Below are 144,179 nucleotides of genomic sequence, written 5' to 3' on the forward strand. Positions count from 1 at the left end.
TTCCGGCCCCAGGTGTAGCCCAAAGAGCTACAAGATGCACAGTCTCTCTGAGGGAGCCTCCTTTGTTCCAGATGCCTGCCCTGGGTGCTGAGCTAGAAAAAGCAAAGAAAGCAAGCCACCTTTAGGACCCAGAGGAAGTAAAATGTCTCACCCCGCCGCCCCCACACCAGTGCTATACAACCACTGGTCCAACAAAAACAAGTGGCCCCTACTCTCCAGGTCTGTGGCTGCCCCACCATTGTTCTGAAGGGAAACACCAGCTCGTCATGGTGCCCTTCAACTGCCATCTCTTGATTTTCCCTCTTCTTTGTGAGATCGCTCTAACACAGAAAAGAAAATTGGGAGAGGAAATCAGAAAAGAAGCAAGTCAGGGTCACAGGACTATTTACTAGTCCATAATATTGGGAAAACTTTTAGAAAAACATAAAGATTCGTTTTCTGAAACACTCATGCATACAAAATAAATGATACTTCATTTCCTTTTCCTTTATTACACAAGCTATGATTTCTAACATTGATGTAGTCCTATTACCATCAATATTAAAATATCCTCATGCTGTCCTTTAGGGTCTGATTTCCCCCATATCCAGGATCCAGGGACCACACACTGCACTTAACTGAAATGTCTCATTAATTTCCTTTAATCTGGGATAGTTTCCAGACATATTGTCTTTTAGGACATTGAATTCCTTTTAAGAATCCAGGCCAGTTGTTTTGCAGAATGTTCCCAGGTTTGGATGTTTGATTATCTCTTCTTGATTCCATGCAGGCTCAGCATTTCTGGCAGGAATCCCACACAGGTGTCCTTCTATGTCTCACCAAGGCCACTGTGTCGATTTGTCCATCCTTGGTGTTGTCTGATCACATAGTTAAGGTAGTGTCTGCCAGAGTTCTCCATCATAAAAGTGCCCTTTTCCCTTTTTAATTAACAAGTAATATAGAGGATAATACTTTGGGACTGTATTATTATTCTCTTCTCCCAAAACCCTTTACCCAGTGGTTTCAGCATCCACTAATAATTCTTACCTGAATTACTATAGTGGCTAAAAAATGTTTTTTAAATCATTTCTCTCTGGTTATTAATTGGCATTCTAAAAAAAAAAACAAAAAAAAAAAACCTTTCCCTTCTCCCTTCTTTTAGTATAAATGTAAACTGGTGGATTCTTTTTTAATGAAATGTGCTATTATCCATTGCTGTAAATTACTTTTATGCTCAAGTTGCCCCAAATGTGATCATGGGAGTCCCTTTAAGCAAAATATATATATATATTCTTATTGATCTCAGAGAGGAAGGATGAGAGCAAAGCATTAATTGGCTGCCTCCTGCACGCCCCCCACTAGCGATCAAGCCTGCAACCAGGGCATGTACCCTTGACCAGAATTGAACCCAGACTCTTCCTTCTGCAAGCTGATGCTCTATCCACCAAGCCAAACTGGCTAGGGCGCCTGTGTCCTTTTGACATGCCCTCTTCAGTTTGGAACACATTATGATGGCATTTAAAATGAAAGGAGATTAAGAGAAATGTAGAAGGAAGAACCATGAAGTACCGAAGAAGAGGGTAGTCATGGTGACTATGGCAACTTTTCTTCAACTAAAACAGAGATGTCATTTTCAGCCAGAGCTTCCTGTGTGCACTGCTGAGGCTCCGACATGTTCAGAAGCCATAGCATCAGCCTGACAACAGTCTTTGCACAAGGAAAGTCCTTGGCCAAGAACTCAAGATGTGTCCCCTGATGGATCCGTAACTTTCATTATGCCTGGCATATAACCTGTTTTCAGACGAGGGTAGAAAGGTGGGCCTCGTCCTAAAGGAGAGGGAGGGCCAGCACAACTCACTGGCCCTTGGTTGTTAGAGGAGGTTCTCAGGATGAAAGCATGGGGGCTATGCTAGGACCCACTTCCAGGCAGTCCTGAATGTGAGAAAGGCAACCGAGATCATTGGGAAACTCCATCACACATGGAAGCTCAACAACACTGCGCTGGGGCCCTTCTAGCAGGTGGTAATACAAAAGCAAGGGAACCACTCTTCCTTCAGCAACAGAGCGCACACAGCTCTGGTCTGCTCTGGCCAGAGGGTCATCTGACAGAACAGAGCAGACACTGCAGGGGAGACTTCATGAGGACCTGGAAACTGACCCCAGAAATACTTTAAGTGGTAAAGAAGGTGGACTGCTTGGATAATGTTAAATGCACAGAAGAGGCAAAAGCCAGATTACTATACAAAATAAATATACGTGGATGATAAACATGGAAATTATAATTATCCCTGAAGACAAAGGTTCCCTGGGATTCTGCAATGTCTCTGGTCAACAGCTAGTTAGTGGTATTCATGAGACTTGACTTCCTAATCCAACATTCTTTGCGGCTAGCAGAAGGATAATGATGAATTCTAGAAGAATGGAAAGAGAAAAAAAACAAATCAACATAGGAAAAAGTAGGGAAGAAAATAACCTAGAAATAGCCCTAGAATGACCTGGATAAAATAGCCATGTGGGCCAGCTCATAACACCATGAAAGGGATGTGAAGGGTCAGGAACATGCCTTACTAGCTCTGCCTAACATGAACAAACACGGTCTAAAAAGAAATGAAGTGGAAACAATAAAGTAGAAACAGAACCTCAACAAACACAGAAATGATCACAAACAGAAGGCAAAAAGAACCACGAGAGAGTCTGTGCTCCACTGTGAGTATCTTTCATTCATTTGTTGGGCATCACCCACTATTCATCCAAACTATTCATGATAGACTAAGATACCTTCATGGAAACACCTCATCAAAAGTATATCAAACCTGGATGAGAATGGCAGCCAGTCCCTCATACAAACCTTTGCTTTTCTGTTTTAAATCTCTGAGCATCATTTAGGGGGGAAAAACACTTTCCTTCCAAAACCAAGTTTGCCTATATGACTTGTCTAATGCCTCCCCCTAGTGATTGCATATATGATGTACACTAAGAATCCATGGATATGGTTAATGTCTTTTATATTTGCAGAGCATTGCTCATTCCTCAGAGTGTTTTCACACGTGTAACCTCTGTGTCCTGACAACAGCCCTGTGAAACCTCCAACCTTGCTTTCGAGTCTATTATTAAAACTGGAGAAAGAGGCGCAGTGTTGTTTGAGCTTCCATGTGTGATGGAGTTTCCCAGTCATCTCGGTTGCCTTTCTCACATTCAGGGCTGCCTGGAAGTGGGTCCTAGCATAGCCCCCATGCTTTCATCCTGAGAACCTCCTCTAATAACCAAGGACCAGTGGATAGAGTTTGGTTCAGTGGATAGTGTTGACCTGCAGGCTGAGGGGTCCCAGGTTCAATTATGGTCAGGGGCACATGCCTGGGTTGTGGGCTCCCTCCGCAGTGGGGGGCGTGCAGGAGGCAGCCGATTGTTGATTCTCTGAAACATGTTTCAATCTCTCTCCCTTTCCCTTCCTCTTTGAAATCAATAAAAATATAAAATTAAATTAAATTAAATTAAAAAATGAAGAAAAGAGAAGAGCCTAGAGGTTGGGAGTCGGATCTGCATTTGCAGCCTGGTGCCTTCAAGCATCCCTTTGTGATTTCCAACCAGTAAATGTGAACCTCCTCTCCCATGAGTGTGATACATGGTTGAGGCTGCAAGAACTCAGTGAGTAGAAGCCAGAGTTCTGTAGAAATGTGAGGGATGTGGCTGCTATTTCTGTCGTTCACGGCATCTTTGAAGAGTGCTGTCCACTTCCTTAGAAACCCATTTAAGATTTCTGGACCTCCTGGGAGGCATTTCTTCCCTGTATCTAACTGAAATACATGTCTCTACAACTTAAAATGTACTTCCTTTTGTTCAGTTTTCGTATCTTCTGGTTAGTGCCCCCAGGCTTATGACCTGCAGTCCAGTCGCTTCTAAAGAACCTTGGTGTTACCGGAGTCCCATCCTGCCGCCCCTCTGCTCTGGTCTCAAGCCCAGAGCCATGTGCAAACCCACAGGACGCCCTTCCCTGGGCTCCCTCAGTTCCTCCCTTTCAGCTCTCTCCACCCCCAAAACCCAGGGAGCTGAGCTTGACCAGAAGACCACATGCACCCAGGCTCATTCAGAACTTCTCTTCCTCAGAGACTTTATCGCCTGGTGGACAGAGGACCCAGTTGCTTTGAGAAAGGCCCGAAAAATCCATAAGGAGGTCTTTAGAACACTAAATCAAGCTTATCACTGGCAAGCTTATAAAGCATGCATGTACGTGTATACACACACACACACAGGTTCAGAGCAATTATAGGCTTGTGGAGTTTGCTTGGGGAAAGTGGGAACCTCCTGTAGTCAACCACCTAAAATAGCTCCAGCACCTGGCCCCAGCAGATGTCAGGATGAAGAGCAAGCAGCTTGTTCCTGAGCAAACACCTTTGACACAAGAGTCACCGGGGCCACCCTCCTAACTAGCATGGGCCTCTGTCTCCACTTCATGGAGTCAAGAATCAATGGCTCCACCAGGTGCCTTTGGGGTGTTACAAGACCAGCCCTTTGCTGATGGTCACTTCTTTTCCTATACACACCATCCAGGGAAGATCCCATGAGTGGCAGGTGCCCATATGCAGTCTGTCCTAGGATGCAAGACACCTGGAAAAATCTGTCCCTGGCTCAAACTGTGGGCAATACAGCTTCTGCCAACTGCTGCACACCTACACCCTGCTGGGGGACCACCTGCAGCCCCTCCAGCTTGGTTGCTTACGCTGGTCACTGACCTCCGGGAAACTTACTAGTTCTGCCACGCCGAACAAGGTTCTAGCCTGCTTCCAGGCATCCCTCACTCCTCCCTTTCGGCTCTCTCCGTTCTGTCCTGGGGGAGCAACAACTCAGCTCCCAAATACAGGGTCATTCTCTGCTCCCTGTAGGTTCTCCCCAATCTGAGTAATCAGGGTTTCCTGCCTCGACTGGCTCCAATAGTGGCAAGGAGAGCCACTGGAGACCCAGGACACACAGCTCCCTCTGCGTTTTGATGCTCCCTTTCTCCCCCAGTGAGTGAACTTTCAGTGGGCAATTGAAGATGGATGAGGCAAGCAGGCTAGTGTGGCCCTTCATATTCAGAGCAACTAAGAACTGGGAATATTTAATCAAGAGGGAATGACTTGGAGAGCATAGACTATCTTGGCATATCTGAAAAGTAACCAAATGAGTGTGTGATAGGCTTCCCCTATTTGATTCTGGAGTAAGGAAGTAAAAAAAATTGATGCAAGTAACAGGAATAGACTTTGAATAAAATTAAATAACCATTAGCCCCTAACTGGAACAGGCAATATTAACGACTTCCTGCCATTTCAGAGGCAAAAAGGTGAATTTGGGTTGGAATGTTGAGGAAGAGGACACAAATAAGACACCAGACGGAGTCCTCTGAGTCTCTTACAATTATTTTATTTTTTAAAAATTCCAACAGAGGAAGATTAAAAAAATAATACAATTATACAATTCTTAGAAACCAAACTCTGGAGAGAAGAGTAGCAAGGAAAGGTTGTAAAACAGAATACTGGATTTCTGTTTGTTTTCAGGTGGCAAAGACATAAGTAGCTTTACAGCAAAGCAAAGGAAGAGAGAGAAGATGCTGACACAGCATCTGGCCTTCAGATCAATTTCCCAATGGTTTTCTGAAAGCAGCCAGGTAAGGCCTGGGGAATCCCAACTCCCTAGGCAGGCATCCCAGGTCATATACCTTAGAAATATTATTTGATAGGTGTGCTATAAAGTGAAATGGTTGGGAAGCAAAAATCTGCAAGCTATAAAAATAAATTTCACTCATTCATTCATTTAAATATTTGAGCACAATTCGATGTCAGGCACTTTCTCCGGGCTGGGGACAAAGCAAAGAACAAAAGAGGCGATTCCGGCCCTCATGGAGCCAACTCTCCATGGTGGGGTTTGGGGACTGACCAAATATTTATTTGAAAATTATAAATGTTATAGGCAAAAACAGGTAGAGGACAGGGAGGCAGGGGGATACTGGATGATCGAGAAAGATCTGATGAGAAAGGTGACATTTAAACAGATCTCAAGATAGTGAAGGCTCAAGTCAAGAACAGTAATTTTATACAAGAGAACCAGTAGAGGGCCCCATGGTAGAAGCATGACAAACCGCAGGGAGGCCAGGCACTTTAATGCTTCAATACTAAGTGGCATGGACATTTGTCAGTGGTTTTTTAGCATCTGAAGGGCTGTTTTTCATCCAATTCTCATTTTTTAAATATGTTTTTATTGATTTCAGAGAGAGGGAGAGGAAGAGATAGAAACATCAATGATGAGAATCATGGATAGACTGCCTCCTGCACATCCGCCCTGACTGGGAATCAAAACACGACCTCCTGATTCATAGATGTAAGTTCAACCACTAAGCCATGCCAGCCAGGCCAACCGATTTTTTTTTTTTTTTTAAAGCTTCTTCAACAACAAAAAAAGATAACACATGGCCTTGGCCAGGTGGCTCAGTTACTTGGAGTGTAATCCCAGATACCAAAGGGTTTTGGGGTTCGATTCCTGGTTGGGACACATACCTACTAGGTGTGGGTTCAATCCCCAGTCAGGGTGTATTTGGGAGGCAACCTATCGATGTTTCTCTTCCTCCCTTCCTCTCTCTCTAAAAAAATCAATGAAAACATATCTTTGGGTGAGGATTAAAAAAAGATTAGCACGTGAACTATAACATAGTGCCTGGCAAGAAGGAAATTTAAAAAGTTAATTATTAATATTACTTAATAAAATAGTAATAGTAAAAATAAAGTAGAGCTCTTCAACCTGAAGTGGAGGTGGTAAGCATAAAACCCTAAATATTTGCTTGTGCTTTCTGTAACCGGCAGCTCTTCTGGATAAGACTTATGTTGCACAGAATCCCAGAGAAGACCAGGGCCCAGCAGAGAGGTGTATAATCAACAATGCCTATCTCATCTTGTCTGAAGGTTGAAATTACTAACTATGCTGGCCTGTAATGCTAATAAAATCTATTAAAGCTTAATAAAATTAGAACAAGTCTGATAATAAGCATCCCTTTATTAGCTGATGCCATTACAAAAACCGATTACATTAGCAACAAAAAGTATTTTCTTGAGTGGAAGTCAGAGGCAGTTATTCCCCAAAATGTTAAGTAAAACAGTGCACAACATCAGTATTAAAATGTTAAATTTTACATTGTCTTTACTTTTGATCTTCTGAACAATTTATTGAGCAAAATAAGAAAAAAGATTACATGTTTGTTTTATCTTCAGGAATGTAAAGGTCTAATTATTCAAACAGTTTTTATTATAAAACTAAACTCTGAAGGTGTCTACAGAGTTGGCTTTTTTTTGCTCTCTTTAAATCAGTAGTCTAACAAGGATTAGAAAAGATGAAACTCTGTTCAGTGTTTCTGACGAAGTAGAAAGGGTGAAAACATAAATAAGGCTTTAATTTGGCAAAATATAATACAACGCCTCCTGTTATTCTTGAGTGAACAGTTTCTCAATTACTTCACTCTGTAAAAGATCAGAAATAAATTCATTTTAAAACAAAGAAACAAAGGCAATCAGAAACTTCTGACAAGCACTAGAAGTACATATTCCATTTGAACTAGCATGGTCCTTTCGACTAGGATCAAAGCAATTCGTATTAATGGTAATCCAAGGGAAAAATTTGGAAAACTTTTACATGGATTGTAAGATATATGAGTCAAAACCTCATACCAAACTTAGAATAATGCAAGGGTGTTAAAACACTATTAAAAACATTTAAGAAAACAAGACAGAATCCATTTTTGTTAGTTCTACTCAAGAGCCCTCTACAGCTATTCCAGTGAGTGAGTAGCCCGGAAAAGAGGGACTGAAATTTACAACTTTCCACTCATGCGTAAATAGGTTCAGAGTCTTTCTGAGGTCATATGAAGCTTTCCAAGACTGATAAAATGACTAAAGAAATTACCTTCAAAGGACATAACCAAGTACAGCATGTGAATTTTTATAGGATGCTGATTTGGGAAAAACAAAAGCTATGTGGGGTATAATTGAGGGAACTTAAATATGGGTCTAATACTGGATGATGATATAGAACTACTGTTTTATTCTGGGGATGTGATACTGATACTGTGGACTTATAAAGGAATGCGTTTGTTCTTAGGAGATGCACACTGGAGTGCTCACGGATAAAATGTCATCATTACTTTCAAATGGTTTGACATCAGCAAACATACAGCGAGAGAGAGAGAAAGAGAGAGAAGGTAAGCTACGTGAATGTACTATTCACTCAACACTCCTTTGTGTGAAATTTTTCAAAATAAAAAGTTGAGGGGGAAAAGAAGCAATTAGAAAGTAAAAGTTATCACTGGCTATCATGTTATCTAAACAAGATTAACAGCTGGTCAGAAAGCACATATATTAAACTATAAAGTGCTATGTAAACACATTACAGAAAATGAAAACCTGATCAAGTGTAAAGTGGAGAAATAAAAGCTAGTTTTTATCTGGAACGTCAATATTATACTTCAATAGTTCAATTAATTCTTTCTTCCCCGGAAACATGAGACAGTAGCAAAATAATCTATTTGTCAATGGGAGTAGGGAAAGCACATACATCTTCACCCCAATTTTTCTGGAAACACTGAGAGCCTCTCCCATTCATGATCAAATACATACCAACTTGAGCAAAAAGTCAGAATTAACAGAAGAAATTCTAGAAAGCTGGCAACAAAAGACGAGGCAAAATGAGGAGAAAAGGAAGAAGTGACAGAAGGGATGGAAGCACACAGAGCCTGAATCAGGGAGAACAAAAGTAGTGATTCAGAGCACAGGCCCTGTGCCCAGACCACTTTGATTTAAAACCCAGCTCAACAGTTATTAGCTGTGTGACCTTCAGAAAGTTACAGAACCAATTCTGGGTCTATTATATAATGGGAATTAAAAATTAACAATACCTACCTATCCACCATGCTGGGTATTGTGAAGATTGCATGAATGACAATGCCTATGTGCTAGAAGCATGCTCACGCTTGGAGGCACACTCATGAAGCATCAGCTATTAAAGTTATCATCCTCCCTCCACGGGACTCCACAGACTGGTTCCAAGGTCAGGGAAGCTGAACCTCTTGTGTCCATCGAAAAGCCATAGGTTGAGATTCTAACCCCCAATGTAAATGATATTTGGAAGTGGGGTCTTTGGAAGACTCCACTGTCATGAATGGGATCAGTGCCCTTATAAGCAGGACCCAGAGACCTCCCTCACCCTCCTGCCATGTGAGGACAGAAAGGGAAGATGGCCCCCTTTTAAACCAGGAAGGTTTCACTAGAAACAGAATCAGCTGGCACCTTGATCTTGGACTCCCAGCCTCCAGAACTGTGAGAAATTGTTGTTTAAGCCATTCAGTCTGTGGGGTTTTGTTATAGTGGTCCAAACAGATCAAAACACTGGGGTGATGAAGTTTTCTGATATAGACAGGTACACACTTAGAACACAAAGGCAGGCAAATAGAAAACATAAAGAAGAGTAGATTATCTGGGAACAAAAAAAGTATACTAGAAAATACTAGTAGTTAAGATAATTAATTATTTATTTTTTTTAAAGTAGGGGTCTGATAGCCTTCTTTTGGGGGCTTGCAGGGAGAAAGGAATAGCAGATGGGCAGGAAGACATCCAGAAGAAAAGAAGGTTAAGGTCTTACCAATTAAGAATATAAGTAAATACTCGTATTCCTAACTACTTACTGTGTATTAGGATTTAGAACACTAAATTACTATCACCTCTCATTTGTCTTTTAAAAATAGCTTTTCCCTTACTGATAATGTACAGCATTATTTTAAACAATTCATATATATTAAAAACAAGTCTCCTGATACCAGCTTTAATCTATTACCTACATTCTGATGATTTAAACATTGCACAAAAATGATGGCTGAAGTTAAAAACCCGAGAGAGACACCAACAGTTAAGGAAGAGCTGAGGGAACCAAGGGATGTGTGGGAGGAGCAGCGCTGTCAGGGCTGGTAGAACACACAGGGAAGGAGGTCCTCAGGGCCTGGTGGCCCTTCACCTTCACACCCCCCATCCTATCCCTCTCTGTACCACTGTTCAGCTCCACCCTCCCTTCCACTTGCCAGAGAGGGACTTATGCTCATCAGCTGACAAGAGACTGCTGAGCTATCACTTACGGAAGCTGCCTGCCAAACAGTTCACTTTTAGCTATGTTCCAGAGTACAGATATTTATTTAACAAGGTACTGCAATTTGATAAATCAAGATCAAAAAATTTTTAAAAATAAAAGTGCTATTACCAATGATCAGTATAAATGTCAAATTTAATAATGATTAAGGCAAATCTGGAAAAAGGCCAAGTCAAAGATAGTTCACAAGACTTAATATGAGCAACCCATGTGCGAGGGGGGGAAATAAAATATTCAAGAACACCTTTGAGATGCTGGAGAGGTACTACTGATGAGGTCTAAAGACAAGGGTAATCGGTGATCTCATAACTTTTTAAGCTCTTGGAAGTGAGCCCTTCCCTTATAACACAAAGGCCTATGGACTCACTTTAGCCTATTTAGCATATTTCAGTATGTTCCATGCAAACAAAGGATCTGTATTAGACTCAGCAATTAGGAAATCATTAATGACTTCAGCAAAAAAAAAAAGTTTCATCGGAAAGGCAGGAAAAGAAGCTGTTCTAGACTAGATGAACAAGTTAGTATCAAGAAGTAGATGTTATGAGAATAGTTTCTTATTTTAAGAATTTTGTCGAACAGTGAAGTAAAAGAAAAAATAGGCTGGTAACCTAAAGGAAGTGCTCAGTTAAAATAAGACATCTGAGCAGGTTTTCCAGATGGAACAGAAGGAGCACATGGAGAGAAGAGCAGGGCTTAGACATGGGAAGCAGGAAGCAAGGGCATTTCCTGTTTTAGGAAGGTGGTAATAGACAGAGGTGTAACTCTAGGCAACTGAAAGGCCAACATCCTAAGGCTAAAAGACTACGAAATAATTATTTTGCTGACAGAACTGGATTTATTTGGAAAGTCTTCTTAAAGGCAACTGGCCTGAAATAGCATTTTAAAGAAGAGCATATGCTAAGGCAGGCCAGAGGATAATCATTCTAAAAAAGTGAGACAGGCCCTGGCTAGGTGGCTCATTTGGTTGGAGCATCATCCCGTACACTGAAAGGTTGGGGTTCAATTCCCAGTCAGGGCGCTTACCTAGGTTGTGGGTTTGATCCCTGGCTGGACTGAGTGTAGGAAGGCAAAAAATTGATGTCTCTGTCTCACATCGATGTCTCTCTTGTCTGTCTCTCTCCTTTCCCCTCTCTCTTAAAGTCAACAAGCATGCCCTTGAGTGAGGATTAAGAAAAGAGACAGAATGCCCCTGTAATAAAAATAGCTGTCCAATGGAAGCATGGAACAGAATTCGGAATCTCAGAGGGAAGGCGGGGGAGGGTGGGTGTGTGGGAAGTAATCAACCAAAGACCTTGTATGCACACATGTATAACCCATGGGCACAGACAACAAGATGGTGATGGCCTGAGATGGAGGGTGTGGTTGGGCTGGAGGGGGTCAATGGGGAGAGAAAGGGGGCATATGCAATACTATCAACAATAAAGATTAAAAAAATAAAGTTAAAGCATAGGATATAAAATAAATAAAAATAAAAGTAATCCAGGTCTAAAATAAAAAAATAGCTGTCCATTCCAGCTTTTCCGGACACCTAACTTACCCTGAGACCTCTGTACAGACTTAAAGAGTCTTAAGTAAGGGTTTTGAAAGAGACAGTTCTGTGATGAGTGGCCCCTTTGTGTTGTATAAGCCACTCCACTCATCCCCAAATACCATGATTACTTTAGAACAAACAGCTATGAAAGAAGAATATCTGAAGTACTTCATGCATATTGTAATATCCTAATTATCCAAGGTTAATATGGCTTAAATCATTCTGAAAACTGGTAAAACCCAGGAATTAACCAATCAATTAATCTTATTCACCAGCTAAAACACAAGTCACTTTTAAAATAAATATATATATATATATATATATATATTAAACTTAAATTTAGTTATAGCTGATACACAATATTATATTAGTTTCAGGTATACAACAGTTATTCCACATTTTAATACCTTGCAAAGTGATCACCACAATAAGTCAATCAGCCATGTGTCACCAATCATAGTTATCATTACTGACCATATGCCCTATGCTGCACGTTACATTCCTGCAAGTCTGAGCTTTCCCAGGTAATATAGGCAAAGAATTTCTTAACATGGTTTGGTTAGTGATGGATTTATTTATCTTCAATTATGACCATCACTTCAGAAGTTAAAAAATGGATCTGGTTAGCTTTATAAGCAAGCAAAGAAACAAAAAATCCAGCATTCAATTTGAAGAAATTGTGATGACCTGATTTTCAGCTCAGAATCTTAACTTAGTAAAAACATCACAGTCACTTTATTTTACCAAGTCATTTAAAAAAAATGCAGAGATACTTTACCAGAACTTAGATCAGAATAAAGTAAAGGAGTTGCAGACATTATGGCAATGAACAAAACCTAGGTAAACAAGTTACAAGAGTGTATGTTTCATACAAAGGTCAAGGCAGGTAAAAATAAATGGATTTTTCCCTCCCTGAAGCTGGAAGACCAAAATATGTACAAAATGGTAATAAAGCTCCAAAAAAGCTAAAGCTGTTACTGGAGATTCTGAAAGAGATAGAGGAAATATTTCTGCTAGGGCAGTAACAGCTCCTGTATTTATGATAAACACACAATACACATACATTCACATATACACAGTATGCCTATTACCCACAGACAGACAGTAATAATTCAGTTATTCTTACCTACTGCTGGGTAGTGTTCTTTCTCCTTTGTGAGTGTTTGGTTTACTGCCTGAAGCAACTGTTGTAACTGTGCTACAGTCTGATTTAGACTTACAGACATTGTCTCCTTCTCAGAAGACTCCTAACACAAACATGGAAGGAAGAAGTGAAAAACTCCAAATACAAGAAAGGGGCAGAACATTTTTGTTTTAAATACAACATGAAAAATCTGAAAGGTGACGTGAAAATCAACAGTAAAAACCACATAGAGAAAGAGTGTTTGATACCTAGTGATGCAAATTCGTTTGCACCAAAGAAAGCTGTCATAAATGTTGTCACTGGACCACAAAGGGAAAAACCTAGAATCTCTGAATGTCAGATATGAATTCATTTCTCTGATCAGGAAAAAAATATGTGGGGCACCAAAGAAGAGAACATTCATAACAACAGTAAAAGAAACAATAAACATATACTGAGCTTTTCCAAGTGCTAGGCACTGCTGAGTTACCAGCTATTTTAAGTGATTTGTATCAGCAGTTTGTCAACCAGTGGTCCGTGGACCATTGGTAGCCCGTGAGGTCCGAAAGATTGGCGACCACTGATTTATATAGTAACTCACTTATTCCTTTCAACAATCCTACAATATAGTTACTATTATAATTACCTTTTACAAATGGAGCAACTAAACCAGAGAGGCTAAGGAATTTGCCTGAAGTCTCACAACTACTAAGTAGTAGGGGCAGGATTCTAACACACGCAGTCTATACTCTTAAACAGTATACCAAAATACCTCCCAACACAAACCGTGATTAACATCTTACTAAGCTAAAGGAAAATAAACATTAATAAAAACACTGCATTTCAAAGATAGGTATCAGTTAAAAGAGCAACATGACTGATGGAAGTACATTACAAAGGTGTTTTGTTTTTTTTTTTATCCTCAGAGGATTTTTAAAATAATTGATTTGAGAGAGAGAGAGGAAAGGGGGAGAGAGGGAGGGAAGAAGGAAAAGAAGAAGAAAGAGGGGAAGGAGAGAGGAAGAGGAAGAAAAGGGAGAGAGAGGAACAGAAAGGGAGAGGGAGGGAGAGAAAGAGGGAGGGAGGGAGGGAAGGAGGGATGGAGGGAGGGAGGGAGGGAGGAAGGGAGAGAAAAACATTTATCAGTTGCTTCTGATGTACGGGGCCCTGACTGGGGATTGAACCTGCAACCTTTTGGTGTGTAGGATGATCTAACCAACTAAGGAACCCACCCAGAACTACAAAGGCATTTTTTAAGTCATAGATGGATCTTGTACATGTTTTACTTCACTTAATTTATAAGGTAATTAGCCCTGAGATTTGAAGTTAAAGAAAAGACATACCATTTCTGGAGAAACATCACTATTCTCAATAACAGTAGTATCTCCAGCAGCTTTTACTATTTTTGACTGGATAAGATCCAATGACTGTTGAGCCTAGAAAGAAAGCAAAGTGGTAGCCTCCACATACTACAACTGATAATTAAATATAGACAAGAAAGCAATGAGTGGTTTTCTTACATCTTTTGTATAAGTATAATATAAAGCTCTTCTAAAAACACAATGTAAAGCCAACCTATTCAGTTTTTTCTCCAAAATGAAAACAGCTTCCTCCCCCACCAGACTATAAAAACACATGGCTCACTGTTTTAAAAAGTTCAAACAATACACATTTAGTTTAACATTAGGCTAGGTCAGGGGTCAGCCAAGTCTGGCCACAGCCTGTTTTTATACTGCACATGAGCTAAGAATGGTATTTACATTTGTAAAGGATTATGTTAAACAAACAAAGAACAGTAAGTGAGAGGAAGTCATATGTGGCCCACAAATCCTAAAATAAGTTTGTGGTTTTGCTGACCCCTAGTCTAGATCCCTCTTCTGTGCATACAAGGGCAAATAGAAAACTGGGCAAAAAAAAAATATGTATAAATGGTCTTTAACATACATGCTGTTTTATACTTGTTCGTTTTACGTTGTATTTCGTTAACTTTTTTCATGTCAATAAATATCTATGTGTATTTCCAATCAAGTGCTGCACGGTCTTTCTATATAGATATGGGCACATCACTGTTGCTTATTATTGCCATTTTAGCCATCACAAATAACATGGCATATCTAGTATCTTTGAGTGCCTGTTTAATATCCTGAAAGTATATCTGAGAAATTAAATTGCTAAGCTAAAACTACAAGTTTTATATATTTGGTCCAGAGGTCAAAAATTACCACATACCAAAGTAAACTAGACTGCTCAGCCTTGACAATTGTATCATGTACCTAAGTTTTGAGCTCTAAAACAAACTTCCCAAGTTCACATTTTATTTTCTGATAAGAATAACACCAAAGTAATCTGAAGCAATTCTGAAGTCCTATACTTTTGCATAACATCATACAGAACTAACAAAAACATTTCTTTCAACTTTTGAAAAAGTGACATATTTGTTTTGCTAATGAACACAATCACAGCTCTAAAGCAACTTTGATAATAAGCACACATGAATTACACTTTGAAAAATATCTCAAAATTAAAATAACTTGTCAACCTAATGCAAAGAATTAAAAAATGTAATCCTAAAAACTGCCTATTTATGAGACTAAGAAAAATGTATTTTTACAAGTAATAAATGAAAAGAGCAAAGAGGTCTATATACATCTTTCAGATCCATGAAGATAAACAACTATATAATCTAACCCTCCCCTCAAAAAATATATGGCTGTAAATAAGTTTTAAAAAAAGAATGACTTCAATTAAATTTATTCTATACTTTATAAAGCAATTAATTACACAAATGTGATGAAATGATGAAACAAATTAAAAATGTTAAAACAAGCCAAAAAGTTTAGTTCCAAAAACTATATAACAAATAGTTTAAATTTATAAACAAATTAATATAATAATGCAAAAAAAAAAAAAAATAACAGCAGAATTAGCAGTATGTTTGTTGAAGATTCAAGGCACAACATTGCATGATACAATAACATCTTCTGGACAACAGTGTCTTACCTTATGCAAGTCACCAGCTACCTTCTGTCTTTCACTTTGTTCAGTTTTAAGTTTTGTGAGCGTTTCATTTAACTGTGTTTTTAACTGTAAAAATAAAGGAACACCATAATTAATTTTATTGTCATCCTTCTTTGATTATGCTGAGATCTCTAGGACTGAAGAATGAATGAGAAAGAATGAGATCTCTAACAGTTATGCACAGTGAATTAGCCAATATGCTGCACCAGATGTATAGAGAAGCTAAGCAGTGGAGGATCCCATCTGTAAAGCTAAGTCAATGTAAGAAAAGCTACAGAAACAAACTAGAGAAGAAAACTGTAAATGTAAAAACAAAATCATCAAATTCTAAAAGTGCCTTTAAAAGTATTCCTATTCACTATTCATAATTCGTTCATATTTAAATTATTCAAATTAAAAAGCAAGTAGGCCCTAGCCAGTTTTGTTTAGTGGATAGAGTGTCAACCTGCAGACTTAAGGATCCTGGGTTCAATTCTGTCAAGAGTACATGCCAGGGTTGCGGACTTGATCCCCAATAGGGGGCATGCAGGAGGCAGCCAATCAATGATTCTCTCTTATTGATGTTTCTATCTCTCTCTCCCTTTCTCACTGAAATCAATAAAAATATATTTTAAAAAATAAATAAAAGGCAAGTAGTCGGAAATTTTACTAATTTTTAAAGACTTTCATGATTATACAGTTAAAAAAAATCAACTGTGTAATATTTTAAAAGACACTGAACAAAAGATTGCAAATCCAATAAAATTATAACTCCAAAAATTTTAATATTGATTATCCTTTAAGATGACACTGAAGAAATCAGTGCAAGACTATACTGGCCTAATAATGGCAGCAAGAAATGTCTTAAGACAGCCGAACCGGTTTGGCTCAGTGGATAGAGCGTCGATCTACGGACTGAAGGGTCCCAGGTTCGATTCCGGTCAGGAGCATGTATGTTGGTTGCGGGCACATCCCCGGTAGGGGGTGTGCAAGAGGCAGCTGGTCGGTGTTTCTCTCTCATCGACATTTCTAGCTCTCTATCTCTCTCCCTTCCTCTCTGTAAAAAATCAATAAAATATATTTTTTTTTTTAAAGAAATGTCTTAAGACATACTTCTCAATAACCAACTTGTCAAAACAGTAATAAAAAGAAAAAACTTCCTTATTTAAACTCACCAAGTTAACTGATTTAGCCTCCCACCCAGAGGCATAACATTCCAAACAGGTTTGGAGACGCAAAAGGGGGAAATACAAGATGCTGACATTTCAAATTGGAGGGGAAATTAATGGGGGACGTTCATTTGGAAATTATATTTAAATCCCAACTTCTTCAGTTGTTGCTCCTTTACTACACCAGAGAGGTTATTCCTTTGGTCCAAGAACACACAATGCATGGATAGACAAATAAAATTATTTTAATTGATCTTAAAATGTGGCAACAGTTTTCCTGAGCAAACAAACAGAAAAACTAAAATTAAGATTATAAACTCGATGTGAAAAAACCCCACTGAAAATGGCCTCTTGCCTGGCCATAATGGCTCAGTGGTTGAGTGCTGACCTATAAACCAGGAAGTCACAGTTCAATTCCCAGTCAAGGCACATGTTCGGGATGCAGGCTCGATTCCCCAATAAGGGGCGTGTAAGAGGCAGCCGATCAATGATTCTCTCTCATCACTGATGTTCCTATCTTTCTTTCCCTCTCCCTTCCTCTCTCTGAAATCAATAAAATAAAAAATTTTAAAAAAAGGCCTCCTGACAGAAATTGAGGAGCAAATAATCAAAGAGAGCATCAATCTGAATGAAGACTCAACCATAATCCTGTGGGTTTGATGCGACTGTTAGAGTCAGTCACCAGGCACCAAAGTTAACAACAGTGTCTCCAACAACAGTAGGATAAATTATTTTCTAAAAACACATTATAGAGTAAGGCTTACAGCTATAGCATAGCACAGTCCTGATCTGAACAATCAATGTATAGCGAACAGATGTATAAAACTAGTCTCACACTGCAGTGGGAATGATTCAATTAAGATAAAATGAAGGGCCGAAACCGGTTTGGCTCAGCGGTAGAGCGTCGGTCTGCGGACTGAAAGGTCCCAGGTTCGATTCCGGTCAAGGGCATGTATACTGGTTGAGGGCACATCCCCGGTAGGGGGTGTGCAAGAGGCAACTGGTCAATGTTTCTCTCTCATCGACGTTTCTAGCTCTCTAGCTCTCTCCCTTCCTCTCTATAAAAAATCAATAAAATATTTTTTTAAAAAAAAAAAGATAAAATGAAGGTAAATAAAGGAAAAATTTTATTTAAAAACTAAAGAGGTTGCTGTGTGCATGTGTGAGTTTGGGGGAGAAGGGCAAGGCTCTACATGTACATTCCATAGAGCCCTATTCTGAAAACTGATTCCCATAAATCACTAACATAACACAGAAAATCAACCACAAATGGATAAGTTAATAAGTTTTCTTTGGTACGGTATCTACAGCAGTATTAATAAGAAAATTCCAAACAGGGTAGGATTAACTTGGTGTAAGAAAACTTACTGTAATCTTCCTAGAGTTTATTATGGTACTTTTAAAAAATCTAATCACTTGCTATAACAATTTTTAAGTCACAGAAAGACATAATAATTGTTTTCAAAACATACTACAATATAGTCATATTTATCTAACAACTAAGCCTGATACAATCAGTATAAATTTCCAGAAATTTAATAATGGGAATATTCTATGTCTATAGACATTTAGCTAACTTTAGTTAAATCTTTATCATGACTACTATGCCTAAATGATATGTTGATGATAAAGAATTTCACAAGCTTTTTATTAACTATCTGTAAAACAAAAGCCTAAGTGACCGCTAAGGCGGAACAACCAGAACAACCAGTCACTATGATGCGCACTGACCACTAGGGGGCAGACGTTCAATGCAGGAGCTGCCCTCTGGTGGTCAGTGCACTCCCACAGGGGGAGCACCACTCAGCCAGAAGCCAGGTTCATGGCTGGTGAGTGCAGCAGCAGCGGTGGTGGTGGGAGTCTCTCCTGTCTCCGCAGCAGCGCTAAGGAACAGCGAGCTGAGCAGGAAGGAGTGAGCAGGCGAGTGGTAAGGAACGAGGGGTCCCAGGGATCAGGCCTAAGCCGGCAGTCGGACATCCCCCAAGGGGTCCCAGATTGCAAGAGGTGCAGACCCGGCTGAGGTACACCTCCCCCTCCCACAGCTTCCAGTGCAAGAATAAGCACTGGGCCACAAGTAATCTATAGAAAGTCCAGTTAAAATAAGAAGCTGGATTGGATTATTGCACTTGAATGAAGAGGCTGCATCTTCAACGTTTAATATTTTCCTCCTTCCAGGTCAAAAAATAAGAGGTCTAGTTAGTTATGGTAACTCTGAGAAGAGAATCTTCACAACTCTATTTCATTTCCTTATTCCATAAAGCTATTCAAGAAATTAGGTTTCACAAAACACGGAAAATTTCTTTGAAAAAGAATTGCAAGCCAAACATGCTATTGTTAGAAGCTAAGAAAAGAAGGATCATCTTAGGAATCAAGAAAAGAAAAGATCACCTCAGGAGTCAATAGAATATGAAGATTATCTTAAACTTACAAAATTGCCAAGCTGAAGATGTTAGCAAGGAGAAAAAGTTTGGATGGTTTCTCCACATGTCAACACAAGTGTTTTCAGAGCCTACTTGATACCCAGTGGAGAACAAGCTTCTTACCAAATTTAGCTCTTCATTCTGTCTTACTGCTTCAGAATATGAATCATCAAGTTTTTTCTGCAATTCAGTCAACAGATCTTTCAGCTGCAATGAAGTTTAGAGTTTAAGATTGATCTCCTTATGGTAGCCCATGTTATGTATGCAACCTGGAAGCTCTGCCACAAACAACTTACACTAAAATATTTTACTACTCTGTTATAAACTTAAGTAGAGAAGCAAGGTTGAAAAAAAAAATCTATAAGTACCTCTCTGACTTCTGTGACATAGGTAGATCGTTCAATTTCTGCCTTCTCTAGTTCCATTTCCAAATTCTCTCGTTCTCTTCTCAGCTAGCAATGCAACAAAGAAGGAAAAGTTAATAAACACATTTACGATTTCCCTTCATGATGCTTCTCTAAATGAAGAGTTTTGATACTTCTGAATAAAAAACTATTATCTCAAAAACTACAAGATATTCTTAAAGAAGTCTTAACAGATCTTAAAAATAACATATGCTTAATGCTAAAAAGTCAAACAATGAAATAACATACATTTTCATTATCTTTATTTTCTCTTCTTAATTGTTCTAGCTCTTGTTCCAAAGATGTGTATGATAACTGCATCTGAAATATGAAACAATTATATGACCAACTAAACCACCAAGGATATAGAGACTTCAATCTTCTAGAATTTTAAACCAATTTCTTGAAATGCACCTCATTTAAAGCTATAATGAATTTTAAAAGACCTTAAAAATGAATGTCACAGTTAACTTGATTTAAATTGCAGTCAAAATCCACCCCATTTGCATGTTATTATATTGGGCCTTGCCAGAAGTGCTTACATTTTTTAAATAATTAACTGACAACTGGCTGTATTTAGTCCCCAAATGCATTAACATGGAGCACCATCAGCATCCCTAAATTCTGCCCAGATTGGTCCAGAAAAAAAAGCAAGCAATAGATGGCACTCTTTACCACACCCAAGTAAATGGGAAATTAATATTGCACAAAAACATTCAGGTCCATAAAGAATATAAAAACTTACTTTTTCTTGAATACTGTATGTCATGGGTCACAACATAATGTTATAAAAGTCATTTTTGCCTGGCCAGTGTTGCTCAGTGGTTGAGCATTGGCCTATGAACCAGTAGGTAACAGATCGATTCCCGGTTAGGGCACACGCCCAGGGTTGTGGGCTTGATTCCCAGTAGGAGGCATGCAGGAGGCAGCTGATCAGTGACTCTCTCATCACTGATGTTTCTATCTTTCTCTCCCTCTCCCTTCCTCTCTCTGAAATCAATAAAAACCTATTTTTAAAAAAGTAATTTTGAACTCCAAATAATTTAACTCATGTCGCTGCATAGTAGTTCTGTCAATTTCAAAGCATTTTATATTCTTTATTATTATCCTTTAGTTGTACTCTAAACCAATGATTCTCAGTCTTGGGTAGGAATCATAATCACTTGAGGGGCTCTTTAAAGCAGACTGCTGGCCCCACAGTTTCAGATGCAGTTGAGTCTTGGGTGAGACTCAAGAATACATTTTTAACAAGTTTCCAAGTGATGCTGATGTTGCTGGTCCAGGCCCCACACTTTAAGAATCACTGTTCTAGCCGGTTTTGCTCAGTAGATAGAGCATCAGCCTGCAAACTGAAAGGTCCTGGGTTCAATTCTGGTCAAGGGCACATGTCCAGGTTATGGGCTCGATCCCCAGTAGGGGGCATGCAGGAGGCAGCCAATCAATGATTCTATCTCATCACTGATGTTTCTCTCTCTCCCTTCCTCTCTGAAGTCAATAAAAATATATACTTTTAAAAATCACTGTTCTAAATAAGCTCTTCCTTTTTAAATAGAGTACCTGTTTAATAGTCTTTTGTGATTCATCGACCTTAACTTTCCATTTATTTTCTTCCTGCTCCACACTCCTCTGTAGCTTCTGTAAAATACCTTCCTATGGACAAAAGAATAGTTGTTATGAAAAATTCATGCTCTGATGCTAAAATAAACTATTTAAGCCACTAAGGAATAAGTTAATGATTTTTAAATGAAACCAAAATGTAGATTAAAAATCATTTCCTACCGTTTCTGCAAGGACGGATTTATATTTTTCACACTCTAGCTGTAACAATGTGTGCATTTCATCAGCTTCTTTCAACTTGTGCTCTAGAACCTGAAAAAAAAGTGACATAAAGAAAAATTCCCTGGTTTTATCAGAAAGTTTTGTGCTTCAAACTTGTTTCACTATTTACTGGTATATTGTGACAAATAGTTTCTAACTGTTTTAAAATGAAACATTACATTTAAACCTTCTTAAAGAGCAATAAAGTACAATGACCTTTTTGGTCATTTGGTTTTTGCTAATAAAACTCTCCGAGTCTGTTTATTACAAAATATATTACACAATCTATATATATAAAAGCCTAAGCGACCGAACAACCAGTTGACCAATTGCTGTGACACGCACTGGCCACCAGGGGCAGACACTCAACACAGGAGCTGCCCCCTGGTAGTCAGTGCATTCCCAGCACACTACAACACTTGGGGGATGTCGGACTGCTGATTTCGGCCCAGCCAAAACCGGCAATTCGACATCCCATGAAGGGTCCTGGATTGCAAGAGGGCACAGGCCAGGCTGAGGGACCCCACCGGTGCATGATCAGCCCATCTCACTCAGTCCCAATCAGCTGGACCCCAACAGCAAGCTTATCTACTGGTCGGAACATCTGCCCCTGGTGGTTAGTGCATGTCATAGAGACTGGTTGACCTGTTGATTTCCTGCCCCTGGTGGTCAGTGCACATCATAGTGAGTGGTGGAGCAGCCTTAGCATATCATTAGCATATTACGCTTTGGTTGTTCTGCCATTCAGTCTATTTGCATATTACCCTTTTATTATGCTAGAGGCCTGGTGCACCAAACTCATGCATGGAGGCAAGGGGTGTCCCTCAGCTCAGCCTTCACCCTCTGCAATCTGGGATCCCTCTCACAATCCAGGACTGCTGGCTCCCAATTGCTTGCCTGCCTATCTTCCTGATTACCCCTAACCACTTCTGCCTGCCAGCCTGATCACCCTCTAACCACTCCCCTGCCAGCCTGGTTGATGTCTAACTGCCCTCCTGCCAGCCTGTTTGCCCCCAACTTTCCTCCTCTGCCAACCTGGTCACCCCTAACTGCCCTCCCCTGCAGGCTTGATTGCCCCCAACTGCCCTCCCTTGCAGGCCTAGTTCCCCCAAACTGCCCTCCCCTGCTGGCCATCTTGTGTCCAGATGGGGGCAGCTATCTTAACCTGTTAACTGAGCAGGACCTATAAATACGTCAAACTTAAACAATATCGGGAACGGGTAGGATGTATGAATATGTCCTTGAAATATATGTTGCGCCCTGAGAGGGACGGTATATATTTTTGTAATCTTTATAATTGTAAAATTTATAATTTTTTAATTCGATGTTTCCATTTTTTTGTTGGTATTCTTTTCTACTTGTTTGTAATTTTGTATTTTCCTTTGTGCTTTATATATAAACGAAAAAATATATATTTCATTTATTTTAATTAAGTATAAATAAAAAAATAATAATAATATGAAATTATGTCCTCCGGGTGTGACGTACTGACATGTCCTAGTGAAAGAGTGCGCGCCAGTTACAGGTTGTGTAATTAAAAAGGGAACTCCCGGTTAACAAGTTAATCTTGTGTGTTGGAGTGATGGTCAATTTGCATATTACTCTTTTATTAGATAGCCTAGAGGCCTGATACGTGGGTGGGTTTGCCCTAAAGGGTATTCTGGATCAGGGTGAGGGTTCCCTTGGGGCATGGGGCAGCCTGGGTGAGGGGCCTCTGGTGGTTTGCAGGCTGGCCATGCCCCCTGATGACCCAAGCAGAGGCCCTGGTATCTGAGATATATTTATCTTCTACAATTGAAACTTTGTAGCCTGGAGCAAAGCCAATCCTTCTGCTCGCCCCATGGCGGCAGCCATTTCTGTTGGGATTTATTTACCTCCTATAATTAAAACTTTGTAGCCTGGAATGGAGACCTAGGCCCGCCAGGGCAGGTGGAAAGCTTTGTTTCCTCCGTTGTCGGGGGCAACCCTAGACTGCTCTCTCCAGCTCCATGGCTGCTGTCATTTTTCTTGGGATTTATCTTCTATAATTGAAACTTTGTATCCTTGAGTGGAAGCCTGGGCCGGCCAGGGTGTGTGGAAAGCTTGGCTTCCTCCATTACAGGGGAAACCCAAGCCTTCCCCTGCTCTCTGTGGTGGCAGCCATCTTGGTTGGGGTTAATTTGCATACTCGCTGATTGGCTGGGGGTATGGCTTGTGGGTGTAGTGGAGTGATGGTTAATTTGCATATTACTCTTTTATTAGGTAGGATGGCTAGAGGTCCGGTGCACAAAATTCATGCAAAGGGGGTGTGGGGGTGTGTCCCTCAGCCAAGCCTGGGACCCCTCGGGTAGTTGGACATCCCTCTCACAATCTGGGACTGCTGACTCCTACCCATTCGCCTGCCTGCCTGATTCTCCCTAACCACTCTGCCTGCCAGCCTGATAGCCCCCTAACCACTTCCCTGCTGGCAGATCGTTCCCAACTGCCCTCCCCTGCCAGCCCAATCATCTCTAACTGCCCTCTCCTGCCTGCCCAATCACACCCAACTGCCTTCCTCTGTGGGGCTGAGGGGACTGGGGGACTGAGGTTGGATGAGGTGGGGCTGAGGGGATTGGGGGACTCTGGCTGGATGAGGCAGGGCTGAGGGGATTGGGCACTGCCATCTTGTGGCTGTGAGCACTGCCATCTTGTGAGGGTGTGACAGTCAATTAGCATATTCCCTCTATTGGGTAGGTTCATCACTCTTTAGCAGGATGGTAAAAATCAAAGTAAATCCACATGTGAAATAAAGTCATAATACCTAAGCTAAACACAAAAGAAGATTTGAATCATGCCACTTGACATACAAAGAAAAGTCAACCCCCAAATTTCAGTAGGCAAGGATAAAAACACATCTAGGATCTGAACACGTCTTACGATGTATCTGGGGTTGCATTAGCAAACCAGTCAGTTTCTACCTACCTACTTCAACTGAGCTTTACTTTTTAAATTCAGGCTAAGAAGAGAGGAAGAAATAAATATTCAATTTTAGAACTGAGTTGTACAGTTAAAGAAATGGTAAACATTAACTTTGTATATAAATCAAATGCAAGGAAGACTTATATTATAGCATTTTCACCAAAATTTACACAAAATGAAATCATCTTATTCTTTCTCAAAAAAATCATTATTCTGCCCTGGCTGATGTAACCAAATCGTCAGAGTGACAGCCCGCCCACCAAAGGATCTCCAGTTGGATTCTCAGTCAAGGGGATGTACCTAGGTTGTGGATCTCATCCCTGATCCGGGTAGGGGCAAGTAAGGGAGGCAACCAATCCCTGTGTTTCTCTCACATTGATGTGTTTTTTTCTCTCTCCTTGCCTTTCTCCTCAAATTCAATGGAGAAAATAGCCTCAGGTGAGGATTAACAACAACAACAAAATCATTAGCCTATTCATACTACATCTTTTATCTTTCCCAAGCTCATAAAGACAAATTCTGATTTAATTATTTTTTGGTTAAAACAGATATTTAACTTCTTAAACTAACCTTAACCTCCTCTGACCCAGAAGTTCCAGTCACACATTCTTTTGCCTTCTTTTCAAATCCACGCAACCATTCGCTATAATTCTGTGGAGAAGAAAAGTAAAAATAAACAATATTCAAAAATTTATAAATAAAATAAGTAAACATTTTTAAATAACTAATTTAAATTATATACTGTAAAAGAAAACTAAATAGCCCTGGCCAGTGTGGCTCAGTTGGGTGAGTGTTGTCCTATGCACTGAAAGGTATAGCTACAAAGTCAGGGCACATGCCCAGGCTGTATGCAGGACACAACTGAATGATGCTCCTCCCTCACATCTCCTCCTCCTCCTCCTCCTCCCTTCCTCCCTCCTCCTCCTCCTCCCTCCCTCCCTCCCTCCTCCTCCTCTTCCCTCCCTCCCTCCCTCCTCCTCCTCCCTCCCTCCCTCCCTCCTCCTCCTCCCTCCCTCCCTCCTCCTCCTCCCTCCCTTCCCCCTCCTCCTCCTCCCTCCCTCCCTCCCTCCCTCCTCCCTCCCTCCCTCCCTCCCTCCCTTCCTCCCCCTCCCCCTCCCCCTCCCCCTCCTCCTCCTCCTGAGGTATTGTATGCAGGACGCAACTGAATGATGCTCCTCCCTCACATCTCTCCCTCTCCCCCTCTCTCCCTCCCTCCCTCCTTCTCTCTCTCTCTCTCTCTCTCTCTCTCTCTCTCTCTCTCTCTCTCTCTTTCTCGATAGATTTCTCGCTCCTCTCCCTTCCTTTCTTTCTAAAATCAATAAAAACTTTTTTTTTTTAAAGAAAACTACATAGACAAACTCCTGCCCTCTGAAAATTTCAAAGAAGAATAAATATAATGCATAAATTATATATAACCATCCTGGGCAGGAGGCGCAGCTGGCTGGAGCATCATCCTGTACACCAAAAGGTTGAGGGTTTGATTCCTGGTCAGGGCACATACCTAGGTTTCAGGTTTGATTCCCATCAAGGCAAGTATGAAGCAACCAATCAATGTTTTTATCTCACACTGATATTTCTATATCTCTCTTTCCCCCTTCCTCTCTCTAAAAGACTAAAAAAATATATACTTGGGTGAAGATTTTTAAAAAATTATACATAACCAAGGCTTGAAAATAAACACTAAAAATAAATCTATGGGCACATGCTCGCCCTCCCAGCAGCATGCCCACCCCTTTCCCTTCTTCTTCTCCACCGATAGGCATGCATCTCCTAAACTCTAAGGGACCCCACAGGGCTTACAACCAGGGAGCAATGGGCAGCAGCAGTTCATCCCAGGCTAATCCCCAGACTCTGTCCCAAAGGCCGCCTATTCCCTGACTTCTCAGTAAGCTAAAGCAGCCCAGCCTAGGCTCATTTTCCACATAGTCTCTCTCCTGCTGCTTCTTCTACCCTAGTCCCTCCCTTGTTTCACTGTCCCCAGATTTAATAAATGTCCTCTAAAACTAAATATATATATATATAAACATAAGTTTTATATTATAGTTTTAGTCATTATTCTAAATTTTAGAACAATTTATTCTACATTTTGGATGTTTCTTATCTAAATTTAATACTTTAATAGAGTATTTATTTGTTAGATACTTTAAATCAAATATCAACTTAATCCTCTTTTAAGTCTTTGGTTTACTTTATTCTAAGAAAAAATGAAAACAAATGAAATTTCTATTAACTGCTGTAATTTAAAGCTTATTTACATGCTAAATCAGGATTCTCTACAATCTATCAAGTCAGAACAAAAAATGAAAACTGGATGTGAGATCATCCCATAGTACAATAAAATAATATAATACCCCCTAAAGCACAAAATTTACATGTTCACATTATAAATTTGAACCAAGACTAAGTGGATACTATTAAAATCCTATTTCGCTTCAAATACTGGGATTTAATATAAATAAGTCAGCTGAAAAACTGATTTAGTTGTTTAAAATTTGCAATCCTCCCTCCATGTCACACGGCTTACATCTCTCCTATGCTGATGAAATGCACCACACTGCCTATGCAGTCGTCCTGCTCCCACCCATCCGAATCAGGCCTCTACTGACAACTTATGAATACAGGAAGGACAGAGGAACACACTGGCTACAGGAATTCAGTCAGCTACATCCAAACAGGGTAACTGCATATAAAACATAGGTTTTGTGGTGTGTTTACTTTTTAAAGGGTAGGGACTGCTAACAAATCGAAGGGAATTCATAGAATAAAAAAAAAATCTAAGAGACATCTTAAACAAATCACATGCTGACCCTTCCTTGGGTCCCGACTGAAACACACTACAATAAGTAGTTATTGTTTCAATAAAATAGACAATTGATATGACAACTAGAAAAATGTATTGACTAAATGTATGAAATTAAAGATTTTAAAAAATGTAATAGTTTTATTTTAAGGAATCCTTATCTTTTGTACATATATATATACAGAAATATTTATAGATGAGATGATCTTATGTTTAACTTCCTTCAAAACAATCTAGTAAGTGAAGAGTAGGAGGAAAAACAAGATGCTATGTATTACCAATTTATGCCACATATTATTAATTGTTGAAGTGGTATATCAGGTTCATTATACTATTCTAATTCAAAATATCGGGTCTAGTAATAATTAATGTCGTTTTTAAACATTCGTTTAAAATCTTGCTTGGCGTTGACTTGTATTGACATAACCTTCAAACACGTGGTATCCACAGAAAGTGTGAAGTGCAATTAACAAGTTTTGCTTGAAAAAGTTTGTGTTTGGTTTCGTTTTTGTTGCAAAACTAGGGCTAAGAAGATGGCGGATGAAGAGCATATTCGACACTGCATGCTTTATGAGTTCCAATTAGGAAGAAAAGCAAGTGAGGCTGCAAAAAACATCTGTAGTGCTCTTGGTCAAGATGCAGTTAGCGCCAGAAAATGCCAGCGTTGGTGTGTGAGAAATTTCGCGAGGGAAATTTTTTGTTAGATGACAAGAGTGGTCGAGGCCATGTGTCCAATTTTGATCAAGAAGCTCTTCAAGCTCTTTTGGTGCAAAATCCTCAAATTACCCAACAAGAGCTTGCGACAACTTTAAATTGTTCACAAAAAACAATTTCCAATCAATTGCGTGCACTTGGCAAAGTCCAAAAGTTTGGAAAATGGGTTCCTCATGAGTTGACCAACAACAACCGTAATCAAAGAGTCACAATTTGCAGTTCGCTCCTCTCTCGTCAAAACCGTTTGCTGTTTTTAGAGCAAATTGTTACCGGAGATGAACAAAGGGTGCTGTATGTTAATTTGAAAAGGCGGCCTCAACAGTTGGACAAAAATGAGGCTCCGCAGCCCACGCCAAAACCTGACTTGCATGCGAAAAAAGTGATGTTGTGTGTTTGGTGGAATTTTAAAGGAATTCTTCATTATGAACTTTTACCATCTACCCAAACCATGACAAGTGCAGTGTATAGTGCCCAATTGGAAAGGTTAACCCAAGCTTTAAGAGAAAAAGAACCCGCGCTGATTAATCGGAAGGGCGTAATTCTTCACCACAATAACGCACGACCGCATACTGCAAGAATCACTGCTGAAAAACTGCGCCAGTTGGAATGGGAAGTTCTCCCTCAGCCTGCATATTCTCCTGATATTGCCCCTTCCGATTACCATTTGTTTCGTTCTTTGCAAAACTTTCTTCTTGGAAAAAAATTTAATAATGAAGAATGCCTCAAAAATGCATTGACCGAATTTTTTGCATCAAAATCACAAGAATTTTACAACAGAGGGATTAAAATGCTTCCTGAGCGTTGGGCACAAGTAGTAGAAAACAACGGCAACTATATTGTTGATTAAATTTTGTTGTATTGTTTAAATAAATTCGATTTTTAAAAGTATTAGAAAACGACATTAATTATTACTAGACCTAATATGTATACAATTCTCCATTAAAATAAATGAAAATATCTACACCAACATTTAGGGAACTACATGCATTCACTGGCTTTCTCTGTCCTCAAATATCCACTGCATTGATTATATGAATCAAAGCAACTTTTCTCTCCCACTTAAAACACACACAACCTCAAGTTAAGAAAGTTGTTCCATATTATCTTCAAGACTTTTACTTGAAAACCTTAACAGGTGACCAAAATCTTGCCTTGTGAACTAAAGAGAGGTTGGCTCATAGTATTAAATACCTTTAATTAAAAAGATAAAATGTTCCTAAAACTAGGAAGCAATCACTTAAAATAAAGTTCTATTTTGAATAAAACCATTAAGAATATTATTGGCAGATTAACCATTAAGAAATCATTTTGTCTCAAATTTTTATGACCATCTAAATATATGTCTCCTATTAAAATTTTATAGAATACAACAAAAGTATCAGGTGAAAAACAGGAATGAGTTTTGAATCTAAGTAACTCATCTTCATTACTTAGAAGCACCCTAGGCTAACAATGGAAAAGAGTAAGGAATTGGTGCACTATTGAAAACAAGAGCAAGAGTGCAAATGCTGCTTACTCATAACTTTCTTGAACAGTAATAAAGATGTCATGCTTTACAAAATAATAAATTAATCTTACCAAATTTGAAGGAACAGACACCTTTGGAAATAATTTTTTGAGAACTTCTTTAGCTTCCAACTCAATAGCTTCCATGTGTTGTTGTCTTTCCTAAAGCAGAAGTTCAAATCAAACTTACAAGTTTATAGAATTTAAAAAAAAAAAAAAAAAAAAGACTACAGTTAAGTTGTAAGGGAAGAAAGAGTGAAAGTATTTCTTAAAATTTCATGTCAATATTGACAAATGTCAAATTTTCCCCATTTTGAATTATCAAAATGGCTTCCATAAAAACCTGCAAAATCTCTAAAGCATCCTAAATAACAAATAACATCTTATATTAATCAAGCCAAGGCAATATCTAACAATATGAACATTTTCCTTGTCATTAGAAATCAAGTGACTTGCCCCTCTAGGAACACTTCAAAAAACAAGCAAATAAAACCCCCCCAAAAAAAAAATGTACTTCCTGCAGCTAAAATTTTAAACTGCATGTACAAAAACAAAAAAAACAAAACAAAAACTAGAAATGTAACAAACTACATGCAAAAAGTAGGCATCTGAGCAACATAACTGAGGCTTACTGCCTGACAAATCTCCACACAAAAAAATACATCACTGATTGACTATAATGCCAGGGGATTAAAATGCTAAGTTCTATATTTCCACCTTCAAGGTCAGGTAAAAATACCTTTTTTAAACAAAGCAAAAAAATAAATAAATCAAAATTTGACGGGTGGTACATATGAGAAGAAGAGAAGGAGGAAATACTGATGTCATATTACTTCACCAATGTCAAATATCAAGAAAACTAATTCTGAAACTTTTATATGTACTCTGCCCACTGAAAATTTAAAGTTAAGTATTACAAATGCATGTCTAAATTTGGTGAATTTAAATCCAAATCTAATGAATATCAATTAACTCAAAATCACAGTTTGTCAAAATTAGGGTAATGGCTTAGTCACACACAAAATAAAAATCTAATAATAAAACTATCTGTGTAAGATGAAAAAGGAGAGCTATAAAAATGCACATCTAAACCAAGCCAAGAAAATTATCCCAAAACACTTGTGAAGTTCAACAGGTGACAGAAATACAAGCAAGTTAGCAACATCTCAACTCAATCCCCTCTCATCATTTAAATGTGATCTTTGAAATTTATTACAGATTTATGATGCACACACTTCAATTTAAGAAAATCTAAAGTCATACCACACAATAAAAAGCTAGAGATTAATCATATTCTCTACACACACAAAGTTATTACTGTATTCTGGGTTAGTGGATAATTTTAAAAATAGATGTTTTAAGGGAGTATTTTAAATAATTCAATAAAGTCAACTATTTTTTAAGAATACACCCACCTGGCTGCATAAAATAAGGTATACTTATTCACGGAAAATATTTAACTACCAATTCAGAGACAATTAAGAGGTCTCTGAATTTTTAGCATCTGACCATAGAAATGATAACACAATCACTAAAGAAAATCACTCAGGAAAAGATACACTGTGAGCAGATTCTTTCTGATAACTTCCCAAGGAAAAATGAATCTAAAGAAAATAAGTGTTGCCAAAACTGGTTTGGCTCAGTGGTAGAGCGTCCGTCTGCGGACTGAAAGGTCCCGTGTTCGATTCCGGTCAGAGGCATGTACGTTGGTTGCGGGCACATCCCCAGTAGGGGGTGTGCAAGAGGCAGCTGGTCGATGTTTCTCTCTCATCGACGTTTCTAGCTAGCTCTCTATCTCTCTCCCTACCTCTCTGTAAAAAAATCAATAAAATATATATTTTAAAAAAAAAAAAAAGAAAAGAAGTGTTTAACTTTTAACCAAAAGGCACAAAGATGAGAAATTACTTTTAATCTGTACTAATTCTAGCTAAAATGTTTTCATTTAACAAAGTAGTTTGTAGATACAATTTCCATTCCCCTGCAACACCTGAAAAATATCCAATAATTGAAAGTAATCATTATAATTTCCTTACTATCTTTGTCTAATATATATATGTATATATATATATATATATATATATATATATATATATATAAAGTATCTTATATGTGAATCTAACATTTATAGTAGCTACTCAAGAATATATACTCCTTACAACATGACTTATGGTTCTGGGTCAATCAATATCACTTTACACTTATGCTGAGGACTAGATTCCATTAAAATAGAGAAAGTCTGTAAATTCTATTATCTGTTGATTATTAGCTACACAAGAAGCCATCGTACACTTGGTGGTGAGTTTGGAAATGTGGATAAAATCTTATACTAATCACCAAGCACATGAAACATGGATAAACTCTAGCTTTCTTTTGGAATCATAACATGCCAGAATGCCTATATAACTTCTTGCAAGATTATTAAGGGACTAGAAGTCTGGTGCACAAAACTTGTGCACTTGTGTGTGTGTGTGTGGGGGGGGGGGGGGCGGAGGGGGAATGAGGGGGGAGAGTGTCCCTCAGACCAGCCTGCACCCTCTGACAGTCCAGAACCCATTGGGGATGTTCATATAGATTCAATCCCCTAGGGCAGTGGTTGGCAAACTCATTAGTCAACAGAGCTAAATAACAACAGTACAATAATTAAAATTTCTTTTGAGAGCCAAATTTTTTAAACTTAAAAATTCTTCTAACGCCACTTCTTCAAAATAGACTCACCCAAGCCGTGGTATTTTGTGGAGGAGCCACCCTCAAGGGGCCAAATAGCCAGATGTGGCTTACGAGCTGCAGTTTGCTGACCATGGCCCTAGGGGATCAGGCCTAAGCCGGCAGTCAGACATTCCCCTCACAGCCTGGGATTCTCAGTCCAGGACCTTTTGCTCCTCACCACCCACTTGCAGTGGAGGTGGGAGAGGCTTCTGCCGCTGCCGCTGCACTTGTCAGCCATGAGCCAGGTTTCTGGCTGAGAGGCGTTCCCCCTGTGGGAGCAAAATGACCACCAAGGGGGAGCTACTAAATTGAGCATCTGCCCCCAGTGGTCAGTATACATCATAGCAACTGGTCATTCTGCCATTCGGTCAATTTGCATATTAGGGTTTTATTATGTAGGATTAGTATTTTGTAGATACCCAGTCTCATTATCAAAACAAAAGCTAAAAGGTAGCTCTTAATAGTGACAGACAAAGTTATAAAACAACCACCCTCATTATTGATAGAACTGACTACAACCACACACAATGAAACAATGTCCTCCCTGGCCTAGATTTTTCTATTCCTGGGCCTAAATTTCTTTGGTCCCAGTATCTGCCAGCAGTCTCAAGTTTAGGTAAATTTCCATTACATTAAAGGAACTATAACTACAAAAATATATCCTTAAAAATTTATAAAAATTCTACTAAAAAAAAGTCCTTCAAATGTCACTAAGACTTACATTTAAAATTCAACAGATTACCTTGGCACACAAAATACCTATAGAATGTTGAACTGAATCACATAATTAATGAGCTTTATTAACCCATCTATAAAATTCATTATTTCTGTTCCACATTTATTCTTGGAAAGAATTTTCAAAATGCCTGACTGAACTGGCACATTCATTTCTTTCAATCTTTAAAAACAACTTCTTAATTTTAATTCATTAGAAATCCTTAAGCCCATGGAACTGAACTTAAGAATATCCTTTATCACGTTGAAGACAGGGAGAGATATTCTTCAAGAGTATTATAGCCGAAACCGGTTTGGCTCAGTGGTAGAGCGTCTGTCTGCGGACTGAAAGGTCCCAGGTTCGATTCCGGTCAAGGGCATGTATGTTGGCTGCGGGCACATCCCTGATGGGGGATGTGCAGGAGGCGGCTGGTCGATGTTTCTCTCTCATCGATGTTTCTGACTCTCTATCTCTCTCCCTTCCTCTCTGTAAAACATCAATAAAATATATTTAAAAAAAAAAAAAAAAAAAAAAAGTATTATACATATTCTGGTCAAGAGAATTATCCTTTATAGTAATATTCCATTCTGAACATAATACATGATTACTGTCCACCACTTCAAAATGTAAACTTTAATTTTAATTCTACCTCTTTTAAGGAACCATCCCCAATAATATACCAAGAAGTGATCCTTTCCCTGAACTTAAGACTTCTATTATTTTCCACTTCGTCTGAGTTGTCCTGGTGTGCCCCAAAGAACCTAGGAAAGTTCACTGTGCATTGTAGGTACATCCTCGTTATCCAAATATGTTTATTATTTCAGTTAGTGTTTTGTTTGTTTTTGTTTTTGTTTTTTTTGCTTAATTTTCACCAAAGTTTTCTTAGCTAACTCAAGAGACACACGCTGTCTCACAGGGCTTACATGGGAGGCAGCATAGGCTCCCGAGATTCCTCAGCTTAAAGCAGTAATCACCAAAGCTCAACAATCAGGTAATCACAACAAACCAGCAGGCCCAAAATTAAAGCTTCAAGGAGTAGATGAAAAAAAAGCAGAGATGGCAGAAATGATAAATGTGGATGGATAAGGAGATTATATATTAAAAATGCAGTATAATTAAATGCTTTAGTCTGACTTCAAGACAAGCTGCAGATTTTCTCTGTTCAGCAGATTGTTTCTAGGAGTTAGCATTACAACCTTGGAAGTCTTGTTCACTTTGTCCTGCAGCATTTTTTCAGTTGATGCCAATGCTTCCATTGCTTCCCAGTTTTTCTCCCGAAGGTCCTAATCATTTTCAGAGAGAATGATTTCAGTTTATCCATTATTGAAAGATTTTTGCTTTTTATTTCATCAGTATTTTGCACTGCATTTAAATGCTGGTTACTGCAAAATTATTTCAATGGGAAAATATGTACATTAGCAAAAAAAATAAAAAGCAATGTTTAGAAATTTGAATGAGAAAACAAAGATGCCCACTTTGCATGTTTTAGTATACATGTCAAATACGCCAGCTTTAAAGTAATTACTTTGCACATGTGATAAAGAAGAAAGCATTTAAAATTAAAGGATTAAGGACAGAGCAAATACACAAGAATTGCTAAAAGCTTGATTTTTAAACAAGGCCCACTATCACTCATGGGACATTACACTGCAGCCTAACATTTTTTTTCTCTAAATATGTTTAATTTAATTAACACATTTCAAGTCTACCTAGGAATGACATAGTAACTCACTGTGCTTCTGTATCTTTCTTGGCATGGTCAAATATATATGCCATAAAGCAACCTGACATGAACTGTATGAGCTACTCGATCCAGGCAAACCAGGAGACAGGAAAACTATAAAACACATTCTCTTGGAAAAGAAACAGAGGTCATTGGACACTGAACTCCGAAAGATCTATTTCACAGCATTTTATTAGCAAGTACAGAAAAGGACAATCTGCTATATGTCAGTCTTTGTTCAGATTCAGAAATCCAAAGAGATAAAAAACAAAAAATAAAAAGCCAATAATCACCATTTATTGAATGCTTACTTATGTACCCAACACTGCACTTAGCGCTTCACAGAAATTCTCATTAATTCTCACAATCCTAAAAGGTATTTATTCCCACTGCATTGACAGGGAATCCACAGCTCAGGTAGGTTAGGAATTTGGTCAAGTGAACACTGCAAATGAATTGGCAGAACTAGCAATCTGCTTGCCTCCAGTATCCTGGCTTTTCTCACACACATCAATGCCTCTAGCGCTGCTGCATTAGAATGGCATTTACTATGCTCTAGTTAGGATATTAGCAGTAGAGTGGCAATTTAATTCAGGTTTTGTGGCCAAGCAATGCTGTTAGTAACATTACACAAACACACAAGGGCAGTTCACATACCTAATTTTGACAAACTCAGGGGTGCAGGAACATTTCAACTTGTTAAATTAACAAATTAATGCAAACTTTGAAAAGTTTTATTTTCACTAGAAAACACATATCGATTTATTACCAATAACCCCAAGTTTTCAATAACATTTGTAACCTTGCTTACAACTTAGCAATCATACTTTTGTGTGCAAAAATTCCTTCTCTTGCCAAAATCGGTTTGGCTCAGTGGATAGAGCGTCGGTCTGCGGACTGAAAAGTCCCAGGTTCGATTCCGGTCAAGGGCATGTATGTTGGTTGCGGGCACATACGTTGGTTGCAGGCACATCCCCAGTAGGGTGTGCAGGAGGCAGCTGGTCGATGTTTCTCTCTCATTGACGTTTTAGCTCTCTATCCCTTTCCCTTCATCTCTGTGGAAAATCAATAAAATATATTTTAAAAAAAAAAAATTCCTTCTCTGCCAAAAATGTTTGTAATCTCACAGTTGTCACCTCTGGTCAAAAAGAAGTTTAAAAAATCATCTTAATTTACTCTTTATCTATTTAATAAAAAATATTAAGATTTATATTTCTAAGGGCATTATCCCTTCCCATTTTAGCATAAAAGTATTCTAGAGTCCTAAGAGACCTTGATAACATGCTTATTAATTCCAAAAATTTGAACTATCTCAGTTAAAAAAGAAAAATTCCAGAAGGCTTGAATACAGTTAATTATTAAAATGACTTGGTTTGAATACCGACATTACTTTTAGTTTACAAAAAAGCTAGCCCATTCAAAGTAAGAGGAAATAGCTTTGATTTTAAAATGTTGAACTTGAAAAAATAATTTTCCCAAATAAAAATTTAACAGAAAACAAACTGCATTTTACTTTTAAAATATTTTTAATCAGAAGATGTAATAATCATAGCTTCAACATTTTAAATAATATTCAAAAATGTACAAAGTGATCTTTTCACTTATTCATTTTAAAAAGTCTGTTCTCCAATAAAATTAGCCCAATACTTCTCCTCAAAAAACCTATACACAAAATAGTACTTAAAAAGACTAAGAAAAATATCTCAAGTAAAAGTAGATTTTAAAACATTCTGAAATGTGATATTTCAGTGAACAAATAAAACGAAAAGCTGTATTCTGATCAAGATTTGCTTACATTGTTTTTCTTCCTCTGGTGTTCAACAGCATCCTTCAAAGTATCGATCTCATTCCGGAGACCAGTGATTTCTTTCTCTCTTTCTGAAATTCTAAACCAGACATAAATATACACAGAAATATTTTGGGTAAACAGTGAATAAAATATTTGTTACTACAAAATAAAAACCTCAGGTAGATGGTGCTTTAAAAAACGCATTAACTTAACAGGCCAAATTCTTAAACTTAATTACCACAGAAAGCCATCTATGAATAAATTTTTACACTACTACTACATGCTGACATTTGTGTTAAACAATCCCCTAAGAAATAATTCATGCCGAAACCGGTTTGGCCCAACGGTAGAGCTTCGGTCTGCGGACTGAAGGGTCCCAGGTTCAATTCCGGTCAAGGGCATGTACATTGGTTGCGGGCACATCCCCGGTAGGGGGTGTGCAAGAGGCAGCTGGTCGATGTTTCTCTCTCATCGACGTTTCTAGCTCTCTATCCCTCTCCCTTCCTCTCTGTAAGAAAAATCAATAAAATATATTAAAAAAAAAAAAAAGTTATATGGATTTTTTAAAAAAAGAAATAATTCATGAACACATAAACTGCTACAGTTGTAGTTCTCTCTATTTTTATGTAAGTTAATGAAGTAGCAGTAAAATCTCAATAATTCAGGGGTGTTCGTTAAAGCCAAAGTCCATTAGTAGGTTTTCCAAGTGTGTATGTTAAAAATCAAAAAATTAGTTTACCTGTTTTTACTTATGTAGATAACTTTGTGTAATTAGATACAATTAAGTATGTAAGAAGAGTTTAATTTCACAGAAAAGTTTTCTATGTGTTACTCTAATTTTAATTTTATACTGAATTAGTAGCCCAATGTATGAATTCATGCACATTGAAAGAAAATTAATTAGAAGATTCATGTGGTAATTAGGTTACTGCAAAACATATGTCAAAATAGTATATGTAATATAGTATTATAAAATTAAAACACACGCAATTGGCACGAGAGAGAGCTTTGTAAGTATCGTACATGTGCAAGTCAACGTTTACTTTTAAATTGCCAGTGCACATCATATGTACCGGCCAGTTGGTCGGTCAGCTGGTCGATGAATAAATTGCGAGATGATTCACGTTGAGATATATATATTAGTAAGTGCATGAATTCACCAGTCACATGTAAACAAATGCACAGGGCTGGAGTGTGGCTTAGCACAAGTGGGAACATCAGCTACAGGGTTAAAACTGCTGCAGAAAGTCTCACCACAGGGCAACAGACTGTCCCTGTGTGCCATGAGGTGTGATCATGTGCTAATCATTTGCTGAACACTGTTAATTATGGTGACTTTTGGATTTAAATATGTAGACTATAATTGTAGAAATGTAATATTTATTTATGTTGGCAAAGTTACTATAGTGTTTTCTCTAACACATGACCTATTTGCTATAATTTGTTAAAAATAACAGTGAAGTAATAACCAAAATAATACCTGTTAATTTATTTATAAGCAAATCTTGGTTAAAAGCATTTTAAAATTAACCAGGTCAATTTTCAGATATATAACATATGGACCAGAAATTTTTATCCCTTAAATCCAAAGTCCATTAAATCGAGGTCCACAAAAACAATGATTTGCTATATTTCCAGAAGAGTGAAAATGATGTGGAAGCACTCTCTTAAATATTACTTTTTTCCAGAAGATAATAAAATCAGTTGTGAATTTATTAAAGTGGCTAACCCACAATAAAAGTATGCAGTTAATGTAAGGTAGGTGTTCCCTTACAATTTTTGTAACAGTCTCGAGGTTCCTGTTTTTCTGGTTCTATCTAATGAATTAGTGGAAAGCAATGGCAAAGGCTCACAATTCAATTCTGTTATAGTGGACAGCAGCTTGAATAGAAACTTAAATTACAAATAGATCTTTCCTAAGAATAAAGCTCTATATAAGGATTTGGCCAAATTAGAGCTCTGGGTCTGTCCCCACAGTCTCTGTATAGTCCTCCAACTAAGAGATAATTTTGTTTTTAAAGAATTAATATATATTTATTTATATTTGTATAGATTTATGATTATTTAGATTAGTTATATCACCTAATAATAAATGTGTTTGACATTTAATGTTTTGAAATATACCAATGCATCTGAAATGACCTTAAATATAGCCTCTTTAGAGAAAAGTACAGGTCAAGAATTTAAAAAAATATATTTCAGTTTAGAGAAAAAAAAAAGTCTCCTCAGAAGAGAGCAACCATATAGATAAGGGTGTGGGGTTTTTTTTTTTTATGCATAAACAAAACTAAATTTTCATCATTCAATTCCATAATGATAGAATAAGTGACAAAATTTAAGTTAAAAAGCCTTCAAAGTATAGTTTATTTTACTGGATGCTTTTGGAATGCCCAAAAAAATAAATAAAAATTTCCTTCAACAAAATGTTCAAAGAAATCCAAATATTATAAAAAGGTACATTAGCTAAATGTACCAAAGCAAAGGCACAGGTAAACTCTACTGATCTGCAGTTCAAATAATCCAAACAAGAACTGCAAAAATTTGGTGACCATTTGCAATGACAGCAAATTGCTTGTTTTATAACTACTTAGCACATAAAAAGTTACCAATTCTCAAATTAAGAATCAAAATTATTACTTACACTTTTAATAGTTCTTCATGCGGGGGAAAAGAAGATGCCTATTAAAAAGAGTTAAATGTTATTTCAAAACACAGCTTTCCAGAAGATTTTTAAAAATTAACTTTTTAGACATAAATTAAGACAACACCAAAGGTAAACATGCCATGTATTCCATATGTTTCCAAGTAATTTTAATAAAAACTATACAAATTTTTAAAATGTACTGAGCCCTAAATAGAATTTTTATTGTCACTTCATGCTTAAACTCTTCATTTAATAATTTATCAATTTCCTAGTAGGTGCAAAGCACTGAGCTAATACCTTCAAATTTTCGTTTGGTGTATTTCCTATTTGATTGTACTAAGTTCCCGAGGTCAAACAATACCATAAATGAAGTAAAAATAAAAATTAGGAAGAGTTAACTTGCATGTACCAAAAGTTAATTTTACATAATATGTAAAGGTATATATCCCTTCATATGTGATATTTATTCCTTTATGACTCCAATATCTCAAACTAAACTACTATAAGCTTGTCATCAGAAACTAATTGTTTTGTCCCTGAAAAAACTTTCTAGTTTATTTATATACATTCATAGATTAAAGAATATTTTGTTAATATCTTTTTAAAATTTTAACCAAGCAGAATTATATCTCAAAAGTTATTTAAATAGTGGTAAACGATCTATACTAATAAAAGCCTAGGTGGCCCGGCGTGATGCCCTCATGAGCAATCAGGCCAGAAGGAGAGAGTAGTTGGGGGGAACCATGCCTGCAGGGGAGAGTAGTTAGGAGCAACCAGGCCAGTAGGGGAGGGCAGTTGGGGGCCATCAGGGGTGGGGGGAGACAGTTGAAGGCAAGATCAGGCCGGCAGGGGAGGTTAGTTGGGAGGGACCAGACTTGCAGGGGAGGGCAATTAGGGGTGACCTGGCTGGCAGGTGAAGGCAGTTGGGGACAACCCGGCCAGCAGCGGAAGGCATTTGGGGGCGAGATTAGGCCCGCAAAGGAGAGTGGTTGGGGAGGACCAGGCCTGCAGGGGAGGGCAATTAGGGGCGACCAGGCCTACAGGGGAGGGCAGTTAGGGGCAACTAGGCTGGCAGGTGAGGGTAGTTGGGGGCAACCAGGCTGGCAGGGAAGGGCAGTTGGGAGCGAGATCAGGCCAGCAGAGGGCAGTTGCGGATGAGATCTGGTCAGCAGGGGAGCACTTAGGCATCAATCAGACCAGCAGGGGAGCGGTTTGGAGCAATCAGGGTGGCAGGCATAAGTGATTAGGGACAATCATGCAGGCAGTCAGGCAGGCGAGCAGTTAGAAGCCAGCAATCTCAGATTGTGAGAGGGATGTCTGACTGCCGATTTAGACCTGATCCCATAGTTAGACATCCCCGGGGGGGGGGGGGGGTGTCCCAGACTGGAGAGGGTGCAGGCGAGGCTGAGGGACACCTCCCCCCAATATACAAATTTCGTGCACCAGGCCTCTACTTATATTACATATTTTTGTTTTTCCCCAATTACAGACATTTCATTTGGGGTTAAGGGGTAGTAGAGTATACACACGTAAGTTAAAAGTGAACTCATAGGATTTTAAACTGAGTTACTAAAAAAGGTCTTCTAGAAAATCTGAAAATGCACAGCCATACATAACAGATGTGGAATACACATTATTTGTGTATACACTGTACTTTATAGATTTTATCTTGAATATGGCATACAAATTGCTTTCTTTTTTTTTTCAGGAAATTTGATAAAACACTTATAAATAAAAACTTATAAATATTATCCTATCTAATAAAAGATTAATATGCAAATTTACCATACCTCTGCTACACCCATTAGTCAATCAGGAGCGAGTATGCAAATTAACCCAACCAATATGGCTGCAGCCACGGAGGGAGCAGAAAGCTTGGGTTTCCCTGGCAATGGAAGAAGCCAAGCTCTCGGAGCCCTGGCCTCTGCTCAAGGCTACAAAGTTTCAATTACAGAAGATAAATAAATCCCAGATACTCAGGGACCCGGCTTGGGTCACCAGGGGGCATGGCTGGCCTGCAAACCAACATAGGCCCCTTACCCAGGCCACCCCACACTGCAAGGGAACCCCCACCCTGATTTGGGACACCCTTCAGGGCAAACCAGCCAGCCCCCACCAGTGTACCAGGCCTCTATCCAATCTAATAGAAGAGTAATATGTAAATTAACCACCATTCCAACACACAGGATGACGGCCCCCATGTAGACACAAGATGGCCACCACAAGATCTGCTGGCAGTTGGGAGGGACCAGGCCTATAGGGAGGGCAGTTGGGGGCGATCAAGCCTGCAGGGGAAGGCAGTTAGGTGTAACCAGGCCAGCAGAGGAGGAAGTTGGAGATGACTGGGCCTGCAGAGAAGGGCAATTAGGAGGGACCCAGGCCTATAGGGGAGAGCAGTTAGGGGTGACCAGGCCAGCAGGGGAGGGCAGTCAGGGGCAATCAGGCTAGCAGGGGAGCAGTTAGTCATCAATTAGGCAGGCAGGCAGAAGGCAGACAGGCGAGCAGTCGGGAGTGAGCAGTCCTGGATTGTGACAGATTCTACCAGTAGAATCAGGCCTAAATGGGCAGTCGGACATCCATCAAGCAGTCCCAGATTGGAGAGGGTGCAAGCTGGGCTGAGGGACACACCCCTCACCCCCGGGCACGAATTATGTGCACAAGGCCTCTAGTTCTCAATGAAAAGACAAATTGGTAAGAATATTACCCAGCACATCATGGGTTACATAATTTTTCACCACATAAATATAAGGCAAGCCATCTCATAGTACCTACCTGGTGGTAGTTCTGTTGCTTCAGCTGTTCAATTTGGGATTTAAACAAATTGTTCTTGTCTTGTACCTCCTATTTAAACAAAAAGTAAACATTAATAACTGGATAGAGAGTTTTATTTTTACTTTGAAACCAGGAAAATTCTAAAATAGTAATAATTTTAAAGGGGCATAATAAGCCTTAATTATAAAATGAAAATAATTATATTATTTAGTAAGAGTCTGAAAGTGGTTATGTCTCAATGAAGAAAATCAGATCCAAAAACAGAGCCAAATACCTGTAAGAATTTAGTATAGAGTAACATTTTAAACCAATAGGACAAATTCTAGTGATATTTTAGGCTAGCTGTTATTTTGTCGCGAGAGGCTGTCCCATGTACTGTAGCATGATTAGCTTTATCCATGGTCTCCATTCACTAGGTATAGCACTCCACCAGCTGTGGCAAATAAAAGTTGTCTCTATATATTGCTAAATGTCCCCTCAGGGGCAGAACTAATACATTAAAATAATCATCATGGATTATTGAACAATGCAGCTAGCCTTCTTTTTTTTAAGTTGAAATGTTATACTCATAACTTGCTCAGAAAGATTACATATGAATAAAACATTTCAACAAAAATATAATCATAAATGTATTAAAAGAAACATGTAAAGGTACTTTTATGATCATAGCATGAGAGATACTTTTCATCCCAAGACCTGAAACTAAAAAAATTACTTATACTGGAGTACATAAAAGTTTTAAATTTCCAAAAAAGAAGGGGGAAAAAAACACAAAATAAAAACTTAGAACAATTCACCTCACATATGACAAGATTAATTTCCCTTATATGTTGAAAGGGATCATAAGTTAGTAAGAAAAAGTTAACATGGAGAAAAAATGTAGAAAAAATTAAACGCAGATTCATATACAAAGGAAGAGTGCTTAACATCTCACACAATCAAATGCAAATTAAAACAATCTGACCAAGATCAAGCACCATACCAAAGGTTTTTATCTTTGTCACTGTTGGAGGATAAAAAGAAAACAACCCTCAGTTGGTACCGTGTTTCCCCGAAAATAAGACCTCCGAAAATAAGACGTAGCGCATGGAAAGATAAGACATCCCCTGAAAATAAGACCTAGCGCAACTTTGGGAGAAATAATTAATATAAGACACTGTCTTATTTTCGGGGAAGCAGGGTAGGAAGGTAGATCAGTAAAAATACTTTTGGAGGATGATTTAGTATTATCAAACAAATTTAAAATTAATCTACTTGGAAGGAAGGAGGAACCTGACAAAACCAACCATTTGAGCATGAAATTGAACAGGAGTAGTGAAAGACAATGCAGGATGCTATCACTTCAAATGAATGTTTTGTAAGTACTTTCAATATTAACTATATTAGGGTAAGGATACACTGATTTTTCTATTTCAACTATCACTTTCAGAAAGGAGAAAAACAACTCCGCATAATTCTTTGATCCCAAATTTCATTTCTAGGAATTTTAGGTAGAGATATACTAACAAAAGTATTGAAAATGTGTGTGCAAGAATGAATATTCACTGAATTGCTGTAACAAGGATATTCACTGTAGAACTGCTGTAACAAGAAACTGTAAATAATCTAGGTATCCATAAACTAGGATGATAAAATTATATAAAAAAATACCATGAAGCCATTAAAAATTAAAGACAGAAAAGTGTTTATGTGAAAAGATCTCAAAAACATTATTAAATGAGGATGGGGAGTAAACAAAAGTATGAATGGTTAAATATGGAAGACAATTAAGTATACATACATAGGCATGGAATGTTCTCAAAAGATATACAAATGAATAAAGTAAGTCATCTTTGAGAAATGGGACCCAGCAGCTGTGTGGGAGGGAGGGTCATTCTGTATTCTGTTTTCTTCTGTAGTAGTTAAAATTGTATTTAAAAAATATACATAATTCATACAATGATTAAACATTCACCTGTAGCAGCTTTGTTTTGCTAGAAAGATCACTCTCCCTCTCTTTTAGCATACTTTCCACTCTCTTCATTTCATTTTCCTTTTCTTTCAACCTAGAATTTTTACAAACACCTTATATTTAGTTATACACATAAAAAAGAATAAGTAGACTCCAATAACACATATAAGATAAAAAAAAAAGATAGCAGAAACAATGCCTACCAGCTTTCTTCCCATATTACACCAACTTATAAATTTGTTTTAAAAGATAATTATTTCCAGAATTACTCAACTCAAATTCCTAACACAATTTATTTTATATTTAACAGTTCTTAGGCAAGTATGGCTTTATCTAGGAGAAAAATCTAAAAGAAAAGCCATAATTATTTGGCCCTAAAACTTTATTCCCAACCCTTTGTACTAGAGAAATGCTACACATAATTTCATCTGGTTCTCCCTAATACAACCCACTGATGACATAACAACAAAACAAAATCTCTTAAAGGGAATTCTATAGGGAACCAAAAAGATAAAGTCCAGGTACCCTTCTCACCACTGTAAACTGATTCAGTTTAAGATAACAAACTTTATAAGCTAAAAAATTTCATAAGATAAAACAGATTCAATATTTTTATTATTCTTCAGGGCATACTGATGACAATAGATAGATACCATTTTCCCCAATAAGCAAGTTTTATAGAAAGAGTCAATATTTATTATCAAGTTATGATTAAAATTATCTGGTTAATTAAAACATATTATTCTTTCAAATACTAAAATAATCTTAATTTGAAATAATTCTTACCTCTCTTTACAATAATTGCATACTTTGTTTAAAAAACAACAACAAACTTAACACCAGTTAATACTAAGCAGAAAGAGTATTCCAGAAAATTATAATTTGAAGGGCTGTGAAAAGATAAAGTCTCCAGGTATCTGAAAATATTTAAAGGGCCCATGTTTATTTAGTTTTTACTTATTCTTTTTTTTTTATTGTTGTTAATATTATAGATGACTTCCATTTTCTCCTTTTTTGCACCCTCTACCCAACCACCACCCCACCCAACCTTTCCCATGCTATTATGCATGCTCATGGGTGATGCATATACTAGAGGCCCAGTGCAGGAATTTGTGCACCAGTGGGGTCCCTCGGCCGGCCTGCTGGATCAGGCCGAAACCAGCTCTCTGACATCCCCTGAGGAGTTCCAGATTGTACAAGGGTGCAGGCCAGGCCAAAGGACTCCCACCAGTGCATAATTGGGGCCAGAAGGGACGCGGGAGGTTGGCCAAAAAGGGAAAGACCATGGGAGGGCTCCAGGGCATGTCCTGCCTGTCTTGCTCAGTCCCAACCCGGCCAAACCCCAGCAGCAAGCTAACCTACCAGTCGGAGCATCTGTCCCCAGGTGGTCAGTGCATGTCATAGCAACTGGTCAACCAGTCAACTGCCCCCTGGTGATCAGTGCACATCATAGCGAGTGGCTGAGCAGCCTTAGTATATCATTAGCATATTACGCTTTGATTGGTTGAACAAATGAACGGACTCTTAGCTTATTAGGCGTTTATTATATAGTATGTTCTTTGGTTAACTTCTTCCTATCCCCTCCTCCTCACTCTCCTCCATTCCTAACCCCCAAGGTCTGTTATTCTGTTCCTTGCATCCATACTCTGGACCTATTTTGTTCATCAATTTATTTTGTTCATTAGATTCCACATAAGAGTGAGGATCACATAATATTTGTCTTCATAATACTCTCCAAGTCCCTCCATACTATCTTAAAGGGTAAGAGATATTTCTTCTTCACAACCATATAGTATTCCCTGATATACATGTACCATAGCTTTCTTATCCACTCATATACTGATGAGTACTTGGGCTACTTCCAGATCTTAACTATTGTGAATAACGCTCCTATGAATACAGGGATATATTCCCAGAAGTGGGATCGCTGGGTGAAACAGCAGATCCCTTTTTAATGTTATGAGGAACCTTCATACTGTTTTCCACAGTGGCTGCACCAATCTGCATTCCCATAGCAGTGTTACAAGAGTTCCCTCTTCTAAAGAGCCCATATTTTAATATACCAAACAGAGACTCCGCTTATTTGCCTCTGAACTACAATTCCTATTTAACCAGAAAGTTAATGATTTAAAAGAAACTCGTTATAATATTCAAGCACATTCTGAAAAATAATGAAAACTTTCTCTTTAAATGTTGGCTAAAAAGATACTTACACAGTCTCAAGTTCTTCATGCCGTGAGGCAGAACAGGCCTAAGAAACAGATTCACATTTTCAATTCTAACATCAAAAAGATCAGGCACTATAAAATACTTCACCAATAAAATGAAAACATAATTATATGTGGTAAATATAAAAGACAGAATGAGTTTTCTTTAATTTTCCCCCTTAGATTTTGCTTTTATTTTTTTAACAGATTTCTAAAGTAATTTTAAGTTTACAAAATAATTTATTAAAAATTACAAAGCTCTAACTTAATTTTTAATATCCATTTCTTTAAAGGATTAGAGAATAAGCAAAACAGAGACTAAGAAAGTTGTCTAAGGACACAGGGAATGATCTGAGTTTCTAATCCATACCAATCTCTTGATCCCAATGGTATGTTACTTCCCTACATGTGTTTGATATGTAATTTTTGTTTAAAGATTAAAAACACATCTATATTAATCAATACTAAATTAAGTAACATTCTGACTCCACATCAGTAATGTCATAAACCCTACCAACTTTTTAAATATTAAATTTATTGGGGTGACATTAGTTAATAAGGTTACAGAGGTGTTGACTGTGTAGTTCTATGACCCATCATCTGTAATTGCATTGTGTGCCCACTACCCAAAGTCAAATCTTCTTCCTTCACCATATATTTAACTCCTTTTACTCTTTATAATCCCCTTCCCTCTGGTAACCATACTGTTGTTCTGTGTCTATGAGTTTTACAATAATTTTTAAGCAAATAAGTTCAGAGAACAGATTACCTTCTTTGCTTTCTAATATAGTAAAATAAAAACTGTTCATTTTTATGTAATATTCTGATTGTCTACTTATACTATACCTCTTTCAAGTTATGTTGTGCTATCTCCTGAACATGAGCTTTTAAAGATTCATTTTCTTCTTGAAGATCCTGAAAAAGAATAGGTATGAATTGAACTAATATTCAAGTATAAAAAAGATGTTTTCTTTGTCTTTATCTTCTCACCTGTAACCATTTCCCACTATTGGATAGATCTTTCTCCTTTTCTTCTAAAACAGTCTTCAAGGTATTCATCTGTTCCTCCTTTCCTTTTAATCTGACAGTAAGTTAAGAAGAACTATTAATGAAAATGTTACAAGACTATACAAAGCAAAAATAATGGAGACTGGGAAAGATATATTTTAGGTTATATTTATACCCCAAGCTAATTTAAATAAATTAAAAATTAAGCATGCAAGATTTTGGAGATAACATATTAAAAAGCATAGGATGATTAAACCCATCTATCATTGAAGATCCAGATATTGACTAAACTAGGATAGCTGTAGTCCCACTCCATATCATGCTATTTACGTCAATACCAGCAAATTTATATGGCTTATTACAAGTGGTTTGGTTTTGAAATATATAGCCAGTTCCACAGTGGCTATGAAAATGGGCAAAGAAGATAATCTCAATTTAAGGTCATATTAAGGTTATAAATCATAAAAAAAAATAAAACTTTCCACTATATCCCCATTCCCATTAAAAAATAAAACCAAACAAAAAAACCTATAGGTTAAATCCTAATGAAAACTTAAGATCTTACGGTTTTTTTGAGGTATAATTTGATATTCCCTAAAGCAGTGTTTTTCAACCTTTTTTGGGCAAAGGCACACTTGTTTCATGAAAAAAATCACGAGGCACACCACCATTAGAAAATGTTAAAAAATTTAACTCTGTGCCTATATTGACTATATATAAAGTAATTCTCTTGAATAGGAATCAAATAAACACAAAGAAAGTATTTTATAATTACTTTATTATGAAATATTAAGTAAACAAAATAGTGAAAAATTATAAAATTCTTGTCTTGTCTGCACCTACGGCACACCAGGCAACATCTCGCGGCACACTAGTGTGCCGCGGAACAGCGGTTGAAAAACGCTGCCCTAAAGTAGTACTTAAAATCAATTAAAAAGAAGCTACAACTTTTGTTATAATTATATTTAACTTGTTGAAAAGAAATATTAAAGATAAATTAAAGAAATGGTACTTACAAGTTCTGAAGCTCCTGAACTTGAGAAGTGATAGATAACTGAAACACAAAGAAAAAAGCAGAGAAAAAGCATTCATAATCCTTTCAACTTACCTTATGATAGCTTTATGATAAACACAGATACGCTCTAAATTACAAAGATCCCAGTTGAATTATTCATGCCAAAATAAGATGCATTTTGATTTTATCATCTGATTCAAATGACATAGTAAGAGTAACAAATTAAAAATGTAAAGTAGGCAGGCAGGTGGTGACAAGGAATACAGTTATGAATAACTAACTCTAAATAATGTGATATTTCTGTAATTGTGAAAATTAGAACATTAAATTATCCACATACCTCCCTACCTAATCAGAGCTCTTCTTTCTAGGTCTTCAAGCCAACTATTCAACAGCATTCTATAGTGTCCTTCTTTAATCTCATTTTCTTATCAGACACAGTTCTATAGTACCTTTTATTCCCCATAGCCCCTTCAGAGTTTGGCTTAGATAACAATTCCTCAGGAGGAAACTTTCCTGATCTCTCAATCTATATTTAGAGGAGTTTTATATTTTCATCATACCCCATTTCCTTCAACATATTATCTTCAATCATTAACATATTCTTTTGACAAGTAGGAGGAACTCAAAAAATACTGTTGAATCAATCTACTGGAATCTCTTCCATAGAGCCTCACCATTTTTTCAATGAAGCCTTATTGGATCAAATTCACCAAAACCCATCTATTTCCAGTAACCATTTTTACCTCCGAAATATGAAATCTGTACTTTGCTCTAAAGACAAAGGTTGAGCAATACATATTCTATAACAAAACATTACAGTCCATGCAGTTAAGAAAAAAGTGCTTCATGTATTAAGTTAAAAAATTAAGGTGAAACATTAATACAGAAAACTTTCTGAAAAGGAATCTTTAACAGTTTGAAGACTCATTGATTAAATATCTCAAATCAGGCAAAAACAATAAAAAGCACATTACCCAGTATACTTACATTACACTACTAAAAGATTTTTCCAATTAACAAGAAGAAAACCAAGTAGCTCATAAATACACACACACTAACAAATCTGTCATGCTATGGCTCTGGGATTGTTACCTGTTGAGCCTTTTCAAGCTGGATATTTCCTATTTCTTCTTTTAGAGCCTCTAATTCCTGTTTCAAATCCTTGACAATGATAAAACAGACAAGATTGGACAATGGAAACACAGAAATTGACATAAAATGCAATGTACAGACAAACATATGAAATTACGTGATATTCATTAAAGTTGATAAACAAATAGACAAGCACAGTTTTCTCATTTCCAATACCTGAATAGTTTTCTCCTTATTAGCAACTTTGAGAAGTTCAGCTTCCAGAAGCTCTTCCACAGACTTGATCTTTCCATCTTTTTCATGAATTCTTAGATAAAGAAATGGAGTATTAAATTTGAATAGAAACCATCACCAACTAAGAATTGCACCAAATCATGAATAAGCTCAACAAATGAATTTGAGTAAAATAGCAACGTATCAGACGGAAGGGGAAATAATACTTAAAGCTCTTTCTAAGTGAGAAATAATCAGCAACCATCAAGTGGCTGAAGCCTATGCACATTAGGAGAAGCTAGTGACATGTTTCAGAAGTACACAGAGATTATGAGGTGTACCCTGAAGAATAGCAAGAGAATCAAGTTCCTCTAAATAATATTGGCTCTTAGGGCTGCAAAAGCTCTGATACAACTTATACGCAATTATGACATCAAACTTTATAGACATCTCAGAAAGGAGACAAGCAAGGAACGTATCTCCCCTTCTAATAAAACCTATTCTTTAATAGTTCCTACCACAGAAACAGAAAATTAACAATGTAATGCTGTAAGTTAAGAAAATAAATGGGAACAATTATGAAAATACATTTTTTAACAATCATGTTGTACCAGGGAAATTACAACTTATCCGATCAATAAAAAAATTCTAGAGTGAAAGTTAAACACACATACACAATAAAACAAGATTTATCAGGACTAACCAATGGTCTAAAAGAGGAAGACCAGTTTAATATGTCACCACTTACACTTTCTTAAGTTCTTCAACTAGAGATGCAAAAGAAACCTGGAAATAAGAAGGCATCCTAAGTTAGTAATTTGCTCAAAATACAAATAGGTCAGAAATAGAAAAGTATGTTACCCTTAAATTTTCCACTATACCAAAATCCAAATAAGAAAGTAAACCCAAGAATCAATTTTTACTAGATTTTAACATAATTATGAAAATGAAAAGCACATTGAAAGTAAGCAGCTTTAAGGCTAAGTATACGCCAAAAGAAAAATCAACACATAAATGTTAAAATTATTGAATAATTTTAACCAGATAAGAGGAAATAGACTTAAAAAATTACCTAATCAGGTAACCCCTTCTACTATTATTTAGAGCAGGGTGGGAAACATCCGGCCTGAGGGCCATAGAGAGCCCGAGAAATCATTTGGTCTGGCCCTGCCAAGGCATTAGGGGTGAGTTAATTAAATATTTGAACAAATCTAGTAGGCTAATTTTTAAGTTGATAATTTTGTATGACCCTCAAATTATGTTATATATATCCAAATGGCCCTTGTCAGAAAAAAGGTTCCCCACCCATGATTTATAGTCTCACTTTCTTTTTGTATACTCAACCCTTTTATCCTGTCACAAAAAGTAATGACCTCCTATCTGGAGTACTCTACCTCGTACTTGGTATAAAGTCAGCATCCAATAAAATTGCTGACTCTATTACTGATAATCAAATCACTAATCAGTCACAAAACACTACAATTGACAAATTCCACTTTGGAGAAGGAACAGACAAACAACAGAATGGCTACATTTGAATGTAACAGGCATTTCCATTGTTTTAAAGAAAATGGTTGCAGAATCTATTAAATTCCTTACCTGATCATTTTGCTTTGCCTTTAAGTCTTGAACTTCTTTTGTCAAAGATGAGTTTTCTGTTCTTATTGCCTTTTTCAAAGATACATAAGCAGAACATACTTTTATTTTCTAGGGAAAAATAGCTTGCTACAAAATAAAGTAGCTTCTCATTTTTACTCTAGCTGCTTCTTTTTTTCTCTGGAAGGCCCAAAAATCTCTACAATTCTATAACTTCTAGAGCTAGCCAAATAGATTTTTAATTCAATTATCCCCACAATTATTTCTATTTATGTTTACACAATCACACAACCACACAGTATACCACTTGTCACCCTAAACTCAAATACAACTTTTAAGTTAGTTCTTCCAGCACCACTACTTATCCTAGTCGAGTTTGTTAATGATAATCATAAAACAGAACTACAATCTCTCCTTTCTCTGGCCTCTAATACTACTTCCTGAAATTATGAAGTCTGCTAGTTAGCACTGGTTATAATTTGAGCATGGGTGGAGGTGGAAGAGCTATTTTACAAACCATAACAACAGTATCTATAATACTTCATTAAGGCAATGCACACTATAATCAACTATGCATTTTTGTATTTTTAATAAAATCTTAAATTTAATGAAAAAAATCATAAATGTAATAAAATGTGGTTAACTCATATGCAGTTTAAGAGCTATGGTAAAAATCTTACACTAATTATAGTGAAACCCCTTCACTGAATAACCACATGGAAAATAACTCTAAAAGTGCTTTACATTCAATTCCTCTTCTTTAGTGGCCACCTGAATAAGTCCAGTTTCAAGTAATTCTTCCACAGTTTTCAATTTCTCATCTTTTTCTTGAATGCTGAAATTATAAATTTAAAACATATGTATAAACTATTTTTTAAGGTAAATGAATGATATCATTCCTAAATATTTTATATGGATTACCTCCTTTGTCCATTGTTCCTTATAAAATTTAACTCTAGAAACATTTCTGAGAATCTTTGATAAATGTCTAAGGGTACTTCTTCTTTACCAGTAAGTAAAATGTGTTCAAATAATGCATGTTTACATGCTAACCTAAACAAATAAGTCACTGCTATGCATGGTACCCACAAACCTAATGTAATCCCAAATCAATCAATAGTATAGTATACAACTCTCTTCCATTGTGAAATACAAAAAGAACTCTGAGAATCTTGATTAATATAGTTAACTAGTGTCCCTGTGCATGGATTTGTGAGCATTGAAATGAAATTGATTAGAAGAAATATTTTAATATCACTATTCACCCTTCTCTATTAGAAGTGTCAACCAAATTTATGATCGATAATGATAGATCAGAACACATGCATGCAATTGGCACCAGCAAGAGCTTTATATGTATTGCACAATCATGAGTCAACTTAGCCTTTTACATATACAGAATAAACTTGCTTAATTAGATCTGCTTTCTGACTTAGCTAAACTTTTTCCAGCACACAGAAGCACCCCAACTTCTCTTTTAGGTAATTGTCAGCAACACAGCAATAAATATCAACACAAAGCACATTATTATTGTAGATCACACAGGGAGAACAAAGGGTAAAATATTTAACTGCAGCAGTGTTTGACTATATTCTGTGCAGTAGAAAACGTGAAGTCATTTTCAAGGTCCACCATTTTTTATTTCTTTTCAGTCCAATCATGTTTCTAAACTTCCTCAATCTCCGTTTTCCAGCTAATGAAAAGAAAAGAGGATTTCACCGAGTCTCCTATCTAACTACTCCAGGACTTCTGTGAGGATCAAATAAGATGAGGCACGTGAAAACACTTCACAGACATATGGTTAAAGTGTAAATATTTTGTACCTGGCTATAAAGCAAGTAATGTTCCTGGGCTGAAGAAACTCCAATAAGGCTATTCACTAGGGAGAGGAAGCCAGACATTGCTATGTGATGTCATTACCCAGCACCCACAGAGACCATTTCTGGGCTGAACTGGGCTGTGGGTCACATTTTGTGCCATGGGGTCTTGGCAGCATTGGCTGTGATTTGTTAGAGTGTCCTTCCAGGGTGGTGGCAGGGCCCATGTTGGGGGAAGCTAAGTGTTGGTTTGTCAGCACACCAGGTCTGTGGTGCCATTTATTTTGAAATGGCCAGTGCGCATCATGGCAGCTCCTTTACTGAGCGTCTGCCCCCTGGTGGTCAGTGTGTGTCATAGATAGCAGTGACTAGAGGCCTGGTGCATAAAAATTCGTGCAATGAGGGGAGGGGGAGTTCTTCTGCCAACTCATACGGTCCAGGAGCCGTCAGGGGATGTGATGGTTTAGGCCTGCTCTTCATAAGGAGCGGGCCTAAGCTGCAGTCTGGCCTTCCATTGTGGGAGGCAACCAGCTGATCAGGAGAAGGCGCCCCCTCATAATCCTGCTGCTGCTGCCACTGTCGGCCACCGCGGCTACTGGCCCTCCTCAGCCCTCACAGCCTTTGTCCGGAAGGACATCCAGAAGATGTCAGGTCTATCCAGTCTAATTAGCATATTATCCTTTTATTAGTAAAGATAATTGTTATCTCAAATTTGGTAGAAGTGATTCATTAAAATATCTAAAGAAAATTTTAGCAAAGACCGGCTTGGGGACTGAAGGGTCCCGGGTTCGATTCCGGTCAGGGGCATGTACCTTGGTTGCGGGCACATCTCCAGTGGGGGGGGGTGCAAGAGGCAGCTGATCGATGACTCTCGTCGATGTTTCTAACTCGCTATCTCTCTCCCTTCCTCTCTGTACAAAATCAATAAAATATATTTTAAAAAAAAGAAAATTTTAAACTCACCATTTTTCCATTTGTTCCACAACATCTTTATTAGGCTAAAATAAAACCACCAAAAAGTTTAATTTACCAACTTTGCATGAGGTAAAACTTGCTAAACATTGAAATAGGATTCTATAAAAATTGTTTAGTTTCATTACATTCAAAATTTAGTAAGATGATCCATATTTGAAGACTGCTAATAATTAATTTACAAACACAATACAAAAGAGAAGCAGCTACACAAAACAGAAAAACGTGAAATATAAAAATGGACTAGTAAAGTGAGTTAGTATGTTATGAATAATTCTTTAATTACTACAAAAGAAAATTTTAAGGATAAGAAGAGAATGTGCCCTAGTTCCTTTTCATCAATTAATTCAGTTCTTTATATATTAAAAAAATAAAATAAAAAATCAAAGGTTCTAAGGCCTCACAGGCGAAGGAAGAAGGCTTTGTTCTTTCTTTTTATAAATGGATTTTTTAAACACTAAGGTATAATGTTTATATAGGCAAGTTCAAAACTCCTATGTACAACTCAAGAATCTTTTAACATGTATATGGTTATATAACTACCACCCAGAACAATATATAAAACTGATTATAAATTGCAGAAGCAGCATATGAACACATCCTCCTTGTAAATCATTAAAATATGACATGTAGTCCTGGCCGGCTTAGTTGGCTGAGTATCAACCCATGCACCAAAAGGTCATGGCTATGATTCCTAGTCAAGGCTCATACCCACTTTGCAGGTTCAGTCCCAAGTTGGGGTGCATGCAGAAGGCAACCAATTGATGTTTTTCTTTCACACTGATTTCTCTCTCTCTCTCTCTCTCTCTCTCTCTCTCTCTCTCAGAAGGCAACCAATTGATGTTTTTCTTTCACACTGATTTCTCTATCTATATCTCTATCTCTATCTCCTACCCCCCCCAACCTCCAACCCCCGTCCCTTTCTCTCTCAAATCAATTTAAAAACATACATTTATAAAAAAAAAAAAAAAAAAAAAAAACAAGCCGAAACCGGTTTGGCTCAGTGGTAGAGTGTCGGTCTGCGGACTGAAGGGTCCCAGGTTCGATTCCGGTCAAGGGCATGTACCTTGGTTGCGGGCACATCCCCGGTAGGGGGTGTGCAAGAGGCAGCTGGTCGATGTTTCTCTCTCATGGATGTTTCTAGCTCTCTATCTCTCTCCCTCCCTCTCTGTAAAAAAATCAATAAAATATATATTTAAAAAAACAAACAAAACAAAAAAAAAATATTACAATGTTTTGGGTTCAATGGTCAGGGCACCTATGAGAAGCAACAGATCAATTGCTCATTCAATATTGCACAAAACTGACACAGCTTAACATATATCCAACATTTTTACTTAATACATTACTGGTCTAGTCTAATCCATTTTTCCCCTCCCTATATGATTTGCAAAACTATATCTTATATAATAATGAATTAGTCTGCAATAAAATACAAATGACCCCTGACACTGGCCTCCCTCCTGCCATCCCCCCATACATATAGAAGTCCTTACAGTCATAATTTATTGTGTAGAAGTGATTTCCCCAGGCCTTCAGACAGCTAAGGTATAATATTTATATAGGCAAGTTCAAAATACCTGCTCTTTCCTAATTTCTCTAGTTTCTTAATTTTTTCCCAATGCTATTACAGCCATTTTCATGAACACTATTAATTTTTCCAAAGTCCATTGCCAAATCCTAAGATTCTGCTTCTTACATATTTCTAAAATTAACCCCCTTTTCTGCTATGCCATAGGTTAGGCTCTCAGCTTTACTCTTCTCAACTATCACATCATCCTAATTCTTCTCCCTGCTTCTAATCCATATGGATTATTTTGTGAGAAGTACACAAAAACTTCCAAATGGAAAAAATTCTTCCTACCATCAGAAAGAAGGTAAGAGTTGTCAAACATATATTAAATCCTGTATTATAAAATATGCAAATTAACCAAAAGGTGGAACAAGCAGTTGGCTGGGGGCAGGGTCAGCAAGCAGGGCGGCACCAGGCCAGCCAAGGAGAATGCCAGTGGGCAGAGGTAAAGGACAGCAGTGACTGGCAGTGGCAAACGGGGGGGGAGGAGAGCAGACTGCTTGCCAGCCAGCGCTGTCCCCCAGTCGGCCTGCAGGTCAACTTCCACAGAGGGAGGCCAGACTGCAGCATCCCCCAAGGGCTCCTGGTCTGCAAGAGGGTGCAGACCCCTCCCCAATCCCCCACCGAGAGCAAAATTTTCGTGCACCAGGCCTCTAATCAGTTTTATAAACTGTGAAAAATAAATCATGCAATTAGTTTACATCTTTCGTCAAGATGATTTTTGCCCATCTTAGGTCTCACATAAAGACTTCACACAAATGTGTAACTATGCATGGTAATGGATTTTAACCATACTTACAGTGGTAATCTTTTCATAATATACACAAATATCAAATCATTATGTTATATATAATGTTAGTGTCAATTAAAGCTCTGTTTTAAAATGAAAGAAAGAAAAAGGGAGAGAGGGAGGGAGGAAGGATGCACCACACATGCCAGTGTGGCTCAAATGGTTGGAGTGTCATCCCCATACATTGACTAAAGGTTTTCAGGTTCAATCCCTGGTCAGGGCACGTACGGAAGGCAAACAGATCAATGTTTCTCTCTCCCTGTCCTTTCCTCTCTCTCTCTAGAATCAATGAAAAACATGTCCTTGATGAAGATTGGGGAAAAAAGAAAATACTATTAAGTCCAAGTTATCTTCACCTTAACCGTTCAGTTGTATTTTACTTTTAGTCCTACATACTTCTCCCCTATGTAAATTCAAACATCTCACTGTCACCAGAGTGATCTATCTAGAATGCTAGACAAAATGCTTATTTATTTTTACAACACCCGTCAGTGGCATTCCTATATGCTAAATCAAGTTCATGGTCCTTATACAGCATACAAAGTTCTTCATTATTAGGCCTTACTGACTCTACTCCTTACACCTCATACTTTGCAGTTCTCTAATATGCTCTAAATTCACCAATTTAACCATATACTGGCATGATATTTAATACTGTATCCATTAGACCTGGAATGATCCTCTTAACTGTTTGGCAAATTCATGGCCCTTTTTCAAAATCACATTTAGCTGTCTCCTGCTCTCTGTGTATTTCATCCTAACCCTCCTCCAAAATAGAACTCATTACTCCTCCTAACCTGTTCAAGAACTTTATTCATCACATTTTTCTGTGTTATATATCTTCACACTAAGCCTGTCTTGAAGACAGGAACCAATTCTCATCCATCTGTGTAGCCTCAGCATATAGCATAGTTTCTAGCATATACTCAATTAGTAAATATTTAATAAAGTGAAATTTCCTTTAAGGAGGTCACAGTTTAACAAATACTCTTGGTTGATTGCTCATTCACTATTCAATTGTACAAACTGACCCAATTAGCATCTATCCAACATTTTTACTTAATACATTATTGATCTGATATAATCCAATTTTTCCCTCCCTATATGACTTTCAAAAGCATATCTTATATAATAATAACTTAGTCTTCAGTAAACTACAACCAGGCATCAGGGCAAGGAGTAAAAATCGGCTATTCCCATAGTTTTTACTTCATAATCTTGATCACTAAATCTTAAAAATCTACTAGAATAAAGTAAAATGTCATGCTGCTCCTTTACTAAAAAGTCAATATTGTAAAAAAAAAAAAAAAAAAAAAGAACCCTCATCCCCAGAAAGTTTTATTTTATTCTGAATAAATTAGATTTTGTAACTGATTTACTTGCATCATCTATAAATGGAGATTTCACTTCTTTAGTGTATAGACAGTTTCCCTTACCTGATGTTTGTTGTCTTTCTGCTTCCTACATCTTAAGAAACAACAACCTGGGACCATTATTGGTATGTTTCAGTAAGGTCAATCTTTTCCTCTAGGATAAAAATCCTTGGGGCAAAAGGACTACATTTTTTTTTTAATAACTGAACTGTTCATCTCTCAACTGTCACTCGGAATTCTGACTGCCTGGTAGAAAGGGGTTAAAGAAAGGTAAAAATAAAAAATAAAAAATTATACTAATCTTTTATTGGCAATAACAAAGAAATGGCCAGAAAAAAAAGTCAAAGAGGTAGTCCTTTGGTCTGTCAAGATGAGATAAGTCAGAACTACAACCAAAAAACATAACACCAGTCATATGTTTTGTACAATATTTTAAAATAAAAAAGAGTTTTCAGAAGAGAAAAATTCTAAGAATTATCAAAGAGCAAATCTTAAGTTAGTACCATAATGAGTTTCCACAATTATCAAATAATTCTTTTAAATAAATTTTTAAAAATGTGACTATGAAATTTTATTCTGAGGATTACTGCTAAAACTTCATAAAACTATTATTCGTTTAAAAAAATTCATCTCATGCTAAGAGTTATTTTAACAATACCTAAGTGCACACAAAAACTTCATAGTAAACGACATTCTACTTTTCTGGGTAAGAATTAACACAATCAGAAACCATCTACATGCCCTGACAGAATGGCTCAGCTGGTTGGAGCACGATCCTGTACACCAAAAAGGCTTCAGGTTCAATTCCTTGCCAGGGCACATACCTAGGTGTGTGTTTAATCCTTGGTCGGGGTGCGTACAAGGAGGCAACCAACTGATGTTTCTCTTACTGCCCACGCCCCCTACACATGCACCACCCCTCTCTCTCTGGAATTAGTTAAGAAATGTCCTTGGGTGATGCTAAAAAATATCTATCTATTATATTTAATCTAATCCAAGTCATTAACGTTGCATCTCACAACTGATATTTTATGAAGCACTAAAAATTAAAAATGCTGCCAACTAAACTGTAACCAGAGACTGTAAGATACAACCAGACTTCAGAAATGGATGATAAATTAATAAGTAGAAAAAAAACTTACAATTGATGAAATATCCTATCTCTTATAGGCTATACCTCAACAAAACAAAAATAAGAATAAGATTTAAGATAAGACTTAAATACCACTTTAGGATTAGAGGCATGAAGTCATATTCCTGCACTAAATATCATCTGCTCAGAATTTTCTCTCTATTAACTTCAATTTGCAGGGGTAAAGAATATATAAAGTAATAAAGATTAAGCAAAGTATTTATTGAAGGGAGGAGGAAAATAAGTAGATTATACCTGTTAAGATATTAACAATACTTCCACAGTACTTGGCACAGCTACTTACACCAATTTAATACCTGCATAAATGTGGATTATAAAATTAAAAAGCATGCGCCTGCTGAAAGAAGTGCTATCATTTTCAATAACTTACATTTCAGCTTCTAATAAGTGTGTTCTATTTTAATGTGTCATCTAATACCAAAAGTTTTTAGAATATTTTTTAAAACTGAAATTTGAAGAGTTGTGTAAGAGAAGAGTATGAAGGCAACCCTCAGGAACAGGCATAAAATGAATGTTGCCTGGGGCTCTAGTTTATGAAGCTAGGAGAGGCACCAGGTGGGGTCCCTCGGCCTGGCCTGTGGACATCTCCCAAGGGGTCTCAGATTGCGAGAGGGAGCAGGCCAGGCCAAGGGACCCCACCAATGCACGATCAGGGCCAGGGAGGGACCAAGGACATCTCCAAGGCATTTCCGGCCCATCTCGCCCATCCTGATCAGCCAGCCCCAGCAGCAAGCTAACCTGCTAGTTGGAGCATCTGCCCTGTTGGTCAGTGCATGTCACAGCAACTGGCTGAATGAAAGGTCGGACACTCAGCATATTAGGCTTTTATTATATATGATGCTTATTCAGGCTGCTATAGTTTTGATGACTTGGTATAAATATAGAAAAAAAATATGATGGCAGTATGGGGTGGAAATGAGACAGAAAAAAATATTCTAAGGGAAAGATATGGAGGCCTAAAATAACTACTATATGCAAAGAACTAAGCTAAACACTATTCATAAACTTACTCATTTAAATCTACCAAGCTTATGATGTAAATAAAATGTGAAAGACTTGGGATGACAGGTTTCAGAAAGGTTAAGCAATTGGATCAACATCACTGCATTAAATGCTGGTATTAGGTTTCAAATCCTTTCTCTCTCTTCCTCTTTTTTTTTTTTTTTTTTCCTTTTTTTTAATTGATTTAAGAGAGGGAGAAAGAGGGAATGAGAAAGAAACATCAATGATGAGAATCATTGATCAGCTGGCTCCTGCACATCCCCTACTGGAGATCGAGCCAACAACTTGGGCATGTGCCCTGACTGGGAATCAAAGCATGATCTCCTGGTTCATAGGTCAACACTTAACCACTGAGAAACACTAGCTGAGCCAAACCCATTCTCTTTTTAGGGAACCATGATGCCTTAAAGAATGTGAAGTTCCGAGTCTGAAAACTTTTATCCTCAGAACCAAATGCATCAAAATAACTCAAAACATTCTTTTTATGCATACTATTACATTTTTCATTCCTTTGGGCGGGAGGAGGGATGTTCATAAGCATGTTAGCATCAGGAAGAAAAGTTATATTTTCTTTAGTTTGGATATTTGATAAACACAAGAACAATTTAAATACAATCAATATTTTCCAAAGTAAATGAACTGGTTACTATTTAAGAAGAAAGGCTCATGAAAAATCTTACCTGTTTAGAAACAAGGGTCTGTAGCCTCTGAACTTCTAATTGTAATACTTTGTTTTGGTCACTTAAAATCTGGAAGAAAGAATCTCAATTTACTGTTTAATTAAGAAAAGGTAACAATGCAATAATTTGAGTAAGTTATTTAAAAAATATCAAACCCATATTATTGCTTTAAGTACTAATAAAGTGGCAGGGGAATTATATCCTAATGTACATAAGAATGCAAATCTCACATGGCTCCAGTTTCCAGTTTTAATGAATACATTCCAATTTTAATGAATACATTCCAGTGCTAGTATAAAGTACATTTATAATAATCTCTAAAACAAATTCTACCGAACCCTATTTCAGTCATGTAGTTTATCCTAAAACACTGTTAACACTGTGCTTTGATCTGCTTTAATGTGTATTTCAAAGAGCTGAACAGTTTGTGCCAATGGAATCTGGGGAACCGTACTTTCATAAGTGAGTACCAGTAAATAAAAGCCCCCAAGAAGCAAATCATACTACACTGAGATGCACCCTGGGAATCAGAATGATGTACAGCACTCAAGCTGGTTGGCCAGAAACTAGCACTGCATCAACAATAAAGGCAGACAGAACCATCACAAACTACCAACTGAAAACTGTAGAGAAAAGGCTAGAGGGAAACAAACTTCAAAAGTTTGTTACAAGAAGAAATAAGATAATCTAGGCAAGAAGAATCTGATAAAATTCATTGCTTTATAGGTCCTCAAATAAACTCTATAAACACTGCTTTAGAGTCATTACACATGAAAGTTGTATTTCTAGATTCACTTCAACTGAAAACTATTACAAAACTGTTCAAATAAAGCAGAGATGACAAGCTTAATCACACACCTTAAATTCTTCCATTTTGTTTGAAATTTCACACTGTAGCTGCTCTTCAAGCAGTCTTATTTTATCATCCTTAACACGAATACTATGAGAAAAAATCAATTAAAACAGATAATATATTGAGAAAGTGTACATAAATTATGTGCACAACTATGTTATAAGCAGCAATATTTCCTGTAATTATACTTGAACATAAATGTATGAATGACTCCATGTTCAACAATACATTAATTACCTTTTATGCATCTTCTCCAGTTCATGTGCAGCAGCAGCCTGTGTTTAGAATGAGATGAGAATTATGTCATTTCTCAAGCAATACTCTAAATTATTTTTTTACTTATTTTTACATATTAAAAAGTTACATTTTTATATATTTGGAGTAAGTAAAATTAAAGCAATATCAATACACTTTCCTATCCAATATTTTGTACTTCTTATTGATCAATCTTTATCCTAATAAAAAGATATGTCCTTTTTTTAATTAAATGGTAAAAAGCTAGAACAAACCAGCACATTAAGAATGTTATAACTGCCGAAGCCGGTTTAGCTCAATGGTAGAGCGTAGGTCTGCGAACTGAAAGGTACTGGGTTCGATTTCCGGTTAGGGGCATGTACATTGGTTGCGGGAATATCCCCGGTAGGGGGTGTGCAAGAGGCAGCTGGTTGATGTTTCTCTCTCATCAACGTTTCTAGCTCTCTATCTCTCTCCCTTCCTCGCTGTAAAAAATCAATAAAATATATTTTTTTAAAAAAGAATGTTATAACTGTTCCTCTGATATATCAAAAGTGGTCAATTCTTTGGCTCGAACATTAATTTTAATATATAGATGGGTTGTGAGAGGTATAAAATAGAAAAGTCTTTCAACAACATACCATGAGCCAGACCCGAGTAACCATTATATTTATTTATTGTCCACATGAGTAAAATTAAGATCTTGCAACACCAATAAAAATAAATATAGACAAACTGAAATTCTGAGGTAAATGCTTAAAAAGCAATAAAGATCTACCTGTTCATTTGCCAAAGCCTGTAATTTTTGCACTTCAGCTTTTAGTAAGAAATTCATATTTTGTATATCCTAGAACAAGAAGGAAAAACAGAATTAGAAAGACTTAATATAATTGACTTTGAAGCTTGTAAAACACTCTTCTACTTAAGCAAATGTCTCAAAGCAAAGTCTCAAATTATAATTTCTTAAATGAGAAAGAAAACCATCAATTCCTGTTGTTTATTTCCCGAATTATTGTCAATTATATCATGTGAGAAAAAAACCTTTAAACTTTTCCTCTTCGAGGGCAAAAAAGAATTTCATTTAGAAGAGAGACACTTTTCAGATGAATTCGAGTATTTTCTATTTTTTTAAAAATATATTTTCATTGATTTCAGAGAAGAAGGGAGAGAGAAAGAGAAATAGAAAAATCAAAGATGAGAGAAAATCATTGAACAGCTGCCTCCTGCACATACCCTACCAGGGATCAAGCCTGCAACCCAGGCATGTGCCCTTGACCAGTATCAAACCTGGGACTCTTCAGTCCCCAGGCCGACACTCTATCCACTGAGCCAAATTGACTAGGGCTAGAGTATTTTCTTCTTCATAAACACATGTACTGATTACAAGATCAAGGTAACTCAATGACTATAAAATATTGCAGCCATCTTACCTAATAGAGAAACATGTAAATTGACCATATCTCCGCTATGCACACAGCCAATCAGAGTATGCAAATTAATCCAACAAAGATGGCGGTTAACTTGCGTACTACCTGGGTCCCGGGAACCTCCTCCGCACCAGGTCACTCCCAGCCAGCCATGGGTGGGGGGAGGGACTAAGATTGCAATCGGAGGTTCCAGGAGGGGGAAACCCCTTCCTAAGCCTAAAGCCTGGGGCAGAGGCTTTAGGCTTGGGAAGGGGCCAAGATTGGGATCGGAGGGAAAGGGGGGGAAAAAATCAATGGAAAGAAATGTCATATCTTATGAAGGACACATCTTGAAAATGCCTAAAGAGCCGAAACCGGTTTGGCTCAGTGGTAGAGTGTCGGTCTGCGGACTGAAAGGTCCCGGGTTCAATTCCGGTCAAGGGCATGTACATTGGTTGCGGGCACATCCCCAGTAGGGGGTGTGCAAGAGGCAGCTGGTCGATGTTTCTCTCTCATCGACGTTTCTAGCTCTCTATCTCTCTCCCTTCCTCTCTGTAAAACATCAATAATATATATATATATATAAAAAGAAAATGCCTAAAGAAAGTTGTTGTTTTTTAATATATTTTATTGATTTTTTTTTTTTACAGAGAGGAAGGGAGAAGGATAGAAAGCTAGAAACATTGATGAGAGAGAAACATTGATCAGCTGCTTCCCATAGGGGATGTGCCTGCAACTAAGGTAAATGCCCTTGACCGGAATCGAACCTGGGACCCTTCAGTCCACAGACTGATGCTCTATCCACTGAGCCAAACCGGTTTTGGTAAGAAAGTTATCATTTTTTCATGGTAAAGGGACTAGAGTCCGTGTTGATGAAAATATCTTGGTAGCTGCAGCAGCAGGGTGATGGGGCTGGCACCTTCCCCTGATCAGCCCCATCGCCTCCCGCACAGGGAGGCCAGACTGCGGCTTAGGTCCGCTCCCAGTGGGGAGCGGGCCTAAGCCATCAGTAGGACATCCCCTGAGGGCTCCCAATATGTGAGATGGGGCAGGCTGGGCTAAGGGACCCCTCCCCAGTGCACAAATTTTGTGTACCAGGCCTCTAGTTTATAATAATTACTGTACCTTAAGTTCCTCCTCTTTACTTGTTAAATGATCATGTTCATTTGCTAAAGAATCTTCCGTCTGTTTTATCTGTTTATCTTTTTCTGCAATCCTTTAATGAAAAATACATTTTAATAAATATTCAGAAGTCAAAAAAGCAGTTTCTCATAAATTGTACTTTTAATTTCTGTAATTCCCCTTTCAGTGTAGCAATAACTGTCATACACACTACAGCTCCTTAAAATACCTACCCCTATTTTAAAAGTTGAGGTAAAATAACTTTTTAAAGCTCACAAGCCTGGCAATGTCTAAACCTGAGTTTAGAGGGGACTCTTTCCCCCTCCCCACGTGGGAGTCTGTACTTGTTCTTTAATAAATTTCCACATTTACTATACAAAAAAAAAAAAAAAAAAAAAAAAAAAAACCCTGAGTTTAGGGCTTCTGAACTCAATTACACAAAAACACAGAACTTTGTTTTGGCCACCACTGTAAAATTAGATACAGAGTACCTGCAACTACTTAGACACAAAACTAACTTCCACTGATCTCAAATCATAATTATCTCTCCCACATACATGCTCAAGCCCAAATGAAGAAAATTCCCCAAATCTTTTTATGATAAAGACAAAAACACAGAACGTTTAACTTTTCAGGAATCAAATCATTAAGCGGGAGCAGGGCAGGCAAGAGGGTGAGAGTTGCTCCAAATTTAGTTGCATTTTCTGAACAAGTTAGAATATAAATTTAATCGTAAGTACTGAATCTAACAGGTAATAAGTTAATGGTGACTAAGCAATTACAAGAAAATGTAGACAGGCAGGCTTACACTTTATGTAATTCTTCTGCTAGAACTGAAGCAGAGGTCTAAGAAAGAAAAACAGTGTCAACATAAAAGCATTTAGGACAAAGTTTAAAAGTTTTACAATAATCATTAAAAATTAAAAGAAGTTAAAGTATATAAAATTATTAAGGCATCATCTAGCACATAACAAGTGTTCATTAAATAGTAGCTATTATTTTGAAGGCAAATTTGATCACCAACAAACAAAACATCAGAAAAATAGCCAGAAAGTTCCTTTTTCATCCCTGTACTTCTTTTCCTTAGTAACGATTTCCAATACTAACTAAATGATACAGTTCATGAAGGTAAACTTTTTGGTAATACCTATGCACATCTTTACTTCTTAAAAGGTATTTATAGCATCCTCTAAGTATTTAATTCCTGATAAATTTTCTAGAGCTCTTTCAGCTAATAACTTTGATTTTAATCAATATGAATTGATAATTTATATATCCATAAACACACAAACATCCTTTCCTATATTAAATAATTCTTCCTAATTAATTTTAGGCTACAGTTTCTACAAAGAAAGGAAATAGGGGGTGAGGATGGGAGGAAATGTTTACTATCTCAAAGTTTTAGGACTTTAAATTTTCCTTAAACTTTAAAAACGAGTTTTAAATGTGAAAACTACTTTTTATATAGAAAGGTGAATCCTTTTTCTACAAACAATTTTTAGAATTTTAAAGTTGAAGAATTAAAATTCACAATATGTATATAATGGAAACAAATTAAATACTCAGAAGTTTTTTCTTTTTTTCTCACTATATTATTATTTATATTCCAAAGACTATATCTACATATCTACCATAATAAAAAGATATATCCTTTTTTAATTAAATGGTAGAAAGCTAAACCAAATTAGCACATTAGGAGTATTTTAACTGTTCCTCTGATAGCTCAAAAATAGTCAATTCTTTGGATCAAACATTAATTTCAACAAAAAAATAGTTAATATCTAGATGGGTTACATTAAAATGCTACTAAAGAAAAACAGGTCTTTGGAAGGTTTCTCCACTCACTAAACTGAAATATAAATCTTAAAATGATCCTTTTGCATATATAATCTGAGAGTTATGATCAGCATACTGCTACCACCTGAAGATAAAGTTTTCCTTTATGGCTAGTCAATAGTAGAGAACACTTCTAATAGACAAATGACTATTCTTGACACAATTTGGCCAATTCCTCCTGTTTTGTGACAGAATTGTGGACATTTTTTTCTTCATATGGCAAAAACTCTCTAACTCACCTCTCAATTAGCTGAATTTGAATTTCTTATTGTTTCTTTTTATGATTATTAGTGTGTTTATCGCTCAGGATCATCAATGCTGATACTAGTCTCCCAATGACTAATCCAGTGCTCAGCACTCAACAGGCACTCAAAGGATTAGTTACACAGCTAGGAAGCTATTAGTAATGATAAACAGTAAGAGAGCATCATTACCTGGGCTGCTATCTGGGAGTGGAATTGTTGAATTTGAGCTTTCAAAGCCTCATTCTGCTCCAAAATATCCTTTCATAAACAGCAACCAAAAAAGAGAGAGGGGAAAGTGTATTGTTACTAAATATACCAATGCATACAAACAAAATGAGTTACAGGTACATGTGTTTATTTTTAGAAAGGCATTCTTTGATTCCAAAAGATGTCATTTTACAATAATGATTAGGCATTCTTCTAAAAGAGTTAATTTACAAGGTAGAAATTAAGAATATGTTGTGTTGTTCCTAATCTAATACAAAAAGCCTAAGACTGTGGGTGAGGACATCTTTAAGTATATATTCAAAAACAACATACTGTGACAAATGCTCAAAGATTAAGTTTTAATTATTCATCACCACTCCAGAATTAGGACAAGGCAGACTATCCTCCCTTCTTCTATTCAGATACATCCAATTCCTGCCCACCTTTATTTTTTAAGAGAGAGAAAACTAGATACCTGAACTTGCATTTGTAGAGACTCTTCTTTATTCACCCTTTTTTGCTCCAATTCCATTAACTGCATTAGTCTTTGCTCCAATTGCTGTTTTGATACCAAGGTATCTGTAAGCTTACTATGCAGACTCTGTACTTCATTTTCTTTGGCCACAAATTTACTCTGTAAATCTGTAACAAAGCATTGTGTTTTACAAAGGTCTCTTCCTTTCCTGGTTACTGATACTCATCTTTATTTAGTGTAGGCATTATCTGCTCCTTGAATGTCTCCTCTACTCCCTCCTTCCTGCCTGCATATGAACAGCCTATATGCTTACTTTTAATCACAGTACCTGCCACATGATACTAATTCATCTTTTCACCCAGCTTTTTGAAATCAGAGATTACCTTTTCTGAATTCAGAGCTGTGACCAATGCTTGGCACACAGTACATATTCAATAAATGTGTTAATTGAACCATATGTGATGTTTAAAACTGTCATATCATTTCTTTTTTTCTTTTTTAATTTATTTTTTTAGAGAGAGAAACATCACTGGGGAAGCAAAAACATCAATCTGGTGCCTTCTGCATGCCCTCTACCGAGGATTGAGCCCACAACCCTAGCATGTACCCTGACCGGACCCAGAATTGAACCTGCAACCTTTCTGTGTATGAGATGACGTCCAACTGAGCCACACTGGCCAGGGCTATACCATTTCTTGATTTCAAACACCTTTTAGTAAGTACTTTAGTAAGTTATTTAATGAATTTCTTCTAAATTCCCTGTACTCTTCTACCTGGAAAGCAGAGAAAGATAATGAAAGCTGACAAATGTCCTGGTGTAAGATGAAGTAAAAACTTTCTGTCTGCTTCTCTTCTAATAACCCCAAGACAGATAGACACGAGAGAAGGGGGGGGGGGGGGGGGGGGGGAACTATCCTTGATGCAATCATAAGTAAATGTAACTCCAAATCACAAGAAATTAAGACAAAATGAATGGTGAGATGATCACTAAATTGGAGGAAAGGGGAAGGATTCTAGAAACCTAGAAGGTTCAGGAAATCATGATACCAGGCATTATGAGTTGCCTCCTGGCTTCATAACACAATCAAGTCCAAAACAGGGAGAAGGGATAACACAGACAGAACATGGTTGACTACCACTAAGAACAGAGAGGGAAATAGAGGGAAGAAGGAATGTGTGCATTAGATATGTTTTAAAAAAGGTTATAAATTTCTTCCATAAGAAGATACTAATACCAGAATGGAAAACAATTCATAAAAGAGCTCCTGAAAATTAAAGACATAATAATAATGTCAAGATTTAGAATTCAGAAGAACATAATATTTCTTATCAGCAACAGAAGTTAAATCGGTGGGAAAATTATTTCCAACCCAGAACGCTATATCTACCAAACTATAAAACAAGCATGAAAGTAGAAACAATAAAAACATTTTCAGATATACAAACATATGTACTTCAAGGCTTATTCATGTGAAGATACTAAAACATTTGCTATTAAATGAGAGAAGAAAGCAAGAAAGATGGCAGTGACACAAGATGCAAAAAACAGGATAAAGAGACAAAACTAAGTCTCAGGAAGATAAGTATGGAGCAAACCTAGACAGTAAGGTACTCAAGCAGGAAGACTGAGTACTCCAGACAGACCCAGGAAAAACTGATAGAGTCTCCATTATCTAACATGTTGATAGGCTAGGGGACTGGAAAATGTTAAAGGGAGTTTAACCACAGGTAAAAACTTAAATGGTAAAACAAAGATCAAGCAACTTAAAAATCATAAAGCAATAATTAGCTCCAGAAAATTATAACATTGTTCAAGAAAAGAATTGCAGTTTTAATATTTTTCTTGGCTCAGCACTGAGTACAGAGTCATAATGATATAAACAATTAATACTGACATGATCAAAAAGTATACGTAACTTAAGAGAAACCAAGATGGAGGTATAAGGTAAACACCTATACTGCTGCCTCGCACAATTTTAAAACTGCAACTAGAAGACAGTACGAACATCATCCAGAACCACCAGAAAGCTGGCTGAGTGGAATTCTACAACTAGAAGGAAAGAGAAAAGAACACTGAGACTCAGGGGAGCTGTGGAGGTATGGACACCCATGTGTTAGGAAAAGGGCAGGTAGCTGAATACGAGGCTGCCTTACTCAGGGTGCATGGAGAGGGCGGGAACACACAACTAGCTCTCTTGTTCAGGAGGAAAACAAAACCTCCCAACTGCACTGAAATCCAGCTCCGGGTGAGACTTAGGGTACCAGACTCATTCAGGGAGAAACTGGACTGTCTAGCAGTGGGCGAAACTCAAGAGCAGCCTTCTCTCAGTGGTGCGTGCAGCCATTTGCTGCAGGACACTGAAATACAGGCCCTCTTAGGGCGGGGCTGATGGGAAACCAAGACTGTCTGCTCCACCCTGCGACTCTGCCCCATCCAAGCTGAGCACAGAAGCCCTCCCAGTGGAGACACTGCTGTCCTCATAGCCTGGAAGTCAACTCCCCCAGTAATACCAACAACAATCAAGGCTTAACTATAATAAGAATGCCACACAGCCCACAAAGGGGTGCATCAAGAGTGTCCACATCAGGTAACTGGGGAGGCTGAGCTACTGGGCACTGCTAGGACACCTAGCACCCAAAGCAACTCCCATCAACTCAGGGAAGCAGCTAAAGAGGCAGGCCACAAATGAAGGAAATGGAAAAAAGCAAAAGACTGGATATAGAGTTCAAAAACATAGTTGTAAGGTTTTTCAAGAATTTCCTAGAAAAGGCCAATAAATTTAGTAAGACCCTCGGGATATGAAAAAGGATCAACTAGAAATTAAGCATACACTGACTGAAATAAAAAATATTATACAGCCGAAACCGGTTTGGCTCAGTGGATAGAGCGTCGGTCTGCGGACTGAAAGGTCCCAGGTTCGATTCCGGTCAAGGTCATGTACATTGGATGTGGGCACATTCCCAGTAGGGGGTGTGCAGGAGGCAGCTGGTTGATGTTTCTATCTCATCGATGTTTCTAGCTCTCCATCCTTCTCCCTTCCTCTCTGTAAAATATCAATAAAATATATTTTAAAAAATAAATAAAAAATATTATACAGAGACCTGAAAGCAGACTAGAGGACTGCAAGAAGTCAAAGATTTGAAATACCTAGGAGCAAAAAACACTCCTCCAGAAAAGAAAAAAGAATCTAAAAATACGAAGATAGTGTAAGAAGCCTCTGGGACAACTTCAAGCGTACCAACACTCAACATGGAGCCATGCCAGCCAGGCAGTTATTTAAGTTTATAGTTACAATTCTTTTAGCAAAATTCATGTGTGCTTTGTTGATTAAATATAAAACATTAATTTTAAGAATAAGCTAATGTATCTTAACATAAATATAAACTTTACATATAAAGAAATAGGGCTTCAATATCTTGGGTATCTATAATAATAAAAGTGTACAAATGACCATCCCAATGACCTTCATCTGCAGATGAAGCCAGGCTGTGAGGGCTGAGCCCCTTGCACAAATTTTGTGCATCGGGCTCTAGTATTTATACATTGAACCAAAGGGAAATACTTGGGGAGATAAAAAAAAAAAAAAAAAAAGAAACCAAAGCTTTAAAGATCCAAATTATAAAATTATATAAGAAAATGAGTAGTAGAGACATAAGTAACACACAAGCTTCATTATCTCCCATATATATTTATAAAATTAAGAATAAGAGATGAGCCGAAACCGGTTTGGCTCAGCGGTAGAGCGTCAGTCTGCGGAACGAAAGGTGCCAGGTTCGATTCCGGTCAGGAGCATGTACAATACATTGGTTGCGGGCAGAGGTGTGCAGGAGGCAGCTGATCGATGTTTCTCTCTCATCGACATTTCTAGCACTCTAGCTCTCTCCCTTCCTCTCTGTAAAAAATCAATAAAATATATTGAAAAAAAGAAAAAAAAGAATAAGAGATGAAAGTATTTAAGGACTAGGGAGTTTTAAGTCAACTACTTGGAATAATAATGATCTTGTTTTTCTCTTCACAATATATGAAGTGAGACCCTTAGAAACAAAATATCAAATGAAGAGTTGGTCAAAAATCCAAAAGGAATAATTACAGAAAGGAAACACACAACAAGGGTTGCATTACCCTATTATGGACTATACATTTTTTGCAACTTAATGCTTCAGACAAAGCTTTTAGACTGTATTTTTTTTAAAATCCCCACCTGAGGACATGCTAATTGATTTAGAGAAGGGGAAGGGAAGAAGAGACAGAGAGACAAACAGAGACAGACAGACAGACATCAATGTGAAAGAGAAAAATCGATCGGTTTTCTTCTAATACCAGTTCTATTCAGGTATTGAACCTGCAACCTTTTGATGTAGGGATTATACTCAACCAGCTGAGCGCCACTGGACAGAGCTAGAGTGCTTATCTGTAAAACCCTAGGGAATGTTAAGAGTAATAAAGGTGCTTTAAAGGCTATTTTTATTTAACTATAACCAAAATGCCAAATTACATACTGTCTCTACAATATGGAAAGGGGAGAAAATTTCACCCAGAATTATATACTAAATTGACATGACTACCTCTTCCCCTTACCTTGCTGGGCTGCCTCATGCTCTGTTGTTCTCTTCCTGATATAACTTTGGACTTCTTCCCGCCTTCTCTCAGCTTCTTGTAATTGAACCTGGAAAACGGACAAATCAGCACAAACACAGGATTGCATTTATTTTTAAGTATCCTCTACCTTTACTGTTGTATCATAAAACTGCTTATTCCAACTACCAGTCTCCTACATTTTAATAAGATAGGCAGATATGTTTAGCCTGATAATATGCATGGATATTATCAACCTCAGCCATTCTACCCTCCCCACCACCACCACCACCACCACCACCACCTGTATACAGAATTTAGAGACTGGAAATTATTTCAAAACAATATTTGTGCTGGTGGATCATTATAGCTACTTTGTATATATCTGATCCTCTCAACTATAATCTGTTTTCCATTAAGCTTCTGTGAGCTAATAGGCTTTCCAAAGATAAGATGGTATCTTTATTGCTAAATTTCAGTAGGTACCTAATTTGTAATTTGAAGTATAGCACAACACTTTAATCTTTAGTGTCATTATCTACTTATTTATATCCAGAGAACAAGCTTCCATATGTGTAAATGCCAACAATATACACTCCAGCAAGACAAATCCTATTTAATCTTATAGAATAAAGAGGTAATATGCAAATTGGCCATCACTCCAACACACAAGGTGACTGCCCTCCATGTGGTCAAAGATGACTGCCCCCATGTGGACTCAAGGTGGCCGCCACAAAATGGCCAGCAGGGGAGCGCAGTTAGGGGCAATTGGGCCAGCAGGGGAGCAGTTAGGTGTTGATCAGGCTGGCAGGGGAGAGGTTCGGGGGGTGATTAGGCTGGCAGACAAAAGCAGTTAGGGGCAATCAGGCAGGCAAGCAGGTGAGCGGTTGGGAGCCAGCAGTCCTGGATTGTGAGAGGGATGTCTGACTGCCCTTTTAGGTCCGATCCCACTGAGCAGTCGGACATCCCTCAAGGGGTCCCAGATTGGAGAAGGTGCAGGTTGAGCTGAGGGTCACCACTCTCCCCCCCCCCCCCCATGCACAAATTTCGAGCACCAGGCCTCTAATTCTCAATGTTGTAGGCGCCCCTAACAGGGGTGGCAAGGGGTGGCAGGGGAAAAGATCAGGAGTCCAAGGTGTGGGCTGTGGCTACTCCTGAGGCTGTGTCTTCTCCCAGTCCAGTCAGCCTCCCCGCCCACCCGAGGGGTGCAGGGGCTGGGGTAGGGTGTCCGTACAGAGGGATTGGAAGAGCTCCCCGTGGCCACTTCCCCTTCCTTCTTTCCAGTCCGGGTTCGTCAGGCACTCTCCTCAGACCCCCGGGAACTTGGCTCCAACAGGCCCACCCCTCCATGGCTCCCTGCCACCCCCACCCTACTTGGCTCTCACCCACTGCCCATTTGTCAGGAGGCTGCCAGGGTGCCCTGCTGTGGACACCGCAGTCTGGGGCAGGGAATAGGGGTCCGGGGAGCAGCTCCAGTAAAGTTTAGTAAAACCCAGGTCCACATCGGGATTCGGCTGCGGGGAAACAGGGGAGTCTGCCTGGGTGGAACAAAATCATGCCAGAGTCCCACCCCATGGCCCACAGCCCCGCCCACCCTGCTGAATGGTCATCTGATGTTATGGCATCCTGGCAATTTGCATATTCCTCTATTATTAGTACAGACTATGTTTTCTTTTATTACAAAATCCGAATTAACTGGTACACCTGGTACCTATAAATCAGCTCATTTCATTTTTCATATCTTCAAACTTAAGCCTATATTTAATTCTTACATAAGTGCATACACATGTATATAGGCAGAGTACTACAGGTCCCATTCAGCCTCAAACTGCGTATCTCAACCCTTTATATCCATTTAGGACACTGAATTGAATGTGTACATTATTTATGAAATGATAAATTTGGGTGGAAATATATCACCTTCAGCTGAGTAACTGCTTGCTCAGCATTCTTCTTTTGAACTTCCTCTTGCTGCAATTTTCCTGTTTTCTCAGTCAGCTCATTCACCAATCTAGCATAATCCTGGCGCAGTTTATTCAGTTCAGCAGACTGCCTGAAAACAGTAACTAGATTAGGAACCTCGCATTTTTATTGACTCATATAAAGAATAAGCAAAACATATTGAGTGTAATCTCTGAATCATTCTGATGACAATTATACAAATTCTAAAATAACTATAATCAAGAAAATGACCACACTCATAAGCATAGTCAAGTGTCACCCTCAAACTGATATTCTGAAAAATGTATTAAAATCAAAGTTAGGATTTAGTCTGAGTAAGGATGCTACTAGTCTTCTCTAATGCACTGTTTCTCAAAGTATCAGAGCCAACTACGTAACTATCAGTGGACTATGACTTAATATGTATACCCCTGGGTTCCACCTTAGAGCATCGAATCATAATCTTTTAGGGATCGGACTCAAGAATATGCTTTTTCAAATAACATGCCAAGATGCTCTTCAGAATTATGAAATTTGATAACTACTGTTAAGGGGAATAGGTGGTTTAAAACTTCAGTCTCATAAATTAATATACCATTCCATTGGAGGTACAGTATTTATCATGTAGTTTAGCAGAAGAGGTTCTTCACAGAGCCAGGAGAATTGTTTTTTAAAATTAACTGATTTTATAAACAAGTATAAAAAAACAAAAGTCTAACCAATCACTATCCAACATCACTTTGAAGATTCAAAAATAGACTGCCATTCAATGAAAATACTCTGCCATTCAATTAAAAATAAAGCATTGGAAACATACTTGTTTTCTAGTTGGTTTGTAGTGTTGCTGACAGCATCTCTCAATATGCCATTTTCCTGCTTCAAGTGAGCTATCTCTGCTTCCATTTGCTCACGAACTTGCTGGAACTAAAATTATTTTACAAACATAAGATGTAGAAAACAATGACTGCCAAAGCTAACTTTTTTTTTTTTTAATCCTCACCTGAGGATACTTTTTCATTCATTTTTAGAGAGAGTGGAAGAGAGAGGGAAAGAAGAAACAATAATGTGAGAGAAACACATCAATTGATTGCCTCCTGCACAAGCCCCCACCAGGGCCCGGACCAGAGAGGAGCCTGCAACTAAGATACATGTCCTTGAACAGAAAGAATCAAACCCAAGACCCTTTGATTAGCAAGCCAACACTCTATCCACTGAGCCAAACTGGCTAGGGCTGCCAGAGCTAACTTTTAAAAGACACATTATTGTTAAGAGAACATAAAAAGCATTAAGAATAAATATAAAGAAACTAGAGGCCTGATGCACAAAATTCATGGAAAGAGCTTGGCCCTCAAAGACCCTGCTGCCTTGGCCGGTCCTCACAGCTTCCCACAGCCTCGGCTGGCCCTCACAGCTCCCCACAGCCTCGGCTGGCCCTCACAGCTCCCCACAGCCTCAGCGGGCCCTTGCAGCCCTGGCTTCGTCTAGAAGGTTGTCCGGATGGTCATCCGGAAAGTCGTCCAGATGGTCATTCTGCTGTTCAGTCTAATTAACATATTAGCTCTATATTATGTAGGATTTAAAAGATGAATTACATTTTGATAGTGATGAATGCAAAGCAAATACCAACTGTCACAGAAATCCAAGAATGCAAGGAGCTCTGGCCAGTTTGGCTCAGTGGATGGTGTGTTGGCCTATAGACTGAAGGGTTCTGGGTTCAAGTCTGATCATGATCACATGTCCAGGTTGGGGGCTCAATCCCCAGTAGAGGGCATGCAAGAGGCATCTGATCAATGATTCTCTCTCATCATTGATGTTTCTATCTCTCACTCTCACTTCCTCTCTGAAATCAATAAAACAATATTTTTTAAAAAGAATGCAAGTAGCCCTAACCAATTTGGCTCAGTGGATAGAGTGTTGTCCTGTGGACTGAAGGATCCCGGATTCAATTCTGGTCAACGGCACATGCCTGAGTTGCAGGCTCAGTCTCCAGTGGGGGGCATGTAGGAGGCAGCCAATCAGTGATTCTCTCTCATCATTGATGTTTCTATCTCACACTCTCCCTATACCTTTCCCTCTGAAATCAATTAAGAATATTTTTTTAAATGTAAGTAGATGCTAGCTGCTATCATATTTGAAATGCAAAATAAGTACACAGAGATGCTATTTCAGAACTAAAAATGATTTAAAATATCTTTCCTACCCCAGACACATACAGAATTAAGCCTGTCTTAATCCTATGTCAATTTTATGTACACAATATTTTTTAAAAATTTTATTAATCAAGTTTTGAAGTTGAAAATATGTTCAATACACTTATACTAAATTGCAAATTGAGCCATAACCAAATATATGGCAAATTCATTACACAAAAGTATTTGCTAAAATAATTTTTTATTTATAGAATCAAAAGATAAAGAACATTGACTCTTACATCTCCAAAAGGACATATCTTACTTTAATATGTGAAATAATCTTAATAATTTTAATAGATCTATTTAATTAAGAGAAATTAAAATGTATGTTTCTATTTTTCAGAGAATTTATTATATGGAATCTATATATCATGCTATCTATAAGCAATCAAATTAAAAAAATAAGATGAATCACTTCGACACCTTTTATCCTCAATAAAAGATGATGCTATAAGTACCTAGCTAATTTTTAAATCAACATTAAGTAGCAATTAAGAAGAAAGTATCACTTGGGGCTGGAAAAATCAGTTCTTCCATAACCTGACTTACAGAAAAGAATATTCAAATGACTAGAGGATGGGAAGATGGAGGATTGGACCAAATGAAAGCATAAAAGCAGCAGTGGATGGGGTAATAACCTGATAACAGTCACTCACTTCTTTTGTACTATTCCACTATTAGTGTTACACCATAAGAAACATGTGTACTTTGATAGCTGTGAAGAATAAGTTGAATATTTGCAGTATAGCCCTAGCTGGTTTTGTTCAGTGGATAGAGAGTCGGCCTGCAAACTGAAAGGTCCCCGGTTCGATTCCAGTCAAGGGCACATGCCCAGGTTGTGGGCTAGATTCTCCATGGGGGATTTGCAGGAGGCAGCTGATCCAGGATTCTCTCTCATCATGGATGTTTCTATCTCTCTCTACCTCTTCCTTCTCTCTGAAATCAATAAAAATATATTTTTTAAAAATTGCACATTAGCAATGTGATCAAAATATTATTTTATAAAAATAAATGTGGTACTAATCCTGTTAGCACAGAAATTAGAGACCTATTAAGAAGTTGCTACAAATATGTTAGAATTGTTAGTATAGGTAGCTAGTTATTAATAAAGAAAGAGAGCCAAGGGAATCAGACATTGAGAAGCCTAATGTAAGAGGGAGCTAAATTAGACAATAAACCTGCTTAACTAGGAAGTTGCAGCATTCATAGGCTCCCCAGGGGATCAGAGTATTGCCCCACCAACAGGATTAACACCCCTCCTTGCCCCATATAGGGAGGAAGGACTGGCTTCCAATCTCCCCTGGGTATAATTGGCACACTCTCCCAAACTAAAGGGGGAAGGAATGAAACAACAAAGAAGAAATTCCTCTCTTGGGCACATGCCCAGTAGAAGCCACGATGGTACAATGGAAGGTCTTTCCACTTTCAGGCATGCACAGGAGCCAAGATGGAGACCATAAAGGAGAGGAGCTACCTTACCTGGGAAAAGGATCTGATTGGAGAAGACACACAGAAACAGGCAAGAACTAAAAAACTGGATCAGTTAGGGAAGGACCCAGACCAACAGGGGTTGGTTTGAAAGAGTTCCTGGTCCTTCCTAAATCAGGGATAAGACAATCGGAGGGTAAAGGCAATCTCTCTCTTTCTCTTTCAATCTGTCTGTCTCTTTCTCTCATCCCATACCATACATTCATTCATGTGCTCATGCATTCTCTCTCCACAGCAGCCATGTGGGCATAGCAGCCACCGGCAGGAGGCCAGCCAGCCATGGGCACTCTAAACGCAGGCACCAAGTGCTAGCCTGGGTAAAGCAACACAGAGCCAAATGGAGTGCAGACAGGAACAGAGACTATGCTAGCTAGACAGGGACAGAAGTTGAACTGAACTAAGTTTTGACATGGACTAAACAAATGGCACAGAATTTCTGGATATTAGCTATTTTCCTGGGTTTTGATGAAGACAAGGCTGAACTTTTTTCACAGGGGGACGGTTGGCGATGAGGTATCAGGAACCTGGGGGCGGCCTTCTATTTCTATCCCAAAAAACCTTACCATTGTATCTTATCCTCCCATGCAGGGGTCTCCCGAAATGCTTTTCTTGCAACTCTGTGAAAGGACCCCATTTCCTCTGGCAACAGTATGAAATACTAAACTAAGGTAATGTCTAAGGATTAAATGCAAGAGTAACAAGAAATACAGTATCTATTAAGGTTTTAAGAATAAACTGTAGACTGAGCAAGGGAGAAAAGTCAAAGGACTGAAGAGTAATAATAATAATGCCTCAAAATATTGAAAAACAAAAACAACCTGATCAAAAGAGTATGATTTTAGACAGGTGATGATAAGAGCTTCCCAACTGAAGCATCAGCCAGCAATGAAAATAATTTCAAAAAATTAATGGTTCAGGAAGTTCAATTAAAAGGGTATTATAAGCCCACTTGGCAAGTAGACCCAAACCATGTTCTCCAAAACCCTCTTTATTAGCAATAAAGATGATATTTAAATCTCAAAAAAAGACAAAAAAAAAAAAAATCGCTGAACTAGACCTAATTGGAATCATGAAAATGGATAATACAGAGAAAATATATATATATATACAGTAAGAACTGAACTTTCTTAAGTGCTAGAAAAAAAGAACAAGAGACAAAACCAAAACTGTAGGATTATCCTTCATTATCATTTCTCTCCTCCTCTCTCCTCCACTAAGCTCTATCTACTCTTTCAAATGACTCAAACTCATCTTTCCATTGTCAACATCTGATTTCAGGACTCTGTTCTCTTGGTTTCCTGCCAAAGCTTTCCAAAAGATCTATCCTTTGTTCCATTCTCCACAATACTGTCAGAGTAATAATTTAAAATACTAATATTATAACACTGATGCCATTTTAATAACCTGATTGTTATTTAACATGAAAGAATGAAAGGGGAAATCGAATAGTATAGTAGTACAGGCATGACATTTGTTCAGCTTTGCAAAAAGCTGCACTAATACTCCAAGTTTGTTCCCAGCTCACTGACTGGGGAAGGGACTAGAGAAAGGTAGTTTAGACACATTCCCAGTAAGATCTAAGTGAATGGAAAAATACTTGCCTGTCAATCACATCTGACCAAGATGAGCGTGGCTACTGCAAGCTCGGAAAATCTAAATATATAAACTTCTAAACAAAGAAAGCTCAGCCCTTCCTCTCTCTCTCTCTCTCTCTCTCTCTCTCTCTCTCTCTCTCTCTCTCTCACACACACACACACACACACACACACACACACACACATACGCCAGCCCTCTGGGGACTCTAGCTGTAGAAGGCTACGCTGTACCCACATGGCACAAGGCCATGCTGGATTCCACACATGGACTAATGTATTGCAATTTGGTCTGAATGCTGAACCACAACCGGCTGCAATGTTGAACAGAAACTTTGGACACTGGCCTTGTTTCTGATTCTGTTGAACTCTCAGCTGCCCCTCTTCCAGGACTGGCATGGGGGAAATGGGATATTGCAATTAGAAAAATATAACTCTACCCCAATAAAACCTTCCACATTTCATCCTCCCATGGGGGCTTCTGAAAATGCTTCTTTTAGTGGCATGCCCAGAGCCTCACTCCCACCTGTGTCTGGGAAGTCTGGCCCTTTAATTCCTCCGGCATCAACAATTTAGTTTGCTAAATTTCACCAGCTCCCCAATCTTCAGTTATACAAGGCGCTTTAAGTCAGGACCTTTATTTAGTCCTCTAGTTCTTCCCTTCTACATTCCAGCCCTGACTCCCAAATAACTTAAGTTTTATTTCTTAAAAACTGTTATCTCCAAACATTCTTTATTGGAAACACTGGAGTACACTAATTAAAAAGCTCTAATACCCCAATATAGGCCCAATGAATTATCCTCTCTAGAGATATGACTAAGGAATCACACAAAGTAAAAACCTCTTATACCAAGTGCCTACTCCTTCATCCTCTTACTAGTAGCTGACCATGCCTAATTGTTTCAAAAGATTCAACGTCCGAATATCATTTCTAACAAGTCTTCTTTATCATTCTTTCTCTTTCCCATCTCCCATCTCCATTTTCCAAAGCACCCAATGCCTACACCACTATCATAATGATTGACTTGTCAGCTTCCAGCTCCCTACCTCATTACCACATACAAAAGTTGTTTACTTAAGGCGGCAGCCAGTTTAACTAGCCACTATACCATGACCCAGCATAGGGCCTTACCATATTAGGTACTTAATTAAATTAAATCAATGCAAATATTTCACTTTGTTTTCAAAGAATGAAGATATACCTTCATCTGCATCTGTTGAGTCTCCTGATAACTGACATGCATTTTGTTTTGAAATACATTATGTTCCTTTTCTAATGTTCCAATCCGATCTTTCATTCTTCCTATAACCACATTGCTTCTTTCTTTCTCTGTCATCATTTCCTAGAAGAGTAAACCAGAAAAAATATTATGAAAAATGTGTTATTAAAAATGTAAGTACATACAACTCTAATAATAAAAAAAAACATTTTAACATCAGTAAAAATGATGTCAGTAAAATAATCATGAATTCTGAAATAAGTACTTTAAGAAGGTTAAAAAAAAAAAAAAAGCCGAAACCGGTTTGGCTCAGTGGCAGAGCGTCTGAAAGGTCCCAAGTTCGATTCCGGTCAAGGGCATGTACATTGGTTGCGGGCACATCCCCAGTAGGGGGTGTGCAGGAGGCAGCTGGTCGATGTTTCTCTCTCATCGACGTTTCCAGCTCTCTATCCCTCTCTCCTCCTCTCTGTAAAAAATCAATAAAATATATTTTAAATTTTTTAAAAAAAGGTTAAAAAAAACCACTGTCATCTGCATCTCACCTCTTTACACCAATTCCCTCATAAACAGTATTCTGTTAACTCTTATTTCAAATGCACTTTTTGATCTAAGAGTTAGAGCTGAACCTAAAATAAATCCTACCTTCTAACTTGATAAGAAAGAACATTTTAAAAGCAAAACAGTTCCCCTGGTCAGGTAACTCAGTTGTTAGAACATCGTTCCAATACCAAAGCTGTGAGTTCAATCTCCAGTCAGGGCACACAAGGAGAAACAATGAATGCATAAATGGGTGCAACAACAAATCGCTGCTTCTATCTCTCTCCCTCTAAAATCAATCAATACATTAAAAGAAGAAAAAAGAAAAACAGTTAGTTCTCTATAATTTGTAGGTACTAGCTCTCTTTTAGGGTACAAAAAAAAGGACTGGAAAAAATAGCATAGAAGAGTAAAAAAGAAGCCTCTTTCCAAGGGAAAGAGATTGGTATGTTTATAGCAAAATGGAAGTTCGGAATAAGGGAAAAGTAAAAATCAGAAAGCAAAGTGGTATTAACTTCCTAAGTCAAATGTTAAAAGGGTGGTTTCATTTTATGTTGCAAATATTATGAACTTCTAGAACAAATATTAATTATCAAAGTAAAAGAAAGTGAAACAATTTGAAAGTTATCTGCAGTTATGATCAGCCCATGCCCTGTTGTAAGAAACTAACAAAATTTAAGGTTTTTATGTAATTTATGGTTGCCCAAAAGAGTTAATTCATTTACATTAGAAATTGTTATATGATATACATAAAGCACTTAGAAAAAATTATTCACATCTGAAGTGTACAGCTCAATGAATAACCAAAAAGTAGTTACCTTTTTTAAATAGAGTCAGAAAAATATAGCAGCATAAAACTATACTGAAATTTCTAATCTTAAAATATAGTAAAAAAATATGGTAACATAAAACTAAAGTTCCTAATCTTAAACAAATTATTATATTTTAGTAACAACTTTAATTAATCTTCATCTGGTCAAGTTTTTCCAATGACATATTTACTTCAAATTTACATAAAGAATTTTATATTCAAATAAGGCCATTCTCATAATGTCATGAAGAAGTTCTGTGAATGATGCAGAAATAAACTTCATTTAACTCTACTGTACTTAATTCCCAAAATGAGAAATAGTATTTCAAAAGGAATGAATCCCCATTTTCTATTGACTTTCAATTATGTTCTCAGTCTACATAATTTTTTTTGAAATTTAATTGACAAAGAATATTACATTAGTTTCAGGTTTACAACACATGACTCACTATTTGTATATATTGAAAAATAAGACTAGTTAATATCAACACCACACAGTTGGAAAATATTTTTCTTGTTTAAGAACTATTAAGATCTATTCTCCTAGAATCTTTCAAATACACATACAGTATTATTAACTGTAGTGACCATGCTGTACTTTACATCTAGAAGTTTGTATCATTTAACATGAATTTTTAAAGGCCTTTCTTTACCTCGCAGGGTAAAATTTCCAGAGCTTGAAGAACTTCAATGATTAAAAATTATAAATTTTTATAATTTAAACAAAATCACACTGAGTTTTGTGCTTCTATAGAGAATAACGTAAGTCAGATCCAATTGAACAATGTCCAAATGCTGCCATTATTTCGAAATTAGGATATCTATAAGTACTGTTAATTTAAATTCATAATTCAGCTGTAGGCAATAAATAACACAAAAGAGTAAGACACTAGCACCACCACCAAACATTAAATGAAAATGGCTTTTACACAAATAATTAACTCTGGAATTGTGGACAATTTCTAAAATCCTTCATTAATCCTGATTCAAAAACTGTATCCTTTAGCCTTGGCTGGTGTGGCTCAGCTGGTTGGAGCATCATCCTGCACACTGAAAGGTGGGGGATTCAATTTCCAGCCAGGGCACATACTCAAGTTTCAGATTTGAATCTGGTCAGGCATCTGTGGGAGGCAACGATTGATGTTTCTCTCTCACATCCATGTTTCTCTCTCTTTCTCTCTCTTTCTTCTCTCTTTTTCTCTCTCCCTTCTTCTTTCTAAAATAAATAAAAAGATAAAATAGCCTTTGCTTAAAAAAAAAAAAAAGTATACACTTTAAATGCAAGAATGACTTCACCTGGGTTAACTGCTTACACCGATCTTTCATAGCAGCAGCATCTTCCTTCACAGCAGCAAGTAATTTATCTTTCTCTTGAAGCTGATGTACAAGTACAGTCAATTCTCCTTTACTTAACTATAATTGAGAAATCAATACAGTATTAGTAGTAAACACAAGCTAATGAAAATTATGAAAATGAAATATCCAGATCAAAAGTGTTCTTAGGCCAATGCAGAGTTCATTAATACATATAAGTAGATGACTGCCAACTAGTAGTCAGTAAAATATCATTCAGAAAAGTCACTGTATCAGTATATACTCTGATGCATATAATAGAATACATGTTAATCAAAAAACATATTTTTACAAAGAATTATATAGGTCTTCCAGTTTTTAAACGTGAGTCAATATAGCCACTTCTCCCTCCTCCTCCTAAAAGATCAAAAGAATAATATGAAACCAAAATGCTCCCAAATGAAAGTCATCTGTGATGTCAAAGTCATCTGTAATATCAGGAAAGATTGCCAAAAGCAGTGGAAATCAAACACAGGTGTTCAAGAACCCTGTCAGAATATACCCAAAACTACAGAAGTGCCATGGGTGCTTAGTTCTCTGAAGTTAATAGGCATGTCCTGAGAAGTAAAAGCAATAATCTCCCATTTGACATCAGGAACAAGTATAAAGATAGAAGGTAGAAATTTTCTTGGAAGAAGGTCTCAAGAAGCAGAATAAAATAAAAATAAAATGAAGAAGAAATCATACAAACTTTACTCAGAGCAGCTACAGTGAAGCATGGTCAAGGGAGTTTGACCAAGCTTCTCTAGTGAAACTCTCTATAATGAAGATTTTATCTGGGAAAAGGAAAGGCTAAAAGAACTCAATTACACACACCGCCCCCAACAAGAACATCCTTTAGTGGAACAGGAGTATTGATCAAAAATAAATAAAATAGGGTCTATACAAAATACAATAAAAAAAGAAAGGAAAATAATAAGAAAAAACAAATGGCAAAAAGAAAAATCACCAGAAAAAGATTGTCAAAGAGTAGACAAAAATTGTAATTTAAAAATATCACCATGATTTTTAAAAATCTAGTATAACAGTCATTTCTGGAAAAATAAGAGCAAAGAACAGAGCTCAGAGAAAGAGCTCAGAGAAAAGACCAGACCACAGAATAAGATAAAATATGTGCTGGCAAAACCCAAAGCAGAAGTAAAAGTAACACCATCTCAGAAATATAATCCAAATAGAAGCAACAAACAGAAAAAGAAAGACTGCTAAAAATACAATAAGAGACATAGAGTACAAGGTGAAGTAAATAAAAAGCAAATAAACCAAAAGCTTTATTTTAGAATTAAAATATGAACGATAAAGACAACAAAGATCCAACATATGCTTAATTGATACCCATTATTTTACTTATTTTTTAGGGACATTGAATCTCATTATTGAAAAGATATGCTTTATCCCAAGTAATATTAATAAAGGAGTCAATGCTCAGACATATTATAGTAAAATTATTGCTAAACTTCAAAGAAGCTGAATCCCTGGATGTTTGTACTGTAGGGCATATACTGGAAAAGTCCAATAAATAATAAACACTTGGTTGATTGCCCAAAAGATGTTTTTATTGTGAGTGTAGTTCAACAAAAATACATGAAAAGAATGCAAAATTCAGGCAGATCTCAGATCTGTACCCAGCAATTTGAATGTAGAGAATAGCAAAGCAAATATGAAAATTTCTAAAGGAAAGAAAGTGACATCTAGAAACATTATACCCCACTAAATCATCATTCAAGTATAAAGACGACAAAGAAGCATTTAACTTGCCAGAATTTGGGAAATATAGTTTCCATGAGCCCTTCTTGAAGAAATTCCAGGAAAAACAACTTCAGCCAACCAAGAGATGAATACAGAAGCTATGGCAAAAGAACTGGTATCAAGCTTTGAACCCATCATTAAACTGTAGAATTAAGACTAAAACAAACATGAAAATTATAGTCACAAAAGAAACAATAAATATTAGAAGTACCTGATAAAGAAATGCTATAATTAACAAAAGCTAAGAAAGAAGAGAGAAGGTAGGAAAAAACTTAAGTAAGCAGATTTCCTATTATATAACATTGGGCCAAAACGGTTAATAATTTAAAGTTGAAAAATTATATTATTGAGGCAAGAGTATTTAAAGGCCAATATTAGGAAACTATTAACCTATTAACTAAAATAATCAAATAAATCTTTAAGATTTTTTTTACGGTAATCATATTAACAGTTAACATATTTGAGCAATTACTATACACTAAGAACTCTAAGCACCTACTACATATTATCACATTTAATTCTCAAAACCTGATTATCATTCCCATTTAAGAGATGGGAAAACTGAGGCACCGAGGTTAAGTATCCTATTTAAGGCCACAAAATTCAACATGGCAGAGCCCAGATTTGAATGCAGGAAATGTGATTCCAGGGCCAGGATTTTAACCTACACTCTAAATATACAGTACAAGTATCTTGTAGATTAAACGCAAGTCAAGTGCACCCACACACACAACATAATACCTCCTCTCTAATTATGCAATCTCTCTTCCCAGCCCCTAAAGTTTCAATCTTCCCTAAAAACCTATGATTCCACTGACTCCTGGTATTTCTCCTTCTCCTGCTTTGTAGTAGCTTTCCCTGCCCTTTAAATGTTAATGTTTCTCATTCTTTAACTTTCTTACCACTCTTTATATCCTCTCTGGTCTAACATACATCCACCATATGTATTGGTAACAGATTACTTGCCTAAATCACTTTCATTAAAATCATTTTTCAACTCCAGAAAAACTAACATACATTCAATTGTGAAATGATTCTATATATTTAATGATCCAAAGGATACCTAAAACAAGTTCCTAAAAAAGCAATCCTCTACTCTCTCTTCCTCTGCAAGTGTTCACAAATACCATTGTCACCACAATCTATCCAGTTACTCAACAGCAAAACAAGATAAATTCCTCCTTAGAATAAATTCCTCTCAAATTAGAAGACCCTGCTAGTGGTTCTCAACCTGTGGGTTGGGGTCCACAGGTTGAGAACCACTGCTGTAGAGCCTAAGACCATCAGAAAACACAGATATTTACATCACAATTCATTAACAGTAGCAAAATTACAGTTATGAAGTAGCAACGAAAATAATTTTATGGTTGGGGGTCACCACAACATGAGGAACTGTATTAAAGGGTCGCGGCATTAGAAAGGTTGAGAACTACTGCTCTAGAGCAAGGGGGGACCTTTTTTCTGTCAAGGGCCATTGTATATTTAGAACATCATTCACAGGCCATACAAAATTATCAACTTAAAATTAGCCTGCTATATTTGATCAAACACATCCTAATGCCTTGGCAGGGCCAAATCAAATTATTTCTGGCTGGACATTCCCCATCCCTGCTCTAGAGGAACCAGAAGAGACCCAGAATGGGTAAAATGGAGAGAGTGATGGAGAAAATGCCATGAGGTAAGGTTAGAGAGAGAGAGAGAGAGAGACGAAGTCCTGCTAAGGAATTTGGGTTATATTCTAAGTGCAAAGAGAAAGGCACCTAAGGCTTTATAAAGGTCACCTTTCAGTTGTTTTGAAAAAATAAATTAGAGAACTAACAGGGAAGGCAGGAACATCACCTAGGAGACTATAGAAGACAATCAGGTGAGAGGTGATAACTTGGATGGGGTGTGTTGGGGGTGGAGGGGTGTTTAAGAAAATATGGAAGTCACTTAAGGTTTTAAAGCAGATAGTGTTTTTTTGGAGGGTAGGGGGTGTAATGTGTGTGTGTGTGTTTAGAACAATTAAGGCTACAACTAATACTGACCAGAAATTGTGTCATCTTATGTTACACATGTTGTCACCTTTACCAGTATGACATAGTACACATAATATAGTGAGCAAGACTCATAAGAAATTAAATATTAACTCCACAAATTTTTGTTTTTGTGTTGTTGTTTTCTTATTTTAGTCATAGCAATGATTCCACTATCCAAATAATTTACAAGGGTAATACCCTGTTTCCCTGAAAATAAGACAGTGTGTCTTATATTAATTTTTGCTCCCAAAGATGCGCTAGGTCTTATTTTCAGGGGATGTCTTATTTTTCCATGAAGAATACGGTACACATTTATTGTTAAATGAAAATAAAGGAAATTTATTACCTGTACACGGTTCGGTAGTACGGTAGTTGTCAACACAAACCAGACAAACTTTGAATCCTACAGTATCAAGAATTTACTCATTTATTCAATGACAATCATGTCATCATCTTCTGGAACATCATCATAACAATCCAATTTCTGAATTTCCTGGTAAATTTCTTGTGACTCCATTTCTTTCAGAATCAGTGGACCAAATCTCTCATGTTTAGCCTAGGGGGGCCTTATTTTCGGGGGGGATGTCTTATATTTCACTCAGAAGGAAACCTGTAAGTAGGTCTTATTTTCGGAGGATGTCTTATTTTCAGGGAAACACAGTATTATACGCATTCACAGGCAACAGGTTCCCAGGTTCTTTGAATGGTGCTATCTTGAGTCACAAAAATATTCCCTATATGCTATCCAGAAATCACCTGAAATTGCTTTCAATACTTGCAATTAGAAGATAGCAAGGTACAACTTAGCCAAGAGCCAAAAGACTTAAAAGTGAGATAAACCATCTTACTTATAAGCAATTTGCTTTTATCAAAACATTAAATGACTCAGACATCTGACTAAACTAAGTATACTGATTAGTATGGGTATATGAAATAACTTCTAAGGGCATTCTAGAACTTCTAAATGTGGCCATAGCTTTGGGGTATGAAGAATGGAAGTAGATGATAACTTATTGCTCTAGCAAAAGTTTGCTTGGTGAACTTCTAATCACTGCTTCCACATATGCTCATAACCAAAAATATGCTTACCTTCTTTAAAGCTTCCTGTATCACGCCAGACTTCTCTTTTAGCAGGTCTACAACACAAAGAGCCTCATCTTCAGAAAATACCATAGTCTCCAAGGACAGAATAAAATCTTTAAATTTCATTTCAGCATTTTCTAAAAACAAAATAACAGTTGGCATTTAAAAGACACAGCAACTTCAGTAAAGCATCAAAAATTCTTAACCCAGAAAATAACCAAGACAAAACAGACTTATATTGCAAGTCAAACAAAAATAAATACTCTAGACAAGAGAGAGCAAGTGTTTAAGGACCTTTAATGTAATATAGAATAATGAATTACATTAACTGACAATTTGCTCAAACTGTACAATACTTGGTTCATCTACCAAGACTACATTTAAATTCAAAAATTTAATGCTAAGCTGCCAATATGCCCTCACTTTAAAAACAATCACTCAAGTCTCTAGAATGTGAAAGTATCTATACTAGATTTGTTCACAAATATTCTCATTTAACCTTAATTCTTGTGACATATAAACCAAATTTTACAGGTGAGGAAATAAGATTGAGGATATTAAAAGGAAATCTGATTTTTCAAATACAAGAAATCCCAAAATTTAGAAAAATTCATATATCAGACATCTGACTTACCCATCTCAAGTCCTTGAGTGCTCTAATATTAGGCATCAACTTACTCCTCCTAAAAGCAACTGCCACCTATTAGACCCAAAAAAGCCCAGGGCTTTTAGTATTTCAGCTACATTATTCAGTTTAAACAGGCACTGTGTGCATGTGTGGGGCCAAGGTGAAAGTACTCTGTACTTTCCACTCAACTTGACTATAAACCTAAAACTACTCTTAAAAAGTTAGTCTATTAAGAAATTAACCAAAAAATAAAAGAAATTAACCGAAGAACTTGTATGCATATACGTGTAACTCATGGACATAGAAAATAGTGTGATGACGGCCTGGGGGTTAGGGGGTAAGGCATGGGAGTGGATGGGGGAAAGTGTCAATGGGGGGAAACAGGGAGACAGCTGCAATACTTTCAACAATAAAGTAAAAAAAAATAATAATAAAAATAAAAGGTGGTTGTGAATTAGCACAGAAATTTTGTATAAGACAATCATAGAAGGGAAAAGATCACCAGTCACCAAAATAGTGAGTCCTTGCACAAATCAAAGCCAGTGTCCAAAAACTGAGGATAGACTAGAAAACTACCATTAATCCTTTACTACAGTATTCTATTAGTCTTTCACAATTCATTGCTTCTATGAGAAAATGTACTCAATTCCATCAGACCTAAAAAATATGTTTTTTTCAATACAATAGATTGCATCATTCTGTATGTTACCTTTGTCAGGTTCCACCCTCAGTTTTTTAGTCCCCATTTTCTGGATTCCTTCAACTTGATCAGGTTTAATCAGATCAATAACCTCTCTCTTCACCATAGGATTTGAGTTTGCATTATCCATCAAAGGAATATAAGTAGTTGCATGAATAAGAGGTTCATCCACCAAAACTGCAATTTAGATTCAAAAAAATTATAATTAGTATTTTTTACAGCAGTAATTAAATATAATGTAAGCACATTTAAGTTTAATGATAAATGCAGTTATTTTCAAATCTCTACTACCTAAATTTGGCTTTAAATTCCTATTTTATCATTTAAAAAGTCAAAACACAGTGCCAGTTCAATATTATTTCATAGTACAGTAAACATTTAAATCATCTAAAACTCTGCAGCATATCTATTTCTAATAGTATCTGAAAACTTCTTTTATACATCCTTTACATTTTAGCTGGTTCTCATTTTTCTTGTTTTAAGGATCCATTTACATTTAATTAGTGCTCAAGAAAAACTTAAATTTTTCTTTATGTTGGTTCTTTGTTGAATATAAGTGATAATTCCTAATTGAGTTCCTTTGACTTGCTAAGTACAAAAATCAGTCATTGTTCCTTCCTTCTCACTTCTAATAGGTATGCCTCTAATTTCTGTGGCACATCTTACTACATTGGTTAAAACTTTCAGAACAACATAAAAAGTGGAGGAAGAGACATAGCCGGTTTGGCTCAGTGGATAGAGCATCATCCTGGTGACTGAGAAGACCGAGGTTTGATTCCAGTCAAAGACACATGCCTGGGTTGCAGGCTCAATCCCCAGTAGGAAGAGTGCAGGAGGTAGCTAATCAATGATTCCCTCTCCCTCTCCCTTCTTCTCTGAAATCAAATAAAAATATATATATATAAAGTATTATATATAAAATATAAAAAATATATGTAATTTTTTTAAGTGGAGAAAGAAAGCCTCCTTACTTTGTATTAATGTGAAGAACTCTATGAGTATGAACAGTAAAGTGTGGTGTCTGTTGGTCAGAGATACCAACTTCCACATTTATATGGGAATCTCTCTATAATATATTCCTACCTTTTTGAAAAAACTGGGCATGCATAGTTCTTTTATTTAAAACATAAAGTTTAATGTTATGAAATATTTTTGCATATTTTTCTATACTTGATTGCTTGGTATGTGTTGTAATTTTAATGTAAATAATAGAACTTAATTTTTTCCTTTTCCAATTTTGCTATTTTGTAGCACTAGTTGATACCACAGCCCATTACTTAAAAATCACTGTTTAGCCGAAACCGGTTTGGCTCAATGGATAGAGCTTCGGCCTACTGACTGAAAGGTCCCGGGTTTGATTCCTGTCAAGGGCATATACCTTGGTTGCGGGCACATCCCCAGTAGGGGGTGTGCAAGAGGCAGCTGGTTGATGATTCTCTTTCATTGATGTTTCTAACTCTCTCTCTCTCTCTTCCTCTCTGTAAAAATTCAATTAAAAAAATATTTTAAAAATAATCACGTTTAAACTACATAAATTTCACAGTTAAGTTTCTCCTGAATAATTCTAAACATATAAAAATTGCACCACCAGAGGCCGGGCCCAGAGCAGCCGGGTCGGGAGCAGCCAGGCCCAGAGCAGCAGAAGCCAAGCCCAAAGCAGCCAGGCCAGAAGCAGCCAGGCCAGGAGCGGCCTGGCCCGGAGCAGCCGGGTCGGGAACAGCCAGGCCGGGAGCAGCAGCAGTCAGGCCGGGAGCAGCCAAGCCCGGAGAGGCCGGGCCGGGAGCAGCCGGGTTGGGAGCAGCAAGGCCTGGAGAAGCAGCAGCCAGGCCCGGAGCAGCAGCGGCCAGACCCGGGCAGCTGATTGTGGATCGGAACAGAGCAACAGAGGCCAGGCCCGAAGCAGCTAGCTCCTCGCCTGCCCATGCCCCAGGGCTGCTTCTCAGACATGGCCGGAAACTTTTGGGGGAACTTGAGGGTCTGCTGAATCAAATGATGAAGGCTTAGATCTGGATGTGTTGAGTTAGTATAGCGCTGGGGTGTTGATCTGTGAGTGCCTTATGTGGGGTCTGGATGAGGTTGGTTGATCTATTTGGAAGTGTCTTTTGTGTGAAGTGTATCCTTGGGCATGTGGAGGTATTATTGATTTGAGAAAATACTAAGTAATTGATTTACTACCTGAAAAATTTAAAGTTCTGAAAGTTTAAGGTCTCTTGCCAAAAAGAGGTTTTAAAGCTAACACCTTAATTTCAATGGAGAAAGGGAAGGACAAGCCCTTCCCACCCAGAACAGGTAATCCAATTCCAGCCAGCAGCTATTTTTAAAAATGTGTCTATTTACATTTGAATGGCTACGCCTTTTGATAGCCTAAGGGCAAGTTTACATGTAAACAAGTTTGCTTCTCAGTTCCCAGGGCAGAAAAAACAAGGTTTAAAATTATTAGATTTTAAAATTTATTCTTAAAAATATAAAAGTTTATTAATTTAAAAAAAAAAACAAGGAAATCAAAAAACCTGATGAACAATATTAACTGTTGATTATAATAGAATCAGAGATACGGGAGGGGAGTGGACTGACAATTGGGGGGGGGAGGAGTGGTGGATTCGGAAGAGACTGAACATAAACTGTGCACCTATGGATGAGGACAATGGGGGGTGGGGAAAGGGCAGAGGGTGGGGTGGGAGCCTGGTGGAGGGGGGAAGAAATGAGGAACCTTTGTAATAATATGAACAATAAAGATTAAAAAAAAAAAAAGAAGAAGAAAAAGAAATATAAATTGGTAGTGTTGGGGATATAAAGTTCACCACAGAGAATACTGTGAAAATATTGTAGTAACTTTGTATGGTGCCAGGTGGGTACCTGAATTATTGATAGGGGAAAGGTAATCATTTTGTAAATCATATAAATGTCTAACCACTTTCTTTACACCTGAAACTAAAATAAAGTAATATTGAATATAAAAAAAAAAAAAAAAAAATTGCACCACCACATTTAATTGGATACTTCCCATATATGCATGCAAATTATATTTAGGAAATAATTGGGAATATAAAGTAATGACAGATCAAGCTAATGTTGTCAAGCATAATCCTTAAGTGGTATTAAAAAGTATATCTCAGGAATCCTTTTCTTCTATAGAGTTTGTATGCCATTTCACTATTTTCAAAACTTAGTTAAGAATGAGAATATATTTAAACTATAAATACTTCTTTATAACAAACTTATGCCCTGCCTATCTGTCAAAGTACTACAAAGCCACAAGGCCAAAGAGAATCCTGGACATGCATTAGTATCAAAGCTATTATAGTATACATTCAGCTGGAAATTAAAGAGTATGTGAGGTTTCTAGGGTCCTTATCATAGCATACTGCTATAGAATTAGTATTTATAAAATATATATCTACACATTTTACCATGTTCTGTCTTTTGCTTCTTTGATGAAACTTTCTTCTTTCCTGATCCACTTTCTTGTTTAGTCTCTTGGTGGAGGGGTAATGATTCTTGCTTTTTTGAAGGTGCCATAGGAGTTTCCACCTTTTTATCCTGATCATCTTTATTAAAAATAAATGAGAAATCATATTAAAAATAAAGAAAAATAATCAGAAAGAATACATTAATAAATAATTCATAGAATGCTTTATCACTCAAATGTAAGTTCTAATATATAACTTTCACTAATAACTTGTGATTGTAGCTTCTTTGTTACACTTGCTCTTTAATTTCATTACGAATTCCAGTACTTGCTTCTTCTTTTATAATCCATTTTTCAGTCATTCCTAATCTATCATTTCTTCTGTGACTACTATAGCTCATTTCCTCAACTTAACTTTGGAAAGTAATCTCTTTGATATCAAATACTGTCCCATGTAATTTGCACTCCCGTTTGGCCAAAGATGTCTTTCTAAAACATAAATCTGACCGTGTAAACTAACCTGCCTGAAGGTCTCCAACAATGGCTAAACTATAACATCCCAGTTTCTTAACACAGTATAGAAAAACCATCATGAACTAATCACTGCATACCTTTTCAGCTTTGTTTCCTACCACTCCCTACACTTCATACTTCATGGTTCAACAATACACTGCATTCTTTTTATCGTGAGGATATCTTTTTTTTCATTAATTTCATCAAGTAGGATGCAAGGAGTGGGAGGGTAAGGAGAGAAACATTAATGTGAGAGAGACACATCAACTGGTTGTCTCCCACACATACCCTGACTGAGGACAGTTACTGAACCTGCAACCCAAGTATGTGCCCTTGACAAGGAATCAAACCCTCGACACTTCCATGCTTGGGCAGATGCTCTAACCACTTAGGTAACCGGACAGGGCAATACACTGTATTCTTTTATGCCTTTACACATAATATTCTGCCAGTATGGAAAAAGACTCCACTATTTGCTTGGTGACATAATTCACCCTGAAGACCCAGCTTAGGCACTCTCTCCTCTGCAAAGCTTCCCCCCACCCCCACCCCCACCCCCGTCTCCATAAACACTTGTTTAGACCTCTGTTCTTCTATACTTTACACATCTCTTATAAAAATCACATTTTATTATTGGCTTATATGTCCTTCTCCCCTCTTCTTGTAATACCTAATCCCCACCCCTGCCCAGCCACCCAAATAAACTAGCTAGTCTTTACTCAACCTTTTAGATTAATTTCAGTAATTATATGAACTAATTGGCCGATATAGAACTGGTTTAGATATACATAGGTTTAGATATACATAGGTCATTGTAGATAACTAGTTATTTTATAATATTTACTAAAGGCCCAGTACACGGACACATACACCAGTGGGGTCCCTCAGTCTGGCCTGGACCCTCTCGCAATCTGGGATCCCTCGGGGGATGTTGGGACTGTCCAGGCCAAGGGACCCAACTGGTATACAAATCCAAGCACCAGGCCGGTTTCAGCCTGATCCCCACAGGCCAGGCCAAGGAACCCCACTGGAGCACAAATCCATGCAACAGGCCTCTAGTGTGCATATAAGATCTTTGGTTAATTTCTTCCTGCCCTCCCCCCTTCCTCCTCTCCCCTTCTTTCTGGGATTCATCAGTCTTTTCCATGTTTCCATGCCTGTGTATTGAGCGTCTGCCCCCTGGAAGTTGAATGATCAAATGGTCACGTAGGCCTTTATATACATAGATGTTTGTATCTACAGCTAGCATGTAAATACCTTGAAAATGCACAATTCATCTCTGTAGTCTTGGTATCTAGTATAATGCCTACCATAAAACAGATGTCTACTAAATATTTGCAAAAATCATTCAAGGGTTAAAAGAGATATCTGATTTATCTTATCTTTAATTCTTATCACACTGATTAGACAGCATTGGTTGAAATTAGTAAGTTTCTAACTGTTGGTACTTACAGATCCCTTGTAGTGTTCAGGGATTTTATGTTTCTATTAAAGGTCTTTCCAATATTTGTAATGTGAAGTTTAATTTTAAATGTTGTTTTATGATCAATACCAATTATTTCTATCAGCAATTAATGTTAATGAAGGCAAACACACAGTAAAAAGGATAATGATTTCATTTCAGACTCAGCATTTAACATTTTATATGCACCTCTAATACATTATTAGGTGTACATTTCAAGCTCTAAAGTTATTAAAAATACTATCATCTAATGAAGTTAAATAGATTATAATACCGCTTCCATTTTTAGACTTCTTCTGTCCTGGCTTCTTCTTTGAGGCAGTTGCTTCAGAGGCGGGGGTGGGCTGTTTAGAAACTGGGACAGGTTCTACTTTTTTGCTTGGAATCTTTGATACATCACTTTCTTTGGTGACCTGCTCTTCTAGTACCGGCTTGTGTTTCTTTTCCTTCTTTTTTCTTTCTCTAACACTATTAGAAGTTTCAACCACATTCAGTGGAACAGGTACAAGTTGCTCATCTTCTACAGCCAAGGCATCAGATAACTTAAAGTCCCGGGGTACACTCTCAGAATCGGATTCATGAAGATTCCCATTCTGAATTTCTTTCTTTTTATTCTTTTTCTTTTCTGCCTTCTTTTTATCTGGCTTGGTAGGAATAAGCTTTTGTTCTCTCTTCTGTTTTGCAAGAACTTCATCATATAATGTTTCTTTCATGAAAAGCCAGAAGAAGAGGAAAATTACTGTAATAACTACTGAAGGAATAAGAACAATAAAATATGTTGACTCATAAAACTCCATCATGCTTTTGTTAATGTGATCCTATAAAGCCTAAAAGAAAAAAAGAAGAAACCTTAGTTAGTCTTATAAAAACTAAATATACAAAACCTCTGCTCTTTCAAATGGTATTTCAGATCTAACCTGATCTATAAATCTAATCAGGTTATTTGTTTAAATCACATATTTGATTACCTTATCAGGTACAGTTCAAATACACTGTGGAAGAAAAATGTGTGGTAATTAGAACAAGTGGAACACATCCTTCCATTTTTCAATGTGAAAAGATGCTATAGGAGGAAAAAAACTTAAGACATCCATTTTTCCCCCAAATAGCCACCATTAATACTTTATATGTACTTTTACTGTACAATATTCATGAATACTACTATATGTGGAAATAAAGTGGCATTAACTACTATCAATACAATGGATATAACTAAAAGTACTACACTCTTAGTGGAAAAAAAAACAGAGGTGGTTCATTACTCCTTTTAGAGAGTTGAGCCCATTCACAAACTGCTAGCACCTTTATTCCACCAAATAGTATCTATGCCATAAAGTTGAGAGAATTAAATATGATACTGTACATGAAGTATTTACAGAACCTTACAGCAAATAAGCACTCTAATGTTACCCATCACTTATGTAGCAACTACTAAGATAACATAAGCAAGGCAAATGAACCTCAGGCCAGTTAAGTAAGATAGGTAAGTTCACACATATGTTAAGTGGCAATAATTAGCAAAGCCAAATTCTAATCCAAGCTCTTCAGATTCCTTGGCACCTACGCTCTTTTCACTATATCATACATTATATAATAAAAGAATTGAGCAGTAAGAAACTTGCATAAAAATCTTAGGTTTAATAAGGTCTAAGACTAATAACTAATAACTTCCAGCTTATTTCAAGACTGTTTCCTTGACAATTTAAATGACTTGTTAATAACTGCCCCACATTTTCCAGGGAGCATGTAGAACATCAAGACTCTTAAAAGACAATATATATGAAAATCGCCGAAACCGGTTTGGCTCATATGAATAGATAAGAGTGTCAGCCTGAGGACTGAAGGGTCCCAGGTTTGATTCCGGTCAAGGGCATGTACCTTGGTTGGGGGCACATCCCCAGTAGCGGGTGTGCAAGAGGCCGCTGATCGATGTTTCTCTCTCATCGATGTTTCTAGCTTTTATCCCTCTCTCCTCCTCTCTGTAAAAATTCAATAAAATATATTTAAAAAAATAAAATAAGTTATATATATATATATATATATATATATATATATATATATATGAAAACCATGTAAATCCTGATAACTAGTTACAGGTGTTACTCAGAGTGAAAATAAAGAAACGTAGATAAGTAACAGGCAGCTAGGATCTTATTGCTCCTATAAAGCCTACTCAATATGGAAGCCTCTTTAAAAAACCTCTCACTGAATTAAATGACATTTCTCCCCTAGGAAGAAACACATGGACTGGTGTCTACAAAAAGCTAATGATTCTGGCTAGCAGTTTATTCTCCTAGTCATTTATTTATTTTTATGTGTGTTTTTATAGATTTTAGAGAGAGAGGAAGGGAGAAGGAGCGATATAGAAACATCAATAAGGGAGAAACATCAATAAGGGAGAAACATCGATGGGCTGCCTCCTGCACACCCTGTACTGAGGAAAGAGCCCAGGGCATGTGCCCTGATGAATTGAACCAGCAACCTCTTGATGCATGGGCTGACACTCATCTACTGAGCACACCAACCAGGCTGTAATCATTAATTTTATAAATCCATTAAATATGAGAATATAAAGACAAGAGCTGTTATTGCTATGAAAACTAAATTAAATCCTTTGGAAGGCCTTGATTAAGTAGAAAAATCTAGAATGACTTGACTTTGAACTTGAAAAGTTTCTAGTGGCCACATTTTCATTCCCCTTTAAAGAAACCAATAGTAGAAATCATCAACAATGCTTTTAGGGTATCTTATCTAATAAAGAAGGAACATACAAATTGACCATCAAGCCGTCACAAAGATGGCGGTGCCCATAGCCAATAGGAGAGAATATGTTAATTGATTGTCACACCCTCAAATATGGTTTGCACCCCCAGCCACAAGATGGCGGGGCACAGCGAGGCACAGGCAAGCCTCAGATGGCAGCTGCCTAGCCGATGCCCAAGACACAGGAAAGCCTCAGATGTCGGCTGCCCAGCCACGGTAACCAGGGCTGGCCAAGGCTTGTATTGCCAGCAGTGGCAGCAGCATAGCTGTGACAGGGGCATCGTCTTCCTCTGATCACTGGGTCGCCTCCTGCCCTTGAGGGCTCCCAAACTGTGAGAGGGGGCAGGCTGGGCTGAGGGACCCCCCCCCCCCCACTCCAGTGCATGAATTTTCATACACTGGGCCTCTTGTGGTTTACAGAAAAAGATCAGAAGACACCCCCAACTCCCAATTCAAAGACAAAAGATTGAGCCAAAAATGTGACAAATAAAAGTGTTTTAAGTTAAAATAAAATATATAAGACATACAGATACTTTCAGTTCCTGCTTTAAGTAACCTAACCAATGGTCCTAATCACACAGGGCTGGGGAAAAGGTTTCCATCACACTCCACCAAGGGGTCCCCAAAAGCTCCAATACCACTTTTCTCCTGATCTCTGACTAACTGAAGTTGAAAACTATATGAGCAAACTGAAAACTACATGTGTCCAAGAATGAAGTATCCATCACAGTAAGGAACTGCAGGATAAGGATTTCATTTGTCATTAACAAATCTTTATTGAGCATATGCTATGTGTCAAGCACTGCCCTAAACACTCAATAAACAAAACAGACAAAAAGTCCTGCCAGCATAGAGGTTACATTATAATATGTGTTTGGGACAGAGAAAAGGAACAATAAATACAATCAAATAGAATTTACGTAGTTTGTTGGAAGGTGGCAAGTGCTAGAAGAAAATAGAGCAAGATATAGATCATATGTAGGGGAATGCAGCTTTAAATAAAATAGTAAAGTAAGATAGACCATTTGAGCCGAAACAGGCTTGGCTCAGTGGATAGAGCATCGGCCTGCGGACTGAACGGTCCGGATTCGATTCCAGTCAAGGGCATGTACCTTGGTTGCAGGCACATCCCCAGTAGGGGGTATGTAAGAGGCAGCTGGTCGATGATTCTCTCATCGATGTTTCTAACTCTCTATCCCTCTCTCTTCCTCTCTGTAAAACAATCAATAAAATATATTAAAAAAAAAAAAAAAAAAAAAAAAGATAGACCATTTGAAAAGCAAAGATTTGAAGGAGACATGAGAGTCAGCCATGCAAATATCCTAGGGGGGGAAATGTTCCAAGGAGGGGAAGCAGTCAGTGGAAAGGCCCTAAGACAGTTAGTTGGACTGGAATGAAACGAGCAGGGGGGAGAGAGCTAAATTAAGACAGGTAAGGGGTGATGGGGAAAGTAGGAGTGCTCAGCTCTGGAAGGCTTTGTAGGCCATACAGACCATCTTTTACTCTGCATATGGAAAGGGTTTTGAAGAGAAGTGATATGATCTGGTTACTATGTTGAAAAAGACTGTAGGGAGCCAGTGTAGGTAGAAGCAGGGAGACCTGTTGGAAGACTAACTGCAGAAATCCAGGCAAGTGATAAGAATGGCTTGGACCAGCTTAGTGAGCAGTGGAGGAGATAAGTGATTTAATTCTGCATACATTTTTAAAATGAGACAGTCAGAATGCCAGGTGTGAAAGAGATAAGTCAGGGATACTTCAACAGGTTTTTTGCCTGAATGTTGGATGGAACAGCATCAAATGAGTAAATCAGACTGCACCTGAGGCAGGTTTAAAAAGGAAAATGGAAGTTTAGTTGACTACAGTAAAGCCTCAATATAAAGGACTAATTCAGGCAAGGGGAATCCATTAAAGCCAAAAGTCCATTAGGTTTTCCAAATGCATATGTTAAAAAATTGACAAATTAGTTGGTTTACCTGTTTTTACTTATTTGACACATTTGTGTAATTAAAACTAAGTATATATGAAATTTTAATTTCAAAGAAAATTTTTCTATATTTTTTACTTAATTTTAAATTTATACTGAATAGGTCTAGGAAATGGGTGCATTCACCAGTCACCAAGAGTCCATGGTTGTGGTGTGACTTAGCACAGAAGGAAACATCACTTAAAACTGCATCAGAAAGTGAAGCCAGGAGACAACAGAACCAATTAGCATGCACCATGCAGTGTGATCATGTGCTAATTGTTACCCATCATTGTTTATAAGCAGTGATTCTTGGAATTAAATATGCAGACTATAATATTTATTTATATTGGTGAAATTATTACGCTGTTTTTTCCAACACATGGCCTATTCACTAAAATTTGTTTTAAATAACTTAATAACAAAAAACCCTGTTAATTTAATGAGCAAATCTTGGTTAAAAGCACTTAAAAATTAACAGTGTATTAATTTTCATATATCACATCCGAACGAGAAATTTTGTGATAAATTCAAAGTCCTTTATATTGAGGTCCACAAAATCAAGGGTTTACTATACTTAACATCCAAGGTGAAATGTGGAGCAGGTTGTCTGGAGTGCAGGAGGGAAATCTGAACTGGAGATATAAAAATGGCAGCCATAAGCATATAGGTATTAAAAGCTATAACATGCGCCGAAACCGGTTTGGCTCAGTGGATAGAGTGTCGGCCTGCGGACAGAAAGGTCCCGGGTTCGATTCCGATCAAGGGCATGTACCTTGGTTTCGGGCACATCCCCAGTAGGGGGTGTGCAAGAGGCAGCTGGTCGATGATTCTCTCTCATCGATGTTTCTATCTCTCTATCCCTCTTACTAAAAAATCAATAAAATATATTTTTTTAAAAAGCTATAACATGCGATGAGATCACCAGGGAAGTATTAAAAAAAAAAAAAGTGAACCAAGGACTAAACATTTCAACCTTAAGAAAAGAGAAATCATAAAGACAGTATGAGCAAAGCAATTAATAAGAGAAACCAAAAAAAGCAATGCCCTGAAAGGAGGGGAGTGTAAAGTTTCACTTAGTACAAACCACTTTGTTGAGACCAGATTTAAGGCTGTGTTCTTAATCAGCCCATAGTAGTTAAGGTGATATGTAAAATACTAATTTTATCTTTAAAAAAGAGTTGAACATTTCTTACACATATCCTAAGAACAACACTATATTTCCCATTGGAGTCTCTACTAAGTAAAGTATTCTTAGTGCTAAAAGTATATTTTGCCTCTTACCTTTTTAACATCAAACCAATTAGTCTGGCCAGTGTGGCTCAGTGGTTGAGTGTCAACACATGAACCAGGAGGTCCCCAGTTCAATTCCAGTCAGGATACGTGGGCAGGAGGAAGTCAATCCATGTTTCTCTCTCAGGGATGTTTCTAGTCTATATCTCTAGCCCTCTCCCTTCCTTTCTCTCTCTAAAATCAATACATATTTTTAAAAATACATATTCCACATGTTTCAAATAAAAATCAAGTTAAGAACTTAATGATAGTAACAATTCTAAAACACGGGTCCTTTAGAAGTTAAGCCTCAAAAAAATCCTCACGTCCTTTAGAAAAGCCACAGACTGTTATTTACCATCTAGTTATTAAAATGTCCTCCCTACTAAAATCCGATTAACACTTACAAACGAGAAGGAGGTTTGGGGTGAAAGAGCGGAGAAAACATACCAACCAGAACAGACTACTGATATTAAAGGGGGATACAGAAAAAATTAAATTAGAACCAAAATCATGTATTAATGGCTCTTCATAATGTCGACCCTGAGTCATCAGGGTTAATAATACTGAATAGCCTTTATAATTTCAAAATGCTTAAGACATTTAAGAAAGTTTTTCCCTAAGCTTTGTTATCCGCTTCAGAGTGAGTCTCAGAAAGTTAGAGTAAATAGAACACCTCATTTCCTAAGCTCACCTAACAGAGTACTGTTATAATTGTTGATGCTGCAAAATCGGAAGAGACATTTCTAAGTTAATGTTGGGGGAGGGGAGTAATGAATCGTTCTTAGAACCTACAAACAATAAACCCCCACTATTTCTTGCTAAATCCTTGAACAAAAGGGAGCCCCTTTTTGTCAAGAGAGCCCAACGTGAAAACCTATAGCAAAGCATGCAGACCGGAAATACAGATCGAATGAGCAAATCTTGGTTAAAAGCGCTTGGTGAATACTCCAGGGTTATTCTTGGGAGGATCACTCCGGTCTCATCAGCAGCTGCTTTTAGCCAGACGGCAGACACGGGCTTGCTCGGCAAGCCCGCTAGGTGAGGCAGGGAGAGTGAGTGCCACCTAATTAGCAAGAACTCACACTCTTCAAGTCCATTCCTACACAATGCAGCGTTTAGTTCACCCCAGTGTGTTCATCTCGAGCAGGCTATGAGTGTCCACAATTTTTCAAACACATCTTCAGCACACCCACAACTTGGAACAGTTAACTTCAACTGCAGCTTTTTTTTTTTTTTTTTTTTTTTTTTTTTTTTTAAGCAGCGCTTATTCAAATACCTGCAGTTAAGGAATTCCTTTTCGAGTAGAGAGAGGCCCAACCACGAGTTTGGACTCTTTCCTCCCAGCAGGGATGGATGGCTAAGCTCACACAGCCGCAGCCTGGAACCGAACCTGGGGGCCACGGGCTCCTGCACGACGGCCCGCCCGCCGCGCCGGGCTGCACAGCCCGCACCAGGTATCCGATTACCGAGAGGCTGTTCCGGGCTGCCAGCTGGGTTTTCCGCCCGGATCCCCAACGCCAAAAATCTCATTGTTGGGAGCCGAAGGGGGAGGGGGAAAGCGGCGAGGAAGACACACCCCTCCGGGAGAGGAAGGGATAACTTCCCTGGGTCTCGAGGGCGATCCGCAGACTTTTTCCCCCAAACTCTCCCCTCCCGGGGCTTCCCCCGACCCAGCCGGCCCCCGCCACCCCCGGGGGCGCGCACGGGGCGGCGGGCAGGGGCCGCGGGAGGGGCGAGGGCCGCCGCTCGGCGCCCGGGAGGCGGCGAGGCTGGAATTCCAGCATGGCGCACGCGTGGCCCATCCGGCCCGGGGACGCGCTCCCTCCGTCCGCCGGCCCGGCGGCGGTCATCCGCCTTCCTTCCCGGGGGCCCGCAGGCCGGGCTAAAAATAGGCGTCTCCGTCACCCCGGGGCCCTCTCCCGCCGACCTCGCCCTCAAGAGACGTCCTCCGGGGGGACCTGGGCCGCGCTCGCAGGCGCCGCGGCGGAGCCCGGGTCGGGCCGGGAGCGGCCCGTGAGGCCGAACCGCCCGGGAAGCCCGCCGCCGCGGAGGCCCGGCTCTAGCCGGAGTTCGGCGGGCCGGAGCCGGCGCCCGAGGCCTACCCGGCAGGCGGCGGGCCGGGTTCGGGCCCCGCGGCCGCGCCCCCCAACCGGTGCGGCCCTCCCGCCCGGGGCCCCGCGGCCGGCGCCGCCCTCACCCCGCGGTCGGTCCCTGCGGCCGGCGCCCCGATCCGACGCCGCCTGCTCGCCCTTACCCTGCGCGCCGCGGGGAGGAGGCCGGGAGGACGCGGCGGCGCCGGCACGACAGCCCGATCGCCAGCTCCGAGGTGCCGCCGCCGCAGTTGCTCAGGTGCCGTCGCGCCGCCCGGCACGGGGCGGGGCGGCCCCGGCACGTCCGGGCGTCTGGGCCGGCGGAGCCCGGAGACCGGCCCCTTAAAGGGACAGGCGCCCGCCGACCGCGCCCCCCGCGCGCTCGGGTGAGCCCCCGCGCGGGGCTGCTCGGGATGCCGGGGCTGTTCCGCCCCGAGATAACGTTCCGCAGCAGCTGGGGTGGGAGCTCGGGGCTGGAGCTCCGCGGCACTTCCTTCATTCCTCAGCCCTGCCCCCCCCCCCTCTCTCTCTCTCTCTCTTCCCTTCCCTCCTTCCCTCCGTCCCTTTCCTTCTCTCTCTCTCTCTCTCTCTCTCTCTCTCTCTCTCTCTCTCTCTCTCTCTCTCTCTCTCTCGCTCTCTCGCTCTCTCGCTCTCTCGCGCTCTCTCTCTCTCTCTCTCTCTCTCTCTCTCTCTCTCTCTCTCTCTCTCTCTCTCTCTCCCCCTCTCCTCTTTCTCTCTTTCTGCGTCTCTCTCTCTCTCCTTCCCCCAAAGCTGGTTTCATCTTACGGGAACCTCCACACTAGGTGACTTTTCATTTTTTTGTAACCTTAAGCAAATAGTCCTCGATTTCACCCCGCCCATCCCAGATTCCTCTCCAGAAATCAAAATGAAACCTTGCGTTCCTCCGTCTTCCTCTTTGAATTAGCCTTCAAGCAACCTCAGCTTCAAAAACAAAAACAAAAAAACCGACCCAAATAAATTGTGTGCAAATATTATGACGCTGCTAGCTAGTGTAGCTGGTGGGGCTTTCTTTAAGCCGGGGAAAATAAATAAATAAATAAATAAATAAATAAATAAATAAATAAATAAACTAGAAGCTGCAGCGAAGAGGAAAAGTTGGCCCGAGTCCCTGCTAATAAGTTGGCTCTTTGCTGAAAGGAGGGCAGCGACCTTGCTGGTCCACTGGCAAAGATGTGTTGTTGCTCATCATCACTTATTGCTTATCTCTCGCAGAATTCCAGGCACTGCCCAGAACATACACAAAATACTGCAAGGTCTCCTCAGAAGTTACGAGACCTGGAAATGATTCCAATTCTGTGAGAGGGTGAATAAGAGATACATATAAAACCAAGACTCGTCACTCACACCTCCCCTTGCATCCTGACCAAGAAGGAACTGGAGCAAGTCCTTAAGGGATGAGCAGCAGAGCAATTTCTACACCAACAGAGAATTTCCTGTATATGGACTGGCTAAATGCGTACATTTGTATTCTTATATTGTCTTAGCTTTCTAGCGCAATTCCAAAGTACAGGTGAAAACTGAACAGATTGTGGTAGCCTGAGTTTTTGAGAATTCCGATAGCCTTCATCCACTATGTTCTCCAAACAGGCATTCGGTCTTATTTTAACTCCAGAAGCGTCCTCTTTTTCCTTTCTCTGTAGGGTTACTCAGCACCTCAGTGCTTCCAGTACCCTCAAAGCAATTTATCTCTAAGCCACTGCTGTCCCAGAGGACACAGCTTTATGGAAGAGCGATGCCATTAGTCCCTTAATACAAAAAGGGCAATGTGTCGTTTCTATAGTGGAGTTTAAGAACTCTTGATTAGCGTACAAACATCTTATTTCCTCTGGGTAGCACTAAAGCAGGTTTTAGTTTAGAATAAAACTTTCTATCATTTTCCTGACTTCAGTAAAACTACAGTGATACTTTAGAGACAGTAATATGTGGGTACATTAAGTGGAGTTTAGGGATATGTTTACCCTAAATATACTATTTCTATAGTCAAGGACCACTTATTTTTCTGTTCCATTATTTGAAACAAAAGAAGCGTATTTATCAGCTATTTCAGCTTTCCTGAGTGATTGAACTTTGAATTCTGAAAGGGAAGTGATCTATTTATTCACATCAAAAAGACTTGCTAGAATTATCATGCAAGGTAAGCCCTATTAGGAATTAAGACGTACCCTTTAAGTTTTGTAATATAGTATAATATAATATCAATGGCTATAATTAACATATAATTAGCCTATTAAGTAATTAACCTTGGTTGCTGCTCACTATTCTCCAATGTTACTGAAACCTGCAACTAACCTGCTAAAAGGATTAGCACTCCCAGCATTTGAGGTACCTCCAGTTGTAACAACAAAGAAATAAAAATTTTTGAAACTACAAAGTGTAATTCTATTACCTAAAGATTGCTGGTGTCTCTGTCTCTGTTTATCCCTCTCCCTCCAATCTCCTTTCTCTTCTCTCTTTTATTCAAGTCCTCTTATTTTTTAAGCGCCCCCTACCCCCACCATGGCCCTCACCTTTGGCAACCATCAGCTTGTTCTCTATTTATGGGTCTGTTTCTATTTTGTTTTATTTATTCATTTGTTTTTCTTTTTTAGAGTCCACATATGAGTGAAATCACAATATTTGTCTGTGTCTGACTTCACTCAGCATAAACTCTCTAGGTCCATCCATATTATCTCAAATGGCAAGATTTCATTCTTTTTTTATTCATGAATAATATTCCACTGGTAATTCCTCCTCTCTGAAATCAATAAGAACATTTTTTAAAACATTTTTTTAAATTAAATTAATAGGGGTGGGGGATGGGAATGGGGGATGAGGACAAATATGTGATACCTTAATCAATAAAGAAATTTTAAAAAATAAAATAGGCTCAGATTTTCAAAAAAAAATTAAACTAATAGCATATCTTTATCCATCTATTGATGGACATCTAGTAATGGTGCAATGAATATAGGGGTACATATATATTTTCAAATTAGTGGTTTTATTTTCTTTGAATAAATATCAGAAGTGAAATTGTTGGATCCTATGGTAGCTCTACTTTTAATTTTTTTTTTTTTTTGAGGAATATTCATACTGTTTTCCATAGTGGCTGCCCCAGCTTATAATCTCACCAACAGTGTATGAGGGTTCTCTTTTCTCCACAGTCTCACCAACACATGCTATTAGTTGATTTATTGTGGATGGCCATTCTGATGGATGATATCTCAGTGTAGTTTTGATTTGCATTTCCTTGATGATTAGTGATGCTCAGCATCTTTTTATATATCTGTGGGCCATCTGTATGTCCTCTTTGGAGAAATGGCTATTCAGGTCCTCTCCCCATTTTTAATTGGATTATTTGTTTTTCAACATTAAGTTGTATGAATTCCTTATATATTTTGGGTATTAACCCCTTGCTAAATGTATCATTGGTGAATACCTTCTCTGCATGTGGTAAGCTGTCTTTTGGCTTTATTGATGGTTTCCTTCTCTGTGCAAATTTTTTAAGTTTGATGTAGTCCCATTTATTTTTTCTTTTGCTGGCCTGAGGAGACATATCCAAAAATATTGGGTCGGCAACTAAGTAATTGCGGGTTTCACACATATATGGCTTCAGTTGAATTTTTAGGTTTGCAGACGTAGTACAAATGTAAAACACATTTTGTTATTTGATAGTTGGCTATTCAGCTGTTAATCAGCAAAAAAAGTTTTTTGATCTGTTTTGTAGTTTTCGTTTGGCGTTCGTTGAAAAATGGAAAATCAAAAGGAACATTTTCGTCATATTTTGCTTTTTTATTTCCCCAAAGGGAAAAACGCATCGCAAGCTCATAAAAAGTTATGTGCTGTTTATGGTGATGAAGCCTTAAAAGAACGGCAGTGTCAAAATTGGTTTGCAAATTTCGTTCTGGTGATTTTTCACTCAAAGATGAAAAACGCTCTGGTCGTCCAGTTGAAGTTTATGACGCCCTAATCAAAGCAATAATCAATTCGGACTGTCACAGTACAACACGTGAGATTGCAGAGAAGCTTCATGTATCACATACATGCATTGAAAATCACTTAAAACAACTTGGCTATGTTCAAAAACTCGATACATGGGTTCCTCACGAACTGAAAGAATCACAGTTAACGCAACGCATTAGCAGCTGCGATTTGCTAAAGAAACGTAATGAAAATGATCCATTTTTAAAATGACTGATAACTGGCGATGAAAAATGGGTTGTTTACAACAATATCAAGCGGAAAAGATCGTGGAGCAGGCCAGGTGAACCAACTCAAACAACATCAAAAGCTGATATTCATCAAAAGAAGGTTTTGTTATCAGTTTGGTGGGATTACAAAGGAATTGTCTACTTTGAACTCTTACCACCCAACCGAACGATCAATTCTGATGTCTACATTGAACAACTAACGAAATTAAACAATGCAGTTGAAGAAAAGCGGCCCGAATTGACAAATCGAAAAGGTGTTGTATTCCATCATGACAATGCAAGGCCACACACATCTTTGGTCACTCGGCAAAAATTAATGGAGCTTGATTGGGATGTTTTGCCACATCCACCATATAGTCCTGACCTTGCACCATCTGATTACTTTTTGTTTTGATCTTTACAAAACTCCTTGAATGGTAAAAATTTCAATAATGATGATGATGTCAAATCGTACCTGATTCAGTTTTTTGCTAATAAAAACCAGAAGTTTTTTGAACGTGGGATTATGATGCTGCCTGAAAGATGGCAAAAGGTCATTGATCAAAATGGGCAATACATTACAGAATAAAGTTATTTAGTTCCATGAAAAAATTGTCTTTGATTTTCTTTAAAAAATCCGCAATTACTTACTTGCCGACCCAATATGTTGCTTAGAGCAATGTCAAAGAGTTTTACTGCCTCCCGGCTATGTGGCTCAGTGGTTGAGCATCGACCTATGGAACAGGGGGTCACAATACAATTTCTGGTCAGGACACATGCCCATTATGGGCTCAACCCCCAGTGGGGGCCATATTCTCTTTCATCATTGATGTTTCTATCTCTTTCTTCCTCTCTCCTCCTCTCAGAAATCAAATTTAAATTAAATTAAATATGTATCTATCCTGCAGTTTTTGGATAAAATATTCTCTAAATGTCAACTAAATCAATCTGGTCTAATGTGACAATTAAGGCCATTATTTTCTTATTAATTTTCTGTCCAGATGATCTATTCCTTGAGGTGAATGGGATATTAAAACCTTGTACAATTATTATATTCTGTGGATTTCTCCCTTTATGTCCATTGATAATTAAGCCTATTAGGCCACTGCCATCTTGGACCTCCTCTTTTTCTCTCTCTTTTTTTTAATCTATCAAAGTGCAATTTACTGGAGACTGCCTTCTGACTTTTAGTGTTTAACAATCCTCTTTTCCTTGAATTTTGGAAATGTTTTAAAGACACACAGTACACATCTCTCTAGCAGATAGAAAGCTGGCTATTCCTGTTTTGTTCAGGGAAGACTTCCCAGAAGTGGTGAGTAATGTGTGAGTAACATATTACATCTCCTGCACCCCCAGGATGGCAGAGATGCAAGTATGATAGAAGCAAATCACAGATCTGAAAGTAAAGGCAAGAGTCCAGGTCCCCCAAATAGTGGAGGGGGAAAGAAATATCTGCAGTTGCAGACCTAACAATAAGCCAGCTATTCTAACAATAACTGCTTATTAGAGGTCTGCATTGTGTCCCTGTGAACAGGTAGTCTCTTTAAGCATATGACATTCAAGTGTTTTCATCACAGCTTAAGGATGAAGACAAATTATTGGCCATTCTTTGCACAAAGTGGTGGGATTCTTGTTCCCTCCTCTTGAATCTGGGAGAGCTCTGTGTCTGCTTTGTCCAATAGGATATATCACACAAGTAACACTGCCACGTTCTGGGCCCAGGCTTGGAATCATTGATCTTAGAACCCTGAGCTACCGTTTGAGAAGTCTAACTCCCCTGCTGGAGAGCTCCTGTGGAAAGGCCCTGAGATTGCTACAGGGGAAGGACGAGAGACCCAGCTGGGCCCAGCCTTCCAGCAGCCCTCACCGAGGTGCCTGATGTATGAATGAAGGCTTCCAGTACCCCAGTCCATACACACCACAAGCTAAATACCACCAAGTAACCCCAGTCAGTTACCACATGGAGCAGAAAAATCACCCAGTGAAATACATTTGAATTTATGACCCCATATAATCTTTGTGGAGTTTGGGGGGGATACATTGTTTGCAGCTTTATTCCACTTCTAAATAGTGGCAAGAAGCATTAGTCCTGTTTCTGTGGAGAGGAGTTTCCATTTTGCCCATGCAATCCTAAAACATCATTGGGGCCTTTCAAAGGAAATCTAGTCAGGAATGAGTAAGGAGGCAAAGCTACTTTGTGGCATAACTTAATATTATTGGAACCATCTCCATGTCTCCCATCATGTCTCACATCTTCCAAGGCTGTTCAAAGATTGAAAACTGGTGAATTTAATGAGGAAAGAGGAGCCAACATTTATCGCGCAGTTACGTTGTGTGGGTGTTGAATGTACGTTAGCTTATACCAGTGTTTCCCAAACTTCTCTCATGATGAGAATCACCTGGTGGAGTTGTTAAAACACAGATTCCTGAATCCCAACTAAGAAGTGCTAAACTAGAATTTTTGGGAACATATAGGTAAAATTGCATAGCTAACTTAGTGCTCTGTATATAAAATCTGTCTTAGAGCACTAGTTAAGCTAACTTAGTGCTCTGTATATAAAATCTGTCTTAGAGCACTAGTTAAGTATACAATTTTACCTATATGTTCCCAAAAATTCTAGTTTAGCACTTCTTAGTTGGGATTCAGGAATCTGTGTTTTAACAACTCCACCAGGTGATTCTCATCATGAGAGAAGTTTGGGAAACACTGGCTTATACAATCGTCAAAATAACCCTATAGGCTAGTTCTAGACTCACACTAGAACTAGCCTATAGGGTACTAGCTCAAGGACACAGAGCTCAACAACCAGCACCTGAACCCAGATCTGTCTTAACCTTAGGTATACAAACAATTAAAATGTAAGTTTTCATTTATATAGGTTTCACTTACTCATGATATCTTTTTTGTCATTAGCTGATTTATAACACTAAATTAAATCAGCAATATTAAATCAGCTGCCAGCCAGCATCTTGTAAACTTTTCTAATATAATAGAAAAAGAATTTAGTGTTGAAATATGTACATTTTGTCCTAGTAAACTTAGCAATTGGAAGAAACAACCTTTACAGCGTCTTTGATTCTTGATTCCATGATTTCATACACTTCTTACAAGGATTTCGTTAAATATTGAATTTGCAATCACTGCACCTGGTTTTGCTCCCCAGCTCCGCTCCTTTCTGGCTGTGTGACTTTGGAAAAGTCACTTCACTTCTCAGAGCTTTAGTTTCCACTCTGATTAACTGAGGATAAGAGGACGTAGCTCTAAGGGTTAGTGTGAGATTAAATGAGATCATGTATTTTTCAATATTTTAATAATAGCATTACCAGTTCTTACTCAATATAAATATTAAATAAGACATTATTAAACACAATGATATCTGAATAATGACGACCATACTAGCTATTCACCGATTGTATATAATTGCTGATTCTAACAACAATCAAGTGAGATGTAATTATGTCCATCTACCACTGAGAAAACAGGGTCAGAAAATCAAGTTACTTGCCTAGGCCAAATCACTAGGAAGTGGGAGAGCTGAGTCTGAAACTCCAAAATCCAGCCTTCTTCCACTTTACCAGACTCCCCCCACATATCATCAGGCTAGTTTATAACCTGCTTGTACAGCATTATAAAAAGGGAGAGATGACATCTTTCCTCTCACCTCAGGCCAAACCACTTTTACCCTCCACCAGCTAGGAAGAAAGAATTCTTATTGCTAAAAACCTTACATATTAACTCAACATCCTTCCTCAAACATCTACTTCAGTGTTTAAATGTTTACTATCCCTCACTGTTGTGTAACTCTATGTTCTAACCTCAATCTTGGGCACATTTTTAAATGGATGCTAATTGGCAAATAAAAATAAATAGGAGAAAGTAAAATTATATATGTATATATATGCACACACATACATAAAATCATCTGTAGACTCACATTTAGAGATAAGTAAGTTACATTTACTTTTTCCATTTTAAAAAATCTGTGCATATTTTTCTTATAGTTATGAATGCAAATACCAAAGGAAGGAACATGCAAAAAAATTTAGGTAATGTCCTGTTTTTTAACATTTAATTTCTTCTGATTTTAAAATTAGCTCATGAGCCCTGCTGAGGGCAGATCAGTAGCAACAAATCAAACCAGGTCAGCAATACTTGCAAAGGCGTGGCATCATGTTAGGTGTTTGAACATAAAGCGTGCATTTTAAAATGCTTGTCCTCCAGAATGGTGCTTGCTTTTTAAACCACACTGTTATTTGTTGGCTCATATTCAGCAACAAATGATAACTCTTAGATCCCACCCAGTCCTTGCCCTGTGTTTTTCTCCCCGTAATATGACAGTCCTGTAATTAATCTTTCCCAGGCTTCGTTCCATTTATTTCTGACTATGTCTCCAATTTACCAATTTTCTTTGATCAGGGCCAACAATTTTTAAAAGCCATCATTTAGTATTTCAATATATATTGTTTTGGAAATTTAATGTTTATGAGAAAATGTAAGCAGATTGCAAGCTTCATTACAAATCATTATTCTGTAAAGGCTGTAGAATAATTCCTCTGGATGCCAGCTCTCACGACACAGAGATGTGGATGTCAGAGCTCCCAGCCTCCTCGGAGACCTCACTCCATCAGCAATGCCCTTTCTGTCTCCATCTTCAACCTTTCTTCTCTAGCAGCCAATTAGTGCATGTAGGGCCCCCTCCACTTAAAGGAGAGGGGAAAAGGTGTGTTCAAACTCCAGGCCACCATTTACCCCATCTCCTGCCAAGCCAGGTTTTGGGTTGGTCGGTTGATTAGTTAGGTAAGAAGCACTCATTTGGCTACTTATTCACACTATCCATTCACTCACTCCTCTTTCTACTAGAACCGCTTCTGCACCCACAGTTTGATTCTGAAACACTCCTCATCCTATATAATAAAACCCTAATATGCAAATCAACCAAACGGCCCAGTTGCTATGACACACGCTGACCACCAGGAGGCAGATGCTCAACGCAGAAGGTTGGGGGCAGCTCCTGTGTTGAGTGTCTGCCCCCTGAGAGGGAGGTGACTGGTGGCCGCAGTAGTGATGGGGGGCAGGGCTTGCTGGTGAGCAACCCCCCTCCCCCCCCCTCCCCCCCCCCCCCCCCCCCCCACACACACACACACACACACACACACGGCACACCCGACAGCACAGGCCAAGCTGAGGGACTACCCTCCCACCCCCACTGCACAATTGTCATGCACCGGTCCTCTAGTGGAAGTCAATGATCTCCTGCTGCTAACTGCAGTGCAGCTGCTCAGTCTATCTGGCGAACCTCTGTAATATGACACCACTAATTACTTCTTGACATGCTTCGGTTTCCTTGACTTCAGTGACCACACCCACCAGGCTCTTTTTGCCCACTCTCTCTAGCTTAAAGCTCCTTCTCAGTCTCTTTGTGACTTTATTTTCTCTTTATATCTCTTTTTTGGTGATGTTTCTCAGGGTACCAGCCTTGTACCTTTTATTTTCTCACTTTGCAGTCCCTCTCTGGTCTTATCATGTGTATCCCCAAGTGAAGGACGAATAGCTGCAATTTGCAACACCTACTGCTAAGAAAAAGGCATCTCTATTAGTCAGCATTCTCCAGAGAAACAGAACCAATAGGATATACATGTATTGAGAGATTTTATTTATTTGTTTGTTTGTTTGTTTGTTTGTTTGTTTGTTTTAACAAATTTCTGATTTCATTTTTTAAAAAATATATTTTATTGATTTTTTTTTTTTAGAGAGAGGAAAAAAGAGGGATAGAAAGTTAGAAACATTGATCAGCTGCCTGCTGCACACTGGGGATGTCCCCAAAACCAAGGTACATGCCCTTGACTGGAATCAAACCTGGGACCTTTCAGTGCACAGACCGACACTCTATCCACTGAGCCAAACCAGTTTTGGCAAATTTCTGATTTCTTAATTCATGTGATTGTGGAGGCTGGCAAGTCCAAAATCTTATGGGTGAGCAGGCAGGCAGGGGACCCAGGGAAGTGTTGCAGTTCAAGTCCCAAGGCAATCTGCTGGCAGAATTCCCTATTCTTCTGGGGAGGTCGAAGTTTCTCTATTAAGGCCTTCAACTGAGGTTCACTACATTATGAAGGATAATCTGCTTTTCCCAAAGTCTGCTGAGTTCAATGTTAATCTCCTCTTCAAATAAAATACCTTCACAGAAACGTCTAGAATAATGTTAGACCAAATATCTGCGTACTATGTCCTAGACAAAAATTAGTCCTCAATGGCAACTGGAAGCAACATATACTATTCTAACTCATTTAAAGCATATACTATTCTAACTCGTTTAATGACTAACCTGTTAGGCTGCTCATGTTGAGTGGTACCCAGAACAAGAAAGAACTCTGAAGCAGGTCGTGGCTTGTGCACCCTGTTATCAATTGAGCCTTATCATCCAGCAGATTCAACGATGGGCTGGAGGCATCTATAGAAAGTGAAAATACTGTGTGAAGCCTCTGGCAAGTCTCAGTAGGAGAATCGTAGTGCAGCTTTCTAGGTTTGGGGATATGCTGAATGTCACTGAGTCCTAATCAAGATCAAGTCCTGACCAAAGAACACCAAATGACCTGGTGACCTGAGCTGCCCATCATGAACTGAGTGTAATCTGACCCATCAACCCAGAAACTTGGGTGTGGGAAAGATGGTCATCATCAAAAAGATACGGTTTATGGAAGATCTACCTTGAGCAGGTTCTGAAGGCACAAAATGAGTTACATAAGCAGGTGGCTCAGACTTCCATGCCATCTACTTCAGTGCCACCTCTCCTTCACGTACACCTTTAGTCTCATAGGAATTCAATCTGATCAAGGAAGAAAAAAACGTGAGCCTGGTTTAGAAATGCAAATTGCTGAGAGCAAACTGATGTAGAATCACAATCCTAGTCACGGATGGCCCTGAAGGACTATAGAGGGAAATAAATCTAGCTGTTTATGCGGCCCAGAAGAAGATATGGCCATATATTTAGGTCTACAAATTCATGAGCTAACAATTAGGCTTGATGGTCAGGAACTTAAAAGGTACAAGCCCTAACCCCTTTGGCTCAGAGGATAGAGCGTCGGCCTGCAGACTGAAGGGTCCTGAGTTTCATTCCAGTTGAGGGCATGTACCATGGTTGTGGGCACATCCCTAGTAGGGGTTGTGCAGGAGGCAGCTGATCGATGTTTCTCTCTCATGGATGTTTCTAACTCTCTATCCCTCTCCCTTCCTCTCTGTAAAAAATCAATAAAATATATTTTTTAAAGGTACAAAATTAAATAACTAATAAGAAGGTTTAGAAAAGAGACATGTGGATGTGCCCACTTAATAATAGACACAGAATGTGAGGAAATTTTTTTCCCATGTGAATGCTCATCTTGAACATAAGATTGCAGTTCTCTATAATCAGTTGGGCAAGATGAGCCACTGTGGGTATTCCAACCTCTTTCCTTGGCCAACCTGCAATTTGTTCATTGAGCTCATGAACAAAGTGACCATAGCAGCAGATATGGAAGTTAGGCAGAAATTCAAACACATGGATTCTTCTTACCACAACTAACCTAGCTGCCACCACTGCTAAGTACTCAGCCTGCCAACAGGAGAAACCTACATTGAACCCTGGTACACACCATTTCCTAGGCAGAATAGCAGCCATCAAAAGGCGGGTTGATTTTATTAAACACCTTCAGTCATGGAGGGAGCAGTGATTGGTCTTCACTGGAATAGAAACTCATTCTAAATATGGATTCGCCTTCCCTACCTACAAAGCTCCTGCCATCACCACCATCTGTGAACTTACTGAATGCCTATTCTCTGTCGCGGAATCCCAGACAATATCGTTCTGACAAAGGAACTTGTTTCACAGCAAAAAGAGTGATGCAATGGGCTAAGGCCCAAATTATTCACTAGAAGTAGCTGACACTATAGAATGGTTGGAATGGCTGTCAAAGACCCAACTGGGTGACAAATGAGAGACAGACAATGGGTGCTCTTCTATGAGATATAATATTTACTCTGAATCAATTACTCAAGGTATTAAGAGAAGAGATATATCTACTAATTGGGGTGATGATCTATACTGCCAAGGCAATTTGACCTCTGCTTAGTTCTCTCATAACTCAGGTGACCAATTTGTATCAATTTGTCTGAGATTTTTCCAGGTTTATCATTCAAAGTCTCACATCCCAGAAAACCATTCAGTCCTAGGCAAACTGGGATAGTCACCCAATTACTCTCCTGAGACATTGACAGCATTCAGTAAATTTGCTGAGGACTGGATATTGTTTATGTCAAGCTAAATCTACTTCCCTCTCTCCCTGCCAAAATATATCCTTGATGACATCCAAACTTATGTTGCATCCCAGGGAGGAATGTTGATAGTAACAATGGTTCGCCCTTTCATTCATTCACTTATCCTTACAAACATCATTTTCAGTGACTTACATGCCTTTGAGGACAGTTATGCTTCTTTGGCAAGTAGAAGGGAAAGCCCCAAGTAACTCATGTTTCAGCTCACTTATACTCTGCTCAGATTTTCCCATATTCTCCAGGATATGGGGGTGTGTGTATGTGTGTGTGTGTGTGTGTGTGTGTGTGTGTGTGTGTGTGTGTGTGTGAATTCTCATTAATTTTAATTTTTCCAGCATTATGGAAACCTTATGTTAGATCTTGAAGAGGTCACAAAAATCACCTAATCCAAATCCAAATCCATCATGTTTGCTTTCAATGCTCTATTGTTTAAATTTCATTTTTTTTGTTATAATTTATGATGTGTCATGCCAACCAAGCATTCATCTCCTTACCTGACCAAAAATTACATTTGCACATTTAATCCAGAGAGTAGTTTATTTTTTGCTAGCATAATGAGTGTGAACTCTTACTTTCAAAACATAGAAAAGGCTCAGTATTCTTCAGCATCTCATAAAAAATCATTACTCAATGAGGGTTTGTTAATGAGGGATCTTGGTCCCCTAAGTATTGAATATCAGTCTCATTTTCTATTGTGCTTGGGAAATGACATCAACAATTGTCAAAAGATCTATTTGCAGACAGACGTGGCCCACAGCACCAATCACAGAGTAGAAATCAAGATTAACATTCATTTCATTTCGGGTCAGAAACAAATGAGGTAAACAATACCCTCTCTCAAAACCTCCATTGGTACTACTTTCAACCAAATAAGAGGTAAGAATATCACTAGTTTTTTTTTGTTTTGTTTTTTTTAAATATATATATATTTTTATTGATTTTGTACAGAGAGTTAGAAACATCGATGAGAGAGAGTCATCGTTCAGCTGCCTCTTGCACACCCCCTACTGGGGATATGCCCGAAACCAAGGTACATGCCATTGACCGGAATTGAACCCGGGACCCTTCAGTCACCAAGCTGACGCTCTATCCATTGAGCCAAACCGGTCTTGGCTATCACTAGTCTTGTGTTTTATTTTTATGAATCAGTTCTTCTAACTTCTCAAGGACAATGAAGAAGAGCAGGATTTGCAGAAGCAATGAAATGTGTTTTTAAATGCTAACCAAGAATTATTCATCATGCCATGGTTTGTCAGAATCCACCTCCTGTGAAACTGCCAGGAAAGAAAGGAGATTTCAACTGTCAGCTAAAGGCCAAAGAAAGGAAAAAAATTTTATTACTTTTTTTCTTCTTTGACTTTAAATTTTACTCTTTCATAACTTTATTTTCTGAGTACATTAAGACTGTTATGAGAACCTGAATTTCCATGGTTCAGGAGATTGAAAAGCAACTAAGATTACAGGAGCACAAAGATCAACAGCAACAAACTCTTTTCAGCTTCTAGCCTGACAATAGAGGATATAATGTCAAGATTTTTAAAAAAAAACAACACAAAACATTAGTAAAAAACCCAGATCCAAGCATTCATGCTCCACTGAGTAGTTCTATAAAGACTTTTGTCAAAAGTGATTTAGTATTGAGAAAAGAGAAATAACAGATATCTCTGGAAGAGAAAAAAAAAATGTTTGGATTAAAGGGAATTCAAATCAATAGCTAAAGCATCACAAAGCTTCAAGTTTGAATGATCCCTAAATCATTTTTTTTTTTTTTTTAGTTTCTTTTCATAAATCTTGTGGTTAATCTCGTCCCATCAGTTGTAGGAATCTACTGTAGGTGACAAACAATTCTCAAGTGGCTTTGGAACAGAAATAAAATCTAGGATAGAGCTCTAAGACCTTTTATTAAAAAGTAAAGGAGATTTAAAGTGGTATCTCATAGATTTTGAAGAGAGACCTTCTAAAGATTTTAAGAGTCTAACTTTCAGGCTTTCTCTGCTTCAACAGCGGGACTTCTAGGAATCTAAGGCCATCGTCCCTCAGCAGCTTCACAGAGAATCCAAGGTAGATAAAAGCTTATTTCAAAGAGATTTGGGGGTCTGGCTTTTATATAATTGAATGGATTATAAATTGACCCTTAGTAAAGCCACATAGTTTTTAAAGCAATTATATTAGAATAATCTAAAAAAAAGCAAAGACATGCAGCACCTGCCACATTTTTGCCAACATTTCTCAAAGTGCAGTTCAGAAATTACTTGTGATCCACATCAAACCTCCTGGACTGAACTGGGGCGGGCGGGGGGGAAGAGTATACTGGGAATAGTCATCTTTTAATAAGTAATAGTTATGAATGTTAAAGTTTGAGGTTTGATATCACCTCAAAAGTCCTGCCTACTCATTCCTAAATTATTACTTGTGGCACTGACCTCCATTTTGTCAGGTTGGAATACAACCCTCTTCCTTCCCTTACATGATGTCTACACTTTCAATGTTATGCATTCTGTCCAAAAGCAAACCCAAGCATATGCAGCGCATTGATCTTTGACAAGTGCGAAGAACACACGATGTGGAGAAGATAAGCTCTTCTATAAATGATGCCAGAAAAGCTGAATATCCACTTGCAAAAAAAGTGAAATTGGGCCCCTACTTTATCAACTCAACTCAAAATGAGGACTGAAGACTTAAACATAAGACCAGAAACTGTAAAACTAGAAAAAGAAAAAAAAAAAAACATAGTAAGGACGCTCCTGGACTTACCAATGATTTCTTGATTATGACACCCAAAACACAGGCAACAAAAACAAAAACAGATAAGCAGGTTTACATCAAGCCAATAAGGTTCTGCATAGCAAAAGAAACAATTGACAGTCTGGCTAGTGTCACCCAGTCCGTTGAGCATCATCCTGTGTACCAAAGATCACCAGTTCAATTCCCAGTCAGGGCACATGCCAGGGTTGTGAGTGATCTCCCAGTAGGGGCTTGCTGGAGGCAGCCAATCAATGTTTCTCTCTCTCTCTCTTTCTCTCTCTCTCTCTCTTACCCTTCCATTCCTTTCTCTCTCTCCAAAATCAAAGAAGCCATATTAAAAAAAAAAAGAAAAGAAAAGAAAAGAAAAGAAAAGAAAGAAAGAAAGAAAGAAAGAAAGAAAGAAAGAAAGAAAGAAAGAAAGAAAGAAAGAAAGAAAGAAACAGACTGAAGAGGCAGCCTAATGAATGTGAGAAAATATTTGCAAACCATATATCTGATAAGGTGTTAATCTTTAAACATCCATTTTAAATCTCATTTGAGACCTGCAGTAAAAAGTCACAAACCCATGAAATGCCTTCCCCTTGCAAGAGAGCAAGAGCAATCAGGACAGCATGGATCCCTCCGAGCATGGACCCAGCATCACACTGCTCAGGATGATGTTCATGCCAGGGTCAAGTCTCCTGGCAACTAGGGGCCCAGAACTCTGACCTGGGTTCAGATACAAGAGATATTAGCCCAATATGAAAGAAGAAAAATAACAGAAGGAGCCCTTGACTCTGAGGTGTGAAATAAATGGAGACCCAACAATACTCTGCTCTCACACACAAGTACCTCAGTGCATTCCAGAACTGCCATTCCAAACATTAAACAGGAGCCTCTGTCTGGAGATTGGCTCAGACATGCCCATGAGATCTCAGCTTAAAGCCATTTCTCCCTCTTCCTTCCTCAGAGGTCTCATAATGCATGGCCCTGCCCCCACAATCCTGTATCACAGTTCTTTATCATACTGACGAATGACACTGAACAGCTATGGTACTGCCCAAAAGTGTGAGTGTGGTTGGAAAGATTAATGAGAGGTTTGTACTTGGTTTGCGGCTCTGCTCACGGCTTGCCTCTCTGCCTCTCAAGCTGCCCATTTCAATTCAAATTAAGCAGTGCTTTCTCAGACTGTGTGCCAACATGCTGTACGTGCAGCTGCTGCCTGCCATCCATCACAGCCCGGCTCACCCCACGCCAAGTTCCAGGTCAGCGTTTCCTGATTGCATTCCTTGTCCCCGTCATGCTTTGTGGTGCCCTACTTTTAGTCATTCATCACCCGGCAATTGTTTCTGTTCGCTGTCTTTCTCACATGACCAGTCCTGCAAAGTGTGGCAGACGGGAAAGCCAGTGGACTGGCTGCAAGCCAGGATGTTGCCCAGAATTTGATAGTGATCTTAAGTATCACAGATAAATGCCACTAGTGAAATCTGTGCTGAAGCTAAATGCAATATCCAAGGACATCAAAGGCTTGCCTCTTTCTCTTCAAAGTTAGAAAGCGTCTAAGCACTGGCTGGGTAGCTCAGTTGGTCAGAGAATCACCCCGATACTCCAAGGTTGTGGGTTCAATACCCAGTCAGGTCATGTACAAAGAGCAACCAATAAGTGCTTAAGTAGATGGAAAAACAAATCGACATTTCTCTCTCTCTCTCTCTCTCTCTCTCTCTCTCTCTCTCTCTCTCTCTCTCTCTCTCTCTCCCTTTTCCTCTCTGTGGACAAAAGGAGCCATATGTTAACCTGACAAGCTCAGGGAAGGCCTGCATGGCAGTTTTGCAAATTTAAAGACCTAAAGTAACCACAAAAGATGGTTTGAAATTAAAACTTCAGCTAAAAGCCGTATGGTGGATAGTCACATCCTAGTAGGCCAGTATCTTCCCTGACAAGGTCAATCTTTACTTTAACTGAGTCTTTGTCTTTTTGCATCTATAAAAATATATCAGCCGAAACCGGTTTGGCTCAGTGGATAGAGCGTCAACCTTCAGACTGAAAGGTCCCAGGTTCGATTCTGGTCAAGGTCATGTACCTTGGTTGTGGGCACATCCCCAGTGCGGGGGGGGAGGGAGGTGCAGGAGACAGCTGATCGATGTCTCTCTCTCATCGGTGTTTCTAACTATCCCTCTACCTTCCTTTCTGGAAAAAATAAATAAAATATTTTAAAAATAAAAATATATCATAGAAATGTCAAGTTTACTTGTAACTTCCCTTTTTTCCAGTCCCCTCAAGGCACAATCAAATGCCCTGGGTGCCAGAACAGATACCATAAATTCCTTCACTGTTATTGTTACCATGTTAATTGTTGGCTGTAACTATTCTGTATCCACCTAAGTAAAAGAAGTATGTGTCTATCATTTTACTTTTTATCCAATCCCAGAGGTTTCCCACCTCTTTGCTTTCTCCCACCTCTCTAACCTATCACCAATGGATTTCATGGAACCCACTTACATCTCCTCCTTTGAATGTGTTACAGAAAAAAACTAAGCTATGCTTAGAGAAAGGGAGTTACATTTTATTATTAAATTCTGTGGACGCCCAGAGAAAAATGTGTCTTTCAAATTCTGGGCCCCCCCCCAACATGGGGGAAACATTTCCTATTTATACCTTTCCTAGCTCTTTGTATCTCAAATTTGGAATGAGACTTCTGGGCCTTCTGAGAAAGAAGGCCTGCATGCTGGGAAGGGGCCATGAGACTGTATCTCAAGGCGTGGCCTGCTGCCAGCACTGACAGCTCTGTCTGGGGCATAGTTTATGGCTTATCTGGAATGGGAGTAGTCTTATTTTCCTTATTATTTAAGCAAGCAAGCATTTATAGAAGCCAAAATGGCAGGATTAAAATTTGAAACAGCAGTTTTTATATAAGATGGACGCTTCAAATGTAATGTATAAAATAAGGTGAAAAACCACCATTCTCCAAAGCATTATCCCAATACACTGAGATTTTGCTTCCTGGCAATTGTTGACAGTTTGGCTCAAATAAACTCACAAAAATTCTTTACAGGTTTGAGCTCTAGCTGGTTTGGCTCAGTGGTTAGAGTATCGGTCTGCAGACTGAAGAGTCTCAGGTTCAATTCTGGTCAAGGGCATGTACCTTGATTATGGGCACATCCCCCGAAGGGAGTGCGCAGAAGGCAGCTGATCAATGTTTCTAACTCTCTATCCCTCTCCCCTTCTTTCTGTAAAAAAATAATATATAATATATTATATATATATATATATATATATATATATATATATATATATATATGTATATATATTTAATTCTTTACAGGTTTGAATGTTTTTAATGTTAACATCTCCCTCTCCCTCTTCTCTTCTCCTCCCCATCATCCTCTTCCTCTCCCCCCCTCCCACATCTCCCTTCCTCCTGTCTCTAAATTAAATTGTTTTTAAAAAGTTAGGAAGCATATTTGATTCTATCCATGGCTGCAGTATGGACTACTGGTTGAGCATACAGATTTTTCAGTCAGACTACAGGGGTCTGCCACAAACCAGAAGTTCCTCTAGCCAAGCTGAGTTGCATACCTCCTAGAGTCACTGAGAGAACTGAATGAATTAATCTACGCAGAGCATTTAGAACAGTGCCCGCCACATTAATTGCTCTGTAAGAGTTTGCTGTAGCCATATTCTGCTCATTCTGTTTAATATGCTTGGATTGACCCCTTCAGATCATTTATTTATTCCTTTAATAAATATTTACTGAGTGGCCTGTGATGTTCCAGGCCTTGTGGGATAGTGATCCATTTCCTTTACGGTAAGCCCTGGCCTGGTCATCTGGAACCCCTTTGCACTCACAGTTGTGCTACAATGGAAGCAGTAAGACTCCAGAGAAGAAAGCATTGAATACTGTGCCTAGGGAGGCAGATCCTCGGCAGCCTCTCTTGATTCCTGCGCCTGAGAACAGCCTAGGAAGGTCAGAGGCAGACAGAAGACACATAAGACACGGTGTCCACTTGGCCAGCTGCTTGCTTGCCTCTTCCCCCCCAACTCCCCACTTTCCCTGGAACTTTTTAAATAATATTTTTTTATTGATTTCAGAGAGGAATAGAGAAGGAGAGAGAGAGAAACATCAATGATGAGAGAGAATCATTGATTGACTGCATGTGCCCTTGACCAGAATCAAACCTGGGACCCTTCAGTCCTCAGGCTAATGCTCTATTCACTGAGCCAAACCAGCTAGGGCTGCCCTGGAGCTTTGACATATTCTCAGGCAGGGGCGGAGGTTGTACTAGGACAGGGGTAGATGAAGGAGAAGGTGTGATGCTATAAGGTCTGTGCCTAGATTCATTTTCTTTTACATGTAGGTGGCTAGTTGTCTCAGAACCATTTGTTGAAAAAACTGTCTTTGCTCCATTGCATTACCTTTGCTCCTTTGTAAAGATCAGTTTATTATATTTATTTGGGTCTATTTCTGGGTTTTCTATTTTATTCCGTTGGTCAATTTATCTGTTCTTTTTCCAACACATACTATCTTCATTATTATAGCTTTAGCATAAATCTTGAAATTGAATATTATTAATCTTCCAACTTTGTTCTTCTCTTTCAATATTGTGTTGGCTATTCTGGGTCTTTTGCCTTTCCATATAAACTTTAGAATCAGCTTGTCTATATTCAGAAATAACTTGCTGGGATTTTGATTGAAATTGTTTTGGATCTATTGATCAATTTGGAAAGAACTGATGTCTTGACAGTATTGAATCTTCCTACCTATAAACATGAGATATCTCCATTTATTTAGCTATTCTTTGTTCTTTTTTTAAAAAATTAGTTTTGTAGTTTTCCTCTTAAAGATCTTGTATATATTTTCTTTGATTTATGCCTAAGTATTTCATTTTAGGGATGCTTAGGTAAATTAAAATGTGTAAGAAAGTGATGAACTTGTTCACGTGCCCACTTCCAGCCCTTTCATGTGCCTACTTCCAGCCAATCACGGGGCCCCAGAACCTTGATCAGAAGCTCAATTCCAGCGGAACTCCTGGCCCCGCCCCTTGATCTGTGGGCAAGTGAACAGGGGGGCAGAGCCACGTGAACTGCCAGGAGTGAGCCATGTAATGGGAGTGGGCATGGGCATGTGATCAAGGGGGCAGGTGGACAAGGGTGGGGACTCCTGATGGTTCAGAGGTGGGCAGGTGAAGAAGGGGTGGGGCTATGTAGTTGGGTGCAGGAAAGTTAATAATCTACAATTAACTCAATAACAATGAGTTGATGTGTGGATTTGTGGTCTCTGCAGACCAGTGCCTATGCTTTGAAGGGTCCAGAGAAAGGAAAATTACTTTGACATTCTGACAATATGTTATCATAGGTGCTAAAAGATAACAGACAGGCTCAATTAAGATAAAGATTGACCTTTGTCAGGGAAGATACTGGCCTAGGACATGACTACCTACCATAAACTGATTTTTAGTTTAAAAAGTTTTAATTTCAGCTGAAGCCGGTTTGGCTCAGTGGTAGAGCGTCGGTCTGCGGACTGAAAGGTCCCGGGTTCGATTCTGGGCAAGAGCATGTACATTGGTTGCGGGCACATCCCCGGTAGGGGGTGTGCAAGAGGCAGCTGGTCGATGTTTCTCTCTCATTGACGTTTCTATCTTTCTATCTCTCTCCCTTCCTCTCTGTAAAAAATCAATAAAATTTATAAAAATTAAAAAAAAGTTTTAATTTCAGACCATTCTTTGTGGGGTTACTTAAGGTCTCTGAGTTTGCAAGGCCACCACACAGATTTTTTCTGAGCAAGTCAGGTTAGCATGTGACTCCTTTTCATCCACAGCTGAAAGTGGTATTAGATCAAGGGGGCAGGGCCAGAAGTTACACTGGAATTTGGCTTCTGATCAAGGGGGTGGGGCCGTGTGATTGGCTGGAAGTGGACACATGAACAAAGGGATGGGGTCACGTGAACTTCCAGAAGTGGGCATGTGAGCAGGGGGCCAGGGCCACATGATGGGCCCAGACGTGCACACCTGATCAAGGGGACAGGGCCAGGTGATCAGCCTGAGGCCAGCAGGTTTGAAGACCCCAAATCAATTTCTCTTCCAGGTAAAACACAATCTGCCAGGGGAGACAGGCAGCAGAAGCCAAAGGAAAAAGTAACTGTACTTTGTCATCTAAGCCAAAGGAGGAGAGGAGAATAGGGGTGTTCTCCTCACATGGCCCTCACCCAGGCAGGGGATCTCCACCAAGATCCCCACCTGGGAGGGGCCCTGGGACAAAGAGAGCAGCAGCCCAGAGGCCCTGAGACAATGTCCGGACCCCTGTCTCCTGGGGCTGGAGGAGTGTGGGTGGAAGGGTCAAGCCCATCAGAGCAAATGACCATAAAGTAAAGGGCTGCCTACGAAGAGGTCACAGGTAAAGGAGGCACAGTCTGTGGGCAGCCCAGGGGTCTATTTTTAGCTCTGTCCATTAACTGCTGTGTGCCCTCCAGGAAGTCGCTAGCCCTGTCTGTGCTGCAGGAGCCTCGGTGTACAATGGGCCACAGCTGCTCCACCCAGGAGTGTGGGGTGATTGTGTGTGTGTGCAGTGCGCGCGCGCGCGCGCGCGCGCGCGTGTGTGTGTGTGTGTGTGTGTGTGTGTGTGTGTGTACAGCATATGTGTGTGTGCAGCGTGTGTGTGCGTGTGTGTGTGTGCAGCATGTGTGTGTGCAGCATGTGTGTGTGTGTGCAGCATGTGTGTGCAGCATGTGTGTGTATGTGTGTGTGCACACACACACACACACGCACACACCACTTGCCCTGAGGGCATTCCCCTTCCTAGTGAACACCCCTGCCTCACACCATCCCTCCCGCAGCCTTCCAGGGACTGCAAAGGCCCCTCTGGACTTCTTGCCCGGACTCTGGAAGGGCCACTCTCTGTGAGGCCAGATTTCCTTTCTGTACTTCAACCACATGACCATGGCCCAACAGATTGACTGAAGAAAGAGATATGAGAATCTGGTTCTTTATTAAGCCAGCGTGAAAGAGGCTTATAAAACAATGTCAATGTTCCCACTTAAGGTCTGATTTTCTTTTTTTGGAATTATAGTTATTTTTCACAAAATATATTAATGTGTAATGGGCTTATTATTTTTAAATCAATTATTTTTTAAAGTTATAAGATCTTCAACATGATAAATATCAATAGGTATAACCCACATAAGCAAAACCACTTTGGAAGGGGGGGAGGGCCCTCAATACTTTTTAAATTTGTAAAGAAGTTCGGACCCAAAAGTCTGAGGCCCAGTGGCCCAGACAATGGTCCTGATAACTTAAGTTGCTCAACTAATGTTAGCAGCTACAAACCTCTGGAATTCTAGGAATGAGAAAAATTAATACCTGTTTGTCTGACTGTTGACAGCTAATTACAACCTTAAATCATTTCTGAACTTCCCAGCTGGCATGGCTCAGTGGTTGAGCATCAACCTATGACTCAAGTCATAGTTTGATTCCCAGTTGGGGCACATGCTCAGGGTTGCGAGTTCGATCCCTAGTGTGGGGCGTGCAGGAGGCAACCAATCAATGATTCTCTCTCATCGTTATTTTTTCTCTCCCTCTCTGTTCCTCTCTGAAATCAATAAAAAAAAATTTTAAAAATGATTTCTGAGCTAACTCACCAATGAGTAGTCATTGATGAGGCATTATTTAAAACTGATCAATTGAAAAGATAGTCTTAATTACTCATGGTTATTGACTAGTAATAAAGTGAAGTAACAAAAAATAAGGTCATAACTATGTAAAGTATGATTTACAGAAAGAACAAGACAAAAATCTTTCAAAGGCACACAAGGATAACTTTGGAAATTTGCCTCATGATTTTCACCAACAGTCTCCTTACCTCTAAACAGATATTTTCCTAATAAATATTTAGTGCTCATGTTAAATATATGGAATCAAACACAGACTAAGTAAGAACAGAGTATGTCTTCTATAGTTCTTACCTAATGAATGTTCCTTGAAGGCATTTAAGACCTTATTTAGATTCTTTGATCTTGAAGCCTCTTAATTACAGATCATTGTGCTCTTTTTTCCCACTGCATTTGACATTCTGACCTCCTTATTTCGACATAATTACCTTACTCCTACAACATCCCTGTGTCTTCTCTGAAGCACTACTCTTTACACCTACACCTTTCTTCACTGAGCATCCTTTCACACAGTATTAGCAAGGAAGCTAAGTGTTATCCCAGGTACATGAAATATTTCCAATCCTTCCTCATTTTAAGAACAAAGGCATAACTTCCTGTCACCTCTAACCAGAGAGGAATAAAGCAAAAATCCCGATGCACTTTCAGTTAGCAGTATTAAAGCTAGTAGAAGATATAAAGCTGGTCTTGGTTTTTGTGGAAACTACTCATTAGGATATTTGTGCCTGGAGGGAAGATAAAAAGTCTTGCATTCAGAGTTGCTCTGCTTTAAAAAAAGAAAAAAAAAATCGAACATTAAATTGATGAAAGCAGCTCACTGTCAATATGTTTTTAAAATTGCCTGTTTGTTCTAAAAGGAGCAAAATTCTATAGATGTTTGCAGGTAAAATGTAGCAAATCTGGCATTACATGAAAAATTGCCAACAACCTCATCTACTGAGAGCCCCATAGCTTTCAAGGACTGATTTGTTAAAAAGAACAATCAACAATTGTCTTCACTTTTGCATTCTGAGGTAATTTTCATAGACATTTACACATCCTCCCATGCACTAATAAGAAATCTTAGGAACGTTGGACTTTTTTTAAAGCTTCAATCTTTTTTTTTATTGTGGTAAAATACACATTAAAAAAATTTACCATCATAACCAAGTGCACAGTTCACCAGTGTTAAGTACATTTATATTATTATGCAACCAATCTCCAGAAGTTTTCATCTTGCAAAACTGAAACTCTGTACTCATTGAACAGTAACGCCCCATTTCCCCCTTCTCCCACGCTGCTGGCAAGCACCATTCTGCTTTTTATGAGTTTGACTATTCTACAATAGATGCCTCCTCTAAATGAGACCATACATTAGTGTTTTCTGATTAGCATATTTCACTTAGTGTACTGTCCTCAAGATTCACTCACGTTGTAGCATGTGTCAGAATTTCCTTCCTTCCTTTTTTCTTTTTTTTCTTTTTTGTTAATCGTTACCTGAGGGTATTTTTTTTTTCTATTTATTTTTAGAGAAAATGGAAAGGGAGGGGCAGAGACAGAGAGAGAAACATTGATGTGAGAGAGACATATCTATTGGTTGCCTCCTACACATGCCCTGACCAGGGCTGGGGACTGAGCCTGCAATCAAGGTACATGTTCTTGACTGGAATCAGACCCAGGACACTTCAGTCTACAGGCCTGACACTCTGTCCACTGAGCCTGGCTGACATGACTCAATGGTTGAGCATTGGCCTATAAATGGTTCAATTCCTGGTCAAGGCACATGCCTGGGTTGCCAGCTCGATCCCCAGTTTGGGGTGTGCAGGAAGCAACCAATCATTGATTTTTCTCTCCCTCTCTTTTCATCTCTGGAATCAATAAAAATATTTAATAAAAACATAAGGAAGGCCAAGAGACATATGAAAACATGCTCAAAGTCACTAATCATCCAAGAGATGCAAATCAGAACAACAATGCGGTACCATCTCACACCTGTCAGAATGGCTGTCATCAACAAATCAACAAACCACAAGTGCTAGCGAGGATGTGGAGAAAAAGAAACCCTAATGCACTGCTGGTGGGAATGCAGACTAGTGTAGCCACTGTGGAGAACAGTATGGAGTTTCCTCAAAAAACTAAAAATGGAACTCCCATTGACCCAATGATCCCACTTCTAGGAATATATCCCAAGAAACTAGAAACACAAATCAGAAAGGATATATGCTCCCCTATGTTCATAGCAGCACAATTCACCATAGCTAAAATTTGGAAACAGACTAGGTGCCCGTCAGCAGATGAGTAGATTAAAAACCTCTGGTACCTCTACACAATGGAACACTATGCTTCGGTAAAAAAAAAAAAAAAAAAAAAATTCTTATCATTTGCAGCATTGATGGAACTATTATGGAACTATTATGCTAAGCAAAATAAGCCAGCCAGAGAAAGATAAATATCACATGATCTCACTCATCTATGGAATATAATGAACAACATAATCTGATGCACAAAAACAAATACAGAGACAGCGAAGCATTGATCAGACCATCAAACATCAGAGGGAAGGACTTGTATGCATGCATATAAGCCTAACCAATGGATACAGACACCAGGGGGGTGAGGGCATGAGTGGAGATAGGGTGGGGGGGCAATAAGGGGATACGGACACATATGTAATACCTTAATCAATAAAAAAAAATGCAAAAAAATTAGCAAAAAAAAATTTTTTTTAAATTAAGTATATCCCAGAGGCTCCCCATGCAGGATGAAAATCAGTGTTTAACAATCTGGAGTCCAAACCCCGGAAGGGTTTAAAATAATCTGTTTCTCACAGCTCAAAGCCTCTCGAAGGTCAGAGTTGTCAGTGGGTGAAAGAGCTCCAGCAGCAGCTGCTTCATTTGCATCACGGGACAGGTTATGTTTTCTCATCCGGACCTTGTGTGTGAACTGGCACTCACGTTGAGACATTACAGGATTAGGGAGGCAGAGTGCACAGTGATTACAGGAAGACTCTTTCTAGTGGGCCTTAGCTAGGATTAGCTTCACCATTTCCTAGCTGTGGGACCCTTCGCCAAGTTATTTGACTTTCTTTGGCTTTATTTTCTTCTATGTAAATTGAAAATAATAGAAACTATCCCATTATTGGTTGTTGGCAGGATCAAATGAATACATACAAAACACTTAGAAAAGTACCTGATAAACAGTAAATATAGTGTTTACTACAATTGTTGCTTTTATTTCCATGTACATTTTTAAAAACATATTTTATTGATTTCATAGAGAAGGGAGAAGGAGAGAGAGATTGAAACATCAATGATGAGAGAGAATCATTGATTGGCTGCCTCCTGCACACCCCCTACTTGGAATCAAGCCCACAACATGGGCATGTGCCCTTGAATGGAATCCAATCTGGGACCCTTCCATCTGCAGGCCAATGCTCTATCCATTGAGTCCAACCGGTTAGGGCTTCATGTACATTTTTAATGCAGAGGTAGATCCAGCTGCATATAATGTAATATTTTTGTCTATTTTTTTAGTGGACTATATACAACATAGAATTGTAGCCATTTTTTAAAAATATTTTTTTTATTGATTTCAAAGAGGAATGGAGAGGGAGAGACAGAAACATCAATAATGAGAGAGAATCATTGATTGGCTGCCTCCTGCATACCCCAAACTGGGGATGGAGCATGCAACACAGGAATGTCCCTGACCAGGAATCAAACCAGTAACCTCTTGGTTCATAGTTCAACACTCAACCACTAAGCCATTTGGCCAGGCCCATTTTAACTTTCTTTACGTATTTAGTTCAGTGGCATTATGTAAATTCACATTCTTGCAAAAGCATCCCCTCTACCTCCAAAATTTATTCATTACCCACTGTCCATCTCCAAAGCTTACTCATCATCCCAACTGAAACTTTGTACCCATTAAGCAATAACTCTTCCTTCTTCCCTTTCCCCAGGCCCTGGAAACCACTGTTCTAATTTTTCACTCTATGAAATTGACTACTTTATGTACTTCCTGTAAGTGGAGTCATATAGTATTTGTCCTTTTGTGTCTGGCTTATTTTACTTAGCAAAATGTCATCTATGTTGTAGCATGTGTCAGAATTGTATTCCTTTTTACGGCTAAATAATATTCTATTATATGTATATACCATATTTTGTTTATCCATTCATCCCTTTATGGACATTTTGGGTTGATTCCACCTTGTGATTGTAAATAACACTGCTACGAATAGGGGTGTGCAAATATCTGGATCCCTGCTTTCAATATTTTGAGGCATATACCCAGAAGTGGAGATCCTCGATCATGTGGTAATTCTACATTTAATTTTTTGAGGAATTACCATACTCTTTTCCACAGGTATAAAATTTTACGTTCCCACCCACCAGTAATGCATAAGGGTTCCAATTTCTCCACATCTTGTATTTTCTTCTTTTTTGAAAATTTTATAACAAATAAAATTCTAATGGGTGTGAAGTATACCTCATGGTAGTTTTGATTTGCATTTCCCTAATAAATAGTGATGTTGAGCATCTTTTCATATGCTTATTGGCCATTTGTACATCTTCTTTAGCATAATATAATCTTTTTAGATACACATTTTCTAATTCTTAACCCTAAATAATAATAATGATGCTTACTCTATTAGCATGTAATGAGTCCCTCCTACTATGCTTAATACACCATGTGTGTGCCTGGCATAGCTAAATAGCAACTCCAGGATGGTGATGTGTTTTATTTTTCACCCAGCCAGTTATGATAGCCGATAGCCAGGGTGACGATGAAATGAAGTTTCTGGAGTGGAGAGAATAGGATGGGAATCTTTCAGGCAGCCTGAAGTTGAAAGTTGTCTTCCTCCTGAAACTCTTCCAGCTGTCACAGCACTTGCAGAAGGCAATTGATGGCCAACATCCAGAGGCAGGCATTTCCTGGCAGCTGTAGCAAGGATTTTGCAGAATTAGAGTCATATATATTATAACAAGAGCCATAAAAGTGCAGTTCTTGGATACTCTATTCTTTAAGTTTGCACTCTAAGCAATTTCAGATGGGAAACAAAGGGTTCCTTGCCACAAGGGCTTCTGCTCTGACAGTAGAACGTGATGCAGCCATCCCTTGGTACAGGCAGATCTGAAGACAAGCAGACAAGGGAGCGGCCTAGACCCATGTCAGATGCGTTTCCCTTCGCCACAGCTGCCTTAAGGTGTCACCAAAACCTGAAGGATACAGGATCCCAGAGTCACTTATTCATAAATGTATTCATCAAAGATGAACACAGCCTACTATGTGCCACATGCTGGTTTAGGATCACAGAGATGAACAAAACACCTGTAACCTTAGTACTATGTGTCATTAGTAGAAATAGAAAATAAATGATCAAAAGGATAATGTTTGAACTGGACATAAGTACTGTGTAGAAAACAGAAAAATAAGAGTCATTTAATTATACCTATGAATTACTATAACTCTATACTTAGAATTGAGTTATATCTAAACTTTATCTGTACATAGTTCATTTCCTAATATGGAGTCAATCATCTCAACTAATCTTTCTCTTTTCTTTCAAAGCCCTAAAATGTCTATAAGTATTATTAGAGAAAGCAGTCTGAGCCCAATAGTGCCGGCCCATGTCCCAGAGTCTGTGTGCCAAGCAAGCAACCCTCTCAGAATGGAGCTTGATGTGAAAAATAATCAAGGCGAAGGCACACTGCTAAGTGAAAAAGGAATAGCTGTGGCAAAAGTAGGCTTACAGTTGTGAGCACACCAGTTTGTTCTTGTATTATTGTTTAGCAATTATTTTCCATATGAACAATTGTAAACTTACTTTTGCCCCACCCTGTATTGCTGATAGTAAAGCAAAGTGGTATAGCCACTTTGGGAAACAGATTGGCTATTGCTTATTAAGTCAAAAGTAAATTTACCATATAACCCAGTAACCCATTATTAGGTGTTTACTGGGTAAGTGAAATAAAACTTATGTCCACATAAAAGCCAACATGTGGTAATAGCAAATGTATCCCTAATTGCTCCAAATTGGAAATAGCCCAATGTCTTAATACTGGTGAATGGATAAATAAACTGTGGTATACCCATAAAATGGAATATAACTCAACAATAAAAGGAATCAATTACTGATACACCAACACCACGGATACATCATAATTACATTGTGCTTAGTAAAAGAAGCCAGACTCAAAGCTTACTCCTGTATGCTTCCATTGATATGACATCTGGGAAAAGGCAAAATATAGGAACATAGAGCAGATCAGTCCGTATAAGTGCAGGAAACTGTCCACAAAGGTGCATCAGAGAGTTTTTGGAGTGATGAAATTGTTCTCATCTTGGTTACGGTTACATGACTATTCAGGTCTACCAAAACTCATAGAATTATGCACTGAAAGACTGAACTTTACTGCACATATACCTAATCTTTTCCTCTCTCTTCCACTCTCTAAAAAATCAATGAAAAAATATTCTTGGGTGAGGATTTTTTTTTTTAAATAATTATATGGAACTTCTCAGAAAGTAAAGGTTCTTGAAAGTCAATAATCATCTCAATAAAAATTTTAAATTCCTTGTTATATAAAATAAGGTTTAATACAGAGTGCATGATGTGGTCCTGTTTTTGTTTTTTAAATGTATTTGTGTGTATATGTGTATTTGTATGTTGGTAAATTGTGTAGGCCGTAAGAGGAAGTCTTGAAAGATGAATGTTTTAAACTTGGCCCCAGACTCTTTGACATTTCTCTCATTGAAGGATGGGATGTACACCTCTTTCCCCTTGAATCTGAAAAATCTATGACTGTTTCAACCCAGAGTACAGTGGAATTCAGACTGGATTCTGAAGTTAATTCATAAAAAGTCATGCAGCTTCTGCCTGGTTCTCTTGGAACACTCATTCTCCTGAAGTTTGCTCTTTGGACAGTTCTTTTCAGAACCCACTGCCACGCTGTGAGAAGCCCAACACACACACACACACACACACACACACACACACACACTCGTTGAATTAGATGTTCCAGTTTCCAGTCAAGAAGCCCAGCTGTGTCTAGCCTTCAGGTCATCCAGCATCATCAGCAGACCTGGGAGGGAAGCAGCCACAGATGATTCCAGTCAGAGATAGTGAGTCACCAGCCGTTCTCCTCCCAGCCAAGGCCTGGCATCATGGAACAGTCAAGCCGCTCCACCATCCCTCTGAATTCCGAGCACAGAATCTGCACGCATCATCAAACATTTTGTGCCACTGAGTTTAGGGTAGTGTGTGATGCAGCAATGGATAATTATACACAAAATCAACAACTAAATAGTGGAAAATGAATGCAAAGCAGTAATAATGGGATTCAAAGTGTTTTCTTATTTATATTTCCAATCTCTCTGTAATATAGGTTATATACCGGCCAAATAGTGTTTTGCAAAGAATCTCAAGAAAAATTACAAAAATTCTTTTAGGCTTACGCTTTCAGGGTTGGTTTCCTGCTCTTTATGCACATTCTCTATCCAAGACACTCTGCACAAGGCAAATGGTTCCTGGTGCCTGGCATGGCCATTCCCACCTTAAGAAGGAAGTTGTTCTCCATGATCACCAGTTCACCTGGGGAGTAGTGGGCCTGAATCACCTGAACAGAATAGATAGCAGGCCCATTAAGTTGTTTACTGCTTTGGAATATATAGCTCTTTTTTTTTAATGTATTTTATTGATTTTTTTTTTTTTACAGAGAGGAAGGGAGAGACATAGAGAGTTAGAAACATCAATGAGAGCGAGATACCGATCAGCTGCCTCCTGCACACACACACACACACACACACACACACACACACCCACTGGGGATGTGCCTGCAACCAAGGTACATGCCCTTGACCGGAATCGAACCCAGGACCTTTCAGTCCTCAGGCTGATGCTCTATCCACTGAGCCAAACTGGTTTCGGTGGAATATATAGCTTTTAATAAGCACGTGCCACATAGCTACAAGTCCCCTAGGTTCCTGGAGGCTCTATGTAGGGTATCCCAAAAAAGGGCACACACACACTTTGAATAATTATAAAGGCAGTGTTTATTAAAATACATTTCATTTCCAAATTGAGCTCTCGGCTGTGTTAACATAAAAAATAGTCAAACCTGTGAAGAATTTTTGTGAGTTTATTTGAGCCAAATTGTCAACAAATGTCAGAAAGCAGAGATAATGCTCCGGAGAATGGCAATTTTGCACCTTGGTTTTTTATTTTATTTTATTATTTTATTACAATCAAAAGAGGACACACAAGGAGGTTACATGAAATCCATTGGTGATAGATTAGGGAAGAGGAAGAAAACAAAGCTAGAGGGCAGAGGGACCTCTGGGATTGGATAAAAAGTAAAATGATGGAGAAGTACTTCTTTTACTTAGGTGGGCGCAGGTTGAGTTCATAGTCAACAATTAACTCCATAACAATGAGTTGATGTGTGGATTTGTGGTCTCCACAGACTAGTGCCTGTGCTTTGAGGGGTCTGGAAAAAGGAAAATTACTTTGGCATTCCAGCAATATGTTATCATAGATGCAGAAAGACTATAGACAGGCTCAGTTAAGATAAAGATTGATCTTTGTCAGGGAAGATACTGGCCTAGGACATGACTACCCACCGTAGCTGCTTTTTAGTTTTTAAAAAAAGTTTTAATTTCAGACCATCCTTTGTGGTTACTTAAGGTCTCTGAGTTTGCAAGGCTGCCACACAGGCCTTTCCTGAGCTAGTCAGGTTAGTGTGTGGCTCCCTTGCATCCACAGCTGTTAAAGCGTGTATACATTTGGGGGGAACATCCTGTATTTCAACGCCCCATCCCCTTTCCAGTGTGGAGATCCATAATCTGGCTGCCACCCAAGACTGCTTCTGCCCATAAGTTTCCTTAATAGATTATTTGTTTGGTTCTAAGCTATCAGCCTCTTTCTTTGGTCTCTTGGCCCCAACCTCCTTTGGAGGTCACTTTCAGTACACCATGGGAAATTTCCCCAACACTCTCGCAAAAAACCCAAAGAGAAACTCTGAAACCCCAAACTAAGAATGGAAAAGAGCTAAGACCAATCTGAGGTTTGCATGAATGATTGTGTAATCATTATTTTTGCCCACAGTATGTTTCTTTTCTTTTAAGAAACCAAATGGTACATTTTATTTCTTCACAAATTTTGAAAAATACTTAAGAAGTATCAAGATGGGTGACTCCTTATGCAGCAAGAGGAAAATTGCCAACGTACATTTGGCATAGTAAATGCCACCAATTAATTATACAAACAAGTTGGAACAAGTTCAATTTATGTACAGACTATCTACAAGCTTGTAAGCTGACTTTAATTACTATCCAAACTATGGGGAATTAGTGTATCAGGTTTAGAACAAGAGCTTGGTAGATGTTTTTATATTCAAAAACTAGAGGCTCGATGCACAAAATTCGTGCAAGAAGCTCGGCCCTCTAAGTCGCAGTGGCTTTCCTTGGCCCTTGCAGCCAAGTCCTAGAAGCCCCAGCTTCATCTGGAAGGTTGTCCAGAAAGTCCTTTGGCTGTCTGGTCTAATTAGCATATTACGCTTTCATTATTATAGATAACTTATACTTGTTTTGCACTTAACGATTTAAAGATCACTTCCACATATTACTTACACATATCCAGGTGCATGTATTCTAAGTGAAATACATGCACTTAGTCTAAAAGACTCCAAAATAAACGTTTATAAACTTTTAGAAACTGAGTTGCTCCAGGTCATAGGGCAAGTAAATGACAAAAGACATTTTATACTAACGAAACCCGTGTAATCTGACTCAAAGGAGGAAATACGGTTTCATCAGATTCTCATGTAAGCTCTGTCTTCTTTCCACAGCATCTCGGGATGTAAGAATTCATCCAAAGTGAAAGGGAACTTTCTTGCTCCTCAGTTGTGTGGGCTGAAATTCAAAACCCATGTCTTGCATGTCAGTTAGGGTCTCAGTCACAAGCATTGGCTGGTTTAAGCAAGAAAGGAAATCTACTGAAAGATATTGGGCATCTCATAATCTTTGGGAGATCATGAGCCAGGTCAGGATCTAGATTCAGACTGGTGCATGGGCATCAGCACCGCTGCTGCCCCGGGCCCCAGCCCTTGCACCTTGCCCTGCCGATACTGGATACTGGACATGGGCATTGCTGCCAGAGACACTGCCCCTGAGCCTCCAAACAGCTGCCAGGCAGCATTCAGCTGGGCTCCTTCTTGGCACCATATTTTTATTTCACAGTCTAGGGTGTGTGCCCTCATTGGCTGGTGCTGTGCCTCCGCCCTGGCTGCAGGAGAGGCTCAGAAAGTGCATTTCTGGCATTTTCAGCGTCAGAAGTGAAAGCCTGGCTCTGCCTCACAAGGCTGCAGATGCCTGTGTCCAAGGAGGTTCACAGGCTGGAAAGACAAAAAGAATCAACGGCCTCTGCCTATGATGAGGACCTTTTACTCCCCTCGGGAGGAAATGAAAGTTGGTACGAATTTTGCACCTAGTAGGTGAACCTGCTCACACCTTGTTTGTGCAAATGGTGACTAGATAATGAATCAATGGATGTGTGATTTCATTTTGGCCAAACAAGTAATAGCATAATTTTTAAAATACCTACCATCTGTCAAGCATCATCAAGGGCAGGTTTCCTTGGAAGCTAAATAACGAGAAGTGTTGGGGCTCTCAATTAGAAGGCCCTTTCCAAGGGTTGTATTAATTCTGTTTCTGTAATTTTGTGTCCTTCTCCTTAAAAAGGGACCTGCAAATTCTATATTCTTCTGGACCAGCAAAACCTGCATCCCCCTCTGAGCACACTACTAGGTCCTTCATATGTATCAGCTCTATTTTCACAATGAGGCAAGGTAGGTCATAAGGGACAAACAATTTTTTTTTTAATTTGAAAAAAATATTGAGGATGTTTTTTTCTTTTCTTCTCTTTTTTTCTTTATTGATTAAGGTATTACATATATGTCCTTATCACCCCATTGCCCCCACCACCACCGCCGTCACCGCCGTCTCACTCATGCCCTCACCCCCTGTTGTCTGTGTCCATGGGTTAGGCTTATATGCATGCATACAAGTCCTTTGGTTGACCTTCCTCCCTTCCCGCCACCCTCCCCCACCTTCCCTCTGAGGTTTGAGGACAATTTGGTAAGTATCTGTGGTTACCTGCACACACGCCTGTACCCATGCTCTTTCTTTAAAAAGATAGTCCTTTTGTTTGCTGAGGCTGCCCACATCAACTGTGTTTCTCAGACCTCCTTGCAGCTATGTGAACTGGTAAGCTTTCGCTTTGTAACAATCCTGAGCTCGGTGGCTTAAGACACAGCCGCACCACCACTCGGGTTCTTCTTTGAGCCAGGACTCACTGCTTAACAGCAAGAAGGAGTCCACCGATGGCCTTCAAACCGAGGTCATTCTCATCTCAGGGTGGCACGGAGCCGATGGCTGAGCAAAGCTGCGGTGCAAAGGCCCAGCCATTTCTGTGCAAGGCAGGGCTCTTCCAATAGGCGATCTCTGGAACTGATGGGCTGACGAAGACTTGTCAGGAACATCGTGCTCTGGTAGCCATTCCCCTCAAGTCCTCCCCAGCCAAACCCTGCTTCCTGCCCTTTTCCTTTCACAGGGATTCTGTGTTCCTGACTCCATTTCAGCATCTGCATCCCAGAGAACCCAGCTTATACCAGGCAGCCATTTATTCAGTTCCTACCTCTATGGGCCACCAGTTTGGGCTGGGCTCCGCTGGGATGGCTCACTTCTGCTTCCCCTGGTCTCCATCCTCCAGCTGGCTGGTTGGACTTGTTCACGTGCTCATGTGGCAGCGGGAAAGGATTCCAAGAGGCCAAGTAGAAGATCCCTAAAAAGTCTAGGCTCTAAACCAGTGTTTCCCAAACTTCTCTCATGATGAGAATCACCTGGTGGAGTTGTTAAAACACAGATTCCTGAATCCCAACTAAGAAGTGCTAAACTAGAATTTTTGGGAACATATAGGTAAAATTGCATACCTAACTTAGTGCTCTGTATATAACATCTGTCTTAGAGCACTAGTTAAGTATACAATTTTACCTATATGTTCCCAAAAATTCTAGTTTAGCACTTCTTAGTTGGGATTCAGGAATCTGTGTTTTAACAACTCCACCAGGTGATTCTCATCATGAGAGAAGTTTGGGAAACACTGCTCTAAACTGATACCACATCACTTCTGCGACAATCTACTGGCAAAAATAAGTCATAAGAGGAAGAGAAACGACGGTACCTCTTGATCAGAAGAGCTGCAAAGTCACGTTAAAAAGGCCTTGGATACCGGAAAGAGTGAAAGATTGTGACTAATTGGCAAACCGCCACGATAGGTGTGGTCAAGTGATTAAGCTGTTAACAACAATAAAATGTGAACGGACATTTATGTGCCTGGGTCTTCAGACACAAAGCCGTGCCTCCTCCTCTCTCCCTTCCCACCATCCGGAATCCATCAGATTCTATTATGCAGATGATATCAAGGCAGAGCAATAAACAGCCTGGGCTCCTGAATAACTAGAGAGAAGAGCTGCCCTGCTGACCAGGATCATTTACATCATCCCCTTTGAGAGAGAAGGAGAGGGGGAGAGGGGAGTGAGAGAGGGGGAAGAAGAAAGAGAAAGAGAGAGCACTTTTTTCCTTCAGACCACTGCATTTTGTGATGGCATTGTCATTATCCTAACGAAGCTTATGATAATTGATGTAGGCCCTGGAAAATGCTTAGGAGCAGTTTCGGCGAGCCTTGCCGTGTGTTGTGCAGTGCAATCCCTTTATTTTTATTTTTTTTCTTGAGTAACCCGCAGTCTAGGTCTTCTTTAATTTTCCAATTAAAATTTTGGCTTATTTCCCTTCCTCCCCCCCCCCCCCCCCCCAAAATGTCAATATAGTAAGCTGGATCTTAAGGGAGCATGGGGCAATCAACAAGGAATGCTTGCCTGTGGATCACAGAATTACTACCCCATCTTTTAGACAGGGACACTAAAGTTATGTAGCAAATAACTGAGGGAAACAATATTGCGATCCTGACTCATCAGGCCCCAAACTCACTTCCCACCTAAACAGTTATGACATTCATTTTCCCACTGTGAGAATAGTGGAGGTTTTATGCTCTCCACTGTCATCTTCAGAGAAACCTCCTATGCTATCTAATGTCAGTTGGTGGTCCCTGAGGGGGATAAATTACAGAAAGGTGGTCAGGATTCCAGGACTAATTTTCTCTTTGGAGAGAGAAGCAAGAGAGTTCAGCCAAGTCATCCTCTTGCCAAAAATACCCCTTACATGAAATTATGACTTATTTGGGATCTCAAATTAATTTAATGAGGGAACAGCCGGACTGATGCTGTCTATGCAGAATGATAAAGGTGGCTCATGCTTCAGCCAGAAATTGGAAGAGAAGTAGAAGGAGGTTTAAAATTGGCAAAATTCTGTGTTACGAACTCAGTCTTTTGCCAGGGGCTTTGCTTCTGGCCAAAATTGTAATATATTTAACAGCTTTTGCATATCTCTTCAAATAATCTATGTGTAATAAACTGGTGCATATAATAGGGGCATAGAAAGGAAGTGGATTGATAATTCTCAGGTGGAAAGGGGTGTGGGGGGTACGAGAAGAGACTGGACAAAAATCATACACCTATGGATGAGGACAGTGGGATGGAGGTAAGGGCAGAGAATGGAGTGGGAACCAGGTGGAGGGGAGCTATGGTGGGGAGGGGAAGGAGAAACAACTGTAATCATCTGAACAATAAAGATTTTATTAAATTTAAAATAATAATAATCTATGTGTATAAATGTATACACACAAAGGATTATATGGAAAAACATGACATTTTATAACTGTACTACTAGGTCAAGATTTAGTATCTCATAAGTTTCTGCAACTGAGCAGAAGGGAGAAAAAGTCTAATGCCTGGCACTAAAATTTGCTTTCCAGTTCCAAATAACAGTTTTAAATCTCAAGGCTTAAACAGCAACAAATTCCAAAAGAAAGTTATATAGATAATTAACTTAGTTTCCAAGCAATAGTACATTTGGTGAACTGAAACAAAAATAAATAATGAGCCCTAACTGGTTTGGTTCAGCGGATAGAGCATCGGCCTGCAGACTGAAAGGTCCCAGATTGATTCTGGTCAAGGGCATGTACCTTGGTTGCGGGCACATCTCCCGTAGGAGGTGTGCAGGCGGAGGCTGATAAATGTTTCTCTCTCATCGATATTTCTGACTCTGTCCCTTTCTCTTCCTCTCTGTAAAAAATTAATTACATATATTTTTTAAAAAATAAAAATAAATAATAAATAATGATAAGGAATTTACTGATAGCTAATTTAAAATAGGACTTTGCAAACATCTTTATCTAATTCAAAACTATATTTACAAAAGTAATTCTCTTGTATATTTCATACAAAACATTCTAAGTAAAAATGCTGCCAGAATTATTTCTGATACTGAAAGTTACTTGAAGTTGGGAGAAGTCTTACACGATATCTAGTCCAGCTCATCTTTTTTTTTTTTTTTTGCATTTTTTTATTTTAAGAAAAACTATTTTAAATATAATAATGTTACATGTAATAAACACCAATCAGATCATCATATTAAAGATGAAGAAACTGAAACCTAGAGAGGATTATTAATTAGTTCAAGATTATTATTAATTTTCTTTGTCTACTCTTATAATTTGTAGGCAAAAAAAAAAAAAGGGATCACATACTAAACCTGACAAGCTCAGGGGAGGCTTGCATGGCTGGCCTTACAGAAACATAAAGTAACCACATAGGATAATCTGAAATTAAAACTTTCTTTTTAAAAAATTTTTTTAAAAATATATTTTATTGATTTTTTTACAGAGAGAAAGAGAGAGGGATAGAGTTAGAAATATCGAGGAGAGAGAAATATCGATCAGCTGCCTCCTGCACACCCCCTACTGGGGATGTGCCCGCAATCAAGGTACATGCCTCTGACTGGAATCGAACCCGGGACCTTTCAGTCTGCAGGCCTACACTCTATCCACTGAGCCAAACCAGTTTCGGCTGAAATCAAAACTTTCTAACTATCAATAAAAGCGAGTTTGGCTGGGTAGATAGTCATGTCCTAGGCCAGTATCTTCTCTGACAAAGGTCGGACTTTACCTTAACTGAACCTGCCTATTGTCTTTACCTTTGGAATGTCAGGGTAATTTCATTTTCTCTGGACCACAAAATCCCTCATTGTTATTGCTATGTTAATTGTTAACTGCTAACTATCCTATACCCACAAATGTAAAAAGAAGTATGTGTCTATTTCTTATTAGCCAATCCCAGAGGTTCCCCACCTCACTCCTCCCCTCCCCCACTTCCACCACCAACACCACCACCAACACCACCACCACCACCACCACACCACCCCCACTTTACTTTCTCCTGCCTGCCTACACCTTCCTAATCCATCACCAATGGATTTCATGTAACGGCTAACTCCTATGCCTCTTCCTTTGATTGTAATGTATAAAATAAGGTGCAAAACTATCATCCTCTGGAGCATTTTCTCAATCCATTGATTTTGCTTCCCTACAATTGTGGTCAATTTGACTGAAATAAACTCATAAAAATTCTCTACAGGTTTAAAATATTTCTTATGTTGACAAACTCATCCCTCTATCCTTAGTGCTTTTGTTTAAGCATCTTAATTACTGAAATAAAGAAGAGGAGAAATGGACACTAGAGGCAAAAATGATCTCAGAATCCTAAGTAAAACTATTTCCCTATTTCATTAAGAGTATTTAATACTAGTGGACCAGTGCACGAAACTCGTGCATATTAAAATAGAATTAATTAGAGGAAATATTTTAATATTGCTATTTGTCCTTTCTCTATAATAGAAGTGTCAGAGATGAAAGAAAATTAGTAAAATGTATATAAAAATCTTTCTCCTGTTAGAGTCTGGGGCGCACGCCCAGAGTCAAGTCCCCGCCCACCTGTGCACGCCTCCAAATTGCGTGAGACCCAGATCCGACTGGCTCCACCCCCATTGGGCGAGATCCAGACCTGGCCAGACACACTGTCATCAAGCCCTGCTGGGTGGGGGGGAGGGAGAGTGTGCAGCCTCAGTCCCCCGGTGCATGCCAGGTGTGGGGCGCACCCTTAGGTCCTTCCACCTGGTGCCGTGGCAGGGGGCACAGCCTCAGGTCCCCCAGCCCAGCACCGGGGCAGAGAGTGTGGCTTGAGGTCCCCCGTCAAGCCCCGCCAGGCAGGAGGTGTGGCCTGAGTTCCCCTGTCAAGCCCCACTGGGGGTGGGAGGCATAGCTTGAGGTCCCCTGTCAAGCCCTGCCAGATAGGGGGTGCAGCCTCAGGTTCCATGCCCAGGCCCAGTGCCACGCAGCCTCAAGTCCTTGCTGATTGCTTGGTAAAGCTCGTTACGGGAACTCGGCCTCCGCTGTGGGTGCAGCCATCTTGTGTTATGGAAACATCCCCCCTCCCATGGGTGCCGCCATTTGTTGCAGTGTGATAGTCAATTTGCATATTTACTCTTTATTAGATTAGACAAGCAAACCTTTTTCTACATACAAGTTTTATCCCTCCCTGGCATATAGTAGAGTCTCAATATTATTTGAATGAGCAGATTCTTCCAGGCTAAAGAAAAAAGTGAAGAGAACCAAGTGTACCCAGCATATGGATTCATTGTGGAAAGCTCTTTCTATAATCCACACCCTGGGTGCCGCAACCTTTGTGGCAGGGTTCAGGATCTGAAAGAGGATGCGACGCACAAATGAAAATGCTATATAAGAAATATAAATTTAGAAGGCCTGGGGGAGGGGGGGCAGTCAGGTGGAGACCTTCTTTCTTGAAGAGGCACACGGACTTCTGGCCTCTGCTTTTTTTATTTACTTGAATACACATTTTCCCTTTAGCAATGCATACAGGCAGATCAAAGGTAAAGTTTCGTAAACAGCCTAAGGATTATCAGGTTAGGAAATTGCCTGGAGCCATTGAGCCCACAGCAAGGCAAAATTATGCTGATTTTCAGCCCTGCTGAATATCAATGTCCATTGGCCTTCCAATGGGTCTTTTTGCATTAATATGCTAACTACTGCTTGCTTTAGTCTCCTGCACCTGGGTACTTTCTGGGTGACAGGGTACCTGCCCTATTATACCTCAGGATGGCCAAAACAGCCCAGAGACTTGCAGGGACACCTCTAACTCAGCTTATTATCCTGATATTCCAATTTTTCTATATAGTTTTCTTGAACATTTAGCTACAAATCTCCAAGCTAATGTTTTATTTTTCTCTCATCCTTTAACTTGGAATTATTGGGATTGATGCTCTGTAAACCATGGAGAATTTACCTGAGCACTGATTCCATCATCAGAGATATTACTTGTTGATCAGAACAAATAACATCCAAAATCTAGGCCAACCAGTCGAAGGGTCCCTAATACCCTTACCTGAATATTCCCTCTCACTGGACCATTTGTCATAGTTCTTGTCATTCTAGCTTTTATCTTAATAATGTTAAAATCTGTAACACAATTGGTCTCCACCAGGTTACAAACCCTGCTCATACTCTGGGAATACAACCCTTATCAACTCTAAGACACCATCACAACCTCTTTCCATTCCCAGGCTTCCACATCCCTCAGAGAGCAAGGATCACTTGGCTCTGTAGGAAAACTTCACCCCTCTTCATCAGGAAGCAGCTACAGAACAGATCCTTTGCCCCTTTCCCTTAAAGAATTGAGAGGAGAATGTAATGGAAAGTTAGACAGACATGAGCAGATTAGGAATGATAGGCCAGGTACAGAAGGTCACCAGGGAAGAAAGCTCCAGATATCTAGCAATAGGCAGAACTGTGAGAACAAGTACTGTAGGACTCCTGCCCCAAAATGACCTTTCCTCTCCTAGCATATCATGCAGTTTGGACCCCCTGACCTTTCATATCACTGGTCATGTGGTTTGGATCCTCCTCTGACCTTTCCTCCCTTTACATGTCATTAGTCATGTGGGTTAGACCCCCTTAGAGGAAGAATAAACAAGGGGACTGGAGAATAGCCTCATATAACCCCCTCATATAGCCCTTGTATACCCACTTCCTTTATCAGCCCTAGAGATAACATTTAGGCCTCAGTTGTGTTTCAGCTCCAGGCCTAGGAAATCAGCAAAGCCAGACAGAGCCATGGCTGACATCAGACCAACTGCAATGACTAATGACCTTCTGCCCTGGCACTGACCAATCACTGGAGACCACACTCTGAGGGGGCAAACCTGGAAAGCTGTTGAATATTCTATTGAGATTCTCCCCTGAGATCTCCCCTAAAGCCTCTGCCTTTAAAACCCTTAAGATGAAGGACCCAGTGCTCTCACTCTCTCTCTCTTCTTTTCCCAGTATGCCTGTGCCTTCCCCTCTTTCCTTCCTCCAGGCATGTTCTCCATGCCTTTCTTTTTCTTATGCTTCAATGGTCCTTCTTTTGTCTCTGTAACTTGTTTCCTGAGTCCACACAGCCCAGCTGGCTCACTTTTTCCATGGCTCACTTCTACCTCTGTGACTTTCTAAATAAACTTTTGCTTGTATTTGAGTCTTGCCTCTGAATTCTTTCTTAGCCAGAACTCAAGTACCAAGGTTGCTGAATTGAGGTCCAATTGGCCAGTAACATTCTGGTGCCATTTCGTTGCTAACAGTTCCATCTTATCTGGCCAATCCTCTTATCCCTCTAGTCTCAATCTAAATGTCACTTCCTTAACAAAGTCTTTGCCTCCCTCAATCTCTAATCACAGAACTAGGGTAACTGTAGTTGTACTTATTCTTCAGAGCCTCAATCAGAATTTTATCTTTAATCATGCATTAGATATTTCATGTTTCTCTTTTCTACTAAATCAAAAGTTTCTTATCAAGGATTGTGTCTCCACCACTGTATTTATAATACCAAGTGTTACCTGACCAAAGGGTCCACTTGCCTGTGGCATCAAAGCCCACTAAGACTCAACAGGAGCTTGGGGCAATGAAAGTAAGGGTATATTTTTAGGAAGTGGCCCACACCTGGAGGCAGGTTAGCTAATGCCCAAAGACTGGCTCCCTGGTGACTTCCAGGGGGTGGGTTATAATATTAGGAAAGAACTGTTAATCATGGTGACTAAGGGAGTTAGGGTCATGTCAGGGTCATGATCTCCACAGATTGGTCAGCACTAGGGTTGGGAATACTTGATCTTTGCATCTGGTTCTGATGTCAGCCATGGAGTTGCTTCATCTAGATTTCCTGCTTTTCTGGGCC

At 38.7% G+C, this 144,179-nt stretch overlaps 1 protein-coding gene across 6 annotated transcripts; it reads right to left on the minus strand.

Annotated features, from left to right (window-relative positions):
- Positions 1-5,356: 5,356 nt before the first annotated feature.
- On the minus strand, positions 5,357-102,588 carry KTN1 (kinectin 1). Of its 6 annotated transcripts, XM_084877390.1 has the most exons (44): positions 102,248-102,588; positions 94,267-94,819; positions 92,019-92,156; positions 88,618-88,785; positions 87,287-87,417; positions 82,377-82,493; positions 79,715-79,855; positions 74,057-74,163; positions 73,219-73,351; positions 71,302-71,389; positions 66,723-66,889; positions 66,230-66,298; positions 64,768-64,805; positions 63,963-64,053; positions 62,210-62,278; positions 61,435-61,472; positions 61,203-61,284; positions 60,345-60,413; positions 53,765-53,799; positions 51,729-51,819; positions 50,988-51,056; positions 50,137-50,174; positions 49,392-49,482; positions 49,176-49,244; positions 48,082-48,119; positions 47,048-47,138; positions 46,904-46,972; positions 46,064-46,101; positions 43,854-43,944; positions 41,900-41,968; positions 39,125-39,162; positions 36,490-36,580; positions 34,168-34,254; positions 29,623-29,712; positions 25,101-25,181; positions 21,555-21,644; positions 21,333-21,425; positions 20,025-20,096; positions 19,740-19,823; positions 19,495-19,578; positions 15,786-15,869; positions 14,129-14,221; positions 12,789-12,909; positions 5,357-7,460 (listed from the first exon to the last, which is right to left on the minus strand). In XM_084877390.1, the coding sequence occupies exons 2-44, from the start codon at positions 94,790-94,792 to the stop codon at positions 7,456-7,458; spliced, it is 4,074 nt and encodes a 1,357-aa protein (XP_084733516.1). In that variant the 5' UTR covers positions 94,793-94,819; positions 102,248-102,588; the 3' UTR covers positions 5,357-7,455. The 6 variants fall into 6 exon arrangements, with proteins under 6 accessions (XP_084733516.1, XP_084733519.1, XP_084733517.1 ...); XM_084877393.1 differs by lacking the exon at positions 34,168-34,254; XM_084877391.1 differs by lacking the exon at positions 25,101-25,181.
- Between the last annotated feature and the right edge of the window lie 41,591 nt (positions 102,589-144,179).

The sequence above is a fragment of the Pipistrellus hanaki genome, assembly GCF_964339955.1.
Source record: "Pipistrellus hanaki genome assembly, chromosome: 1".
Classification (NCBI taxonomy): Eukaryota; Metazoa; Chordata; class Mammalia; order Chiroptera; family Vespertilionidae; genus Pipistrellus; species Pipistrellus hanaki.

Coding starts and splice junctions, on each gene's coding strand:
- KTN1 (XM_084877390.1), bottom strand. CDS start 94,792: ATGATGGAGTTTTATGAGTCAACATATTTTATTGTTCTTATTCCTTCA. Junction 71,390..73,218: donor AAGCAGTTACTCAGCTGAAG/GTGATATATTTC, acceptor TCCGTTTTCCAG/GTTCAATTACAAGAAGCTGA. Junction 47,139..48,081: donor GTTCAGGAGCTTCAGAACTT/GTAAGTACCATT, acceptor ACTTACTGTCAG/ATTAAAAGGAAAGGAGGAAC.